Consider the following 144,179-nt stretch of genomic DNA (forward strand, 5'->3'; position numbering starts at 1 on the left):
GATTCCACCACAAAATCTGCTTGAATCCACTGTGAAATCTGGATTCGCCACATGATTCATCCTACGCATTGCAGACGGTGAGATGTGAGCTGCAGATTACTTTATGCTGCAGGTTTAGCAGCAGGTGGCTGAGTAAAATCACTTATTATGCTGCTTCTGCACATCGCACACCACATAGGTCAGGTCCCATCTTTTCATGCAGCTGGGAATTTCAGTCACGGGATTTCAGTTACGCATGTCTGATATTTTTAGGTGCAGTTTTTTTTTGCACGGCTAAAATTCTTTCATCTGAATGTTTCCATAGAAAAATATTGGTTCTAATAGTTGTTGTTTTTTTGCACATGTAAGTTAGCTGCGTGAATTCCCCAGTGTGAACGGGGCCTTAAACGTTTAAGGCTCCTGCCCCCGGATGGATATTTGCTGCGGACTGCATTTCTGCACTCTGCGCCACACGGGGGTCTTTAAGGTGCAAAAGACTTGATCACTTTTTATTCAATTTTTTAGGTAGGCAGTGTGACCAAAAATCGCAATTTTGGCATTATTTTATAAACTCCCAATGGCAGACATTGCTCCCAGGAGCAGAAAGTGACAAACGTGCGAACAGAGTACGGAGTCACAGAATTAATGAATAATAATAAGCTTTATTTAGAATAATATATGTGAATGTTATAGTGCAGAGTTCACAATTTCTTTTAAAAAGTGAAATGTTTGGTACCATGCTTTCACTTTCTCTAAATGGAGGATACCAGACATGTTCTCTTACAATGCCTGGCACTGACCAGGATCTGTAGCTCCCATACACTATAGTCTACAGTACTGCACAGGCAGCTAGCGGCCCTCTAAGAGCCCATACACTCTGGTACACGCTGTGTACCACTACTCTGCCAGCACTAGACATGGAGGCGCGTCCGAGTCACCTGACACAGAGAGTCGCGGCGTGTGACGTCATCGCGCCGGTTGCCTAGAGAAGAGCATAGCGACAGCTGATGCTCTGGAGAGGATCGGAGATCACCGTATTTTTGCAGCGCTTGTGGCCCGGACTGGTCAGTACTTCTACCGGCGGCCCTCGCAGGCTCGTCCTTTGTATCTAAGCCGGCTGTGATCGTACTGTCTGCCTCTGATCTAGCCAGGCTCTGAGTTCTGTGCTCTTTGGGGGGCTCTGGTCATTACAGGGTCACATGATTGTGTGCATCCTCCATATGAAGAGTCATTCCCGTCCTTGATTATATCAGGCATATGAATCTTTATGTTCTGCGAATGCTCAGAGTGCAGACCACAGGCTCTGGCTCTTCACCAATGCCAGGAGCATCTCTTGAGCACATTCTCTGGTTGTTGTTCATTATTCCCGGAGCGCACCCCATGGAGCATACTTGGATTGTGCTGGTTATGCTCCATCCAAAGGCTGGCTTCACATGACCGGATCTTTGCTGCGAATTCTGTGGTCAGTGTTTGCACAGAGAATCCACAGCAAACACCTTTCAGAGCATGCTATGTAAACTCGCTATTTTTACCTTCACACTCCTGAAACGAATTCCAATTTCTGCAAGTGGAGGAAAAATCGCAACATGCTCTATTTGGCTGCGGACGGCTTCCATTGAAGTAGGTGGAAGCTGTCCAACAAAACAAAAGCGGAGCATCAAGATGATCAGGAGTGAGGGGGGATGTGTCAGGGGGACCACCCTGCAGAACACTTCACATGAGTCATGTGACCTGCTGGAGTGCGCAGGAGGATCTCCTTCACCCCCTCCATTCTAGCCCGCTCAGTGCACAGCAGCCGGATCACACCAGAAATAATAATCACACGGAAAACTGGCTTTATTCTTGACAAGTCCATCCTTACAGCTTCCGCAGCAATTTCTATGCTGCACAACTGTCCGCCCCGTATAAACTGCATAAGCATTTTTCCATGGAGTGCCGCCATCCTAATGCTCTTCTTTCAACCCTGCTTTTGGATGGAGCACAATCTGGGTTTGCTCCAGTAATACTGAACAGCTAGACAACATGCTCAAGAGGTGCTCCTGGCATTTATGAAGAGCCAGAGCATGTGTTCTGCACTCTGAGCATGCTCAGAATGTAAAAAATGAATGTCTCTAGTATATTCCCCAGTGGACACCCATAGCAGCACAGCACGCTATATGCACATGGCGGGATGTCAGTGACAGATTCCCTTATGGTACAGCTGATGGACAATTACCCCTGCTGATATATGTATATTACTGCTGGAGCACAATATGAGGCCAATATCCCGGTCAGTGTAGTGTAGAAATACTGCTCTTCATATTGGTATATTATTTTGTATATATTTTTACACCGGTACACTCGTATATATTTTTTACAAAGTACATCTGATTCTAATCCCTATAATAGGGAGCACATTTATGAGACCTCCTAAAAGGAAACCTAACTTTGTTGCCCAAAGCAACCAACAGAGCTCTGCTTTCATTTGACCTCAGCGGAATTCAGAATGAAAGCTGTGCTGTGATTGGTTGCTATGGGCAACAACGACAGTCTTTACAAGTCTCCCCACAGTTTATTTATTTGTGTCATGTCTGACATCATTACGTGTTTGACGGACCGTTTCTAAGCGCTGCCGAGTACATTACATTACACAGAGAACCAGAGGTGTATTGTCATAACTAGGGTCTTCTTCCACCATGTGACTTGGGGAACGGTCACCACTGCCGCAATGAACATAAGTCTAGGGCTGTGCTCACACTTACTGTACATTGGAGTCTTTATCGCAAATTTTTATACCTGCATTTCCCCACCCACAAAGCTGCCGCTCGCCACGTATGGCGGCCTACCTGAGCACTCGCACATAGTGAAGAGGAGTAGTCATCTCCATTGTGTGCGCACACTCAAGCGGTCCTCTACATTTATGAACATGCGCTAAAGTAGTCCTATATATGTGAATATGATCCTAAGCGGTGCTTCCCATTACAGAGGTTGATGGTCCATTCTCTCATCTTTGGGCACGACTGATATATACAGTACTTGTAGCCGCCATCCGTAAACCAAATGGCTTCCTCCTCCAGGCACATGATCAGGTTCATACATTTCCCCCCTCAGTCACCTCCAGTAGAAGGCCTGTGGAGTTCTGATAGACATGACGGAAGACGGTAGAAGGATGGAGGAGGAGGAACGCGGCCCGGGAGCCGTCTACCAGGTGTTCGTCCTCATGGAGGACCTTCTGGAGAAACTCCAACTGCTTGATTATGAGGAGGATTTACTGCGGAAGCACAACATGAGGCCCATATCCCGGTAAGTGGAGGAATACTGGGCTGCCCATTCAGATATTATCACTTATTTATATTTACACCAAGTTTCATTTATCACTAAGGCCGCCTGCAATGGGGATCCACCTGTCACCGTTTGGCCATGGGGGTTTCCCTTTCCTGAAAGCGCCCTACAACATATTCCTAAATGCATGGTGATTCTGGGCCCCATAGGGAGGTATACCTTGGTGTAAGCCCTTCGCTCCCAATCCTGTGTAGGCCTTTAGGGCCATTTGTTTTTGTATTGCCAGATTCTGAGGGCCAGAACTTTTATTCTTCCATCAACAGACCTGTATGAGTGCTGATTTTTCACAGAGCATATTGACATTTCGTTGGTACCATTTTGGGTGCTTACAGCTTATTAGATTTTTGGGAAGCAATAGCAATTTTGTACAGGCCTTTTGTTCGTTTTGGGGGGGGGGGGGGTGGCGGTTCTCGGACTGCAAGGGTATGTATACGTGAATTTCAGCCATTATTCTGCTGTGGTTTTTGTTGCAGGTCCCCACATGGCTTTAACCCTGTCAATGGGCAAAATCCAAATCTGGATTTGTACAGAAACACGTAGGAAATTCCATACATTGACACGGCTAAATCCGCGTGTGGACCCGCGGTAGGTAATGTAACAGAATAGCCGGGGATTTCTGCTGAAGTTTAAAAGGCAGAATCCGCAGTGTGAACATCCCCTCATACTGACCATGACTCGTCTCCTAGGACCGTGGTGTTCCATCCATGCCACAGGGTCCTACAGGGACCGTTATAGAAACTAACACTGTTGGGACCCCAAGAAACAACTCGCAGGCGCCCCTACAGTCTGCGATCTGCGAGGCAAACCTCAGCCTGGAGGCACATAGACTTCTAGTTTGCTTCTGTAGATTTCTATGTGGACTGTATTAGTGATCCGAATCACAGTTGGTTACTCGCACAGGCCCACTATAGTATATAATGTTCCTTTTGGCCGCTTTTACAAGAGTGACAATATCACACGATTTTCCCGCGATGCGATAGCGCGAGAAAAGAGATGTTTGTGAAGCCCATGCTTTTCAATTGGGTCCTTCACATTAGCAATGTTTTGACTGATACTATGTTGCAAGAAAAAATTAAGCATTTTTTTTGTAGCCCTTGTTTCCCTATGGAGCTGCCTCATTTATCGCATCTCACGAACTTGCGTTTTTCGTGCAATGCATTTTCAACATTGGAAACTCCTATTGACTTTTTTGCAATAAAAAAATGTGCGATTTATTTGCAAGTGGCCGCAATGCGAGATTATTCTAAAAAAAACAAAACAGCGATATCGCTGTAAAATCGTGGAAACAAAGATGCAATTTGAAACTGCAGTCGCCATGTGAAAGAGGCACTCCCTCACAAGCATTTTTTTTTGTGGTATAACGCTCCCATTGATTTTAATGGGTCCTCGTAGATGCGCTCGATCGCAGCGCTGAAAGGTGCTTTATAGCTTTGTGATTTTCGAGCACTGTCTGCTCTTTTTCCCCACATTTTTAGCGCTCCTCATCACCCATCTCAATGATGGGCTGCGCTAAAACATGCTGTAGGTTGAAAATGAAGTAAAATGTCTAATGCTTTTTTTTCTTTGACAGACTGTATTTTGCGCTACCGACCAACCCCGGGGAGCAGTTCTACATGTTCAGCACTATTGCCGCATGGCTTCTAAATAAAGCTGGTCGGCATTTTGAACAACCCCAAGAATACGATGATCCAAATGTTGTAATTTCCCAAATTCTTACAGAGCTGCGTTCCCTTGTAAGTGTAAACTATCTCTTCTTCTCAGCATTTAGTGTAAAGCTACGTGTTGGTAACATGATGTGTTTTTATGGTTTTTTAGGGTGGCACAGTAGATTTCCCCCCCTCTAAACTGAAGGCAGGCTATGGAGAACAAGTGTGCTATGTCCTTGACTTCTTGGCAGAAAAAGTCTTAAAACAAATAGACTTCATATGGAAGAGGTAAGTTTGCTGTGGGCCAGCTTCGCACGGGTGTATTTGCGCACGCAATATTTATTTCAATGGGTTCATTCACATTTCCATATTTTGCATGCTCATTTCGGTCATGCAAAAATAAAAAATAGAACATGCTCTGTTTTTCTGCATATTTGCGCACCAAAGTCCCCATAGAAGTCATAGGAGTGCGCCGATGCAAGTGCAATACGCATGGAGATACATAAACCGCTGCGTAACTTTGCGGGAAAAAGAACACATCTGGAACTAATTAGCCAGTTCAATCAGTGCGTGTTTGTTTGTCCTGCACAAATGAACTTGCCTTGCAGGCGCAAAAAAGTAAAGTAAAATACGCTGATGCGCACGCAAAAAAGCACCACAAATACACTTGCGCTCATGTGAAGTCAGCCTTAGGCCTCATGTCCACGGGGAAAATCAGGCCCGTCGCGGATTCTTCATGGAGAATCCGTAGCGGGTCCCTCCTGCCCCGCGGACATGAGCGCTGAAAATAAGAATAAACTCACCTGCTCCGAACAATGCGGATCTTCCTTCCTTCGCGGCCGGATCTTCTTTCTTCGGCCCAGCGGATGTGCTCGGCACGCCGGTAGCGTGCCGCACGCACGCGCCTGGCGCATCCGCCAGGCCAAAGAAAGAAGATCCGTCCGCGAAGAAGGGAAGAACCGCATCGTCCGGAGCAGGTGAGTTTAATTCTGGTACGGGTATCCGCACGCGGATCCGCGCCTGACAGGAAAAATGATATCCGCAGGTATTTAACTACCTGCAGGTGTCCAATGCATCCCTATGGGGCTCAGATCCGCGTGCGGGAGAAACGCTGTGGATTTTAAGCCCGTGGACATGAGGCCTTAATGTTAGCTTTTCAGTAGAACCGCTTTACTTATGTTATGAAGCTGCATTCTTATCTCTATTGTATTCTTGTTTATCTTGCATTACAAGTGGGGGTACTCCTGATTTAACGTGGCATTGGTAGTTAAATTATTTGTACCCGGTTAGAAAACGTTGCTGTGTTCTTCTAAAAATAGCACCACACCTGTCTACAGGTTGCTTTTGGTATTGCAGCTTGAGGCCCATTCACTTCAATGGAGTTGAAATGCAGTAGCAGACACAAGCAATGTACAGATGCGAAACCTGTTTCTGAAAGAAGGCGGACATGTGTTTCTAATCTAGTGCAGCCTGTTTAACCCCTTAGTGAGGCAGTCCTCCCCCCCCCCCCCCCACTTTAAAACATTGACTCTCCCCACTCCCCTCTGCAACCCCCCGGCGCCCCCCGAATCTTTTCGTCCGAGTAGTCAGTTACTCGGAAAAAGCGGTGCTCGAGTGCAAAAACACCCGAACCGAGTATGCTCGCTCATCTCTAGTAGCATGTAATGTACTGTAAAATATTAAAACATTTCTAAGTGGAGTGAAATGGGAAGGGGGGTAGAAACAACTTCAAGATCCTTCGGGGCGGGGTTTTTTTGGGGGGGGGTTTTAGCGTACACACTGCAGCAAAAAGTATATGATAACTTTATTATGTGGCTCAGTATGATCACAACAATACTAAATTTATTTACTTATTTCTATAAAAAAAAAAATAATAATAATTTATATATATATTTATTTTTTACCTATTATTTTCTGTCACCATCTTCTGATCACCATCAGAATTTTATCTTTCTGTCAATGGTACTGTGTGTGGACTTGCTTTTTACAAGGTGATCTGTGGTTTCTATTGGTATCCTTCTAGAGTACGTACTACTGTTTTGATCCCTTGTTTAATTTTTTTTCTAGTGACTGGCTGACTTAAAAAAGCACAGTTCTAGTGTTTGTTCTTTTCTGATGCTGTTCAGGATAAATAATGCATTATTTTGATAGCTCGTACTATTATGGAAGTGGTGGTACCAAATATATTTTGGGTTTTTCTTGTTTTGAATTTTTTTGTATTTTAAGTTTAAGAAAAGTTTTTGGGTTTTGCTTTTTTTTTTTTTTCTTTTAATATCCTCTAGTTTCTAAAATAATACCAGACCTTTTTTCAATTATTTTTACTTTTCTTTCTAGTCCCTAAGGGGACTTGAACTTGCAGTCATTTGATCACTCATACAGTTTAATGCAATACTATGGTATTGCATTATATAGTATCTTGACAGGCAGTCTATCAAGATCATTTATGGCAGCTCTAAGGGTCTTTCAGAGGCCTTTGACTGCCATAACAACTGAATAGCACCTCAGGAGGGGAGAGGGGGTGTTTGAATGCCAGTTGGGGCATTTAAAGGGTTAAAAGCCATGGTCAGCCTGAGCACTGATTGTAATTGTTGCAGGCACATGTCAGCTGTCAGCACACGCTGTGTTGTGGAGCAGGATTGACTCCTAACCCCTCTCCATACAAACCTTGCCCCAGAAGGGTGTACATATACATCCTTTAGGCTTAAAGGGTTAAATTCTCCTCTCCAAGGCACCTTCAGCAGTAGGTGCTATGATCAGTGATTGTAGCATCTGAGTGGTTAAATTGGTAGGATCTGAGTTTTAGCCAATCATGTGCATAGTCTGGGGAGAGGGGCAGTCTGTTATATCTTCCTCCCCACGGGTATTTGCTGAAGGACCGCTGCTTTGCCAGCATGAATATTTATGGAACTTTTTGCCAGTGTTATAAATGTACTGCTCGGAGTGAGAAGAGGTAAAGGCAAATTGTCAACAAATGCAAAAAACCATCTGATTAAATAATTGTTGAAGCTGTTTTTATGTTCTTATTTCAGACCAACGTATCCATCAGAGGAATTGGAAGAAGAGGTTGTGGCAGAAGACGATGCAGAACTAACATTAAATAAGATTGAGGATGAAGTAGCTGTGAGTTCTATTATCATATGATAATATAGACTTTTCAAGTACACTGGCCACTTTCAGAGAGACTCCCATCGATGAGTTGTTTATGTCACAGATCTGATTTCGCTGGATGTTTTTCCTCAGTTATACCACTTTCTGTATTCTTTCTATACTGTTGCATGAGACAACCCAATAATGTTGTCAGTTTTTTTTTTTAAATACTGGCCTTGACTAGTCCAGCACCAATGACCATGCCGTATTTGAAGTTGCTCAGATCACTCGATAATCCCATTTTAATGTAGATTCACATTGAAACTGATCCTTGGAAAACTTGCTGCCTTGATTTAATGCTGCACTCCAGGGTCACGTGTCTCATCTCTATACAGGAAAGCTCCATCCGTGAAAGGGCAGGCGTCTCAAATAAAGTGGCCATACAGTGATTGTTTTAGATTTTGGCTGTAGGTTATCTTTACTATTCTGCTTGCTGACGGATTGGATGACTAGATAAATTATAGAATACCGCTTGCCCTTTAGCATATGTGGATTCCATAGGGCCACAATCTGTAATGGTTTGACAGAGCATTAACCCTTTCCAATCCACTGTCTGACGACATTCTGATTGAAGGCTGTACAGCTCCGATGTCGGAAGACGTCCAACAGGGTATTCTTACTGTAGATTACTGGCCGCTCTGTTGTCAGGGGCCTCTCCAGCATGTCCCATACCGCAGTACTGGCTCTAGCCAGCAGATGGCTCCATTGTATAATGGCAGAAAGAGAAAGCCCCCTAGGAAACCCTGAATTCAAAATTGGATTGCAAAGGGTTAAACAAATGTTTGCACTACACATGCAGCCCCAGATGTGCGATGGTGTATATAGCTTTCTGCACTTGTTTGCCCATAATTGGTGGTTTTGCTTGGCATGCCATGGACATAAACTGTAATGACTAATATTTTATTACCATTTCTAGGAAGAAGATTCAGACAACGATGAGGAACAGTTCATAGATTTAAATGTTCTTAAAGCACAAACTAGCAAATTGGTAAGTACCCTACTTCCTATCCAGTGGTACCTGCTGGACCTTTGATCTTGAACAGTAATGTGAATGATCAGAACTTTTGGATGGTAAATGCAACGTTGAAACTACTTTTTTCTTAAATGTATATTTTAAAATGTTTTTTTTATTTGTTGGATTCCCAAAGGCATAAAAACAGGATGGAAAATGTGTCCATATGGATCCGTGTGCAGAGCCTTTTCTTCAATGCTTCCTGCTACATTGCTGTAGAAGAAATAAGACCTCCCCTTGCATTTTCTCTGGCGACATTGGCTTATTATTCTGAGAAGTGATGAGGGGTTGTCTTAACTGCACAGCACCTTGTAAAGTTATTTTGTTTAATTTGATCTCTGGGCACATTGTGCACAATTTTTTAAATTTTTTTTTTTTGACCGACAAAGCCAGATATAAAGTGGCATTGCACAATTAGCAGTAATCGGTACCTAATTAATAAAGTAATACATTAGGACATCTTTCTTCAGAACTCTAGTGAATCTTCCAAGCCAGCGGAGATTTTGGAATCCAGTACGGATGCGGCAGAGTGGTACCTGGAAGTGGAGCGGGTTCTGCCTCAGCTGAAGGTCACAGTCAGAACTGACAATAAGGTGAGCTCTTATTAATACTTTCTGCTGTGCTGAATGTCTTATCAATAATAATATTATAATGTCTGTTCATGAATTGTTGAAGCGCTGAATTATCTCTATTGTTTAATGTTAGGACTGGAGAGCTCATGTGGACCAAATGCATCAACACAAGGATGGCATGGAAACCTCCTTAAGTGAAACAAAGGTGAGATCGACGAACTTGCATTAGGAAGAAGTAATAGAGCATGGCTCAGAGCTGCGATTAGCTGCTTTCGAGGTTCCTGAGAGAGCGACTATCCGAAAGTGAACAATCCCTTGAAAGAGAAGCCGTCATGAGCTTTATGCAGTATTGCAGAGAAACCCCAGTTTAACCCCACTAAAATTGAAAAAACCCACCCAAAAAATGTCACTTTTTAAAATTGTAGATTGTGAATTTGTCTCATGTAAATATATCTGACGCAGAACTCAGTTGCTTTGAATGCATTTTTAACCCCTTGGTGACATAACTAATTTTATCCTTAAAGGGGTTGTAACAGAACTTCAAGTTATACCCTATCCTCAGGATAGGGGATATATTGCACATCACTGATACCGTACCGATCTCGAGAACGGAACTCCCGTGTCCTGCTCTCCTGTCACTGTGGGGGGGGGCTTCTTTCCCCGCAGTGAAGTTACTCTGAATGGAGCGCTGGCCACACATGATTGATATGAGTGATAACCTGAAGAAAAGTCTGTGTCATCCCTCCCCTGGGACAGAGAGATATACAGGAGAATCACAAATCTTCTCTGCTAGGGGCTGATCTCTCTCCTCTTCACACACTGACTAAAATTACCGCTGTAAATTCAGTATTCCCGCCCCCACTTCAAATGGCTGTCGCTTCAGTTCTGTAAGAGCTATCATTTTCAAGCCAAGAATTGTAGCTTTAAAATGACAAAGTATGTGGGTAGCCCTGATAGAACCGGAGGTACAGCTGTTTTCAAGTAGAATCTGCTCTGTTCATCCAAAACTCTAATGTTTCTTTTCTGCAGAACTAACAGAGCTCATCCTAAACTGCTGGGGGGTTGAAGGGGTTGTCCCACTTCTAGCTGTTTTGCTGCAGGAAGCAGAACGATGTGTTGTTTTATTAAAAGGGAATGCTGCAGGAAGCTAACGGCTCCATACATTGCACGGTGGACCCTGCACTACCAATTGGGTCCACTGTGCAATATATGGAGCTGTTAGCTTTCTGCAGCAAAATAGCTAGAAATAGTCAGGAATGAGGAGAAGAGGTATTGGCCACCCCACCAAGCACATGTCCTAATACCCCCATTCCTCTTTCCCAGTATGTCCGTGTTATAGGGTGTTTTATATAGAGTAGCAATCCATGAAAACTATAGGAGTTACAGAAACTGCTTATTTAAGGATAAGTTCAGACTTTGTCATCCATTATAATAAATTGATGTATTTTACAGGACATTTAGCAGCAGCTGTCAGACAGACTTATCACACTGAACGGGCAGATTTTCAGTTTCCGACTGGACTCTTAAAGGGATTTTTTTTTCCATTCTCTTCATTTCATCTACACCAACTTCCATACTTTTTATTCATGTGACGTTGTATTTATAGACCCAGTCACTTTTTTTTTTTTATACTGGAGATTCTGATTAATTCCTTTTTGCTAAAGCAGGGTTGAAAATGAAAGTTGATTGCAATAGCTTTGTGTAGAAAGGAGACATTTTATTAGAACTAGTCTCATACATGAGACCCCATGGTACTGGATGGTTTGTACATGTAATATTGAGATTCAGGTTATCCTGGAATGGATTTGTGACTCCTCTATGTACTAGTGTTACTTCAGACTCTTCCAGTGAGATAAACACTTAGTTATAGAAGCTGTGTATATTTACTTGAACCCACATTCCATGCGTCGGTCTAAGTAAAGTTGGACCTGGTTTAAGTGCGACAGATCTATTAAGAGACTCAAGCATTTTAATACTTTAGCTGCATCTATAGTTGCACCATGTTCCAAATTTGAAATCTCCACTAGTCAGTAGATTTCAGCTGCAATTTATGCTCATTTCTGGCATAAGTAAATGTGGCAGGCCACGCCCACTTATTGTAAGCTCACCAAATTTGCCAAAAAAAGTCAGCGTAAATTTATTTATTTTTCACTATACAATTCTGCCACAAACCAGGTGATAGCTATGGCCCATTTTCTTTCCAGGGATATCTGGACAAGCTCCACAGTGAAGTCAGCAAGACTTTGGAGAAAGTGAGCAGTCGAGAGAAGTATATCAACAGCCAGCTAGATCCCTTGATCCAAGAGTATCGAGCCGCACAAGCCCAACTGAGTGAGGTAATGGTTTTAAAGTTTGTTTAAGGTACTTGATTCAATTGTGTTGTCCTGGGAGATAGAAATGGGAGAGATCAATATATTTCTGATAATATTTGTGAAGTTATGTATAGTTTGTAATGACTCGTAACCATTTTTCAGGTTCCCATTTATTTATCCCCTCATGTATTATGGGCAGCAGTCTCTCTACCCTACAAACGGACCAGCACCACGGTAGCATGTAGGATCAGTTCAGCAGTGTGTTCATTCTGTATGGAGACTGCTACCATTAATTACGTACTGGACTACTACTAGCTGTATAGAACATTATCAAATCTTTAAGTATTATTAAAGGGGTTGTCTCGCGGCGAAATCCCCAATTTTTTTTTCTTGATACCCCCTCATTGTGCCCCGTTTAAAACAATCTATTTGTTTTTTTTTGTTTTTTTTTTTTAAATTGCTTACCTGCATCCACGTTCGGGCAGCATCTTCTTTTCTTCTTTTAAAGATGGCCGCCGGTCCTTTCCCAATGATGCACTGCGGTTTTCTCCCATGGTGCACCGCGGGTCTTCTCCCATGGTGCACCATGGATTGTCTTCTGCTTCCTTGCGTTCCACTGCCGATACAGCCACCTAATTGGCTGATCGGCAGCACGTGACGGAGGCGGAGCTACGATGATGCAGAGAAGAGGGAGGAGCCAGGACGCCGCTCGTGAGCCCGGAGGGAGTAAGAAGAGGAATCCTTACAGCGCAAGCGCGTCTAAAGCAGCCAGAAGACACAGAAATTAGACGGCACCATAGAGACGGGGACGCCAGCAACGGAGCAGGTAAGTGAATAACTTCTATATGGCTCATATTTAATGCACGATGTATATTACAAAAAGCATTAATATGGCCATACAGAAGTGCTTAACCCCACTTGGTTTCGCGGGACAACCCCTTTAAGTTGTATGAACAATATAAGAAATATATCCCTTTAACATGATGTAGTACCTGCACGATGCCGTAAATGTATGTAATTGCTGATGGCATACTGTTGTGATCAACAGCAGGAACCGCTCTAATATCTGGCATTGGAGAAGACTTTGATCCCAGCAGTTTAACCGCTAAAGCACTGTGATCCGTGTTTATTGTAATGTGGACAAAGGGGGGCTCACTTCCTTCTGTCCATGTCGGCCCCAGGTCTGAATGTAAATCGTGAGAACCCTGTGCCTATTAAATTATCAAGTAAACTGGGATTTGAAGACATTCCATGTGAATAACAAGAAGGATGAACCTAGGCTAAATGTGTTACAAACTGGTACAGAGTTAGAGGACCCTGTCCGCAAGGACCTACAGACTACAAGGAATGGGGCAGGAGACAGTAAGTGAGTGTAGAAGCTGCTCATATAATAGTGGCAGCAGGACTACCTTAAGTTGTAGGTTTTCAGCTTCTTTTTGAAGCTGTCCAAGATGGTGAAGAGTCTGAAATTTTGGGGCAGTGAGTTCCAGTGACACACTGGAGTCATCTTGGAGACAACTGTGTGATGAGTAGTCAGGGGAAGTGGGGAGATATTGGGATATTAGGTCAGAGATCTATGGTGAGGACAGTCTAGTAACCTAGTAGGTTAGGCTGAAAGAAGACAGTGTCCATCTAGTTCAGCCTGTTTCAACCCCCTTGTTGATCCAGGCAAACCCCCCCCCCCCCAAAAGGCAGAAGCCAATTAGCCCATTTGGGGGAAAAATTCCTTCCCGACTCCATAATAGCAGTCATAATAATCCCTGGATCAACCTTTGATAGTTTCCACCTAAATGTAAGACCCAGAACAACAACCCCGCTGGTCACCTAATGTCTATATCCTGTAATATTATAGTGCTCTAGAAAGACGTCTAGTATGTCACTCAAATTCATTTTGAGTTTGATTCTCCGGCCGATGAGTATCTGATGAAGAGATTGGCAGAGTGCAGAAGCAGGGGAGTGAAGGGGAGAGGAGGATTAGCAAGTCGACAGGGTTGAGGATGGATTGAAGGAAGACAAGATTGTGGATGAGAGGCCACAGAGAAAGATGTTGCAGTAATCTAGGCTGGAGATGATGAGGTCATGCACTAGCATTTTTGTTTTGGTACTTAGAAAAGATTGGATCTTAGATGTTTTTGAGCTGGAGGTATCGAGGGCTTGTATGTGCAGTTTGAAGGAGAAGGTGGCGTCCAATGTTGTACTGAGACAGCAGACATATTTGTGGGACTGGGAAAGTACGGAGTCCTTGATTGTGATTGATAAATCTGAATGAGATGGAGGAGAGATGAGGAGTTCAGTTTTCTCCTTGTTGAGTTTTAGAAAGTGGGAAGAGGAGGAGGAGGACATGGCTGCTGATCACTCTGGGATTTTGTATAGTAGAGTGGTAATATCTGGGCCAGACAGGTAGATTTTAGTGTCATCAGCACAGAGGTACTGGAAGCCATGGGATTCTGTGAGGTGTCCTAGGCCAATGGTGTAGATGGAGAAGAGCAGAGGGCCTATGGCAGAGTCTTGGGGGACACAAACAGGATGAGGATGTGATGTGGGAGCCAATAAATGTTTGATCAAAGAGGTACAAGGTGATCCAGGATGGATGCCAAGGGAGGAGTGAATTTGTAGCTGGTGTAGTGTCAAAGATGGACAGGTCTAGAAGGATTCGCCTGGAGTATTCTTTTCAGGCTTTTTTTTAGTTACCAGACTCTTCGTGACTTTTTGGTTAGGGTGGTGTCAATAGAGCAGAGTAGGTCCAGTAAGTGTCCAGTGAGAAGTCAAAGGAGAAAGTCAATTATGGGAGTTTGGAGGCAGCTGAATGACATATGTCAGTGGTTATGTAAGAGTTGCCCATGATGATGGGGATGTCAGTAGAAAGGAAGTGTTACAGCAAGGTAGTGAAGTAACCGGCAAAGGTATTGGCTGGACCTAATGATCAGTAAAAGACGGGCGCTTGAAGGTTTGAGGCAGAATAAGCGCAGACCGAGTGTACGTCAAAAGAAAGGAGGGTAGAGGTGTAATGTGAGGGTGCAACTCGCTGACACGAGAAGGCAGGTTCCTTCACCATGTCTGGTATTATAACGGAGAGTGTGCTATGTTACAGTGTAGAATTAATGCATCAGAGGTTGCATAGTATATGCACACTGCCTGGTAGAACCACCAAAGTTATGCTTGCATTCTGCCAATCTCATGATGTTCCGTCCAGCTATGTACTATTTAGTGCCAGGACAGCAGCCTAGGCACAGCCACTCTCCTCTTGCTCTTCTTTTGTAAACCCGTCATATCCAGTTAGAAGGGGGATTACGTGGCACCTTTTTTATGCTCCCATCAATTCTGCCCTTACATCATTTTGTTGGCGTAAGTTAAATTTCACTGCATCGTTACAGGGTTGTTATTGAGTTTACTTAACTAATACAGTACGTCTGATCTATACAGCAGAGGTGCAGCACAAGTCTTACTCCACATTGTAATGTACTCATTGCTTGTTTTATTTTCCTCCTAGTTCAAGGAGCAGCATCAGCAGGTAACTGAGAAGGTGACAGAGAAGACCCGAATCCTGTCGGAGGTGAGCCCATTTATACTTCTATGCTGCTACAAATGTGTAATGTTACAGCTATGTAAGAAAGACCTTCTAGAAGTCTATTAATTTATTTTATGCTGAGCTTCCACTATTTACCATAGCATGCCCAAAACCTGAGTCTGCGCCGATTTTCTTTGAGGACCTTTTCCTTATTTTTTTTATTGTCAGATACAGTGTTGTCAGACATTTTGTGAATCCAAAATCCCCCATCATAAATTTTTTTCCTCTTGCCTGGCTTGACTTGGTGATGTCTAGCTATGACAAAGCTGTATCTTATAAAGATCAGAAACATGGGTATTGTCTTTAGAAAAGTGAGAGAATGGAGAGAGAGAGGTCAAATAACTGACGGAGGTATTTATCTATCCTCTGGGTTGAGCGGGAATAACTTTATCTGAACCTGGATGATGAGAGACAAGAAAACAAAGACGACCCTTATGGAATTATACTGGACATTTATTGTTGAAACCCTCATTAAAGGTTATGGTGCAGCCAGAATATGAGACAGAACTTGATAATCCTAAAACTTACATATTTTGGACCAAATGTTGGGAGAGAGACCTTGGCCAACTACATGCTGTTGTACAATGAGCTCCTATAGTATGCTCCCATCCTCCTCTGCTGGTGGCTTTTCTGGCCTGAGAGCAGTATTGGCAGAATGAACAAATCCCAAGGACTGCAACAAAATTTAACCCCTTAGGCTGCTCTCGCATAGGCGTCTGTAAAAACGTTGCATTTTTAAACATGTTTGACAGCATTTTTTTAAATGGAAATATATGCAAATAAGAGAGGAAGGATACTTATGCAGCGCCACCTATTGGATGGCAGCATTCCTGCAAATCAAACAGCTGTCTGCGTTTTGGATTGTGGCTCGGTTTTCAATTCCCAATCATTGTTACAAAAACCTGTATAAAGGGTTGGACAATGTGTTACTTTGATAGATCGTACTTTTACTGATGTGGCGATACCAAATTTCTTATTTTTCATTTCGGAAGAGACCTCCAGGGTTATTGGGTCCAACCCCCTCCTCAGTGCAAGATTCACTAAATCATCCCAGACAGATATTTGTCTAGCCTTTCTTTGAAGACTTCCATTGAAGGAGAACTCACCACCTCCCTTGGCAACCTGTTCCACTCATTGATCACCCTCACTGTCACAAAGGTTTTTTTAATCTGTGTCTCCTCCCTTTCAGTTTTACCCCATTGCTTCTAGTCTTACATTGTGCAAATGAGAATCCCTCTGCACTGTTTACCCCCCCCCCCAGATATTTGTAGACAGCTATTGTCTCCTCTCAGCTTTCTTTTTTGCAAGCTAAACACTCCCAGATCCTTTAAATGTTCCTCATAGAACATGATTTGCAGACCGATCACCATCTTGGTAATTCTTCTCTGAATTTGCTGCAGTTCGTTGATGTCTTTTTTAACTTTGGGTGCCCAGAACTGGACACAGTATTTCACATGAGGTCTGACCTAGGAAGAGTAGAGGGGGATAATTATTTTGCGTGCCCTAGACTCTAGTATTCCTAAGTCTCTTTCACATGTGCTACTGCTTAGTATTCCTTCCATTCTGCATGTGCTTTTTTTCATTTTTCTTGCCCAGATGTAGAACATTTCTCCCTTTTAAATAGCATTCTGTAAGTCACCGCCCACTCTTCACGATTGTCTAGATCTATTTGAATCCTCTCTTTTTCTCTCGCGTTAGCAATCCCTTCTAGCTTTATGTTGTCCACAAACTTGATCAGTTTTCTCTCAGTTCCCTCCTCTAAATCATTTATAAAAATGTTGAACAACACTGGGCCTAGAACAGAGCCACTTGATACATTCTTCCACTTGGATGTGCAGCCATTTATGACCACTCTTTGAGTACGATCAGTCTGCCAGTTGTGAATCCACCACAACAGTTACCTTGTCAATCCCATATTTGGTCTTTTTCTTTTTTCAATACGTTTGGTATGAGATACTTTGTCAAATGCTTTAGTTAAGAGATAGTATATACTCTGCATTTTCCTGATCAACCCAGTCGGTGATTCTGTCATAGAAGGAAATTAGATTAGTCTGGCGTGACTTGTTTGTTAAAAACCCATGCTGGCTTGGGTTAATTACTCCATTCTCATCCAAATACTTGCGTATATGCTGTCTAATAATTTTGTTCAAAGATCTTTCCCGGTATAGAAGTCAGGCTCACAGGCCTGTAGTTTCCTGTATCCACATTCTTTCCTTTTTTGAATATAGGGACAACATTTGCCCTTTTCCAATTTTCTGGAACCTCTCCTGTTCTCCAGGAATTTTCAAAGATTACGGCGAGTAGTTCAACAATTATCTCTGCTGCGTCTTTTAGTATCCTAGGATGTAATTCATCTGGACCTTGAGACTTGAATTCATTTAAGTTGGCCAAGTGTTCCCTCACCATCTCTCTGCTTATAGATAGCCTGCATTCTTTTATTATTTTGTTAGCGCAATTGCACTGTTCGATATACTGTGGGTTCCATATTAGATATGGTTAATACGAGCTCGGAGAAGCCAATGAAAGACACACCATTATAGTGTGTGCACCATAGGACATCTGCTTTAATTTTGCCAGGAAAATTTTTATATAGTAATTCAAACAAAGAGGGATGAGATATTCAGATACATTACAACATTTATTTGTGCTCCTCATTCTCAGGGGGAGTTTTTATGATGTAATCAGAATTGGTAACTTTCGACAGAAGAGGGAAGGATATTAGCAGACATGCTCAGAAGACATTTTGCCACATTGCACAATTAGCAGCAGACTTGAATCTTCTGGGGACTGCTAATTCAATTATTCTAATGTCAGTTTTTGTGTGGTGTTGTATGGAGTGGGATCGGCTCCCACTGCATACGAACCCCACTCGCCCAGGACGTAAATGGGTTACAGTAATATTAGCATTGACAGTATGTGCCATAAATGTCTGATAGGTGGGAGTTCTTGAAGTGAAATGTGCACTTATTGGCAGAATCGGGGTCCTCCACGCTCTGGAAAGTATGAGATCCTGTATGGGCACTGCTCTCTCTACTGTAGTATACGTGACATTGTGAAACAGCATAATGTTATACTACTCCCATAAACTACAATGAAGATGGCTGCACTCATGCATTCATCTTTCACATCCTCCTCTTTCTGACAATATGAGGGGTCTTAGAGATGGCCACAGAATGCACCATAAGTACTTACCCATCCCTGCATGTCGCTCCTCTTCTCTCTCACATGGAAATACATGGGAGTAGATACAGACGAGCATCTCTGTAACCAGATGCTTGTGGGCTGCAAATAATTGTAACACTGGCTGCAGGTACTGCCTGATATTAACATTTATGTTTATGAAGGGGATTTTGAGCTCTATATCAGAAAACCGAGCTCTGCCCACCATAAAGATATATGAAGGATTGATGCAGCCTATAAAGGACATGCTGATAAATGCAGAGATTCATTTTAACCCTTTCCAATCCAATTTGTATCTTTGTTTTCCAAGGGGGCTTACTTTTTTTCTGCTGTTGTACAACGGCGCTATCTGTTGGCTAAAGCCAGTACTGCAGGAGGTGACACGTTGGATAGACTCCCACAGTAGAGAGACTGGCAATATACAGTAAGAGAACCCCAATGGGCGTCTTCCAACATCGGAGCTGTACAGCCTTAAATCATAATATCTTTAGACGTCAGACAGTGGATTGGAAAGGGTAAAGTTACTAAAAATAGGTTTAGAATATTTTTTCCTTACTTTATATACTTCCATTTCTCCTGGATTGTCTTTCCTAGTGACAAGTATCCAGCACATCACAATGAGTGAGAGCCTTTTACAGACTAGTATGTAATTAATAACTCTGTGTAGCATTTTATCAGATTATGGGCATGTTCACACAGTAAAATCCAACGCGGATCTGCTATATAATCCGTGGCAGAAATTCAAGACAGAACCGTGGATTTTTGCTCGGGTTTGCATATTCAGATGCCGTGGATTCGTCTGCAGATTATTCCCATTCCAATTCACACAGAGTTCATATCTAGCTGTGACCTTCCACTTTTTTTCTGCAATGTGAATTTCAAATCTGTGCTTGGAGAAATCTGCGCTGTAAATTTTTGTTAAAAAAAACGGGATGTGAATTTGACATGGAATCACCACAGATTCCACTGTGTGAACACGGCCTATTAAACTGAAGCATCTGTTTCTCTGTTGTAATGAACTCCATTGTATTTCACTGACAAATGGCATAGATTGTCTCTTGGAATATGTCTTACAAGTCTAGGTGAAGTAATTGGAGGGAAAAAATGTAAAATGTAGTTCTGTATTTCTTTTAAGGTAAATGAAGAGTTAGAGAAAGTAAAGCAGGAGATTGAAGAAAAAGGAAGCAGCATCACAGATGGTGGTAAGTGAGGAGGAAGATCAGTGAACCATATTTTGCTTCTCCCTTTGTTGTGCTTGCGCTGCCAATACCCTTAAGGAAGCCTATGCAGTGTTGCTTTGTGTTGAATTCCAAGTAAGTTGCTTTCCACATCTTGTAATAACCTACTTGGCAGCCAGGGAGATGTGACATTTTCTCTTTCTGAAGAGTGGGTAATTCAACACTTCATACGAGGTCTCCAAAATCAGGATGTTAGGAGATCCCTCACTGCCACCTGACACATTGACTTATATTGAGGTCTGGCGATTTCCATTGTGGTGTCCAATGCTTTGCCACGAAGAATAGTGATATATACGTTGCTAGTCTGATTTTGGGAGGGTGACTTAGAACAAAGGGAATTCATGAAACCGTCTAAAAGAAAAGCTGACCTTGTTGCCTATAACAACCAATTACTGCGCAGCTTTTATTTATTATAGAGCTCGTGAAAAATGAAAGCTGTGCTGTGATTGATCACTACGAGCCGCAAAGTCCGTTTTCTTTCATACAGTTTTCATACACTTACCTAAAAAGCCTCCAACACAAATGTGTATTTTTTTTTTTGTTGTATCTCTGGATTTGTGCCACTTTGCTCTCATGGATTTGTGCCAATCGAGAAAATCAGCGCGTGTCTACCTGGCCTTTACAAAGGTCAAATCAGGCTCTATGTGGCATGAACAATCGTTTATTGCTGTTGCAGAATGAAGCGCAATCCCCTTCCCTGTGGGGAAAATAGATGCAGTTGTTTGCGGGGTTTTTTAAAATTTTTTTTTGCTGCACAAAAAAACTAGATCAGCTAATGAAGCTTTTTTTAAATTGGCGATTGGGTGCAGCTTTACAAGGGACAACAGTCAGGTGAATGAGCGTTCATACAAAACGTGTACCTAATTGTCAGCCAATGTAAAAAGGCCTTTAAGATTCAGGGGGGGGGGGTCCAGATGCAGTTTATATCAGTTTTATAGTTAGGTGAATCTCGAGACCTTGCACACATCACCTCTTACACTGCAGGACAAAGCCAAATCCATACCTGTGGATCATGGTGCAGAATTTACCGTGGCCTGTAGTGCATTGTGCAGCCTATTCTGTCAGGTGTGAAAAGTCCCTATAGCAGTGTTGGCGAACCTATGGCACGCCGAGCCCTCTCTGCGTGCTGTTCGCTAGTATCACCCGCTCCTCCGCACTGCAGCTCAATAGGAGAGCTTCCTCCCCTGTCTGAAGTATAGGCGGGCAGTTCAAATCCAGAGCTGACGGCAGCCTGAGGTGAAGGGGATAGCCCGCAAACACTGTTATCTAGCAGCTCCTCGTCCCCCCTCTGCACAGCAGCCTAATCAGAGCGCTTCCTCCCCTGTCAGAAGGAAGGCGGGCAATTCATATGCGGAGCCGACGGCAGCCTGCACTCAATGTGATTGTCCTGTGAGTCGGGTGGAGCGGAGCTGGAGTGCAGCAGTAAGGAAAACCTGGGCGGAGGTTAAAAGGAAGACCAAGACCATAGCTGCCTGGTTAATGTAAGATAACAGCGCTTACTGCAAAGAGAAGGGCATCATTAGTATAAGATCCTGTAAGAAACACCTGAATGTACAGAAGCTTGTGGAAGAAAGGAACTGACAGAGGGGCTTCACTGCTAACCACTTCTTAGCTTACCAACTGCCCACTGCACACATGAACACGGGCGGATTTGCACTGCGGAATCCGGAGCGGACGTCCGCCTCCGGATTCCACAGCAAATACTGCACAGACACGCTGTGGAAAATGACTTTTCCAAGTCCACGAGCGGAAATCAATTGCGACTTTTCGCTCATGGATGGAAAATCGCAGCATGTTCTATTTTGGCCGAACGCACACAGCGGATTTGCATTGCGGAGTCCACAGCGGGCATCTGCCTCTGGACTCCACAGCAAATACCGCCCCATAGCATGCTAGGGAAATACGTGGTTTCACTTCCATGAGCAGAAATTGATTGCAATTTTCTGCTTGCAGAGGAGAAATCGCAGCATGCAGTAATTCTGTGAGGGCTACACATGGACGGCTTCCATTGAAGTCAATGGAAGCAGTTTGTCCTGCGCCCATTTTGCAGTCATGATTGCAGAGTAGCCACAGGACCCGTATCGACGCGGCATAATCTGTACTGCGCATACATGCTGGCTGACACATCTGCTGTACAGATTATGAAGAATCCAGATAGGTACGTGGAGGTCACTGGCCAGGCACAGGGTTGGATTCCGCTGCGGGATCTGACCCAGCTGTGTGCAGGCGTCTCAAAGGTCACATTTAACCCCTTAATGATGCGGATCCTTTTTTTCCCATTTTCGTTTTTTCCTCCCCCCTTTTAAAAAATCGTAACTCCTTTATTTATCCATCAACGTCACTGTATTAGGGCTTGTTTTTGTGGGACGAGTTGTATTTTTCAATGGTGCTATTTAACTCACTATATAAGGGGCTGAAAAACTTTTAAGAAATTCTAAGTGGAGTAAAATGAAAAAAAAACTACATTCCACCATCTTTCGCTGCGTTTTGATTCTACGGCGCACCAACTGCAACAAAAATGACATGATAACTTTACGGATCAGTACAATTACTACAATACCAAACTAATAGTTTATTTTTTCTGTACTACTTTTATTTTTTTTCAAAGTCATCTAATTTTTTAAAATTATTTTCTGCCGCCATCTTCTGCGCGCAAAAACTTTGTAATTTTTCCATCAACATAGTTGTGCGAGGGCTCATTTTCTGCAACATGTCCTGTAGTTTATTTTGGTATCATTTCGGAATACATAGGACTTTTTGATCGTTTCTTATTGCATTTTTTTCTGGGAGACAGGGTGACTGAAAAAGTGCATTTCTGGCGTTCTTTATTTTTTTTTCGGATGACATTCACCGTGCGGGGTAAATATTGTGCTACTTTGATAGATCAGACTTTTACTGACGCGGTAATACCAAATATGTATTTTTGTTTTATGATTTAGATTTTTTTATTATAGATATGGCAAAAGGAAGGTGATTTAAACTTTTCTGTTTTTTTTTTTTTTTTTTACAACTAATAAAACTTTATTGATCTTATTTGTACTTTTTTTTTAGCCCCCCTGGGGGACCACAACTAGCGATGCTTTGATCGCTCCTGCAGTATGATGTAATGCCGTAGCATTACATCATACTGTGATCTGACAGGCAGCCTAACAAGCCATCTCACACGGGAGGTGGGCGTACGGGACCCCCAAACATCGAATGCGGGAATTTAAAAGTTGCTGCTGACTGCAGCTATTGCCCGTGGGATTCAGCTGTAGTAAACAGCTTTCACCCACGCTGTATGAAGTGAGGTCACCCCGCGATCTCTCTTCATACATACCCCGCACCTGCATGACCTAAATGTACCTTTTTATAGCGGGAAGGCGTTAATAAGCGAACTGTAAACATACAGGTGGGGTTCACAGGGAGTGGTATTCTGCAACATTTACAGTATTCGCAAAGTTGACAAGATTTTAAAAATCTCGTCCACAAGCTGCGGACAAAAACATGTGCTAAACTGCCTTGTGGGGCGGAATTTAATCTGCGACCTGTCAATTTTATCGCTGTCTTTGTTGCAAAGTTCACCCCTCTCAATGAGGGCTCACACCCACTTGTGTTTTATTTATTTTTTTAACGCTGCGATATCGCTGCGATTGTCAATGGGACTTTCTAATGTTAAAAACACATCACAAGTTTGTGCTTTGCAATTTTAGTGCAATGCGTTTTTAACATTAGAGTCCCATTGACAATCGCAGTGATATTGCAGCGTTAAAAAAACGCAAGTAGGTGTGAGCCCTAAGCCTACCTTATCTCTGCCTACACAACTGAGCTGAAGACCAGAGTAGGCCATTTAGGGTGAAAACAGATGGCCGTATGCGCAGCTCCGCTCACCAGCACGGGGCACAGTTGCACCTGAATGAGGGCAATTTCTTCCCCTTTACTGGTCATTCACACTCTGCACCAGAGCGCAGGGGTTGGGAAAAAAACTGTGAGAAAATAGGTGTTGCCGATCTTCCCCGCACGATGTGTTTACTATAGAGCAGGGCTAATCTTTTCTCGACCATAGTATTAAAGGGCAAGTAAAGAACTAGTTAAAACAAAACCACTGAAATCCATTGGCTGCAGTGTTTTTTTTTGTCCCGTTATAAGGCTGTGATTATTACAGCAGCATAAGGGGGGAAACCACGTTTGCCTAAAAACTACCCCTAAGGGTTAAAACAGACGTCCATATGTGCAATTATGCGCGCCACTACAGAGCATAGTTGCGCATGAACCTTTTTTATTTTAATCAGGACATTCAAGCTCCTCTGAAACCGCCCTTCCGGTTACATTGCCCTATTGGCACTTTGCAATAAATAAGTCGGTGTTGGGTTGCAAATTGGGCACTCGGTCTCTAAAAGGTTCGCCATCACTGCCCTATAGGGATTCAGAACATGTTTTCTTTTGGGGATTTTTTTTTTTATTGTACAGCTGAATGCAGTCTGCTACTTGGCATCAGTTATATCAGAGAGAGTTTAGAGAGCCTGACTAGCAATATTTACAATAAGGCCATTCAAGTCCCTACCTTAACCCATCACCTGCAGGCTACACACTGACAAGGAAGGCAGAGAAGTCTCATGACTCCAATCTACTCTCAGCTCCCCCTCCCTCCTGTATCTGACTGTTATCTTAAGTGTTTAACCCTTTCCCAGTGCTGCAACTAGAATGCTGCATGGACTCATTGTATACATATGCGCTGGATCCGTTCTTCAGAGCTGCCCAGAACTGTATATTACTCTGGGTTGCTTCTTGCGCAGACCTGCCCATCTCCCTCACCTGCAGCAGCACCCCCTTTTGAACACAGGCTGGCCCAAAGACTGCCTGTAAGAAACAGCCGGAGCTACACACAGTATAGTATACCGGTTCTATCAACTGGAGCCTAGAGAGTGCGTGCTGCCACTCTATAATGAATGGGTTAATAGATCCTGTGTGGTACCAGCAGCTTTTTCACAGTGGATGATCCTTGCAGCTTAGAACTAAACTGAAAGCCGCAGTCACTGAATGGAAGAGCAAGGTGACAGTGTTACAGTCGGGGCTTTAGTAATAACGGTCTATGTATGGGCAGTGACATCACTGGAGTGTCAGAATGCACCCGCTTAACAAGAGCCTGTGACGGATGCCATAGAGTGGCATCAGCCACCCATAGGCTATTATGACCTTCGTTAAATGCATCAACTTTTTTAGAGGACTCGGAGGAATAGATTAGCATAGCCTAGTGCTATCCTTTTTTTTTTTTTCTTGTAGCATACTAACTTATACCAACTCCACAAGGACACACCTATGGACACTTTTAGCCTGTACTCCATGAACTTTTCTGATGTACGGCCTAAATGTACAGCAAAAACACACTGAATGCACCCAAAGGCTTTGGCCACTCTACAACTAATAGAAAATGTGTCTGAAATCTTTATATTTTGCAGTGCTCCGTTCTCTTTTATTACTTAAGCTAAACCGCACCCCATCATCCTGTCCTGACCGCTCCTCCGTCCATAAGATGGGTGAATAGGGGAGGGGGGGGGGGGGGATGTGATCATATTCATCATTCAACCTTCCTTGCTGCGCCCGTGTGTGCCATTTATTACTATAGAGGAGGCTGAGTGACATTTATGTGGCTCTATGGACAGAGGAGCAATGGGAAGAAGCGGTGAGGCCAGCAGGAGCCGTGGCTTAAGTAGCTCAGCAGAAATGAGGAGTATTACTATAAAATTTGGGGTGTGTCTCCCCAGTTTTCCTTACTTGAAACAAAAAAACATATTTGTGAAAAAAAATTAAGTTTATTTTTCATTTACTTTCTAATAATTTTTGCAAAAAATTTTAGGGTTAGGATGCTCAGAACACATCTAGATAAAGGGGCTGAGGGGGTCTAGATTTCAAAATGGGGTCACTTGTGGGGGGCGTTCTATCGTTTTGGCAGCTTGATGGCTTTACAAGTGAGCAATAGGGCCTGGAATTTACTCAGTTGTACCCTGAAAGCCAAAGGGTGTTCCTTCCATTATAGGCCTAGCCATGTGTCCTGTAAGTAGATCAGGACCACAACGGGTATATTTCTGAACACGGGACAAACAGGGGGATCCATTTTGACATTTTGAGGCACACATTCATATGTGTACTGTATAAATAAAGCTTGTTTTTAAAATGGCATATTTGCAAATATCTGATTTTTTTTTTTTTTTTTCTCCTCTAAATTGCATTAACTTCGGAAAAAGACTGTGGGGTGAAAATACTCATGACACCCCTCAGTGAATACATTAAGGGGCGTATTTTTTTTTTAATGAGATCATTTGTGGGGGTATCTATCATTCTAACACCTTTTGAGCTTTTGCAGTCTTATTCTATGTTAGTGACACATGTCACATTTCCAAAATTTGGCCTGGTCATTGAGACACAAACAAGCTAGGCCACTAAGAGGTTAATGGCACCAATCTCTTTCCCCAACACAATTAAACATTTTGTACATTTTTATTTTTAACAAAATAAAATCTTTATTAAATACATTTATGCAATACTTTAAATCTTAAATTATCTATAAATACTATTTATTGCACACGTAAATATCATTTGTCACCATGTGCAAATCTTGACAACATAGTAATTTTCACACTGCCACTGAAAGTGTTATCCAGCTGTAAAAAAAAATGGTTGCCTTTGGTATAAAACAAAGCAAGAAGCAGTATTCCCCTCTTGTTACTGCGGATCTAGCTCTGAGGCCCCAGCAGTCCCTCACCTGTATCTCCCTACGAGCAGACAGGAATGATGTTTTTCTCAAGTTGGATTACCCCTTTAAGCAGTTACAATAGCTTATGCTTGTTGCCAAAAACTCCATGTCAGCTTTGCTTTGTGTTGACTGGTATAGGATGAAAATGTGGCTTAGTTGTTTTGAATCCTTCTAGGCATCTGCGTTTTTACCTGTTAACATATTAAACTTGTCTTTGCAGCCCCCCTTGTGAAGATGAAGCAAGCCCTAACAAAGCTGAAGCAGGAGAACCTACAGATGGAGATTAGGATTGGTGTTGTGGAGCATACCTTGCTTCAGTCAAAGTTGAAGGAGAAATCAAACATGACAAGGGACATGCATGCTACAATCATTCCGGAATCTTCCATTGGAGACTATTAATTATCACATGGGTTTTTATATTCTAAAATGGATTTAAAGGATTTTATGATGCAAAAAACAAAAACCCTCGGTGGTGGCAGAATCTTGAGACATTCTATAAATGTGACCTGGGACCAAGAATAAAACTTCACTTTTTTCTTAATGTTCAGCAATTATGTGTTTTTTTTTTTACCTCCAAAACACCTTCCTCAGACTACTGGAAGGTAGACTGAATTTGACATGGAGCATGAAGGTTTTTCAAAACTAAACAGGTCTTCCGAGGTTTGTTCCTGTTTTTACTAAAACACATGAAAGGAACGCAGACCACAATTACAGGTATATAAAAACATTTGTGTGTAGACACACACCAAAGGGTCTAATGTAGGTGAACGGTTCCGTCTCAGTGCCATTCTTTGTATTTTGTGACAACCCTGAGACTGAATTCCACAGTGTAGTGAGAAATGCTATGGGAACGCTCCTTAATCTCCAGCAGCAAACAATCATGTCAATAAGTCCTTAGAAGGGAGATTGTATTGTTCAAGTGCTGACCTAGAATCAATATTCCCCCCCAAGAAGAAAATCCAGTTAGTTGAGTCCTTACAGGTGTCATTGCAACCAATTATCAAAAGAGCAGTGAACCATTTAATATACCACCTATTACATGTAGTGACGATGCTGCTGGTGTGCATTTCACTCTTATAGTTGCAGATGTCCTTCTCCTTGACTGTTTGTTCCCTCTAGCTGCCGACTCGAACTCTCCGGACTTACTCGCTGGAGTTTGCTATTATCCTTCTTCTTTATTTGTACAAACTTAAAAGTTATACAACTTATTACGAACACTACAATAAATGGTGCACAAAGCGGCGTTCGGTCCCGACGTGTTTCTGCAAATAAAATGAGAATCTTTTAGGAAAATGTTTCAAAGCTAAACAAAGGATACTCATTGTACTGTGTGTGTATCTGTTGTGATCATCAGAATATACTGCAGATAGATCCATGTGCAAAGCAGCTGGCCATGAGAAACTGCTGGAAATGGAACTCCTTTTATGAAGTGACAATGAAGCCGCTACCCAACTGCTACAGAAAATTTCATACTTGCCACCAACCCTCTATGTAAAGGGCAGGGAGAGGCAAGGGATCAGTTCATAATTGCTCTCCTTAAGCCTAACTTCACCCTGGTGAGGGCGATATCAGGTCCGACCCAATATCGTCCTCACCATCCATGTAAAAGCCCTGTGGATGCAAGACGTTTTGATGTGAAAACAGCCTTGCATCACTGCGGGAATGAAGGGAAATGGCCGTGGTAGAGGATTGCGGAGCCCTTGTATTGTTTTCAATGGGGCCGGAGATCACGTAGCCACATAGAACATGCCACAATATTTTTCTCGCATCTCATCGTGGTGCCATGCAGGAAAAAAAATTGTTAATGTGTATGAACCAATTCAAAAGAATGGGGTTCATATCTGTGCGTCAAATACAGATGTAATACAGATCTGTATTACATCTGTATTTGAATTCATTGGTATTATTTTCTCTTTAGCAAAGAACACATCTGTATTTTGCACAAGAGAAAATACCAGTGGATTCAGATATGTAATACATATACATCCACACTGTACTCACTCTCCATTCAGTTTGAGCATCAAAACAGATGAAACTAGTGCAAGCTCATGTGAGCAGACATGCGGATGCTCCATTGGTTTGAATTGGTGCGGAATGCCACATATTGTCCATGCAGGAGACTATCGCGGATTCAAACCCGCTTGTGAGCAGACAGCCTAAAGGATGCCTTGGGACGGCTTCACACTGGCTATAGTGTGACCACTGCAATGAGAACAGAGCTGTCTGCTTCCTGCAGAAATGAACTCCGTACAGGAGAGCACTCACCCAGAGAATAGCTGATCAGTGGGGGTCCCAGGCGATGGATTACCGCCAATCTAATATTGACGGCCTATCCCGAGGATAGGCCATCAGTGGCTTACACCTGAACAACCCCTTTAACCCTTTTAGGACTGGCCTCTCCCTCAGGGACCTTTTACCTTTTCATGGCTGCAGTTAAAAAGCCATAACTGTGCAAGGTTCCCTCCGACATAGCTGTGAAAAGGATTTTTTTTGCAGCAGGATCCGTTGCAGTTTTTATTGCCATCATTTTGGGGAGTGTATTTTACATATTGTTGTGAGATAAATGGGAAAAAAAGCATCCTCACCATTGTGTTTATAAATACTAGTAATATGTTAACTTCATTCTATTGTGAGAATACTTTTTTTTGTTTGTTTTTTCTTAGTTGTTTTAAACAATGAGCTTTTTTCATGGACTTTTTTTCTAGGTTAGACAATTTCTTTTTTTTTTCCATTACACTTTAACCTTTTTAAACCCTACTAAGGGTCTTGAAGTGCAATTGTTTGATCGCACTTAAAATACTTTGGACTATTTAGTATTCTAGAACACTTTGTTAGGGTTGCAGGGGTATTTAGAATTCCTTATTGAGGGTGACTACCCACTAGCGTTTTTTTTCCGCTGTGAATTCGCTGCTGTTTTTTTTCAGATGCCTATGGGACTTCCCAATGTTAAAAACGCAACGCAACGCAACTTTTTTTTAATCCTAAATAACCTCGTTAACCTTCTCTCAGCAGGATGAACTGTATAGGCTGCCTGGAAGGAGTTAATGTTGTATATACAGGCATGCCCTACACTATATCTGCCATGTAGTAAATCAAACTGTTACTGTGGTGTGGAGTGTCGATGCTTACCTACATTACTTACAAATCTTCAAACATTCAATAAGGGCAAGTTCACATGTAGAAGAGTTGGTGCAGATTTTATGCAGATCTGTAGCAGACTTCAACTATTCAATTAAAATCCTCAGCAAAATCTGCAGCAGAACATATTCTGCAGGCTTTCCACACCAATATTCACCATGGATGAACGCACCCTAAAGTTACTGGAACCTTGGGCACAACTTGGGAGGATCTCGGGCACAACTAAGATCAGGCAGCACATGAACATCTTGTCCGATGTGATGAGTATGGCACATTGACATATGCTATTTTCGTCTAAAAATCAAAGAAGAATAGGACATGCTGCAGTTTTTTTTTTGTTTGTTTTTTTTTTACTTCGACTAGGAGTCTGAGTAAAAGAAAAAGCCTGTGTGCATACACCTATTCAAAAGAACGGGTCCCATTTCCATCCGATTTTCAAACTGCTTTTTTTTTTTTGGTTCGAAAATCAGACTGAAAAAATGTCTGCATGCAAGTACCCAAAGAAGGAAAACCAGCTTACCTTCCGCTATGATATTGACAGAGGTCATTTCAATATCGGTTGTCTGTTGGGTTACAATTAAACAGGTATAGATGCCGTTATCGTTTGCACTAAGCTTGGCTAAATTCAGATGATGTTCCTGGGAGTTGTCTACCCTGTTCTTATAATCTGCAGAAATGGTAGGCGATGAATTGTTCATGGAGGCTATTGGCACTTCATTATTTCCTTGTCTGAAATTCCATTTGAGGTAGAAATCGTGTTGACAAATACTGCATCCGCATGAAATATTGTCATCCTTCTTTAGGGTGCGTTCTATAGAAAACGAGAAAATAAATAATCATGTAATTCAAGCCTAACTAGGAATTCCTATAGCAAAAGGAATATCCAAAGTCAAAAAAATCCTGCGCTCACAGGAAGAGTGTATAGCAGAAAGTGTGATGACGTCACCAGTGGTCAACGAAAAAAGACATTTACTTGGAAGGAGTGGGATATGGTAAACACAGAAGCCCCCGTGTGATGGTAATAAAGAAACTTGCTGTATCTGGTTGTCAGAAACACAGGGAACTCCAGCCATAGTTATAATTTATAGATTCTCTTATTTATCCAAGTAATAAAGCAACAAATAATAATCATGACCATGCGTTTCTGTGCACATAGGCACCTTCATCAAGCCATAGCAAGACAAACCATATCATGCATATTTATATTAAAAATAATTTACCTATTTGGACAAAGTAATCATTCTGCAGATACAAGCCAGAGAATGGGGTAACAACGTGGCGGTGCCACTCAGTGACATCACCACGCTGACACACCCCCTAACCATGTGGTATATGAATAGAACGCACGCCCTGCATTCCACCCCGCCGGCATGCAATGCCAACAGCACGTTCCCAGATGTGGGAATGTGCTTTCAAAGCTTTACTAACAATCACATTAGCGCTAGGCAAGTGATCTATAGGCAGTTCTGTATTTTTAAACAAATTCTAATACATTAAAAATTAAAATTAGATTTAAAACGAATAACACTTAATCCAATATGATTTAAAGGGAAAAAAATCTTATACTGAAAAGGTCATATAAATACTACATTCTGCAATAATTAAAAAGGAAAACTAGTATATTGAAAAATTGATATACAGATTATACTTTAGCATTATGAATAGCACTTGGCTAAATTCGGGGGGGGGGGGGGGAGGGAGAAAAAGGATAGTTTTACCAGTAAAATGGATATAATCTATATATAAAAGACTTTTATTCCAGGATTATATTTTTTCTAAAATTTCGTTTGGGCCCTGAGGCGATAACGTTCCCAATTTAAAAATTCAATACATTTCCCTACTTTTTAAAAGGGAATACATCCCGCGGGGATGAAGGAATCCTCTTCCACAGCTGTGGCAGAAGTCCACAATGCTATCCCATTGCTTTCAATGGAGTTGGCACTGCTGCTGCCGGCTCCATTGAAAGCAGTGGGTTGTAGGCAACCCCCACAGCATGATTTTCGAGGAAGGCCTTGAAAAATAATCTCTTCCCTGAAAATCATCCCTAGCTGGTGTAAAAAAAAAAAATTATATGCTCACCTCTCTGCCGCTCAGGCGTGTCCTCCAGCTGGACCACCGCACTTCTGTCGAGCTCTTTCAGCAGTCAGGGATTTTAAAAATCCCTGCCTCCTGAAAGGGCTGTGCTAATTGGCTGAGCGCTAGGCCAATTACAGGCAGAGCTTAGCTATTTATCAATGATGATGCGCCTGAGCGGCGAAGAGGTGAGTACATATTTTTTTTTATTCACCAGCTAGGGATGATTTTCAGGGTAAGGCTTATTTCAAGCCCTTCCTTGAAAATCATGCTGCCGGGGTTGCCTACAACCCACTGCTTTTAATGGGGCCAGCAGCAGCAGTGCCAACACCATTGAAAGCAATGGAATAGCATTCTGGATTTTTGCCACAGTTGTGACAGAGGATTCCTTTATCCCCACGCTGCTGCCGGCCCCATTGAAAGCATTTTGTGATATTGTAGTGGGTTTTTTTGCGCTGCGAGGCGAGTGTTTTCACTCGCTCTCGCAGCACAAGAAAACACTAGCATAAGGCTTTTATGTGATGAAACATTCGTTACCATAGAAACAAAAAAGAACACAAAGCCAAAGACTTATCAGCAGCCCCTCGTATGTAGTTATTTCCATTGTAGTTTATGTGATTTGCTGAAACAGCTAAGTGAATACAGTCACATGCATGCATGGCCACTTCTCCATCTTATCTACTCCTTTCTGTAGTGCCAGACACAAATCAGAAGCACCCATCCTATCAATTTATGGGGTTCCCAGAGAATACACACAGTGCACCACTAGTGTTTACCCGTCCCTGCTCGCTCGCTACACACACTCTTCATCAAAAATACATAACAGCAGCCACCAGACATAGTAACCTCAGCATCATTGGCTCACTTCAGGGAGAATACAAACCTGCAGTTTATACCAGGCAGCAAATTAATTTATGGAATACGGAGGCATTTTGCAGGTTTAGAGGACTTCATTCATAACTATGACATAAGACTGCAAATGATCATTGATACCACAGAAGGCAATACACCAGTGTTTCTCAACCACAATCCTCAAGTACACCCCGGAATTTCCTTAGTAATACATAGTTGATGTAATTACTGTCAGTGCCTTAGAAATGTCACATGTATTTTTGTTAAGAGGTGGAAGGAGCTCACCGGCCCTTTTGCTGAAGACTTGAGTGTCCACTGCTGCTCTAATAGCTTAAATGTAAGGTGTATACACATACTTACTTACAGGGCAGGAACCTGTATAACCTAAAGGGGTTGTCCAGTTGTAAACAATTGATGGTCAATCCTCAGGATAAGTTGTCAATAGTAGATTGGTGAATGTCTGCTTCACAAGATCCCACCACTCATATGTGTGCGGACCAGTACATTTGTGCACTGAGCTGATTTCTGCAGAAAGCAGATAGCTCTGTTCCCCCTGCAGTGGCCAGGCTTGGGATTGCAGACCAAGTGTCCATTCAATTCAATATGAACTTAGCCTGCAATACCAAATTGAACCACTGCAGTGAGAATGGAGCTGCCTGCTTCTTGCAGAAATCAGGTCATGCACAAGCTCACCAGGTCGGTCCCAGGCGTCAGACCCTCACATATCTACTATTGATTACTTATCTTGAGGATAGATCATGAATAGTTTACAAATGGACAACATTTAAATTTTTTTTTTTATAGAGAAGTTGAATAATATGAACTGCTGCCCTCTAGTGTCAGTTTTGTGTAAATGCACAAAATTCAGCATCCTCGGGTGAAAATTAGTTTTAGGGCAGAATGATTCAGAAGCTTCCAGTCATTGAGTAAGCTGTGTGTGGTGACATCATCATTGGTTATGATGTGGAGACAACAAAACCTGGGCCTGGTGAACACAAGTGGTAGTAACATATAGCACGGTGGCGACAGATGGAGGCGGAGTGCTTGGGAGTGGTCATAGAAAATGAAAGTGGGGTCAGCTACTGAAAAAAGGAAAAGGGAGAGAGAGAGAGGGGGGGGGGAGGGAGAGAGAGAATGGCATATATATATATGTTTTGACTATGGTGGTTGTGATAACAGTGGTTAAGATGGCTTTTTGTAGCCTCCATTTTGTATAGTTTCAGTCATGTATATACTTTCTATAAACTATGCTTTGTAGGTTGCTTGTTGTAGATTTCCTTGGACCTTGAAAGCATTCTTGTCTGAGGCTTAAGTCTTGTGATCTTGACTCCCTCCCAACTGGTAATTGGCCACTACCAGGTGCGATGGTTTTGGTAAACAACTCATCAGCAATGATATGTAATCACTTGGTTTGAGTGTAAAATAATCTTGGGACCCCCAAATGAGTCAGAAGCTCTGTACCCATGTACAGAGACATCCGCCCAATGTGGTGAATTTTCCAAGGGCTCTCTGTCTTTGCTGGCGCTTTCCCAGCTGATGATTGGACAGATGATGCTTGTAACAGCCCTTGGAGATGCCTAAGTAAATACGTAACCTTTGCTAGAACTGATTGCAATAGTGTATGCAATAATATTTGCTATATACAACTGTATTCCAGCTCATTCTATTAATACAATTGCATTGGATTTAACTTCTTGTTCTTCTTTAAAAGCATATCAGAACCTCAAACACAAAACAACTTGGCAATACAGGGGTATGTTTGTAGCCCCAGCCTTTCTTGCCACTAAGAACAAGAAAAATTGACATTATACTGTAGATAAATGCAGAATCAATTAATGTTGTAGGCAAAACCAAGTTTAAAGTAAATCTTACCCTTCATTGTCCAGGTACCTGTCCAGCGGCTTTGTACAATAGCATGGTCCACAGTGCACTGATATTTTAGAGAATTATTTAGGATAGTATGGGAGCTTTTAGTGTTGTGATCATTTTTAACATTTTGTCCATTCTCATACCACTTTATAATTATGTCTTCAGAAGATGAGGTATTTACTGAGCATGTGAGAGTCAGAAGGCCACGGTTATCCCAATTATATTCCATTAGGTGTTGAAAACCTGAAATCCAAACACAATATTATGAGACATCTGAGTGCAATCCTTGAATAAACCATCTCTCAACTCACTGCAGCATCCAAATAAGCTTTTGTAGACAATATGATTCATGAATGGTGTACCTAGCTAGGGCTGGAGAGGTCTGCACATTTTTCGATGATCTTCTGGGTTGTTTGTGGCTTTGTAATTGAGTTTTTATGGAGCCCTAGGAGTAATTTCGACAAGCTCGCTAGTGCAAAACTATGTGTTGTCTTCTTTTTAAAAAAATATTTTTCCAGACTGATATATTTGAACATCCTTAAATTGTTATCACTTTTGGAATTTTCTAACTGCAGGGATCAGCTCATCTCCATGTACACCACTCTCGGCAAGCCTAGCAATCAGTAAATGAATGGCCATCCATGTAATATGATACATGGACAACTCAAGTTCTCCAGAACAGTAGTTGTTCTTACACAGTGCCTCTACCTTCTGGCTTATAGAAGGGGACCAAAGCGGGAACCCAGTCTGTGATGTTCATATGCTCTAATAGGGCATATGGACAGGGGTTGTCTAATGAGAAAAAAAACTCTATAAACACCATCTCCTGAAAATGTGCAACTCTTGTAACCTCTGAATAATGTCTAGTGCCAAACTTTCAACTTATTCTCCCAGACATCACTCACATTGATTTGGCTATGATTGACAGGTGCTATCCCATGGCAATAGGTGGGATTTGAGATAACACCTGTCCCAGGCTATTAATTCTTGTGATGCTATCATCACAATAAGGTACACTGTAAGGTTTAGTTTTGATAGGCTGGCCACAACCAAGCCTGGATGTTTTTAGCAACCACAGATGGTTGATTGTTTTGTAAGGAAGGAGGCAGGTACTTTTTCACATGGATGGAAAAGTACCTATCTCCTTCCATAGTCCCTGCCTTAAATAAATAAGGTAATACTGTTTACTTGGGTTCTAAACATTAAATGTATTAATATCATCTAAGGTTCTATAGTGATATGAATTTAGTTCAATAGAACTGCTGAGTCCATGTTTGAAGGCCATCAAAATACAGCCATATTACGACCAATTGCAATGAGCCATTTACTTACAAATTACTTTTAGCAGATTCCTCCAAAAACTATTATACGACGCACTAGTGAAATAATATTAAGAGTCAGGGTAATTTTACAGTATACACTAAGCTCAAGAAGGATATACTAGGTGGCTCATGGGTACAACATTTTGGCCATACTGTTAACGTATATTCTCTTACATAGAAGATACACAGTGTCAGATGAGATGCAGAGTGATAAAGTAAACTCTCCACTAAATGTCACCAGTCTAACCGGGGAAAAAGTACAGAGCTGCCTAAAAAAAAAATTAAAATAGACAAATTGCTGGGTCCCAATGGCATACACCCCTAGGTTTTAAGGATGTAATAGACACACCATTTTTTGTATACCCTGTTTCCCTGAAAATAAGACCTTCCCCCCAAAATGAGCTCAGGATTTTTTAGGATTGTTGAGGATGCAGTATGATTTTTCAGGATTTTTGAGGATGCTTGAACTATAATCCCTACTTCAAAATTAAGCCCTAGTTACAGTTAATAAAAAAAGTCAATGTACATAGTGTCTAGGTTGCTATATATGTAAAAAAGTTAAATCTTTTGAGCAAAAATTAATATAAGACCCTGTCTTTTTTTCGTGGAAACAGGGTATTTAAGGACTCTGTAGTGGCAGGGTCTGTTAGACTTGGTTGGTGCAGCACCAATGTGGTACCAATATTAAAAAGGTCTCAATAAGTGGACCTGAAAACTATAGGCTGGAAATTCTTACTTCTGTTGTAGGTAAAATGCATCACATATACAATTAGGCAAACCTGATTGATAAGGCCATAATACCCCTGGAGTATTGCATAAAATGAATGAATACTCCAACATTTCTGTGGAGAACATGGGCATGTGGAATGTTCCAAGGACTGTCAAGGTCTCCAGACAGTAGGGAAAAGGATGTGAAAAGAACTGGTATGGAGGCGCAACACTCTAAGCTACTAGAAGATGTTGATCAAAGTCCAATGTGTGATGGTAAAAGCACTTCTTTTTTATTAGTTTTTCAGAAATTAAAAACCAGCAATGGAATACGCGTTTCAGGGAAGAACCCCTTCGTCAGTTCGGCTGGATAGGACAACAGGATGCCTAGGGGTGACACGATTCCAAAGATGTATTGGATGTGTCGGAGGTCCTGTGTGCAGGAGGACAGGGGAGAAAAAAGTGCTTTAACATTTAACTGTAAATACAAAACCACTGTAAGTAAGATCCTTGTTTCTCACATGGTTGTTTCTGTCTGCTGACTGGAGAAAGGTACATTTCTCTGTGTAAGGACTCGAACCTGGGACCAACTGTGCTCCAGACGGTGTCTCTCCCCAATGAGCTATCCAGCTTGCTGGACAAGCTCCCCTACTGAACCTAGCCTTGCTCCATGCTCTTGTTAATCCAGTTCCTGTCTTCCTGTCCTGGCCCCACCCTGCTTCTAATTAGGCTCATGATAAAAGCCTGCCCATGCCCCAGCATGTGATTGTGGTAGAGTCTGTGATATTGCTGCACAAGAGATGGAAAGTAATTTTTGTCATATATGAACTTGTTTGATCATCAATAATATGCATTTGTCATTTATTGAAAATTTGTTTATATGTGTGAAGGGCCCTTATTTGTGTCGTTTTTGTCTTGTCTGTATAAGTTATATGGTTTATGTGTACTATTGTACAGCTGGGCATAAATTGTGAGAGACATACCCAAACAATTAGCCAGACCACAAGGGGGGGGGGGGGGGGCTGGTTGATGTAAAGAGAGAGAGGAAAAACAGGTAAGATTTCTTTGACCTAATAGTTTTCCCCCTTCTTGACACAGATCAACCCGGCAGAGAAAAAGTGTATCTCTATATGAGTGGAATGTATGTATGTTCTTGATTCATGCACAACACAAGTACATGATATATTCAATATATCAGGTTTTATTTATTTAAATACTATTGAATTATGATGCCAAAACAGTAATGAAACAATTGTGTACTTGACAAGCCTAAGGCTGGGTTCACACAGGGCAGATTTGCCGTGGTTTTTCCGCTTCAATGGTTAATTTGGGCTTGCAGATTTTGCTGCGGATTTTCGTGAGGAAAAATCCGCAAGCGGTTTTTTCCGCAGCGCTTTTTTACTTTTTGTTGCGTATTTGGTGCGGTTTTGGCTGCGTCCATAGAGGTCTATGGACAAAAAAGGACTGCGGAAAAGACCAAAGAATGAACATGCTGCGTCTTTTAAAACCGCAACTGCGGCTGTGTGGAAAAAATCCGTCCTGTGAGAACAGCTTTTTGGCAAATCTCATTTGTGCTGCATTGCACTGCAAACGCAGCGGTTGTGCCACAGTGCGGATATGCAACGGCGATCCGCGGCAAAACCGCAGCAAATCTGCCCTGTGTGAACCCAGCCTAATATGTACATTATAAACACAATCAAATTAATAACAAGAGCTTACTTAAAGTGTGTTACATTTTCAACCTGGGATTTTTGGTATCAGAAACCTGCTCATTCTACTTATTAGGGGCAGACATACTTATAGCAATGCAAGCAACGATCAAGTTAATCCCAAATGGTATCAAGGTGACTACCCCCTAACTAACCAACAGTTAACTACCATTTGTGCTGTGCTTACTGTTACAGATTCTCAGGAGAATGTACCTTCTTACATTCAACAAGTTCTTACATCGGCGCTGGAGATTCTGTGGGCTAGAGACAAAATGGACGTTGGATGAATGCCTGTCACTCTGGTGGAAGTAAAAGTCAAGTCTGGCATGCAACCACCCAACATCAGAGTATAGCCTCTGAGTTCTGCTCAGGAAGCCAGTGTTGATGAGCAAGTCCAGGCCTACCTTGAAAAGGGGATTATAGAGGAATGTCATTCCCCCTACAACATTGTTTCCCATCAAGAAAAATGTTGCCAAAGGACAGCTTCAAACCTTTTGCATGATCCATGATTTAAGAGCAGTTAGTGATGTTACAATTGTCAACACCACACTGGTACCAAATCCCCACACGCTGTTGTCACCAGTGCCAGCCAGCTCCACCTTCTTCACAGTGGTGGATCTCGCAAACAATTTCTTCAGTGTACCCCTATGAGAGGGTACCCAGCTCTTGTTTCACTTCATGCAATGTGGCAAGCAATATTGCTGATGTGTGTTGCCGCAGGGAGCAGCCAACTCCCCAGGGCAGTATTCTGAGGTCCTTCAAACAGTTCTGCAAAACTGGGTCCAAAAATATCTCAGCACCTCACTGCTTCAATATGTTGATGTTTTGTTCTTGTGACTACAAGTCTGTTGCTATTTCATGTTGAAAATGGCAGCAAGGCATCCAAATCCAAACTTCAGCTTTGCCAACCCACAGATGTGTTTATAGGCCACTGCATTTCACAAGGAACTAGGCACATTACTACTGACAGAATTCAGGCTGATCCAATACCCAGAAACCCCAGGGAACTGTGTACTTTCCTGAGATTTGTGGAATATTGCAGAGAATGGATTCCCAAAGCCTCTAGCCTTATGTAACCCCTCTATGACTGCCCTCTTCGTTACTTCCACTGAATTCAGAAGAGAAGGAAATAGGAATAGAACATGAACATCAAATGCATGATTGTTTAGAGTTTGTGGAAAACGAGACCAGAAATACTCAAAATGTTGTTGAAATCACAATTGCTAGTGCAGATTTGAGTTTTTCGTAAATACCATGTTAATACCGTAGATAAGCAAAAAAAGCACGGAATAGGGAAACGAGGTGAAGACAAGTCCAAATCAGGGTCTAGCCCTGGCTTGGTGTAAGCCCTCCCCATGGGAATAGCCTTAGGGGTGTACCTGATTCAGGAACAATAGGTAGAAACAAAAGAGGAGAAAACGTAAGAATAACCTAGCAATTGTTTCTGCATATTATTCCCCAGGATTAATATTAACTTCTGCACATTATCCCCCAGGGTTAATACACTTCACCTAAGAGACTCATAAAAGTGGTCAAAAGCAGAACAGGCTGGTTAGAATCAGCTTGTAGGGGGTAAAATGTAAAATGAACGAATGTATTCAAATGTCATAAAAGACCTTGGTTGTGTTTTGCAACAAAATTCTGGAGAATGCTGCTGCACTTTCACTACTTATGATAGTTGGACGATTATAATTGCTGCTTTGCATTTCTCTATATAAACTATGTAATAATAAACACACTTCAGAAGAGCTTGAATACATCACTTGGGTGTTTCTCACTGAGTTCTTCTCCCATGAATCGCATATACAATTAGGCATACCAGGTTTATAAGGCCATAATAGCTCTTTAGTATTACCTAAATTGAAAGAATACTCCAACAGGAGTTTGGGCAGAAAAGGAGCAAATTAGGTTTAACACTGATAAATGTAAGGTTATGCACAAGGACAGAAAAAATAAATATCACCATTATACACTTAGTGGGAAACCACTGGATAACACTGACATGGAAAAGCACTTGGAGATTTTATTTTACCGTAAACTTAACTGGAGCAACCAGTGCCAGACAGCTGCTGCCAAAGCAAACAGGATAATGGAGTGCATCAAAAGAGGTATAAAACAGTAATAAATGTAATGGGAAGTCTACAATACCCAGAGAGGTTATCAAAATTGTCGTTATTTAATTTAGAAAAGAGATTGCTGAGGGGCAACCTAATAACTATGTATAAGTATATCAGGGGTCAATACAGAGATCTCTCGCATCATCTATTAAGGCCTTTTCCACATGAACGATACCAATGCATTTATTTGCAATTTTTTCTCGCGGTGACAAAATCACAACTGAAAATCACTGGCGATTTTCAGACCCAATTTTTCCTTGCAGCATCAGAAGATAGGCCATGACCTATCTTTTGACAAAAATTGCAGGAAGCGGGACAAAAAATGTTACTTACCTATAACCTTCAATGCTATGTTATCTTCAGTACTTCCTCCCTCTGTTCCCACATAGCACATATATGTATTTCCGTCACTCTTTTTCAAATCTCTTATTTGTAGTGAAGCATTTCCTTTACTTATTTCATCTAAAAACAGTGATGTCCTTCCGGAATAGTCCTTGTCTTGGTTCTGCAGTTGGTCTGTTCTATCATAATATGAGTGCACATTTTTCTTATCTCTGGTATTCCAATGAATGACTTCATTTCTGTCAGGTTTAAAAGAACACGGCAAGATGATATTTTTGTTTTGTTCACCCAAAATTAGAACTGTAGAACCTGAAAGACATAAAATTATTTAATACTAATTTATAGAAACCTCCATGAAAACGTTTCATCATCTCCACTTGATATTAAGATACAGCCTAGATCAAACGTGTCAAACTCATTTTTCCCGAAAGCCACGTCAGCCTTAGGCCCCGTGCACACGGGCGGAAATTCCGCCCGTGGAAGCTACCATAAGATTGCGTTAGAAAACCCAATCCTAGGCAGACAGCCGCAATTTGTCCCCGCAAAATCATGCGACTGGACTGTGTGAGGGGTCTTTTGTTGCACTTTTTAATTTTTATTGGTACCATTTTGGCATCATGCTTTTTGATCACTTTTTATTAACTTTTTTTGAAAGCAAGAGTTAACAAAAAAAAAAACGCAATTCTGGCACTGTGTCATTTTTTTGTACGGTGTTTACCACCATTCTGATATTTTAATTGTTCGGACTTTTACAAACATGGCAATATCAAATATGTGGATATTTTCATTGCTTAGATTTTTTATGGGAAAAATAATGTAAGGTTTACTTTTTATCTTTTTTACTGTTTAAAAAAATGTATTCAACTTTTGTATTTCGTCTCCATGAGCAACTTGAATTTGTGATCATTCGTACGATACACTTCAATATTTCAATATTTCAGTATATAGTGACTATTAATGTTTCTTATTAAGCTCTCCCATAGACATGGCTTGATAGGCAAACATGCATCATGGCAGCACTGGTAGCCTTTACTAGGATGTGGGCTGCCATGCTAGCCCATCAGAACCCCTCTATTGTGCGAGGGTGATGGCACACCAGATGAAAGCCCCTCCCCGGCTGACTGTTTAAATGCACGGTCAGCTTTAATTTAACCACAGTATTTAAATAGTTAAGTGCTGCGATCAGAGCTAGTTACAATTGTGGTAGTTGATGGCATCTGCCAAAATTAGATGATAGTTGTTGGGTATGGAGCGGACTTAACCCTTGAGCCCATTCCATACAGACTTCATTTCCATATGATGTATATTTAATATAAGTGGTAATATCCTTAAGCACCTTAAAAGCGGATAGTAATCCCTACACCCCTCTTAACTACCAAGAAAAGGGCCAAAAACCACTTCATTATCTTAGACCACCAAGGAAATAGACATCAACTCCATATATGCCAACATTTGAATCCCAGTTCATGAAAAATTTTAAAACATCCCCCACTCTACACAGCAACTCTTCCTAATAGTCTGGAAATGCTTATACATAATTTCATAAACCACCCTCATTTTGAGGTTTGGTTTGCAGAATGGTCCCATAAATAACAGAACTGCTGACAAGTATTAATAACTCGTTTAAACCCTTGGACAACCTTGGAAGTTGGTATTAACTCCTTCTCTACTCTACACTACCAGAAGTGTTAATATTAACCACTTAAATTTGTGGTCGTTTTATTTATGCACAATAGGACAGGAAGGTCACATTGCTTTTAGGAGAGCCACTAGGTAGTAACCAATCTGGGCACTAGAAGAGGAACATTAGGAAATGTTCCCCTTCTACCCTGTACTAGGGCCGTTCCTACATCTGATTAAAATTAAAAAGACTGGTTTGTACTTTTTTTTAAGGGCCACTCCTATAATTTTTTTTCGATTCATCATGTAGCTATCCTCCCAATATATATAAGTGAACTAGTTATTCCTTTCCATCTGAATCTTCTCCTCAAATGGTCATGTGATCTCACTTCTGACCAGCTCAGAATTACTTGGGGTTATGTGTTTAATTTCTACTCAGTTTCTCAGTCTGTGTGATCATAGTCCCTACCACATAAACTGCTTACAGGAGGACACAAACCCTTACTGGTATTAAACTTATTGATGATGATTACACAGCTCCTGTCCCACAGGCATAATAGAGGAGATCACAGTTCATCCTCCTGACTGTATACTTATGGTCAGAGGCGTAATGTGAAGCTTCTGGACCCCAAACGCAAAGTCTTAACAGGCCCCCCCAACTATAATGCTTTATTCATAGTACTGGGCTCCTTAATAGAAAAGAGAGGAATTATGGGCCCCCTAAGGCTCCTGGGCCTGGGTGCAACCGCATCCCCTGCACCCTCTATAGTTACGCCAGTGCTTATAGTTTGTAGCTTATTTAGCTGAATTAAGGATAAAAATAGTAATGGCAGTTTTGCAGAGATGGTACAGTCTGCAGTTGACCATGTAATGCTGTGCTGATGCATCATGGGATTGATGTGAAAATGAGAGCATCAAGATGGTTCCTGATAAGTATTAGATAGGAGGTTGGACTGCATTGAAATAACTGCAAGATACAAAAGAGACCTCCAGAGTGTGACAGGCAAATGTGTTTTTGTTAGAGTGGCCTTTTAACATATTATTATTGTTAGTAGTAGTAGTTTTAAAAATTTTCAGTTGAACAAAGATTGTTGTTGCGTATGGGGACAGGGTCATTTTTGGATGTCTGCCACATCAGGTAAATTCTCTAGTAGTGGCCCAGTATACAGATAAATTCATACTATATTAATATGTACATTTTACCTTCAGGAGGCACCCTTCGGCTAGGGACACCTAGTCTCTGAGCATATATATGATGATTTTCCAACAAAAACCTATGGGGATGTTAAAGGGGCCGTAACATCTGTGGACAACACCTTCCTTGTGCACTAACAAACAGTGATATGCTCACCTCTTTCCACTCTGGCTGTGCCCTGAGCCGGTGTGCCCCTTCTCCAGTCTGTGTTTACAGCTGCAGTTCAGCATGCTCTGTTATTGGCTGCAGCCCCTGGGACTTCCCATAAATTGGGCAGGACTGCAGCTATAAACAGAGACCAGAGTAGAGGACTGGGCATCGGCGCAGCACACAGGAAGAGGCAAGTATATCACTATTTGTTATGCTAGTGCACAGGGAAGGGGTTGTCTGGTGATGTTACAACTCGGACAACCCCTTTGAATTATGTGTTTCTATCTTTCTTTAGTATGGCATGGTGTAAAGACAACCTTACCCTGGCAGCTCAAGTTTTTGTTTTGACACTTTATATTTTTATTCTGTTTCTTACCTTTAACCTGCAACGTTACGCCATATTCAGTACTTCCTCCCTCTGTCCCCACATAGCACATATATGTATTTCCGTCACTCTTTTTCAAATCTCTTATTTGTAGTGAAGCATTTCCTTTACTTATTTCATCTAAAAACAGTGATGTCCTTCCGGAATAGTCCTTGTCTTGGTTCTGCAGTTGGTCTGTTCTATCATAATATGAGTGCACATTTTTTTCATCTCTGGTAGTCCAATGAATGACTTCACTTTTGTCAGGTTTAAAAGAACACGGCAAGATGATATTTTTGTTTTGTTCACCCGAAATTACAACTGTAGAACCTGAAAGACATAAAATTGTTTAATACTAATTTATAGAAACCTCCAGGAAAACATGTTTCATTATCTTCACTTAATATAAAGATACTGCCTAGAATATGCAGGGTGGCTCCGGATACTCCAACCTCAGGACAGACTCACAGCAGTACAGTTCTCTGTAACCCTGCCCTGCACTCAAACATTACCAGGAGGGGAGAGTAAAGTACTCCCCCACATCAGCTACTAACCTCTTCTCTACCCTTGATTGCCAAGAAAAAGTGCGTTAACATCTGCACTACCCTAAACCATCAGCAAAAGGGGCATTAATCCTTTCACTATTCTAGACTACCAGGAAAACAGAGATTAACCCCTTCAATACCAAATATCAGTAATGAAGCAGTCATTTACTCTATGTATGCCAATCTTTGAATCCCAAGCTGTGGCACATTTTAAGCCCATCCCCCATTGTACAGAAGAGCCCCTAGATAACCAGAAAATATCTGTTATACATCTTTGTACAAGTCCCACCCATTTTGAAGTCTAGTTCACTGGATAGTTCTGTGAAAAACAAGACTGTTGGCAAGTAGTATGGACTCTTAACCCTTTCTAGACCAGAAATTTTTGTTCAAAACGATTTTATTGTGACAAAGGAGTCAATGCATAGATGACAATAACACACATCTGAACAGTAAGGGAATTGTAACCCAGAAAAAGTGTAAACATCATCTATCTTTTACCATAAAACCTTGGTACCACAAGAAAGACCCCTCTGCCAAACATTTCCTATTACATCAACAAATAATACATAAACTAAAACTGTAGAATTTAGGATGGGGGGAGACAGGGGAAGGGTTGGGCTGCATGTATTATTAGAAAAATAAAGCCCTCTCTCATGATTTAAGAATATAAGGGGAAAGTGAAAAGAGGACAGAATCACATACGAAGGGGAAGAGGCCAGAGGTAAGGCTGACTCCCACCCGTGTGCACCACAGGATGCAAGAGTCGGATCCTATGTCGTGGTCAGCCCTGTGTGCAACCACCTCCCCAATTTGGGGGAAGATCTGAAGTCGAGCCAAGGTTGCCACACTGCATAAAATGCTGAAAGAGATAAGTCCTCCTCAGCTCTCATCTCCTCATAGCGCAACAGGGTATTGACGGCCTCCACTCTGGTTGGGGCTGCGCTTTATCTCCAAAATCTCAGGATTATCTGCCTACTAGCCTGGACGAAAAACCATAATAAACTCCTCTTTATACTAGCTATGGACTCTGGGAATATGGACAGCATCGCCATCTAAAAAGGTGAGAACAACCGGAAATCCAGCCATGGCGTTATATATAGAGCCGAAACGTCCAACCACAGAGCTGCTATCAAAGGGCAACCCCACAAAATATGTGTCATACTGCTCCTGTCTCCCAGACACCTCCAGCACAAGGGGGAGGACTGAGTGAACATTTTATGCAAACACCCCGGCATTCCGTACCAATGAGATAAGATCTTAAAATTGAGTTCCTGGAGTCTGGAATATACTGTACCCTTATGTGTTAGTATAAAAACTTTCTTCCATAGTCCCCCTGGAAGGTGACGACTCAATTCCTCTTCCGAAGCCCTTATAAATTCTGGAGGCTTGTCCCCCACCTCCCGAACAAGCAGCATCTTGTATAAGCACGGAATTGGATGTTTCAGAGAATCTGTGGACATGCACACTGCCTTGAAAGAAATTAGTGGCTTAATTGAGAATGATCCGGGCGCCACAGAATCCATGGCCCCCCCGTAGCTGAAAGTAACAAAGCCAGGCTACAGGAGGAAACCGTGTCTCAGGCCTGCCGTGCCAAGAATCTCTCTGAAGTGTGGAATGGGTTTCGAGAGAAGAAACATGAGAGATGTAATATGTTCAAAGGCCTTAAATTTAGGGTTCCCCAGCAATGACCAGAGATTTTTCATTTTCTATTTTTATTTTTTTCCCCGCCTGCCAAGTTCCATCATTTTTTATTTTCCTATTCACATAGCTGCATGCAAGCTTGTTTTTTGCAGGATAAGATGTACTTTATAATGGTATTGTTTAATGTACCATATAATGTACTGAAAACTTTAAAAAATGTTTACATGGGGTAAAATGATGAAAGCATGCATTTGTGCCTTTTTTTTGGAGTTTTATTTTTACGGAGCGGTTGAAATGACATGATCTTTATTCCCTGGGTCAGCATGATTACAGTCATACCAAATTTATGTCTATTCTTAATGTTTTACTACTTTTGAAAAGTGAAGAACCTTTTTTTTTTTTAAACAAAAATTGTTTTACATCTCCATATTCTGCGACCTGTAACTTCTCTCCTGCCATGCCTTATCGCTTATTACAGCGATCTTAGGCAATGGCAATACAGGACGCCAGTATCTGGCATTCTGTTGCCATAGCAACCAGCCGGACTTTATGCAATAACCTCGCAAGAGCCGGCTGAAGTCACAGAGGGAGCGTGCAGGAGGCTAGCTACTAGTGACAGCCAGCTCCCGCTGCGGGATAGCGCGAGATCTGCTATGATCTCGCGCTATCCCTATGACGTAAGGGTACGTGATTTTGTGGGAAGTGCCCACTCCCATGAGATACCCTTACATCATGGGGAGGGAAGGGGTTAATTACCTTTAAAATAAATTTGATACTAGATATACATGCATATACTTGAAATACAGTCATGTTGATTGATAATGGGTTCTTAAAACCATGCATAGAGCCTTGTAATCTACGTAGATAAACACACAAGAGGAATATATATATATGTAATACATAGTATGATCTATCCACTTACCATGATTGTGTATGATGGTACATAAAATCATGAGTGATAAAAACATGGTTGACGTTCACTGCTCCTCTATGCCTTTATCCTGGAGATTGTCCCATACTGAAAATGAAACACAATCCCAATGAGATGAAGAAATGTATTACCATTAGAGATGAGCGAACGTGTTCGGCTCCGCCCCTTTTCGCCCGAACACCGAACCTTGCGAGCAATTCCGTGCTCGGGCGAAAAAAGTTCGGGGGTCGCCGTGGCAGCGCGGGGGGGTGCGGCGGGGAGTGGGGGGTAGAGGGAGAGAGAGAGGGCTCCCCCCTGTTCCCCGCTGCTGCCGCCCGCGCCGCCGCGCCTCTCCCCGCCCGGCGCCCCCCGAATCTTTACGCGCGGACACTGAGGTCCTAGGTAAAGCCGGTGTCCGGGTGCGTAAGTGTTCGTTAAGAACACGTTCGCTCATCTCTAATTACCATCTAAGTTTACTTTTAATAGATATCAGTCACGAGACAAATGTCACTGTTCATTGTCAACTGACTCTGTGCAGCCTGAGGAAAGTGATGCCTAAACAAAAAGGCCTGGGGATTCTTCATCAGCATAAGTTCATAACACACAGTATGTGCCACCCAGGGACGTAGCTAAAGGCTCAGGAGAAGTAAAAGTTCAGCTCGGCTCTCCCACCCACCTGTACCCGTTCCCATACCCATACCTAAACCGTTCTGCATACAGCTGCTAAATGTATGTACATACATGATCTAGCCCCTTGGCCTTAGTGTTCCAAACATGACTTATTTCCTGGACTACGTGAAAATTTATTTGTAGCCCCTAAGGCCTCATGTCCATGGGCAAAAGAAGAATTAAAATCCGCAGCGGATTTTAACTCTTCTCCTGCACGCGGATCCGCATCCCATAGGGATGCATTGACCACCCGCGGGTAGATAAATACCCGCGGATGGTGAATAAAAGTGATTTTTTTTAAACTGGAGCATGAAAAATTCTGGACCATGCTCCATTTTCGTGCGGGTCTCCCATGGGGACGGCTCCCGCGGGCTGCTATTGAAGCCTATGGAAGCCGTCCGGATCCGCGGGAGACAAAATTCGGAATTTACTCACCCGCTCCGGTTCTTCCCTTCGCCGCGGCTCCATCTTCTCTCCATCGCGGCCGGATCTTTCTTCTTCGGGCCGGCGCATGCGCGGGGCACGTCACCGACGTGCCCTGCGCATCCGCCGGGCCGAAGAAAGAAGACTCGGCCGCGACGCAGAGAACATGACGCCGCGGCGAAGGGAAGATCCGGAGCGGGCGAGAGGTAAGTTAATTCTTATTTTCAGCGCTCATGTCAGCGGGACAGGAGGGACCCGCTACGGATTCTCCATGGAGAATCCAGAGCGGGCCTGATTTTCCCCGTGGACATGAGGCCTAAGGGCTCAGTCACACGGGCGTTTTTACGCGCGTAAAAAAAACACGTGACCATGTCCATTTCCACCCATATGTTCTATCTTGGTATTCGAAAAGCACTTGTGTTTTTAAGAAACTGCACACACTATTAAAAACCGTATGTGGATTTAAACAATACATGCATTTTTTTTAAAACCACATGCAGGTTTTTGATGCATTTTGTAATTGTGTGTAAAGTGTGCAATCATATACAGAAGATACTCAGGTTACAGCAACATGGTCTATATCACTATATACAGGGGATGTATAATTTATTCCAGCTGTATATATATAATTATATGCAGAAGAGGCCCAGGTTATACCAGCATGGTGCATATCAGTATATACATGGTTGATATCACTATATATAGGATGTATAACTTATACCAGCTGTGCATATATAATTATTAGAGATGAGCGAACGTACTCGTTTCGAGTAATTACTCGATCGAGCACCGCTTTTTTCGAGGACTTCAGTACTCAGGTGAAAAGATTCAGGGGGCGCAGGGGGGGCGGGGGAAGGCGTGGCGGCACGGGGGGCAGCAGCGGGGAACAGAGGGGAGCCCTCTCTCCCTCCCCCCCCACTCCCCGCTACAACCCCCCACTCACCCACGGCGCCCCCCGAATCTTTTCGTCCGAGTACGGAAGTACTCGAAAATCGCGGTACTCGGGCGAAAAAGGGGCGTGGCCGAGTACGTTCGCTCATCTCTAATAATTATATATAGAAGATGCCCAGGTTATACCAGAATGCTCCATATCACTATATACAGGATGTATAACTTATACCAGCTGTACATATATAATTATATACAGAAGATTCACAGGTTATACATGGTCGATATCACTATATACAGTGAGCTGTATGACTTATACCAGCTGTACATATATAACTATATATAAGAGATGCCCAGATTATACCAGCATGGTCCATATCACTATATACAGGGAGATGCATAAGGGTTATTCCATGACAACTAGCCTAATTTTGGACAGGGTCCCTGCTCGACCCACCTTCAATCTTACTGAAATTTTTACAGAATGTTCATACACCACATGTAGGACGTTTTGCAAAGTTTCAGCTTGGTATATAGATTAGTTGAGACACTAGAGTCATCTGCATAAAAAACACTCGTTTTGAAAAAATATCCCAGTTTGTTTTGCCACTGTTCTTGATCTAAGCAAGATGACTCCCTGAAACCCGGTGAATTCGGTCAACTTTCTGTGTAGAATATCCAAGTGATTCTGACGTTTTTTTCACCACATGTTGTTCTTTATTTAGGTGGTGAAAATAGTCTGATAGAATTTGTGTATATTTATTAAAAGCACCAAAATTGTAATTGTAATTTTTTCAGATTTTCAATTGTAATATATAAAATATGTGCAAGCATACTGTACACGTTTTTGATAAGATATATATTTACATCTGTTTACTTTTAGGAGATAATGCAATTTAGAGGAAAAAAAATAAAATGTCATTTTTATGCAAATATGTCATTTTAAAGGCAGGTATTTTTTCTGGAGTGCACATGAAAATGAGAATTCATAACCTAAAATGGATACCCCTGTTTGTCCTGTGTTCAGAAACATACCCATTATGACCCTAATATTATGTCTATATGCACAAAGGGGCCCAAACCAAAAGGAGCAGCTGGTGGCTTTTAGAACAGACATTTTGCTTGAAGGTGTTTTAGGCCCCATTGCCCACTTGTAGAGCCATTGAGCAGCCAAAAAGGTAAAGAACCCCCACAAATGACCCCATTTTGAAAACTAGACCCCTTAAAGGGGTTTTGTCACTAAAAAAGAAAAATTTTTTACTTATCTATTCCTCCCCCATCAGTCTACTTACCCTATCTTCTCCTGTCTCCTGCAATCTGGGGGGGTCACTTCACCTCCAGCTGCCTGATTCCTCTCCTTCCTGTGAGGTTACGTACATTTGGTTGGCAGTCTTCTGCCTGCCAACCAATGAACGTTACGTCACAGCTCACAGGCCAGCAGGGGGACTGCCTATCTTCTTCAAAGATTGCTCATGCGAGCTGTCTCTGAAATAGGTTACAATTCCTTCCTAGGCAGTGAGGCTACAGCACAGGGATGTGACCTTCACTGACCCTACCGGAAGGAATTTGAGATATGCAGCCTTCATAACAAGCTGGGCCCAGCCTGCAGTGAGCTGACCTGGGCCACTGGAGAAGCTCAACCAGGAGAAGATGTGATAAGGAGACAGACAGGGAAGGAATAGGTAAGTTAGATAATATTTTTTAAATTACAAAACCTCTTTAACAAATTCATCTAGGGGTGTTAGGCGTATTTTGACCCCACAGTATTTGAATTAATCTAAGCACAGTAGAAGGAAAAAATTACGATTTTCATTTTTTTGGCAATTGTGTCATTTCAAAAACAGTTTTTGTTGTACAGCACAAATATGAATGAAGACTTGGACCCCAAAATGGATACCCCTGTTTGTCCCATATTCAGAGACATACCTATTGTGGGTTCTAATCTACTTACAGAACACATGGCTAGGCCTATAATAGAGAGAACACCCATTGGATTTTATGGCACAACTGAATAAATTCCAGGCCAAATTGCTCACTTCTGCAGAAAAAAGACTTTCCAAAAATAATCACCCCCCCCTTCCATCCCCATTTTTTGCCATTCCCTAAATCTTAGATAAAAGTAATAATGTAAACTGTGTGATATGTCCAAAGACAGGGGTAATTACGGAGGCTGGTTGGCACATGGGGCAATAAAATTTCTTGACCTCAGTGGCAGGGATGGGGTGAAAAAAGTGGTGCTCTGTGAGGCTTCATAAGCTTGCTGAGGAGCAGTGGTCTCGCACAGAAGGCGCTCATTAAGCTGCTCCTGGAACTGCAGGAAGGCGAGCGTTCCCGGGGCTTCTTGTAAATTACATATTACAGGTAGTGGTCTGAATAAGGCCGGGCTCACACGGCAGGATGTGGAATTCGCTTGCGGAGGCCCGCAGCAGATCTCAGCTGTGAGCCCGGCCCTGGCCCTGTGTACGGCCGTGTAATGTACTGCGCATAACTTCATACTCACACAGGCGGTCTTGCGCAGAACACCTTTGTTTATAATTCCATAAGCCAACGCTTAGCGATGACACAGGTATCCGCAGCCCATACATAATGTAGTTACGTGTGGGCTGCGGGTATATCCGCGACCATGGAGCACAATGGGCTCTATGTCATGGATATCCGCGGTAAAATAGAACATGCTGCATTTAGCTTTCTGCGAGTATATTACGTATTTCCAACCCGCTAATTTGTGCGGAATTGTGTAATCCAATGCATTTGAATGATCTGCAGATTACCGCAGATCAAACTCATGCAGAATCAGCAATTTCTATCTGGTCATGTAAGACTGGCCTAAGGTAGATCGCTACCTTTTTATTACGTGACCGGGGACCGCTCAACGAGGCCACCGTTCACTGCCCCAGGTACTCTGCGACTGTTAGTTGCCGGGACAAGGAGATTTAAAATTTCCCAGGCTGCCCGGCTCCTGCGCATGTGTCTGGCATTTTGATGGTGGGCGCTTCCGCATAAGCCGGATAAGGTCCATGGAGGAGGATCCCATTGGGGTTCAAATGCAGAGGCCTCCGGAAAGATGTTTCATCTCCTTTTACCAATCGCATCGGTGAGAAGAGATGAAACTTCAACTTTTTTAAAAACTTTTATGTGATCGCCATTATCCATTGGAGATTTTAAATTTCCCGGGCAATCCTTGACTTTTGTGAATGCGTCCGCCATCATGCTGACGGGCGCATGCGCCGAAGCCAGGGTAAGGTCTGCAGAAATAGATCCCATCAGGGAACAAATTAGCGGACCTTAGTTATGTAATTTTATCTCCCCCTTCGGATACGTTCTGTAAGGGGAGATGAAACGTTAACTTTTAAACTATTTTTTAAAAACTTGTTAACTTTATCCGATGGATAACATTGATCATATGACCAGGAACCGCATACAGCGGTTCCCGGGTGACATCTGCCTGCACTCAGCTATCTTTGATAGCCGGGTGTAGGGGAATTTTAAATTTCCACCGTCCTCCGCGCTTCTGCGCATGTGTGCCACATTGGCGCATGCGTGCCACATTGACGCATGCGCAGAGGCCCGCAGTGGGCCCAGATCTCTGTGAGACATCATGGGGGACCGGGTAAGTATTTTCACCCCCCCTCATGGATCCGTTCCATAAAGGGAGGTGAAACTTTAACTTTTTTCATTTTTTTTTACGCTTTTCCATAATCGCCATTATCCATTGGATAACCTCTCACTGCCATCCCCGGTGACATCTCCTGCCTCCCAGCTACCTTCAGGAGCCGGCAGCCAGGAGATTTAAAATTTGCAGCGGCTTTGGGCCTTCTGCGCATGCAGCAGATGTAATGCCGCCTGGTGCGCATGCGCAGAAGGCCGGCGTCTGGTCCCAGAGGACCAGATCAGCGGGGGACAGCGCAGAGGATGGGGTGAGTACGTTTAGCTGCCCCATGGATCAGATGCATGAGGGCAGCTAAATCTCTAACTTTTTAAAAACTTTTTTGTTCTTTAATGTGATCAGCACTATCCATTGGATAGCACCCATCGCATTGCCAGTGGAGACTCCCTGCAGCCTGGGATGACAACTCCATGTTGTCAGCTACCTCCAGGCACTGACAGCATTGAGCTGTCAAATCCAGAGCCCATGTGGCTTTAATTCCTGCAGGAAGCATGTTTCTACAGCCTCAGGGATTAAAGCCCACTTTGCTAGAACGTAAAAACTCTATGGGCTGGTCACTAAAGGGTTAAATAACCTAATAAACCAGTCCCGGCCAGCTGAAGCCTAATGCATGGTTCATAAAAGTAGCATTGCTTTCTCTGGCATGCAAGGGACAGGGGCACGCAAGTTCTGACCCGCATGAAGTGTGATAGGGGCCAAGAGGGGCTGAAGGAGTTAATATATGTTGTTTAGCAAAATGAATATATTGCAAATATTTTGTATGTGTACAGAACTCATGACTATTGAGACACAAGCTCTGCAGAGCTGACCTATTGGAATCAGGAAGTTCCAAGAGCAGATGTCTCGGAATTTAGCAAGACATGGCCTAACCGCAAAGAGGTTGCTAGCTCTCTCTCTCTAAAAATAATGTGCCTGTCTAAAAGTCATGTGAAATCAGCTATTTCTTAAATGTCATATATCACAAGTTTTTGTTGAATGATTAAGTCATACGTTTTTGTCAGATGTATGTGAAATCACGAGGTTATTCCCTGTTTTACCACAAGTCGCGTCCCTGCGAGGACGATCTTCTATAAAAGCCAAGAGATACAGACAATAAACAGAGTTCATTGTTTCACCATATACCGTGTGTAATGGTCAATGCTTTGACTCTCAAAAGAGCGCTCCTACGTAGGTCAATTTGGAAGCGGACAACATCACTGACCAGTCTGTTTGTGCAGACTAACCCTCGACAGTTTTTGGCGCCCAACTAAGGGGGCGGGGCTTACCTTTACGGGACATCGCAACCAGTAGACTGAAACAAACTCCTGGCCCGTTGACGTGGATACTGGATCCTGAGACCCCAGACTGAAAACACCGGTGTAGAGGTAAGAGCTTATCTTACTATTATACAGTCTGGATTCTTTAGATCTGTGTGTCTCTAACGGACTAGAGGTTGGTTGTTGCCTGTTTCCTATATTTTCTGCCCCGTCCATATTTTAGAGTGAATAAGTTCATTTAACTGTCCTAGACGGAAGAACTCACTCATTGGGACTTAAAGAGTCATGTTGTCTGTATTGGAGATTGAAATAATTGTTATTGTTATAGTCTCATTTCTGGCAGTCATATTGTTACTCTGGATCTGTTATAATATTACTAAAAGTTCCCTAAGAGGTGAAGTCTGGTCTCCCCTGAATCCTAGTGTTTGAAGTTGACCACGTTTTAGTTCTGTAAATCTATTCTGGGACAGGGAACTGTGTGTTCCCAGATAACCTCAGTGATTATCTTAGTTTACTGTGTGAAATATACGTCCTGTATACTTAGTGAAGAATAGTTGGAAGTGGTCAAGATGGGGTCTGAACAATCTAAGATATATCAGACTCCTATTGAAATAATTAAAGATAGAGAAGGGGAGGACATTTGCAGACAAGCCTATAAAGTTTACAAATGTATAGGCCTCAAGAAGGCGGGAACATTCAATTATGAATTTTGGTCACAATATGAGGATAAGCATAGAAAGGAAATAAGAAATAAGGGTTTGGAAAAAGGCATGAAGGCCATCCTGGACTGCTCTAAAACAGCAGAAGACGAACACTGGGACTCCGAATCCGGAGGCGAGGGCATTTTAGTTTATTGTCCTATGGCCCGGCCACCAATAGACGTTCCCATGGAAACCCCTACGGTTCCATTAGTCTCTCCTGTCGTCCCGGCCGCTCCACCAATGTCTCCAAATAATCCCTTTAATTCTCTGTATCCCAATTTGCCGCCCCTGCCTCCTACGTATCCACAGGCTACTGCCCAGATGGATACACCTCCCTACAGCCCTCAATCAGGATCCCCGGGCCCTGAAGTAAATAGAGGTCCGGCTTGGGACTGTCCACGTTGTGGTCAACAAAATGCCTGTTTTAAAGAACTCTGTATGGTATGTGGGACTCCACGTCGCAGGGATCAGTGTAGACAACCGGTTCCCTTATTCCCCATTACAACCTCCACTACCCATTATAGAGAACCAAACAGACCGAGTCCACCATTGGGCACGGTCAGACAAGAGGACACCGACAGACCATCGTCTTCTAATGACAGACCCACGGACGCACATAGACCAACTCCCGGGTCTACAGTCACTACATGGCGACCCTGGAGCGCCACAGACCAGATGGCACTGTGTCAGCAACTGCCCGATCCCCAGACAGAGCCAGCAGCTTTCCATAGAAAGTTGGAAGTCATACAGAAAAACTACTCTGCCACTTGGACAGATATGGAATGTCTTATGAATGTAAAATGTCCTCTGGGCCTTTACAATAGTATTGCTCAATTTTGTGGTCTTGAAGATCGCCCAGATGACCCCCAGACATTACTTAGTGGTACTCAATATGTGGACAAGGTTAAAGCCTGGTTTAAGGATAAAGCCCAAGAGAGACGTACAGCCCTAACCCAGTGTAGACAGAACAAGGGCGAGTCTATTGAATGTTACTTTGGCCGTTTAGAGGAAGTAGGCAGAGATCTGGGCTTATATGATTGTCCAAAAGCAATACGTAATGCTGCTTTTTGTGAAGCCTTTATGCAAGGAATAGATAAGCGCCTGTCCGACCGCGTTAAAGCATGTACCCCCGATTGGCGACAGGCCAGACCGCGTGATCTATATAAGAAAGCTGTAGGATTTGTCATGGACACAGAAGACCACGCAAAGGGTGTTATGGTTAAACATTACACCATGGAGGGGGACACAGTCCGACTTAACGACCCCAGGCGGGAGACCCGTAAGTGTTATAACTGCGGGAAGACTGGACACTTGGCCCGTAATTGTAGAGCCCCTAAACGCCCTAGACAGAACATGTCAGACGAAAGGGGGCAACAGGGAAGTACGGCCAATACCACATCATCCCGCCCACAGGGAAACAACGGGTATACCAATTACCAATGAAGGTCTGGCACTCCTTCCCCCGTGTCCCTTATAGTTACTGACGCACGTGGGCCACAAATTTTTCAGCCTCTAAAAATCCAGGGGAAGGAGGTGCCCTTTTTAATTGACACAGGGGCCACTAAATCATGTGTCAGTACCTCACAAGTCAATGACCTTAGTATTCCCCTCTCAGACTCCATAGCCATAGCCGTTGGAGTGTCCGGTGAACCAACACCCATGCGTGAGACCGAGCCCATAGAAGTCTCCTTTCAAGGGTCACGAGTCCTCACTCGCTTCCTGGTGTCACCCGCTGGGGATTGCATCATGGGAACCGATGTGATGGGACCCCTGGGGTGCTGTATTCAGCTCCATCCTTCCGGTGAGGCTCATGTCAGTACCTCTGCGGCCGACCACCAAGTATTCTGTCTCATGGCAGCAGACTTGGTCACTCCGCCTCCTTCTTGTACTGTATATGTGTTGACCCCAGAAGATACACAGGTTCTCTCAGCAGTGCCAGAGACCCTATGGGCAAAAGGGAAGACAGACTTGGGCCATCTCCACGTACCCCCAGTCATGGTATATCTCAAAGATGGGGAAAAAGCCCCCATGATTCGCCAGTATCCCCTAGCCATGGCACAGGAAGACGCAATAGCCTCCACTATTACAGAGTTATGTGCCTTGAATGCTTTAAAACCTTGCGTCTCACCCGCCAACACGCCACTCTTCCCGGTTAAAAAGAAAGGGAAGAAAGGCGAACCTGATACCTACCGGATGGTTCACGATCTAAGAGAAATCAATAAGGTGACCATCCTAGAAACACCTTTGGTCCCCAATCCCTACACTCTGTTGTCCACCATACCTTCCGGAACCTGTTGGTACACTCTGGTCGATCTCGCCAATGCCTTCTTTTCCGTCCCGCTCCACCCCGATTGCCAGTACCTGTTTGCCTTCACGTTCCGAGGAAAACAGTACTGTTGGACTGTTCTACCACAAGGGGCGCAAAACAGCCCAAATCAATTCACCCGATGTATGATGCTTGTACTTGATGCATGGACGGTCCCACCAGGTGTGGCCCTGCTTCAGTATGTTGATGATCTCCTACTCTGTGCACCGGACAGACCTACCTGTGTTGCGGCCTCACTCAGCCTCCTTTGTTTTCTTGCAGACAGCGGGTGTAAAGCCAGTAAAGACAAATTACAGTTTTGCAAATCTCATGTTGTGTTTCTTGGTCACTGCCTAGGTCCTGGTACAAAACACCTCACGCCAGAACGTACCAAGGTGGTGGAGGACATGCCACTCCCCGCCTCCCATGCTCAGTTGCGGACATTTCTGGGGTTAGTTTCATATTGTCGGCCGTGGATTCGCTCTGCCTCCATGACCATGCAGCCTCTGTACGACTGCCTGAGTTCTAAGCCATTTGCTTTGTCTCCGGAAGCCGAGTCAGCTTTCCATCAGCTGAAAATACAGATCACCAGCGCTCCAGCACTGGGTCTGCCAGACTATGATAAACCCTTCCAGATGTTCGTGACTGAGATGGCGGGACATGCTACTGCCGTCCTCACACAAGAGCATGGTGACAAAAAGCGCCCTGTAGCATACTACAGTGCACATCTTGACGCAGTAGCCAGGGGTTCACCCTCCTGTGTAAGAGCAGTTCTGGCTGTACAAGCACTACTTGAGAAAGCGTCTGAGGTGGTCCTAGACTACCCTCTTGTGGTCCTCACGCCCCATGACGTACATGGAATTCTGACACAGGTGAGCCGTAGACATCTGTCTCTTGCTAGACAGGTTAAAATGGAACTTGCAGTACACTCTTCATCCAATGTCTCATTTCAACGTTGCACAACTTTGAATCCGGCCACCTTACTGCCATTAGGTGACACTGATTCAAATGGGGGAGTAAGCACAGGGGATCAACTTTTTGTCAATTCCCTAGGCGAAGAGGAAGCTTTTGACACCGAGCACCAGCATGACTGTGCTGCTCTGATGGAGCAGGAGACAGCTGGATTTGCTCATGTCACAGATAAGCCTCTCCTGAACCCCCACCTTGAAATGTTTGTGGATGGATCACGATACCAGAATGAGATGGGCAGATTTGTGACAGGGTTTGCTGTAGTATCAATGAATGAAGTACTGATAGGCCGCGCCTTGCCCCCACATATGTCAGCACAGGAAGCGAAGCTGTGCGCTCTGACCGAGGCCTGCAAGTTAGCCCGGGAAGTCACTGCTAATATCTACACGGACTCCAGGTACGCGTTTGGCGTTGCGCATGACTATGGGCCGATTTGGCGCGCGCGGAGCTTCCTAACAGCTCAAGGCAGACCGATAAAGAATGGTGAGGCAGTAAGTAGTTTAATGTCAGCTATCATGCTCCTGAAGCAGGTAGCCATAATAAAGGTAAAGGCACACACCCAAGGGGACTCCTTGGAAAGCAGAGGCAACGAGAAGGCAGACGGAGCAGCTAAGGCTGCAGCCCTGCTGGACTGGAGGGCACCCGTGTGCAGAGTTCAGACCAGGTCCTGCCCAGCGGAGGAGGATCCTGATCCCCCTGCCAAGGACCAGACCCTCTCTGTCCCACCACAGAAGGAGGTGGACCTACTCCCCTCAGGGCAAGAGCAGGAGCGCTGGGCAAGTGCAGGGGCAGTAAAAGGAAATGAAGGTTGGATGATGGGTTCCCGTATGTGTTTACCTGCGGCTGCCTATCCTAGTATGGCCCTTTTGGCTCATGGAAAGGTGCACGCTTCTCGTAATGCCATGGTAGCCCTGGTGGAGAAAATGTGGTACGCTCCGGGATTTGACAGGATGGCAAAGGCATACGTCAAGGCTTGTGAAATCTGTGCACTACACAACCCCGGTCAAGTAGTAAAGACCCCTCGGAAGTGCACTCCGCGACCTTTGTACCCCTTCCAGAGACTACAGATAGATTACATCCAGCTGCCCAGGTCAGGAAGGTATGAGTATGTCCTGGTATGCATTGACCTCTTTTCTGGGTGGGCTGAGGCCTACCCGGTCCCGAAGGCCACTGCCCAGGCCACTGCAAAAAAACTTGTGTCAGAGTTAGTGTGCAGATTTGGGGTACCAGAGACCATTGAGAGCGACCGTGGTACTCACTTCACTGGTGAGGTAATGAAGGAAGTCATGTCCGCCTTAGGAGTAGAGCAGGCCTTTCACACCCCCTATCATCCACAGAGCTCCGGAAAAGTAGAAAGACTCAATGGCACCCTCAAACTTAAGATACAGAAAGCCATGGTTGAAACAGGAAAACCTTGGCCCGAGTGCCTACCTCTGGCCCTCTACTCAGTACGGACCACGCCAAATAGGAAAACAGGACTGTCTCCTTATGAGATTCTCTTTGGCTCCGTGCCCAGGTTAGGACTGTATCACCCACAAGCTCTATCCCTGGGTCATGATAAAGTTACTTCCTTTGTGCAGGACTTATGCCAAAAGCTAAAAATAACACACGACCTAGTTTTCTCTTCTATTTCAGACCCTGATAGTTTGGAAGGATCCCACTCTCTGAATCCCGGAGATTGGGTGGTGGTAAAGAGACACGTCAGAAAGACTTTGGAACCTCGCTTTGACGGACCATACCAAGTGCTGTTAACCACTCCCACCTCGGTCAAGCTAGAAGGCAAACCCACTTGGATCCATGCCTCACACTGCAAGAAAGTTCCAACGCCTCAGCATCACGAGGGGGGTGGAGAATAAGCCCAACCCAGGGTGGGGGAGGGGGATGGCAACCTGGACACCAGCATTGATAGTCTGGATAGGTGTATTATTTACCCTTTGTTTTCTTGGACTACTCTCTTTTCGGGACAATTCCTCATCAACTGTCGATGTAAGAAGAAGATGGACTGTTTGGGCGGAAGGACACCCCAACATGTGGGAATACTTTGCAAAAGACGTACTAAACATTTCCCACATGTGCATGCCCAACCTTCGGAGTGGGGAAGATATTTTACGGACTTGCTTACTGTCTATCCCCACTCCAATAAAGACACTTCGCGATATATATTCAATAGTGCATAACGATAGTGATGTGGAGGAGAGCAATGTTATTCAGGAAAATACCTTTCTTAATGTATATGAATATTGTTCCTATTGTGATGCGGTCAAACATACACTTTATATTTCACACAAACAAATGGTAAGAGATTTGTTTAGATTCAGGAAAACAATAATACATTTTAAAAAGTCAGATGTCGGCTGTGATCTTGGGACTTGTTCCGATCGCCATATTTGGGGTCAGGAAGGAATTTTTCCCTTTTATACAAGGATAATTGGCTTTTTCCTAAAAGGGTTTTCGCCTTCCTCTGGATCAACTCCGCCTCAAAATTCCCCATAATTGTCATGCTGTTGTGTATATATATAGTAATCAAAGTCATAATCTCTTGTGTGAGCAAATGTACGGCAAAAGCCTTTACAGCCCCTGTGTAGGCCGACCCCCTGCTGGAGGTAGGCAGAACATACGGCGGTTCCTTCCAGTCTTGTCACTAGGTAGTGTAGGGTCAGGGTAAGGCGACCTGGACGTGTTCACCATTAGGACTATCTCCAGGGGGGACATTGGTGTGGGTGAAGATTAGGGAATCCCCTGCCGTGCGTACCTGTGCACGCTACTAGTATTGTAACATCATACTAGAGACGCCTTATATGGACTAGTCGACCAATAGGACCTACCTCGACTATGACTTTTCAAAATAGAACTGGACCTTGCATGTGTCTTCCTGATGTCCAAAATGGGGGAATGATAGGGGCCAAGAGGGGCTGAAGGAGTTAATATATGTTGTTTAGCAAAATGAATATATTGCAAATATTTTGTATGTGTACAGAACTCATGACTATTGAGACACAAGCTCTGCAGAGCTGACCTATTGGAATCAGGAAGTTCCAAGAGCAGATGTCTCGGAATTTAGCAAGACATGGCCTAACCGCAAAGAGGTTGCTAGCTCTCTCTCTCTAAAAATAATGTGCCTGTCTAAAAGTCATGTGAAATCAGCTATTTCTTAAATGTCATATATCACAAATTTTTGTTGAATGATTAAGTCATACGTTTTTGTCAGATGTATGTGAAATCACGAGGTTATTCCCTGTTTTACCACAAGTCGCGTCCCTGCGAGGACGATCTTCTATAAAAGCCAAGAGATACAGACAATAAACAGAGTTCATTGTTTCACCATATACCGTGTGTAATGGTCAATGCTTTGACTCTCAAAAGAGCGCTCCTACGTAGGTCAATTTGGAAGCGGACAACATCACTGACCAGTCTGTTTGTGCAGACTAACCCTCGACAAGTGTGACCCGAATCAAGTGTGATATGCAGTTATACAAGGGCAGAAAACTAATATCCATTTTTCATCTCTCTACTATCACCAGGTATGTGTTATGCAGTCTCCTGCTGATCTCTTTCTGCTTAGTCACATTGTTTTAATAGCTATGGTACATGTTATGCTCAGACTGTATTTGTGTTATTAGATATTTTGGGGGGAGGTTCACACTCCCCCAAATTGCACCATCCCCCACAGTCACGCACAGTTCTATTGTCTGTTTACACAAGGAGGGCCATAACATCTCTAGGCCAATTGCTTAATTAACCTAATAAACAACCCCCCGCCCAGCTAAAGCCTAATACATGGTTCTTAAAAGTAGCATTGCTTTCTCTTGCATGCAAGTTCTGACCCGCATGAAGTGTGACCCGAATCAAGTGTGATATGCAGTTATACAAAGGCAGGAGACATAAAGCCCACATTTATTGCTAAGGCACTTGCCCTGATTCCTGCACTCCAGCTCAGAGGCACATCCAACTTTGTTAAGCTCTGCAGCCACCTCAAGCTTCACCTGCTCAACGCAAGGGTCCGTCTGAACACCAAGAGAAGAAACACTATCCCCGCTGATCTGCCTGCCCTCTGTACAGCACCGCAATCTCCCCTAGAGCCCCACCACAACAAACCTCTACTAAGGCCAGACGCCGGGCTGCAGAAAGAAAGGTGCAAACCATCCATCCATTCACAATGGACCAAACCCTACAATCCTAAAACAAGCACAGCTCCAAAGCGGTCCACAACAGGCCTAACTAACGCAATTGGCACCCCAACGGCCCATTGCAACCCCCACGCAAGACCCCCTCCGCATAACAGCAAACTGTGCAACCCTGCTATTCCTCAGTTCCACTAGAGAAATCAGCCAAAGTCAGCACAGCCCCGCCAAAACCCAACATAATGGTCAGAACACGCACTAAAAGCATAGCCCTAAGGAGACTTATGGACTTTAACCTCATGGGCACACAGGGCAGAACAGAATATTCAGACATGCAAATGTACAACCCCGAACCAGAAGGTGAAGCTGTGAGATCCCCGGTATACAACCATATGCCCCAAAATTCAGTAGCCGATACCACATCTCTGGATTCAGAGGTACACAACCCCACACCAAAAGAAAATGCAAAAAGAGAAGCCCTGCACACTCAAGCAGCTGCACCTAAAGGATCAGCACCTAAAAAGGACCCCTACAGCACCCTCTCAGAAGCCGCAGACATGGAGGAACGCCCTGGTAACCTCAGATCAGACATCAAAAAAATCTCCAGTCAACTTCAACTGAACATCGACCACCCCGCTTCCCGCAACACATAGTTAGAGCAGAAAATGAAAGAGGTCACAACGGCACATAATGAGCTAGTCAATGCCCATTGAGACCTAGCAGAAGAGGTGTCGCGTCTATGGAAAAGAATCACGGATCCTGAAGACAGATCGAGACGCAACAACCTCAAATTTTGGGGCATCCCAGAATCAGTAGCGGCCATAGACATCCCCCAATACCTACACAAGATACTTCAAACAATTCTCCCAAATCTTCCGGACCCTGAAATACACAATTGACAGAGCACATAGAATCCAAAAAGCACGGTCTGCCCCCGAGGCTGCCCCGAGAGACGTTTTGGTCTGAATCCACTTCTATAAAATCAAAGAAGATCTCCTGTTGATGGGGAGATGAACATCCTTCAAAAACATCCAGCTGTTCCCTGACCTCTCCGCAGACACCCTACAGGCACTCAAACAATTTGCAGCAGTTACAGAAGCAGTGAGAAAGGCTAACATAAAATACAAATGGGGATTTCCCACCAAACTGCTTTTTTCCAGGAATGGGGCATTCCATGTAGCAGCATCAGAAGAAGAGGGCATCTCCCTCCTGAAAGCACGGGATGTTCCGGTTGTGAATACGTCTCTTGCAGCACATAGAAAACCCCCGCTCAAGATAGACCAAGAGTGGTTGACCTCCGTCAAACATGGTCGTCACACCTAACCTCAAATTCCCCCTTAAGCGCTAACATGATTAACAGCTCCTGTTAGCTCCGATTTACAAAGATAAGCTATGTCTTGTTGTTTAGATATGCATACCTCCTGTAATGACCATTCACCTAAGCACAATGGGTACTGGATGAACACTATTGTATTACTTTACAATTCCAATAATTGTTCTGTGTGTTTTGCACTGCTAAGTTTAATTATTGTTTTAGATTTAGGCACAAGAGTCCTCTCTTTTCCAGATGACTTATGTCCCCAATGCACCATGGTGGCATCTCAACATCTAGATCCCCATAAAACATGCCTATCTCTATTTCATCACTAAATATTAAGGGCTGAATAGCCCCTATAAACAAAGTTTGTGCTGGCGCGAGGCCACGAGACTCCAGGCAGACATCTTCTTTGCGTAGGAAACGCACATCCTGAAAGCTAGACCCCACAAGTGTACGCACCCCAAATTTCCAAATATATTCCTAGCATCGAACCAAAAAAGAAAGAAAGGAGGAGTCTTGATAGCCATAAGTCACTCAGTAGCTTTCTCCCAAAGGAATTTTGTACACGGACCCAATGGGACGCTTCATGATCTTGGTCTGCGAGATAAATGCTGCCATATACACATTAGTAAATGTCTATTTTTCCCCTAAAAGACAAGCTAAATTCTGCACACTCTCTGAAATAAATAGCCAAGATCTGCAAGGGTACTCTGGTAATCGGAGGGGACTTTAACTCTGTCATGGATCCACTCCTAGAGTCTACCACTAGCACCAGAACCCCGTCACCTATCGTTCCAATCCTACACAGAGAGGAGCTGTATGATGCATGGAGATGCCTCCATGGTTCAGAAAGGGACTACACCTTTCTTTCCCTACCCTACTCTTCTTACTCCAGGATTGATATGTTTTTGCTGCCAAGGAGGGGGGGTTAGCGGGGGCCTCCCGGATCAAGATCGGAACCATTACATGGTCAGACAATGCCCCCATATCCCTGATGCTCCAGGACAAATTTAACCATGCCTCATCCTTCCCATGGTGGCTTAATGAGTGCATCCTTATTTACACATGCGTGTGTGTGAGTCGTGTCAGAGATTTTCATGCATAACTTGCATTGGATAGCACATGGATGCAGGTTCACGTGTTGTCCTAGCCCTGTGGACATTGGACACTGTATGTCCTATTCTCATCCATGATATGGATAAAAATAGGACATGCAGCTATTTTTTGCATGGACCGAGGGACCATCTAAAAATCTGTCAAAAAAGCCCTATTAAAGTCAGTGGGTGTGTGTTTTCCATGTGCATCCCATTCATTCAAACATGAACTGCACACGGACTGAATACATGCATGTGTGAATAAGCCCTTAGAGCGCATTCACATGGGAATATTTTCTGTCCATGTTCAGTCCATATTTTTAATGATTGAATGCAGATGGAATATGGACCCACTGAATTTAATTAGTGTATTCAGACGTGTTTTTTTTTTAATGCGGACCAATCTTGTATATTAATAAAAACGCAGCATGTCCTATTTAAGTCCAAAATTGTGTAGCCTAAAGTCACTATGTAGCCCTGCCAAATCGCCCTCACATTGGAGTCAATGGATTTGCAATGTGAGCCACAGGTTGTTGCGATGGCGGGTTGCAAAAAATCCATGCACAACCCCTGTCACGCCCAGAAATCACCTTGTAACCCCAGACCAATAGGGAGAAATGATTTAGTTACCTCTTATTAAGAAATCATCCCAACCCACTGAGGCGGCAGCACATAAAACTGAGTGCTGGAGCAGAATTCTCCAGCCCTACAAAAGTCTAATTGACAGTGTACATGGACAGTGCCGATTCTCGGACTTTACCAGTAGCTGAGAAATGTGTAGTACTGATAAGCAGTGGGTTTGACCCAGGAACACCTTCTGTTCTGTACACCACTGGTTTTCATGTTGCCACATAGAGCAAGTTTTTTTTTTCTTTTTTTTAAGCATAAGCTTTTCAAATTAGGATGTTGAGAATGTAGCCGAAAAACGAAACTCACACTAAAGGAAGGCATGGGGGTGAGTGGAACCTTAGCCCGAGCTTCAAGCACTGAGTATAGAAGGGAATACCAAACCATGGCAAAACCTGCCACAAACATGGGAGGGCCATTTTGATGTTTGCTGTAGGACTACTTCTCTTCAATGTACAGCACTACATATGGATATGATCATAAAAAATCAGATGACGTGGGCTTGAGTGTCTTGCGCCATTTAGTTCTGGATTAGTAAATCACGCAGTCACCGTTAGGATCCTTTCACATAAAGGGAGTATTTGTGCAATACACAACTAAAGATACAGAAAACTCCACACTAAAATCTGGGTTATGCGCATCGTAGAAATATTCCGCTTGTGTGAAAAGTCCTCAACTTTAGGGCTACCACTTAGTTAACAAAATTTGGGTAAGGATTAGAGATGAGCGAGCACCAAAATGCTCGGGTGCTCGTTACTCGGGACTAAAATTTCGCGATGCTCGAGGGTTCGTTTCGAATAACGAACCCCATTGAAGTCAATGGGCGACCCGAGCATTTTTGTATATCGCCGATGCTCGCTAAGGTTTCCATTTGTGAAAATCTGGGCAATTCAAGAAAGTGATGGGAACGACACAGCAACGGATAGGGCAGGCGAGGGGCTACATGTTGGGCTGCATCTCAAGTTCCCAGGTCCCACTATTAAGCCACAATAGCGGCAAGAGTGGGCCCCCCCCCCTCTCAACAATTTTTACTTCTGAAAAGCCCTCATTAGCAATGCATACCTTAGCTAAGCACCACACTACCTCCAACAAAGCACAATCACTGCCTGCATGACACTCCGCTGCCACTTCTCCTGGGTTACAGCACACACCAAAATGTTCCGTGCGCAGCCTTCAGCTGCCCTCATGCCACGCCACCCTCATGTCTATTTATAAGTGCGTCTGCCATGAGGAGGAACCGCAGGCACACACTGCAGAGGGTTGGTATGGCTAGGCAGCGACCCTCTTTAAAAGGGGCAGGACGATAGCCCACAATGCTGTACAGAAGCAATGAGAAATGTAATCCTGTGCCACCGCCATGAGGAGCTGCACACGTGGGCATAGCAATGGGGAACCTATGTGCCACACACTATTCATTCTGTCAAGGTGTCTGCATGCCCCAGTCAGACCGGGGTTTTTTATAAATAGTCACAGGCAGGTACAACTCCGCAATGGGAATTCCGTGTGCACCCACAGCATGGGTGGCTCCCTGGAACCCACCGGCTGTACATAAATGTATCCCATTGCAGTGCCCTGGACAGCAGAGCTAACGTCAGATTAAATGCAGGTGGGCTTGGGCCCACACTGCATCCCCAGTCAGACTGGGGTTCTTTAGAAGTGGACACATGCAGTTAAAACTCCGTGTGGACCGACAGCATGGGTGGGTGCCAGGAAGCCACCGGCGGTACATAAATATATCCCATTGCAGTGCCCATCACAGCTGAGGTAATGTCATGTTTAATGCAGGTGGGCTTGGGCCCACACTGCATGCCCCAGTCAGACTGGGGTTCTTTAGAAGTGGACACATGCAGTTACAACTCCGTGTGGACCGACAGCATGGGAGGGTGCCAGGAAACCACCAGCGGTACATCAATATATCCCATTGCAGTGCCCATCACAGCTGAGGTAATGTCATGTTTAAGGCAGGTGGGCTTGGGCCCACACTGCATGCCCCAGTCAGACTGGGGTTCTTTAGAAGTGGACACATGCAGTTGCAACTCCGTGTGGACCGACAGCATGGGTGGCTCCCTGGAACCCACCGGCGGTACATAAATATATCCCATTGCAGTGCCCAGCACAGCTGATGTAACGTCAGCTTTAATGCAGGTGGGCAAAAAATTAATTGGATTACACTGTAGGCGAGAGCCCCAAAAAATTGGTGTACCAACAGTACTAATGTACCTCAGAAAAATTGCCCATGCCCAACCAAGAGGGCAGGTGAAACCCATTAATCGCTTTGGTTAATGTGGCTTAATTTGTAACTAGGCCTGGAGGCAGCCCAGTTAAAATAAAAATTGGTTCAGGTGCAAGTTTCAACGCTTTAATGAGCATTGAAACGTATAAAAATTGTTTACAAAAATTATATGACTGAGCCTTGTGGGCCTAAGAAAAATTGCCCGTTCGGCGTGATTACGTCAGGTTTCAGGAGGAGGAGCAGGAGGAGGAGGATGAATAGAATACACAGATTGATGAAGCTAAAAGGTCCCTGTTTTTGATGGTGATAGAGAATGATGCTTCCATCCGCGAGTGCAGCCTACGTATTGCTTAGGTATTGCTGCTGTCCGCTGGTGGAGAAGAGAAGTCTGGTGAAATCCAGGCTTTGTTCATCTTGATGAGTGTAAGCCTGTCGGCACTGTCGGTTGACAGGCGGGTACGCTTATCCGTGATGATTCCCCCAGCCGCACTAAACACCCTCTCTGACAAGACGCTAGCCGCAGGACAAGCAAGCACCTCCAGGGCATACAGCGCAAGTTCAGGCCACGTGTCCAGCTTCGACACCCAGTAGTTGTAGGGGGCAGAGGCGTCACGGAGGACGGTCGTGCGATCGGCTACGTACTCCCTCACCATCCTTTTACAGTGCTCCCGCCGACTCAGCCTTGACTGGGGAGCGGTGACACAGTCTTGCTGGGGAGCCAGAAAGCTGTCAAAGGCCTTAGAGAGTGTTCCCCTGCCTGTGCTATACATGCTGCCTGATCTCCGCGCCTCCCCTGCTACCTGGCCCTCGGAACTGCGCCTTCGGCCACTAGCGCTGTCGGATGGGAATTTTACCATCAGCTTGTCCGCCAGGGTCCTGTGGTATAGCATCACTCTCGAACCCCTTTCCTCTTCGGGTATGAGAGTGCAAAGGTTCTCCTTATACCGTGGGTCGAGCAGTGTGTACACCCAGTAATCCGTAGTGGCCAGAATGCGTGTAACGCGAGGGTCATGAGAAAGGCATCCTAACATGAAGTCAGCCATGTGTGCCAGGGTACCTGTACGCAACACATGGCTGTCCTCACTAGGAAGATCACTTTCAGGATCCTCCTCCTCCTCCTCCTCCTCCTCCTCCTCAGGCCATACACGCTGAAAGGATGACAGGCAAGCAGCATGGGTACCCTCAGCAGTGGGCCAAGCTGTCTCTTCCCCCTCCTCCTCATCCTCCTCCACCTCCTCCTCAATGCGCTGAGATATAGACAGGAGGGTGCTCTGACTATCCAGCGACATACTGTCTTCCCCCGCCTCTGTTTCCGAGCGCAAAGCATCTGCCTTTATGCTTTGCAGGGAACTTCTCAAGAGGCATAGCAGAGGAATGGTGACGCTAATGATTGCAGCATCCCCACTCACCATCTGGGTAGACTCCTCAAAGTTTCCAAGGACCTGGCAGATGTCTGCCAACCAGGCCCACTGTTCTGTAAAGAATTGAGGAGGCTGACTCCCACTGCGCCGCCCATGTTGGAGTTGGTATTCCACTATAGCTCTACGCTGCTCATAGAGCCTGGCCAACATGTGGAGCGTAGAGTTCCACCGTGTGGGCACGTCGCACAGCAGTCGGTGCACTGGCAGATTAAACCGATGTTGAGGGTCCGCAGGGTGGCAGCATCTGTGTGGGACTTGCGGAAATGTGCGCAGAGCCGGCGCACCTTTCCGAGCAGGTGTGACAAGCGTGGGTAGCTTTTCAGAAAGCGCTAAACCACCAAATTAAAGACGTGGGCCAGGCAGGGCACGTGCGTGAGGCTGCCGAGCTGCAGAGCCGCCACCAGGTTACGGCCGTTGTCACACACGACCACGCCCGGTTGGAGGCTCAGCGGCGCAAGCCAGTGGTCGGTCTGCTCTGTCAGACCATGCAGCAGTTCGTGGGCCATGTGCATCTTATCTCCTAAGCTGAGTAGTTTCAGCACGGCCTGCTGACGCTTGCCCACCGCTGTGCTGCCACGCCGCGCGACACCGACTACTGCCGACGTGCTGCTTCTGACACATCTTGATTGCGAGACAGAGGTTGCGTAGGAGAAGGAGGAGGAGGAGGGTGGTTTAGTGGAGGAAGCATACACCGTCGTAGATACCACCACCGAGCTGGGGCCCGCAATTCTGGGGGTGGCTAGGACGTGAGCGGTCCCAGGCTCTGACTCTGTCCCAGCCTCCACTAAATTCACCCAATGTGCCGTCAGGGAGATATAGTGGCCCTGCCCACCTGTGCTTGTCCACGTGTCCATTGTTAAGTGGACCTTGGCAGTAACCGCGTTGGTGAGGGCGCGTACAATGTTGCAGGAGACGTGGTCGTGCAGGGCTGGGACAGCACATCGGGAAAAGTAGTGGCAACTGGGAACTGAGTAGCGCGGGGCCGCCGCCGCCATCATACCTTTGAAAGCCTCCGTTTCCACAACCCTATACAGCAGCATCTTCAGGCTGATAAATTTGGCTATGTGCACGTTTAACGCTTGAGCGTGCAGGTGCGTGGCGGCGTACTTGCGCTAGCGATGGCTGGACGGTGTGTTGAGAGACATTGGTGGATGGGGCCGAGGACAGCGGAGGTGAGTGTGTGGGTGCAGGCCGGGAGACGGTAGTGCCTGTGTCCTGAGAGGGGGGTTGGATCTCAGTGGCAGGTTGGGGCACAGGGGGAGAGGCAGCGGTGCAAACCGGAGGTGGTGAATGGCCTTCGTCCCACCTTGTGGGGTGCTTGGCCATCATATGTCTGCGCATGCTGGTGGTGGTGAGGCTGGTGGTGGTGGTTCCCCGGCTAATCTTGGCGCGACAAAGGTTGCACACCACTGTTCGTCGGTCGTCTGCACTCTCAGTGAAAAACTGCCAGACCTTTGAGCACCTTGGCCTCTGCAGGGTGGCATGGCGCGAGGGGGCGCTTTGGGAAACAGTTGGTGGATTATTCGGTCTGGCCCTGCCTCTACCCCTGGCCACCGCACTGCCTCTTCCAACCTGCCCTGCTGCTGCACTTGCCTCCCCCTCTGAAGACCTGTCCTCAGTAGGCGTAGCAAACCAGGTGGGGTCAGTCACCTCATCATCCTGCTGCTCTTCCTCCGAATCCTCTGTGCGCTCCTCCCTCGGACTTACTCCAATTACTACTACCTGAGTGATAGACAACTGTGTCTCATCGTCATCGTCCTCCTTACCCACTGAAAGCTCTTGAGACAGTTGCCCGAAGTCCCCAGCCTCATCCCCTGGACCCCGGGAACTTTCCAAAGGTTGGGCATCGGTCACGACAAACTCCTCCAGTGGGAGAGGATTCAGAACCATTGCTGCCCATTCTGGGCAGGGGCCCGAGAACAGTTCCTGGGAGTCTGCCTGCTCCTCAGAATGTGTCATTGTAATGGAGTGAGGAGGCTGGGAGGAAGGAGGAGCAGCAGCCAGAGGATTCAGAGTTGCAGCAGTGGACGGCGCAGAATTCTGGGTGGTCGATAGATTGCTGGATGCACTTTCTGCCATCCACGACAGGACCTGCTCACACTGCTCATTTTCTAATAAAGGTCTACCGCGTGGACCCATTAATTGTGAGATGAATGTGGGGACGCCAGAAACGTGCCTCTCTCCTAATTCCGCAGCAGTCAGCTGCGATACACCTGGATCAGAAGCTCGGCCTGTGCCCACACCCTGACTTGGGCCTCCGTGTCCCCACCCGCGTCCACGTCCACATCCTCTAGGCCTACCCCTACCCCTCAGCATGGTGTATTACCAGTAGTGCAGAAACAGAACGCTGTAATTAAATGTGCCGCTTATTGGCCTGTGGTTGGAGGCTGACTTCGCTTACGGAATGCACAGCACAGCCAGGAAAGAATTTTGCGCAAGCCTGCTGTAACACTTAGCTGGCTGCGTATTAATTAGGACTACTACCCCCAGCAGAGACGCAGTACACTCAGGACGGCCACAGGCAGCCCAAATAGAATGTTTTTTCCCAAATTTTTTTTCAAAAGCCCACTGCCTATATACACAATATATCTCTTTCACTGTCTCTGCCTCACCACTACTGGCCCTGGACTATGTAAAATTACTGCAGACTGAGGACGCAATGCTCTGCACGGCCAATATACAAATTAAAAAAAAAAGTGCAACACTGCTAAAAGCAGCCTCAACAGTACTGCACACAGTCAGATGTGGCCCTAATAAGGACCGTTGGGGTTCTTGAAGCCTAAAATCACTCCTAACACTCTTCCTATAGCAGCTCCGGCACCAGCAGCACTGTCCCTGATCTCTGTCAGAATGCACCTGTAGCGAGCCGCGGGAGGGGCCGATTTATATACTCGGGTGACACCTAATCTCGCCAGCCACTCACTGCAGGGGGGTGGTATAGGGCTTGAACGTCGCAGGGGGAAGTTGTGTTGCCTTCCCTGTCTTTCTATTGGCCAGAAAAGCGCGCTAACGTCTCAGAGATGAAAGTAACTCGAACATCGCGTGGTACTCGCCTCTAGTAACGAGCATCTCGAACACGCTAATACTCGAACGAGTATCAAGCTCGGACGAGTACGTTCGCTCATCTCTAGTAAGGATGCTTTTTAAAGAGCGTATTTTTAATCTGTACAGTATTTGGTTTTGCAGACTGTTATTCGGAGCTAATATAAATCTATGTATCTATTCACATGGCCTTATTTTTTACAGCTGTATTTTAAAAAGGCAGCATAACCAGCCAGTCTGGTTTTGAGAGTTTTGGGCAAAGCTTCCCCCCTCCTCACCCCCTCGGTTTGCCTGCTGGCGCTCAAACCGACCGGGTACAATAGTCAACAGCACAAACTCTCCCAGTTTATATGTATGGCAGCAAGGATCTACATAGCATCCCAGGGGTTGAAACCATCCCTTATTCTAAACCCCATTATAGCTAGGATCTCCAAAATGATGATCTGTGAAAAGCTGTCTGCTATGAGGGATGATTCTATGGAGGGCTTCCTTAAGACTTGGCAACCATGGATCTCCCAAATATGTCGCGACTCCTGTCCTCATAGGAGTAAATCTCCTGAGACACCAGATAAAGTTACCAATAAAATCCGATATACAAATGAGAATATTTTTCTTACAGATACAATAATGAGTGGAAACCTATATGATAGGTCTCATGTTTATTTGTTTAACATTTATGGTCTTATGATTGTTTTTACTAAAGTCAGCCCTGCAAGGGCTATTCTTCAGCTCATTGTTATGCAATGTTATATAAAAATCAAATAAAAACTTTTTAAATTAAAAATGCAGCATGACCTATTTTGTTCATTTTTTGCCCCAGTATTTACAGTTATTGGTATTACATTCGGTTGTGCAACTACGGATCTATATTTGCTCTGAAAAAAAGAAAACAACAGCAAATATGGAGTTAAATACAGATCATATACTGATGAAAGACCGATGGCAAACGGTTGTAATATTATCTGTAACACCCATATTATGGACATGTGAAAAGATGATCATCTGAATCTAGTCTAATGCTGATGTTGTATCCGTAAAGCCTATGGAAAAAAATGTAAAAGATCACTTTTGTGATAAAACCACTGGGTGTAGATTGCACATTTGGTTTTACCCTGATAGCCAAAGCTGGTAGGGATCACCTTAAATTCTGGATTGGGGATGGCAATTAGCAGGAATTTTATTGATCTCTGATATAATGGCAGAATTTAAAGGGCTTTTTGGGGCTTTAAAATCACCAGTTTAATAGCATGCAATATGATGAAATAGCATGTAAAAGGCTGACACAGGGAGGTCACCCATCGGACCCCCACAATGTGATCGCGGGGTCCTGATGGGTTGCTGTGGCATCCAGAGGCTTGACTATAGCCTCCAGGTATGCCAGCTATGCAGGTCAGCCTTTGGATGATCTCATAGGCTTTCTAATTCACTACTATACTGATGTATAGTAGTGTATTAGAAGAGTGATAAAAGATACTGTTAATCAATTCCCTTTTGGGACAAAAAATGAAAAGTTAAAACAGTATTTAAAAAATAATAAATATGTAACAAAAATAAATAAAATTACACATGCGGTATGGCTGCATTCGTAAAGACCGATAGAAAAAAGTTAGTACATTATTTAACCCACACAGTACACGCCAAAAAACATGGCGAAAATAGATACTTCTACCTATCTTGCCTTATGGCCTCTTTCACACGGGAGACAGCGATATCGGCGCTACAAAATCGCTTTGCACAGGATTTGTAGTGCCAGTGCTGCTTTTTCTTGTGAAAAAATCTCGCATCGCGTTGCTGCTACCCATGTTTTTCTCGCATAATTTTATCACAAGAAAGTTAATAGGACAAAAATAACAAGTTCGTGCTATACAATAAACAAGGAGGCTCCTCAGGGAAACATGGGCTACAAAACATTGCAAATCACAGCCTTATAGTGCATGCTGCGATTTTGTATTCTCACAATGTAGCAGGCTACAAAACATCGCTAATGTGAAAGAACCCATAGGAAAGCATGGGCTTCACATACATGCAATTTGTAGCACTGCCGCATCACGAGAACATCGCTCAATTTTGTAGCCCGAATAGAATAGAAACAAAATGTCAAGTGATCAAAACGTTGCATGGATTAACAAATGGTACTATTAAAAAAGTACAACTCATTCCACAAAAAACATAAACCTCACACAATGTCGTTAGGGGTCTTTGAAGGCAGCGATAAAGAAAAAACACTTTATTTAAAAAAAAAATGTGTGAAAAGTTGCAAAAACAAAATCTATATAAATTTGGTAGTTACATAAGCGTACTGGCCTGCAGAAATAATTGAACATATTATTCATACTGCACAGTGAACACCGTTAAAAATTTTAAAAAAATGTCAGAATTGCAGATTTTGTTAATCTTGCCTCTAGAATAAAATGGAATAAAAAGCAATCAAAATGTTATATGTTCCCAAAAATTGGATAATTGAAGACTAGAGTTCATCCTGCAAAAAACAAGCCCTTATAGAGCTCTGTTGGTGGAAAAATAAAAATGCTATGGCTCTTGGAATGCGCGAAAACAAAAGCAAATCTTTAAAATAAAAAAGCTTTCGTGTACAAAAATAGCAAAACATAAAAAAACTGTATAAACTTGATATTGGTGGACAAAACCTAAACCAAAAAAAAATTTACATAGCCGGTATTGCCGAAATTGTAAATATCAGAACTATTAAAATATTGCATTATTTATCCTGGATGGTGAAAAAAAAAACAGTATACAGTCACCCCACCTCTAATAAAAAGGGATTGGATAAGCCTGATCGGACCCTGGTGTGTCCCAACGAGCACTGCCTGGATAACCCCTTTAAGGTTTAATGCACGGCTGTGGGCCACATACAATGAGGTGGCAGGCCAGATTCCTTAGTGCATTATGGACAGAGATTCATGTGAATTTTTACAAAATGTTGCAGAATATATTGGTGCTATAAATAATGGTAAAAGACTGAAATAGTAAAACACTTTCCCAATATACCACAACATGCTTGCCAAAAAAGTACAATGACCAAACAGCGAATTGAAAATTTCAATTCCAGATCATTTCAGTTATTTGTGGCAATTACTCTTATCTACTTCTCCACTGATGGCTAGTATCGGTCCATTCTGAAGGGAAGACAGACAGACCTCCACCAATGAAGCTTTTATGACATGTCTGAGTTACCTATCCAAAACAGCATCAGATAACCAGCACACGGGAATCTTCTAAGTGAAAAATCACATCTAAAAATAGCCAAGAGAAAGAAGGTCAAGAATAAAAATAATAAATGGTAGCACCTTGATTCTAGACTAGTTAAACAGTTAGGGGTCACTCTGCCTTCGCTGTAGACACTGGCGTACATATAGGGGGCGCTGGGAGTGCAATTGCGACCCGGCCCCTAAGCCCCTGGGGGCCCAGGGGGCTTACTTTCCACCACACTGACTGACTGCACTTACTTCCTCTAATGTTTCTGTGCGGGCAGGCAGCTTCTCCTGCACATCGGCGCTTCCTCCCGCACCTCTGCTCAGACTCCTCCCCCATCTGGTTCTCCAGCACTGAGATCATCAGAGGGGAGGGGTCTGAGCAGAGGTCCAGGAGGAAGCGCCGATGTGCAGGAGAAGCTGCCTGCCCGCGCAGAGACCATAGTGAAAGTAAGTAAGTGCAGTCAGTGAGAGGAAACGTCCTCCTGTGTGATGGGGGAGGAAAACGAGCAGCGTTCGGTATGATTAAGAGGGGGGAAGGGGGATCCTGTGTGATGGGGAGTGGGGGAGAAACGAGAGGTGTTCTGTGTGTAATGGGGAGTGGGGGAAGTAAGGGGTGTTCTGTGTGTGATGTGGAGTGGGGGGGGGGACAAGGGGTGTTCTGTGTGATGGGGAGTGGGGGCAAGTGAGGGGTGTTCTATGTGATGTGGAGTGGTGGGGAACAAAGGGTGTTCTGTGTGATGGGGAGTGGGGGCAAGTGAGGGGTGTTCTATGTGATGGGGAGTGAGGGGGAACGAGGGGTGTTCTGTGTGTGATGGGGAGTGGGGGAAGTGAGGGGTGTTCTGTGTGTGATGGGGAGTGGGGGGGAACGAGGGGTGTTCTGTGTGTGATGGGGAGTGGGGGGACTCGGGGTGTTCTGTGTGTGATGGGGAGTGGGGGGGAACGAGGGGTGTTCTGTGTGTGATGGGGAGTGGGGGGGGGGGACGAGGGGTGTTCTGTGTGTGATGGAGAGTGGGGGGGGAACGAGGGGTGTTCTGTGTGTGATGGGGAGTGGGGGGAGATGAGGGGTGTTCTGTGTGTGATGGGGAGTGGGGGGGGAACGAGGGGTGTTCTGTGTGTGATGGGGAGTGGGGGGGGAACGAGGGGTGTTCTGTGTGTGATGGGGAGTGGGGGGGGGGGAACGAGGGGTGTTCTGTGTGTGATGGGGAGTGGGGGAAGTGAGGGGTGTTCTGTGTGTGCTGGGGAGTGGGGGAAGTGAGGGGTGTTCTGTGTGTGATGGGGAGTGAGGGGGAACGAGGGGTGTTCTGTGTGTGATGGGGAGTGAGGGGGAATGAGGGGTGTTCTGTGTGTGATGGGGAGTGAGGGGGAACGAGGGGTGTTCTGTGTGTGATGGGGAGTGAGGGGGAACGAGGGGTGTTCTGTGTGTGATGGGGAGTGAGGGGGAACGAGGGGTGTTCTGTGTGTGATGGGGAATGGGGGGAAACGAGGGGTGTTCTGTGTGTGATGGGGAGTGGGGGGGAAACGAGGGGTGTTCTGTGTGTGATGGGGAGTGGGGGGGGGACGAGGGGTGTTCTGTGTGTGATGGGGAGTGGAGGGGGACGAGGGGTGTTCTGTGTGTGATGGGGAGTGGAGGGGGACGAGGGGTGTTCTGTGTGTGATGGGGAGTGGAGGGGGACGAGGGGTGTTCTGTGTGTGATGGGGAGTGGAGGGGGACGAGGGGTGTTCTGTGTGTGATGGGGAGTGGGGGGGAACGAGGGGTGTTCTGTGTGTGATGGGGAGTGGGGGGGGGGACGAGAGGTGTTCTGTGTGTGATGGGGAGTGGGGGGGAAACGAGGGGTGTTCTGTGTGTGATGGGGAGTGGGGGGGGGCGAGGGGTGTTCTGTGTGTGATGGGTAGTGGGGGGGGACGAGGGGTGGTCTGTGTGTGATGGGGAGTGGGGGGGAAACGAGGGGTGTTCTGTGTGTGATGGGGAGTGGGGGGGAACGAAGGGTGTTCTGTGTGTGATGGGGAGTGGGGGGGAATGAGGGGTGTTCTGTGTGTGATGGGGAGTGGGGGGGGAAACGAGGGCTGTTCTGTGTGTGATGGGGAGTGGGGGGGGGGGACGAGGGGTGTTCTGTGTGTGATGGGGAGTGGGGGGGAACGAGGGGTGTTCTGTGTGTGATGGGGAGTGGGGGGGGGGGAACGAGGGGTGTTCTGTGTGATATGGAGTGGGGGGGGACGAGGGGTGTTCTGTGTGATATGGAGTGGGGGGGGCGAGGGGTGTTCTGTGTGTGATGGGGAGAGGGGGGGGGGGAACGAGGGGTGTTCTGTGTGATATGGAGTGGGGGGGGAACGAGGGGTGTTGTGTGTGATATGGAGTGGGGGGGACGAGGGGTGTTCTGTGTGTGATGGGGAGTGGGGGAAGTGAGGGGTGTTCTGTGTGTGCTGGGGAGTGGGGGAAGTGAGGGGTGTTCTGTGTGTGCTGGGGAGTGGGGGAAGTGAGAGGTGTTTTGTGTGCGATGGGGAGTGGGGGGGGGAGGGAACGAGGGGTGTTCTGTGTGATATGGAGTGGGAGGGGGGGATTGAGGGGTGTTCTGTGTGTGATGGGGAGTGGGGGAAGTGAGGGGTGTTCTGTGTGTGATGGGGTGTGGGGGGACGAGGGGTGTTCTGTGTGTGATGGGGAGTGGGGGAAGTGAGGGGTGTTCTGTGTGTGATGGGGAGTGGGGGAAGTGAGGGGTGTTCTGTGTGTGATGGGGAGTGGGGGAAGTGAGGGGTGTTCTGTGTGTGATGGGGAGTGGGGGAAGTGAGGGGTGTTCTATGTGATGTGGAGTGGGGGCAAGTGAGGGGTGTTCTATGTGATGTGGAGTGGGGGCAAGTGAGGGGTGTTCTATGTGATGTGGAGTGGGGGGGAACGAGGGGTGTTCTGTGTGTGATGGGGAGTGGGGGGGAACGAGGGGTGTTCTGTGTGTGATGGGGAGTGGGGGAAGCGAGGGGTTTTCTGCAGAATGGTGACTGGAAAAAGCCCTAATGGTGGTCTGGGCCGGCTAGAGATGAAAACTGAAAGTGACGATCACCAGCGATCACTGGAGGTAACTGCACGGTAATCACTATCAGCGAGCCAGCACCTGACTTCACTATTAGAGGTATGCTAAAACTGAGACGCTGTTTTGGTGACTGAGGGCTCAATGCCACAGCCGTAAGCGTACAACACTAGAGTGACAATGCGTATGGAAACAATGTATTGCATATGGGCATAGTATCATACAAGTGTACAGGGCTCACGTTGCGTGGTACACAGAGAAAGAGAGCATGCTGGGATTTATTTCTTTTGCGTAACTACACGCAGTCCATTGGCTTTCACTGACTCCGTTCACTGTGCACCACGTGTGTGTGCACGCAACGCACGCATGATACGTGGTGAAAACCTGGTCGTGGACATGAGCCCCAACATGTTATAAAAGTTAGCTTATGTTGTCTCTATTGTATATTATTGTTGTTATGCTGTCTCCAATGAATGTGTGTGTGTGTATATATATATATATATATATATATATATATATATATATATAATATGAATTATTTTTTTCTTTCTTGGGGAAGCAAAGCATGCCTTGAGGCTTGTGTTCTGGATGTTTTAAAAACCTGCTACACGCAGGTAACTACACGCAGTCCATTGGCTTTCACTGACTCCGTTCACTGTGCACCACGTGTGTGTGCACGCAACGCACGCATGATACGTGGTGAAAACCTGGTCGTGGACATGAGCCCCAACATGTTATAAAAGTTAGCTTATGTTGTCTCTATTGTATATTATTGTTGTTATGCTGTCTCCAATGAATGTGTATATATATATACATATATATATATATATATATATATATAATATTAATTATTTTTTTCTTTCTTGGGGAAGCAAAGCATGCCTTGAGGCTTGTGTTCTGGATGTTTTAAAAACCTGCTAAAACCCCTGATTACTAATGATCCATTGATGGGTCATTACAAAGAAAACAGTAATGTAGCTAAAAGTGATATACAAGGAGTGGCGGTTGGACGGGTCTGGAAGGGGGCCCCAAGCTAAACTTTTGCACCCGGGCCCATGAGCCTCTAGCTACGCCCCTGGCTGTAGAGTTGACCCACTATCTAGCTGCAGAGCAGGCAGCATTACTAACATTTTCTTTATCGGACTTATTCTTAATTGAATACCTGTTAGCCCTCCTCTGAGCACTTTCATACTAGTCTCATCCTTTTTCACTCTCTTATATAAGAGACTGAGTCCACTGTCTGCAACTGCAGGCATCATCTATCACATCTATAGCCAATTGAGGGTTAAGAATTTAGCGGCACTATATTTGACCATCTTAGTGTGATCCCTGACCGTTTCACACGCACTTACCAGTACCGCTATTTTACTTATTTCCTGTCAGTCAAGATACGACAAGTACTATTAATGTAGTGATTTTCTACGCTTTGAGAGCTGCACACGATAGCTTTTTGTCTATCGGGCAATCAACTCCTGATGAACTGCTCACAATATGAGCAGGGAAACGCGTTGAGCAAACTTAGTTTCCTTTTTTTTTTTGACAAACATATACCCGCTTGTAATATCCTCTCAAGCAAGTCTCTCAGCTTTGATTAACACCTACACTACCGTTCAAAAGTTTGGGGTCACCCAAACAATTTTGTGTTTTCCATGAAAAGTCACACTTATTCACCACCATGCGTTGTGAAATGAATAGAAAATAGAGTCAAGACATTGACAAGGTTAGAAATAATGATTTGTATTTGAAATAACATTGTTTTTACATCAAACTTTGCCTTCATCAAAGAATCCTCCTTTTGCAGCAATTACAGCATTGCACACCTTTGACATTCTAGCTGTTAATTTGTTGAGGTAAGCTTGTGAAATTGCACCCCACGCTTCTAGAAGCATCTCCCACAAGTTGGATTGGTTGGATGGGCACTTCTGGCGTACCATACGGTCAAGCTGCTCCCACAACAGCTCAATGGGGTTCAGATCTGGTGACTGCGCTGGCCACTCCATTACCGATAGAATACCAGCTGCCTGCTTCTGCTGTAAATAGTTCTTGCACAATTTGGAGGTGTGTTTAGGGTCATTGTCCTGTTGTAGGATGAAATTGGTTCCAATCAAGCGCTGTCCACTGGGTATGGCATGGCGTTGCAAAATGGAGTGATAGCCTTCCTTATTCAGAATCCCTTTTACCCTGTACAAATCTCCCACCTTACCAGCACCAAAGCAACCCCAGACCATCACATTACCTCCACCATGCTTAACAGATGGCGTCAGGCATTCTTCCAGCATCTTTTCATTTGTTCTGCGTCTCACAAACGTTCTTCTTTGTGATCCAAACACCTCAAACTTGGATTCATCCGTCCACAACACTTTTTTCCAGTCTTCCTCTGTCCAATGTCTGTGTTCTTTTGAAAATCTTAATCTTTTTCTTTTATTGGCCAGTCTCAGATATGGCTTTTTCTTTGCCACTCTGCCCTGAAGCCCAAAATCCTGCAGCCGCCTCTTCACTGTAGATGTTGACACTGGTGTTTTGCGGGTACTATTTAATGAAGATGCCAGTTGGGTACCTGTGAGGCGTCTGTTTCTCAAACTAGAGACTCTAATGTGCTTATCTTCTTGCTTAGTTGTGCAACGCGGCCTCCCACTTCTTTTTCTACTCTGGTTAGAGCCTGTTTGTGCTGTCCTCTGAAGGGAGTAGTACACACCGTTGTAGGAAATCTTCAATTTCTTAGCAATTTCTCGCATGGAATAGCCTTCATTTCTAAGAACAAGAATAGACTGTCGAGTTTCAGATGAAAGTTCTCTTTTTCTGGCCATTTTGAGCGTTTAATTGACCCCACAAATGTGATGCTCCAGAAACTCAATCTACTCACAGGAAGGTCAGTTTTGTAGCTTCTGTAACGAGCTAGACTGTTTTCAGATGTGTGAACATGATTGCACAAGGGTTTTCTAATCATCAATTAGCCTTCTGAGCCAATGAGCAAACACATTGTACCATTAGAACACTGGAGTGATAGTTGCTGGAAATGGGCCTCTATTCACCTTTGTAGATTTTGCAGCTAGAATAGTCATTTACCACATTAGCAATGTATAGAGTGCATTTGTTTAAAGTTAGGACTAGTTTAAAGTTATCTTCATTGAAAAGTACAGTGCTTTTCCTTCAAAAATAAGGACATTTCAATGTGACCCCAAACTTTTGAACGGTAGTGTATATCAGGATCGTATTCTTCCTGATTTCAAAAGACTAGTATCGCATTTTTGTTTCCTCTATTGAGAATTGTTCACAAATACCCAACAAATGGGCCAGCGATGACAGCTACACTGAAACACAACCACTACTATCGTGATACAGTTATAGCCCTTCCTGGCCCCGGCTTCTGAGGGTACGCACGTATATCATTGTATACCTCCGATATGTAGGGGAATATACCTCTTTAATGCTATAAACCTCTGTGAACAGACTACCTTATAGCCCCTATACTTTAGATACAGGACTATCCTTTATTTAGGTAGTACCATAATTTCGAGTGAGGCTAATCTAATATATCTGTTACCATACAGCGCGGCACGGGGTCCCGCGGTCGGCACGCGTCGCTCCGGCGGCCTGGAGCCCTGTGTCGAGGTCATCCCAGCAGCTTGGGGCGGCCGGTGGGCGGCGGCGTGGGCGTGTCCGCCCGTAGGGTGCCGCCCGCAATCCTCCGTTCTTCTTATACAGCAGGGGGTGGAGTGGCCTCCTCCCACTCTCCGCCCCTGGGCGGAGCCGTGTGGTTAAAAGACTGGCAGTGAGTTGAGCTCACTGCCAGTTATTGGTTCTGCATGCACCTAGCCAGTCTGTCTGCGGTTATCCTCAGCCAGTCCCTAGTTGCCGGTCAGCTCCTTCTGGTTCCCTATAGCTCTGTTGTTCTTGTTAGTTCGTTTAGCCTCTAGTTTAGTCTGGCCCAGTCAGCACTAGTTGCTATCCAGCATCCTTCCAGTTTGCCTGTGAGCTCCATCTCCAGCCTTGTAAGTTTTGTTGGTCTGATCCATCTGCCTCCCCTGTCGGCACTCTGTGCCCCCCATTAGGTAGCTTGCTTCTTGTCAGTCGCCAGGTCCCTAGCCAGGGCAGGGACCGCCGTCCAGTTGTCCGCCTTGGGTTAGCCAGGGCCGAGGCAAGTAGGCAGGGACAGTGGGGTGCGGGAAGATCAGGGCACCCCATCTGGCGCTCGGGGGGCAGAGTGCCGTAACAATATCAGTGGTGGAGTTTGTTAATCTAAATACAACTCCAGTATAAGTACCTAATCGTCTTGTCGTGTTATGTGTGTTTTAAGGGTTGGCCCAGATTTTTAAATATTCCTTAATAAAATGTAATTGTTTTATTCTATATATGTGAATGGCCTGTTTAGTACTATATAGACTTTTCCTACCTCTGTGATTTCTAATGTCTAATTTTTGAAACAATTCCTTCAAGGGCCAATCCGTCGCAGAAAAGCCTGGCGGATCCAGCATTGCTGCGCGTATTCAAAAGATGCAGCATGTCAATTTTTTTTCCTGCTGCGGACTCGCTCCTCTCTATGGGGAGAGAAAGCGCAGCGGAATGCCAGCGGCCAAACCGCTCCAATACCCTCGGCCAAATGATGGCGGTCAAACCGCTCCAAAACCCTCGACGAAATGTCACGGGTTTTGAAGCTACGTTTTTCCAGCGGAATTAGCGCAGTTTTTCGGTGCGGCCAAACTGTGGGAATTCCGCTGAAAATCCACCCCGTGTGAACCTAGCCTAATAATTTATATTGTGTCTTGGTGTTCCCAGTTCCTTGTGTGTCCTCCCGCTGGGTTCTGCTTGTCTTTCTGTTTTCCCGTATCTGTCATCCCTACATAGGACTGGCTCTGATCTCCGTATTGCTTCCTTTCCTGCAAATCTGTGTGGCTTAGTACATCTGCCTCTGGATTCCCATCCTCACCAGGTAGGTAGGGTGGTCTAGGAGCCAGGGTCAGGAAAGGCAACATGGATCTCTCCACCACCAGGGGTATCTCCAGGACAGGGAGATCTAGTTCATCTGACTACAGAGTAAGGTCCATTCTCCCTCTCTGTACCGAGTACCCGCTTTTGCTCAGTCTTTGCCTCGGTGTCAGCTGTTTATCCTGCTGAGTCATCCCCATCAGCAGGATAGACAGAGTGTATCCACAACACACTACGTTACACAGTGTAAAGTGACCCTTACACATTGCTATGCTCTCAAACTGCATTTTGCATCAACAAATCTTGCTAGCCCTTAACCAAAGATTCCTCTATAAGCTTAAAAAAATGCAATGAAAATAGAGTATATACATCAAAACAAGTGCAAAGGAGAAGACAGGTAAAGCTACTTACCCCCAGCTGAGAGACAAAACAAAACTGAAAGGTGTTTAATCTTTGATCTCTGAGGTCAGGGTGTGCCACTAAAGTTGGTAAACTACATTCTTATGATTCATAAGATACAAGGACCAGAGTCCATGGCAGATTGGAATGCACAGATATTACTTTACGTCATAGCTACAAATAAACACTTATAGTCCTCTAGTGGAATAACCAAAATTACTATATACTGAATCCAGCCCCACATCCAGACCAGAAGCGGGTAACCATTAATCCTACTGCCAGGTAGCCCTAGACACCTCCTTTTGTGAACAGACCCACTGTCTTATATGCTTGCACCAGCAACTGTTCCTGGGCAAAAGTACCACCTCAACCATCTCTCTCAGACTGATGGGCAGTAAGTTTCACATGGATTCCTCCCACCTCCATCGCCACCAATACTCTACACTGGATTCATCATTTTGGTAATGAAGAACTTCCTTAAGCAATAAGGTATATTACTGCTGACTAAATACCCTGTTTCCCCCAAAATAAGACCTACCCTAAAAATAAGTCCTACCCTGATTTTGGGGGGATTTTCAGGGGATGGGGGTCTTAAAATATAAGCCCTACCCCCAAAATAAGTTCTAGCTATATTACATTTTAAAAAAAGGAATACTTACCTAGCAGGCTTAGTCCGGGTCCTCCTGCTGCTGCCTGCAGCTCCACCATGTGTTCTGCAGTCTCTGTTTACCCTCAGAAAATCACTCCCTGGTTACGGGATTCATAAATCCTACCTTCAAGAAGCAATGGCTCTGATTGGGTAAGCAGCACTCGAGAACCAATTATTTCAGTGCTCAATCAACTAAGATGATAGCTGTGATTGGTTCATCGAGCACTGCATTGATTGGCTGAGCAGTGGTCAAAGAACCAATCACTGCCATCACGTTGTGGAGGTGGGATTTATGAATTGGCCAATCAATGCCGCAGATCAGCACGTCAGCGCTCTGGAGAGCAACAGGAGGGAGGCAGAGTCTTATTTTCAGGGAAACACTATCATACTGAACCACACTACAAACCCAAATTATTGTGCTATCACCAAAAGTATATAAACAGTACGTATGTACAGCAGTCTTGTGGCAGAAAAAAAATTGAAGTTTGATAGACACCTTAACCCGTTAAGGACCAAGCACAGTAAATTTACGGTTCTTGGTCCTGGGCTTTAATTCCAGCCGATAGTAAAAAATACGTCATGGGATTAAAGACCCCGTTCTGCAATCAATCAGAAGCAGGTCGTGTTGTCAGCTGTTAGTCAGAGCTAAAAACCCGAAGGAGAAGGCAGGAGTAGTTTTAACCTCTTCTGCCTTCTCCTTTCCTTGAGTACAGAGTACTCAATGAGCACTATGTACTAAGAAGTGGAAGTATAACTTCCACTACGTAAGCTGGCAGTCACATGACCGCGAGGATGCCCTGGCACAGCAGAGCTACAGGGTCCTAGCAGACTCTAATTAGCTCTGCCAGTGACTATTGTCACTACAGGGGATGTTTTCCCTGTAACTGGGGCTCCTATGGATGCCTCAGGTACTGAGGAAAAGTGTGAAATAAAAAAAGAAAAAAAAGAAAAATATGTGAATGTCCCCCAGAGGTCTTATATGAAGTCATGGGGGACATAGAAAGTAAAAAAAAATTGCACAACTAAGTAAAACAAAATTACAGAATAAAATAAAAATATATTCATAAGAAAGAAAATGACCCAAAGCTGCCGCCAACCAAAACCTTCACCGTATGCGCCCTGTAATCCAAAACCATACATATTATATATCATAATGTCCAAAACAAAATGAGGAATCCATTACTATGCTTTATTTTAGCGTAAAATACTAATTAAAAACAAAAAAGCATAAATGTTAAGAAAAACTTTTTTTTAGCTTTTTACTCCCGATAAAACTAAAAAACGGGAAAAAAGTCAGTGAAAAAGATATTTAAAAAAATCGCCCTATATGTCATGGGAAAAAAATGCAGCAAAAATAATTTTGATAGCTAAAGAAAAAAAAATAGTCCAGTTAAATCACCACAAATCCCTATAAGGTGCCTGATCCTTAAGGGGTTAAGGAAAGCAAACTTGAAAATACATCCTTTTACAGGATTACTACTTATAGAGGTTTTATAATGACTTCACCATAAAGTGTGCCATGAAAGTATCAGTGCTGTAATGTTATCTCTGTACTAACCCTACATTCTCCAGGCTGCTCTTTATTGCTGATCCATTTAATGCACCTGTGTCAATGCTCTATTTCCTCTACTAACAACTGCTATTAGCCTCAGCATTGACAATACACGCTCCTCATCATATTAACTCTTTCTTATATTGTACATATTCAGTACAGACTAGAGATGAGCGAACGTACTCGGATAAGCACTACTCGTCCGAGTAATGTGCTTTATCCGAGTATCTCGCCGCTCGTCCTGAAAGATTCGGGGCGCTCCGCTGCTGACAGGTGAGTCGCAGCGGGGAATGGGGCAGAGCGGGCGGGAGAGAAGGAGAGAAAGATCTCCCCTCCGTTCCTCCCCGCTCTCCCCTGCAGCTCCCCGCTCCGCAGCGCGTCCCGAATCTTTCAGGACGAGCGGGGAGGTACTCGGATAAAGCACATTACTCGGACGAGTAGTGCTTATCCGAGTACGTTCGCTCATCTCTAGTACAGACATGTTAAAACACCTGCATAGAAGAGAAATTTACTAGAGGAATTCTCTTACCTTGTTCCGGGTCTATTATCTTCACACTGAACTATGAACATTTCGTAACACCTCAAACAGGTGTATCCCTATTGATCATACTTTCTTTCGTAACTAAAGCTAAGTTTATCCTGGGTGGAGCTGCAGTTGCTATAAATAAAAAGGAGCGAGAGCTGGCTTCAACAACCAGCATTAAGAATAAAACCACCTGCCTTTATATTGTGCAGGCCCCCCTCATGCTGCCCAAAGAGCTCTGATTTGTCAAGGCATGAACTCCATGACACCTCAGAATGTGTCCTGTGACATTTGGCACCAAGATGACAGTAGTATAATCTTTAAAGGGAACCTGTCATCTGCCTAGAGCACCTAAACTAACTTCTAAAGCTGTTAGGGAAGGTTGACAAGGAGCTGGGTGCTATATTTTTCATACTCCCCTGCTCCTGCGGTGTCCTCTGGGAACGTCTGTGCGCCGGCCGAAAACCTGACTCTTTTCAGAGTCCTGTGCGTGCGCTGTCCCATAGACTTGTATAGGCTGCAGTGCTGGATTTTGGGTGCTGAGGATGGGTAAGTACCCTATCTTTTACTGTTTTAACTAGTTTGGACTTAATTTTAAAGTTGGTATATGGAGGGGGTACCCAAAAGTAACAGGAATCCATTTATTAAAAATCATCTACTTGTACATGTTGAGACTTCAGTCTCTGTCAGAGGACTCTCCATTTGTCCAAATGTTTTTTTCCTACTGCTGAAAGCATTTTTAAAACTAGTCGGTATTGAGGTACTTGTGCCGTTTTTGGTTTCACCTCTTCAACATCAGCAAGACGTTTTCCTTCGAGGTCTCTTTTAGGGTTTATTTAAATGGTCGTATATCGGCCGGCGTTTTCTTGGCTGGCCGATATACGCTTCCATCTGAGCAGTTCCCCCCTTACCTCCCCCTCACCGGCTCTCTGCCCCTCTCCTCCACTCCAACGTTTGCAATGAGAGGGACGAGGGCGGAACTAGGCTCCGCTCTGTTCCGCCCACTCCCATTGCTGGCTGCAGGGAGGGTGCGGGAGCTTAGCTCCGTCCCGCCCCCTCCTATTGCAAAGAGCTGGAGGGGAGGAGAGAGGCAGAGAGTCGGTGAGGGGGAGGGAACCACTCAGATGGAAGCGTATATCGACCAGCCGTGAAAACGCCGACCGACATACGCTTGTGTAAATAAGCCCTACATCTGAGGAAATAAAAGAAAGTTGCACGGAGCGAGATCAGGTGAATATGGAGTATGAGGCAAGGGTGTCATGCCTATATGGGCAGGTCGCCTGTCTGCCACAAATCGGGACGTTTTCTCCATACATCTTGACATTTCAAATGGGAGAACCATTCGTAAACTTGTGTTTTACTCATGGCAGCTTCCTTACAGTCTCTTTGAAGCAGAACAATTCTATCTGTTGCTATTTTACCATAAGGAAACACAATTTCACAGTTGCTCATTGTCCATAAGGATCAGCCATCACAAAATAGCTGAAAAAGTGAATTACTTATTGGAAAAATCTGAACACAACCTTGCCCCAGCAAGTTCAGCTGGCATACCGCTTCAGAAGGGTTCTACAGACATTCACTTAGCAACAGAAGCCCGACTAGTAACACCCCACCCACCAGAAGAAAATGTATTTTGGTTACCCTCTCATATAAGTGGACAACCCCTTTAAGTAGACTAACCAAAAAGGTAAGGCTGGTTATGAATGTAGGGAGCCAGTACAAGAATAAGAATAGGACAGGGGATAGCAGGCTGAAGCGCTACAAGAAGGAAAGGCCACAGATGTTAGGGGATGCAGGTGAGTAGTACTAAATACACTGAAAGCATCATTGTTAGTTTAAGGTGGAGTTTTTCTTTTAGTGAAAATAACCCAGCCCTATTTCCATGGAATTAAGGCTGGATTCACACGAACGTACATCGGCTCGGTGTTCACGCCGAGCCGATATACGGTGTCCTCATCTGGGGGAGGGGAGATGGAAGAGCCAGGAGCAGGAACTGAGCTCCCGCCCCCCTCTCTGCCTCCTCTCCACCCCCTCTCCGCCCCTCTGCAGTATTTGCAATGAAAGGGGGCGGGGCTAAGTTTTGAGAATTAGCCCCACCCCCGTCCCGCCTCTCCCCATTGCAAATAGTGCAGAGGGGCGCAGAGGAGGCGGGAGCTCAGAGCACGGCTGTGACCCTGCGTACGGCCACATAATGTACTGCGCATAACTGCCTACTCACACAGGCAGTCATGCGCAGTACATCGTTTTTTGTTTATATTTCCCGCGCTGTCGCTTAGAGATGACCCGGGTACCCGCAGCCCGTACACAATGTGTTTGCATATGGGCTGCGAGTATATCCGCGGTCATAGAGCACAATGGGCTCTAGGTCGCGGATATCCGCGGTAAAATATAACATGCTGTGTTCTGTTTTCTGCGAGTGGATTGCGTAATTCCGACCTGCTAATTGGGGGGAATTGTGTAATCCAATGCATGCGATTGATCCGTGGATTACCGCTGATCAAGCGCATGCAGAACCCGTAATTCCTCTCCGGTCATGTGTGACCGGCCTAATGTTAGATCGCTACTTTATCACGTGACCGGGGACCGCTCAGCGAGGCCACCGGTCGCTGGGAGCAAGAAGATTTAAAATTTCCTGGGCTCCCCGACTCCTGCGAATGTGTCCGGCATTTTTCCGGCGGGCGCATGCGCAGAAGCCGGAAGGGTCCATGGAGGATAATCGCATCTGGATTCAAATGCGGAAGTCTCCGAGAAGATGTTTCATCTCCCCTCACCGATCGCATCGGTGAGGGGAGATGAAACTTCCACTTTTTAAAGAACTTTTACGTGATCGCCATTATGCATTGGATAACGGCGATCACGTGACCAGTAACCGCATACCGCGGCTCCCTGTGACATCTCCAGGCTCTTGGCTACCTTTGGTAGCCAGCAGCAGGGAGATTTTAAATTTCTTGGGCAATCTTTTACTTTTGCGCATGCGTCCGCCATCGTGCTGACGGGCGCATGCGCTAAAGTTGGGGTAAAGTCCACCGATCAACATCCCACCAGGGAACAAATCCGGGACCTTGGGTACGTAATTTCATCCCCCTTTACGGATACGATCCGTAAGGGGGGATGAAACATTAACTTTTTAAACTTTTTTTAACTTTTTAACTTTATATGATCACCGTTATCCGATGGATAACGGTGATCATATCACTGGAAACCGCATACAGCGGTCCCCAGTCATATCTCCCTGCACTCGGCTATCTGTGACAGCCGGGTGCAGGGAGATTTTGAATTTGCCGGGCTCGCCGGCCTTCTGCGCATGCGCGCCACATCGGCGCATGCGCAGAAGCCAGCGGGGGGTCCGGAGACCGGCCGGAGGACATGGAGGAAGCGGGGTGAGTATTTTCACCTTCCCTCTTGGATCCGATCCATGAGGGGAGGTGAAACTTTTCTTGTTTCACACTTTTCTTCACTTTTCCGCGATCGCCGTTATCCATTTCCGCTCACCTCGGTCCCCGCTGACATCTCCTGCCTCCCGGCTACCTACAGGAGCCCGGAGGCAGGAGACTTCAAAATTCCCGGGCCGCCAGGCCTTCTGCACATGCGGCTGACGTAATGCCGCCGGGCGCGCATGCGCAGAACGCCGGCTTTGGGGCCCGGAGGACCAGGAGAGCGGGGAGCAGTGCGGCGCACCTCGGTGAGTAATTTCCGCTGCCCTGATGGATCCGATCCATCAGGGCAGCTGAATGTGTAACATTTTTTGCACTTTTATTTACTTTTTTGCGATCGGCGCTATACATTGGATAGCGCAGATCGCATTGCCGGGGGAGGGGGGGTCCGTGCAGCCCGGGATGACAGCTCCATTCTGTCGGCTACCTGTGGACACCGACAGCATGGAGCTGTCATGTCCAGAGCCCGAGTGGCTTTATTCTCTGCAGGACACATTTTTACGTCCTCAGAGAATAAAGCCCACTTCGGGAGGACGTAAAAACACTAAGGGCTGGTCGTTAAGGGGTTAAGAACCATATTTATTCTCCCTTAAATGTGTTTTTTGTTTTTTTTGGGAATGTCTAACATCTAAATTTTTTTTGGAATTGTTCACTGTATTGTATGCAGTGTGTTTAGACAGAAGGCACGAAAAATACTTCTCTAATCACCTTGTGGTTTTTGACAGTCCGACACCTGACATTTCCCTAGCCGATCACTTAGGCAACCAGTTTAAACTAACCCAGTAAATATGCAAGGATGCACAGTGGTCCTTCAGAGGTTAGTTTTTAACAATAACAATTTGGTCTTTGCTTTTTAATACATCATTTGTTACTTCCACCTACATGTCTACTTTCCTGTTGAATAAATAAAAAACTTGAGGATACAAGTGAAACAAGACTGAAAACTAAAAACATTAACCCCTTTAGTGGCACGTCCAGAAAATCTCCGGGGCTTGCTGCACTGACCATGCAGTTAAACCCCTGAAGATTTCTATGAACAGCACTACTGCTGAAATGTGCAGAGCACGGAGCCGTCATCTGAAATCTTCTGGGGTTTTTATTTTCCAAAATTGCTATAATGTTTTCTTTCATTACAAAAAAAATGTTGCAATGTGATTTTTGCATTCCTTAATAAATACTTGAGATTAAATTGCATTGTTGACTCATTTAAAAACCTGCCCTGTGAGGCATGACATGGTAATAATAAACCTGGCACTGAAGGGGTTAATAGAAAGTTTGCCAAGCCAAATATAAGTATCTGGTAAAAGGAGGTAGCTGGATTATATAGGTTTTGCTAATTGCAAATCAGATTTGTACAGTCATGTATACAAAAGAAAGGGGGAAAAGAAAAAAAGAGTAAATTGACAATACGTAATCTTCATAATTTGGAAAGCATTTTGTTTCTTGGACTGACAATACGTAGAATTGGAATTGCTATATAATTGCTGTGTTCTATACCTTACATGGATGTTGGATGCAGAGTCCACAAAGCTATTCTTTAGTGTGGTTACAAGAATCCCTAAAAGCTGTGCACACTATGCGGTAACAGCTAACACATGGAATATAATATTCAGTTCATAATAATGGAATACTGTAGAACAAAATTTTTTTAACCCCTTCCCGCTCCAGGGCGTAAGTTTACGTCCTGGGGAGCGGGGTACTTCCCGCAACAGGGCGTAAACTTACATCCTGGGGATAGCGCGAGATCACATATGATTCCGCGCCATCCCGCAGCGGGAGCCGGCTGTCAGTCACAGCCGTTCTCCCGCTGCAACAGCAGGGGGGCATCGGAGATGCGCCCCCCACTGTTTACCCCTTCCTTGCCGAGATCTAAGTAGATCGCGGCAGAGAAAGAGTGCAACAGAAACTGGCATCCTGTGTTGCCAGTGCCTGAGATCGCTGTATAAGTGATAAGTAGAGATGAGCGAGCGTACTCGTCCGAGCTTGATATTCGTTCGAGTATTAGGGTACTCGAGATGCTCGTTACTCGAGACGAGCACCACGCGGTGTTCGAGTCACTTTCATTTTCTTCCCAGAAAATTTTGCGCCGTTTGTGGCCAATAGTAACACAGGGAAGGCATTACACCTTCCTCCTGTGAAGTTCCAGCCCTATCCCACCCCCCCTGCAGTGAGTGGCTGGGGAGATCAGGTGCCACCCCAGTATATAAACTGGGGCCGCCCGCGGCTCGCCACAGATGCACGCTGAGAGACAATAGGGAAAGTGCCGTCTTGCTGTAGCTGCTATAGGGAGAGTGTTAGGCTGTTATATTCGTCTTCAAGAACCCCAACGGTCCTTCTTAGGGCCACATCTGACCGTGTGCAGTACTGTTGAGGCTGCTTTTAGCAGTGTTGCACTTTTTTTTTTTTTTGTTTATCGGGCGTGCAGACCATAGCGTCCTCAGTCTGCAGTCATTTTACTGAGTATAGGGGCAGTACTGGTGAGGCAGGGACCGTGGTACAGGGAAAGAGGAATACTGGCTATATAGGCAGTGGGCTTTTTAAAAAAAAATTGGAAAAAAAATCTTTGGGCTGCCTGTGACCGTCTTCAGTTTACTGCGTGTCTGCTGGGGGTAGCAGTCGCTCACTTATTACCCAGCTAGGTGTTACTGCAGCCTTGTGCATGATTTTTTCTGGCTGCACTGTGCTTTCAATAACCACAGTCATCCTCCAACAGGGAAATCCATATACAGGCTATATAGGCAGTGGGCTTTTTCCCAAAAATTGGAAAAAAATACAATATTTGGGCTGCCTGTGACCGTCTTCAGTTTACTGCGTGTCTGCTGGGGGTACTAGTAGTCGCTCATTATTACCCAGCTAAGCGTTACAGCAGGCTTGTGCATAATTGTTTCCTGGCTCTGCTGTGCCCGTTACATGACTGCCGTCATCCCGCCAGAGGGAAACAGTATACATAATATACGGTCGGGTCTGTCTGGTTTTTCACCTCACCATTTAAAAAAATAGAAGCAAAATACTTAAGGCCTACCACTGGCCTTTGGCCACTTGACTGGTTCTTCGCTGTGAATTCCAGTAGCTCAGTCATACACACCTAGGTCTCACTACAGGCTTGCGCATAATTGTTTCCTGGCTCTGCTGTGTCCGTTACATGATCGCCGTCATCCCGCCAGAGGGAAACAGTATACATATATACGCTGCATACGGTGTCTGTCTGGTTTTTCACCTCACCATTTTAAACAATTGAAGCAAAATACTTAAGGCCTACCACTGGCCTTTGGCCACTTGACTGGTTCTTCGCTGTGAATTCCAGTAGCTCAGTCATACGCACCTAGGTCTCACTACAGGCTTGCGCATAATTGTTTCCTGGCTCTGCTGTGCGCTCCGTAAGCGAAGTCAGCCTCCAACCACAGGCCAATAAGCGGCACATTTAATTACAGCGTTCTGTTTCTGCTCTACTCGTAATACACCATGCTGAGGGGTAGGGGTAGGCCTAGAGGACATGCTCCCCCTATACTGCTGCTAGTGATATGTTACTGGGGCCTGTCTAGACTGCTACTACTACTGAAATGGAACTAATACTGTGCTCCCCCTATACTGCTGCTAGTGATATGTTACTGGGGCCTGTCTAGACTGCTACTACTACTGAAATGGAACTAATACTGTGCTCCCCCTATACTGCTGCTAGTGATATGTTACTGGGACCTGTCCAGACTGCTACTATTACAGAAATGGAACTAATACTGTGCTCCCCCTATACTGCTGCTAGTGATATGTTACTGGGGCCTGTCTTGAATGCTCCTACTACTGAAATGGAACTAATACTGTGCTCCCCCTATACTGCTGCTAGTGATATGTTACTGGGGTGTGGAAACGGAGGCTTCCCAAAGACATGATGGCGGCGAGGCCATTTCTCACCAACGCGGTTACTGTTAAGGTGCATATAACCACGGACACGTGGAGAGGACACGTAGTGCCTCAAAAACATCCCCCTCCTCCTCCAACAATGAAAACATTCTTGGCAAATACCTTTGCATTGGTCCGTCTGGTGGCAGTCCAAGAATTTCACCTTTAACGACACAACAAGAGAGCCCCCCCACCATCCCCCCGCCACGGCCCACTTAATCCTGGCCACATTCCGAAAACCAACTAAATAAAACCGCGCTACTAGGTCCGCAGTCGCGACCACATTCCCACCAACGCGGTTACTGTTAAGGTACATATTACAAGTCTGACTGGGGCATGCACTGTGGGCCGAAGCTCACCTGTATTGTATCTGACGTTAGCTCTGCTGAGCAGGGCACTGCAATGGGATACATTTATGTACCGCCGGTGGGTTCCAGGGAGCCACCCATGCTGTGGGTCCACAGGGACTTCACATTACGGATTTGTACCTGCCAGTGTCTATATATTAAAAACCCCGGTGAGACTGGGGTATGCAGTGTGGGCCGAAGCCCACCTGCATTTAATCTGACGTTACCTCAGCTGTGCTGGGCACTGCAATGGGATTTGTTTATGTACCACTGGTGGATTCCAAGGAGCCACCCATGCTTTGGGTCCACACGGACTTCACATTAGGGATTTGTACCTGCCTGTGTCTATGTATTAAAAACCCCAGTCAGACTGGGGCATGCAGTGTGGGCCGAAGCCCACCTGCATTTAATCTGACGTTACCTCAGCTGTGCTGGGCAATGCAATAGGACTTATTTATGTAACGCCGGTGGCTTCCTGGGACCCACCCATGCTGTCGGTCCACACGGAGTTGTACCTGCCTTTGGCCACTCAAATCAATTTTTGGTTCGTGTCTTGGGTTTCCTAGGACCCACCTATGCTGTTGGTGCAAACTTAGTTCCCATTGCGGTGTTTGACCTGTCTGGCACAAAGGCACTGACTGACTTGGGTAGGGGGCAGAGCGCTGACGGCTTTCCCCTTGCAGTGTGGATTGAGCTATGCGACACCTTGACAGAATGAATACTGTGTGGCACATGGATTCCCCATTGCTATGCCCACGTTTGCAGCTCCTGACGGAGGTGGCACATGATTGGAGTTCTCATTGCTTCTGTACAGCATTGTGGGCTATCGCCCCGCCCCTTTTAAAGAGGGTCGCTGCCTGGCCCTGCCAACCCTCTGCAGTGTGTGCCTCCGGTTTCTCCTCATGGCAGACGCACTTATAAATGGACATGAGGGTGGTGTGGCTATGAGGCCAGCGTGTGGCATTAGGGCAGCTGAAGGCTGCGCAGGGACACTTTGGTGTGTGCTGTGGACACTGGGTCGTGCGGGGGGGTTGGGCAGCATGTAACCCAGGAGAAGTGGCAGCGGAGTGTCATGCAGGCAGTGATTGTGCTTTGTTGGAGGTAGTGTGGTGCTTAGCTAAGGTATGCCTTGCTAATAAGGGTTTTTCAGAAGTAAAAATTGTTGGGGGGGGGGCCCACTCTTGCCGCTACTGTGGCTTAATAGTGGGACCTGGGAACTTGAGATGCAGCCCAACATGTAGCCCCTCGCCTGCCCTATCTGTTGCTGTGTCGTTCCCATCACTTTCTTGAATTTCCCAGATTTTCACAAATGAAAACCTTAGCGAGCATCGGCGATATACAAAAATGCTCGAGTCGCCCATTGACTTCAATAGGGTTCGTTACTTGAAACGAACCCTCGAGCATCGCGGGAAGTTCGACTCGAGTAACGAGCACCCGAGCATTTTGGTGCTCGCTCATCTCTAGTGATAAGGCATGGCAGGGCAGTAGCCCTGCCATGCCTTATCACAGCGATCATCAGGGCAGTGCTGTAAGTGCCCCAGAGGGACACAAATGTTGTAAAAAAAAAAAAAAGATTAAAAAAATGAATTAAAAAAACAGTAAAAAAAGTAAAAAAAACCCTTTTATCCTTTTTCTCATATTAGCATAAAAAGGTAAAAAAAAATTGAAACCCTACATATTTGGTATTGTCGCATCCGTAACAACACATACAATAAGTTGCACATGCTTTTGACTGTGCACGGAAAAAATCATTTAAAAAAACGCTAAAAACTGAGGCAAAATGCTAATTTTTAGCATTTTGCCTCCCTATAAACGCAATAAAAGTGATCAAAAAAGCGGTATGTACCCCAAAACGGTACCAATAAAAACTACAGCTCGTCTCGCAAAAAATAAGTCCTCATAGAACTCCGTACATCAAAAAATAAAAAAGTTACAGAACTTTGAATGGAGCAATTTAGAAAAAAAAAAAAAGATTTCCAAAAGAAGGGTTTTTATTGCAGAAAATTGGAAAAACCTAAAAAAATGTAAAAATTTTGGTATCGTTGTAACCGTACTGACCCGCAGAAATAATGGATTGTCTTATTTATGCTGCATGATTAACGCTGTAAAAAAAATCTATGGCAGAATTGATGCGTTTTTTCTCCCTGCTATCATTAAAAAATAAAAGTTTTACAATATAGTCAATGTACCCAAAAATGACGCCGATAAAAACGACAGTTCGACACGCGAAAAACAAACCCTTATACGGTCGCATCGATGGAAAAATAAAAAAATTATGACTTTTGATAAATGGAGAAGAAAATCCGCCAAAAATCGTTGCGTCCTTAAACCCAAAATACGCCATGTCATTAAGCGGTTAAACTTTGCTCATATCCTGAATTAGCTGGTGTTTGCAGTAGATTAGGGCTAAACAATATTAAAATAGCAATGTCATTCTACTACATCTCAACAAAAGGTGGTCGCTTTGAAATTCAGCAGATTTTGGACTTTTGATTCTCTTACCTTGGATGCTACAATGTGACCACATTCACGATTATCGTGTTTCCCCGAAAATAAGCTTTACCCCAATTTTCAGGAAGGCTTGAAATATACCCCTGTCTGAAAATAAGCCGTAGCTAAACTACATGAAAAAAAACCCAAAACATCAATACTTACCTAGGCCGCAGTGTCTGAGTCCCTTACGCAGGCCCTCTGCACTGACATATCACTCTCTTTCTGGTGACGGGGCTTTAAATAACCCGTGTCCAGCAAGCAAGTGCTGTGATTGGATTAAGCAGCAGTCAATCAGAGCCAGTGCTTGATCATTCACAGCTATTCAGTGAATGACATCACTGAATGGCTGTGATTGGTTCATCTAGCGCCGCTAGCTCAGCCAATCACAACACTCGCTTGCTGGAGGCGGGGTATTCAAATCCTCATCACCAGAAAGCGAGTGATAGGTCAGCGCAGAGGACACTCAAGCCTGCCACAGCGCTAAAGCCCAGCGCGAGAGACCCCTCTGAAAATAAGACACCGTGCCTCCTTTAGGGGAAAAAGTAATATAAGACACGGTCTTATTTTCGGGGAAACGTGGTAGTAGTTGCAATTCAGCAGTGTTAGTGTGATGTTAATGTCACACAGCTAAAATAGAGCTGTTGCGCTAGCCTAAGGGTGGATTCAGACGACCGTATATCGGCTCGGTTTTCACTGCAGGGGGGTGGGGGGGGGAGGATGGAAGAGCCAGGAGCAGGAACTGAGCTCCCGCCCCTTCCCCGCTACTATTTGCAATGGGAGGGGTGGGGCGGAGAGGGGGCGGGAGCTCAGTTCCTGTTCTTGGCTCTTCCATCCTCCCCCCGTGGCGTGAAAACCGAGCCGATATAGGGTCGTCTAAATCCACCCTAAAGCAGCAAAAATATTTTAAAGGTCATCTGTCAGCTTAAACATGCTGTTCATACATAGTTTATGGGGATTCAGTGTAACTTGTATTTTAATTACTTAAACCTCTGTACATTCTATGCTGAACAGTCCTGTAGGGCGGTCCTATCAGTGACTGACAGCTGTGAATGAGGGTATATGCAGAGATAGCTGTTAGTCACTGATAGGAGCTGCGCACAACTTTGTAGAAGTTCATAATGCTAGCATTTCATCGTTCGAGGTTATTGGTGCAGAAAAGGTAACATGTTCGGAGAGAGAAGGTGATTGGTCTGGAAAATTGTGTGCCAGGGAAGCCTTTTGGATGCTCAAATTAGGTACACGACATCCCAAGGGTCTCAATTACAGGTCGGATTTGTTATAGATCTATTAAAAGTGCAAAAGGAAGGAAAAAAGGGAAGGAAGAAAAAGGGAAAAGGAGAAGGAAAGGAGAGAAAGAAAGGGAAAAAAATAATTTTTCTTTTCATTACTTTGGTTGTTCACATTGCTGGACACATGACCATAATCATTTTTTTGACAAATACCCAAAAATGTACATTGTCTGTATTGCTGGACACATTATTATGGTCATGTTCTATGATTGATGCAAATGTCTTTATTAGTATGTGCTGTACACTAGGGGGATGTGCTCCGTCCCCTTTGTGGTATCACCAGATGATACTCATTCAGTGGTTTAGTCTTGAGGCTAATGTCAGCACTCATGATTGGTAGTCCTGGGGGAGGGTTGGACAATTGTAACATGTCATATCCTTCTATACTATTTAACCCCTTAGTGACCAAGCCTGTTTGCACCTTAATGACCAGGCCAAATTTTGCAAATCTGACACGTGTCAATTTAGCATGGAAAAACACCAGAAAGGTTTTGCATATCCAAGCGATTCTGACATTGTTTTTTCGCCACATGTTGTACTTCATTTAGGCGGAAAAAAAAGACCGATAGAATTTGTGTTTATTTATTAAAAGCGCCAAAATTGGGAAAATGTTGAAAAAAATTGTCATTTTTTCACATTTCCAACTGCAATATCTCAAATATGTGCAAACATAATATAGAAATTTTTGCAAAGATATATATTTCCATCCGTTTACTTTATTTTGGGCGCACATTGGAAAAACTTTCGTTTTTTTTTAACCATTTAGGAGACGTACAAATTTAACATTACTTTTCAGCATTTTGAGGAACACTTTGTTTTCCTACACCAAGCCAAGATTGGAAAGGCTCATAGATGTCAAAATGATAGATACCCCCACAAGTGACCCCGTTTTAAAAACTACACCCCTTAACGTATTCACTGAGGGGTGTCATGAGTATTTTAACCCCACAGGTTTTTTTTAGGAGTCAATGCAATTTAGAAGAGAAAAACTAAAATTTCATATTTTTGCAAACATGTCATTTTAAAGACAGGAATTTTTTCTATAGTACACCTGAAAATGAGGATTTGCATCCCAGAATGGGTACCCCTGTTTGTCCTGTGCTCAGAAACATACCCATTGTGGCCCTAGTATTACGTCTGTATGCACAATGGGGCCCAAAATGAAAGGAGCAACTGGTGGCTTTCGGAACAGAAATTTTGCTTGAAGGAAATTTAGGCCCTATTGCACACTTGTAGAGCCATTGAGTGACCAAAACGATGGAGAACGCCCACAAGTGACCCCATTTTGAAAAGTAGACCCCTTAACGAATTTATGTAGGGGTACGATGACTTTTTTGATTTGAGGTTTTGAATGAATCTAAGCCAAGCCGAAGGAAAAAAATTACTATTTTCATTTTTTTGGTAATTCTGTCATTTTAAAAGCAGATTTTTTTGTACAGCACATATATGAATGAAGACTTGTACCCCAAAATGGATACCCCTGTTTGTCCTGTGCTCAGAAACATACCCATTGTGGCCCTAATCGTATGTCTAGATGCACAATGGGGCCCAAAATGAAAGGAGCAACCGGTGGCTTTCGGAACAGAAATTTTGCTAGAAGAATTAGGCCCTGTTGCACACTTGTAGAGCCATTGAGTGACCAAAACGATGGAGAACCCCCACAAGTGACCCCATTTTGAAAAGTAGACCCCTAACGAATTTATCTAGGGGTACGATGACTTTTTTGATTTCACAGCTTTTGAATTAATCTAAGCCAAGCCGAAGGAAAAAAATTATGATTTTCATTTTTTTGGTAATTGTGTCATTTTAAAAACAGTTTTTTTTGTCCAGTGTACATAGGAATGAAGACGTTCACCCCAAAATGGATACCCCCGTTTGTCCTGTGTTCAGAAACATACCCATTGTGGCCCTAATCTACTTAAAGGAAACATGGCTAGGCCTATAATGGAAGGAGCACCCGTTGGATTTCAGGGTAAAACTAAATAAATTCCAGGCCCCATTGCCCACTTGTAGAGCCATTGAGCGGCCAAAACGATAGAGAACCCCCACAAATGACCCCATTTTGAAAACTAGACCCCTTAACGAATTCATCTAGGGGTGTACTGCGTATTTTGACCCCACAGTATTTGAATGAATCTAAGCAAAGCAGAAGGGAAAAATTACGATTTTCATTTTTTTGGCAATTTTGTCAATTTAAAAACAGGTTTTTTTGTACAGTGTACATAGGAATGAAGACATTCACCCCAAAATGGTTACCCCCGTTTGTCCCGTGTTCAGAAACATACCCATTGTGGCCCTAATCTACTTACAGGACACATGGCTAGGCCCATAAGGGAGGGAATGCCCGCTGGATTTCAGGGCAGAACTGAATAAATTCCAGGCCCCATTGCCCACTTATACGGAAAAAAAATTGACTTCCTAAAAATAATCCCACCCCCCCTCCGCCATCCCCATTTTTTGGCATTCCCTAAATATTAGATAAAGGTAATAATATAAACTGTGTTTTATGTCCGAAGACGGGTAATTACGGAGTCTGGTTGGGTTGGGCACATGGGGCAAGAAAATCGGGTATCCCCCCTCCTCTCATGCTTTTTGGGGGGTATTTCGTGAGTTAGCGCTCCGTGAGTCTTCGTAAGCTTGCGGAGCTGCAGCAGTCTCACAAAGACGCTCAACAAGCTGCTCCTGGAACTGCAGGAAGGCAAGCGCTCCCGGGGCTTCTTGTAAAATACGTATCACAGGTAGCGGTCTGAATAACGCCGGACTCACACGGCCGTATGCAGAATCCGCTTGCGGAGGCCCGCAGCGGATTATAGCTGTGAGCCCGGCTGTGACCCTGCGTCCAGCCACGTCATGTACTGCACATAACTGTCTATTCACACAGGCGGTCATGCGCAGTACACAGTTTGTTTTTATTTCCCGCGCCGTCGCTTAGAGATGACCTGGGTACCCGCAGCCCGTAGACAATGTGTTTGCATATCCGCGGTCATAGAGTACAATGGGCTCTAGGTCGCGGATATCCGCGGTAAAATATAGCATCGCATCGGTGAGGGGAGATGAAACTGCAACTTTTTAAAGAAATTTACCGTGATCGCCATTATGCATTTGATAACGGCGATCACGTGACCAGTAACCGCATACCGCGGCTCCCCGTGACATCTCCAGGCTCTTGGCTTCCTTTGGTAGCCAGGAGCAGGGAGATTTTAAATTTCTTGGGCAATATTTCACTTTTGCGCATGCGTCCACCATCATGCTGACGGGCGCATGCGCCGAAGCTGGGGTAAGGTCCGCGGATGACCATCCCATCAGGGAACAAATCCAGGACCTTGGGTACATAATTTCATCCCCCCTTACAGATACGATCCGTAAGAGAGATGAAACTTTAACTTTTTAAACTTTTAACTTTTTTTTTTTACTTTTTACCTTTATATGATCACCGTTATCCGATGGATAACGGTGATATGACTGGAAACCGCATACAGCGGTCCCCAGTCATATCTCCCTGCACTCGGCTATCTGTGACAGCTGGGTGCAGGGAGATTTTGAATTTGCCGGGCTCGCCGGTCTTCGGCGCATGCGCAGAAGCCAGGGGGGGCCGGAGACCGGCCGGAGGACATGGAGGAAGTGGGGTGAGTATTTTCACCTCCCCTCATGGATCCGATCCATGAGGGGAGGTGAAGCTTTTCTTTTTTTTACAGTTTTCTTTACTTTTTCGCGATCGCCGTTATCCATTGGTCCCGGCCGACATCTCCTGTCTCCCGGCTACCTATAGGAGCCGGGAGCCAGGAGATTTTAAATCTCCCGCGCCGCCGGGCCTTCTGCGCATCCGGCTGACGTAATGCCCCCTGGCGCGCATGCGCAGAAGGACAGCTATGGGGCCCGGAGCATCGGGAAAAGCGGGGAGCAGTGCGGTGGACCTCGGTGAGTAATTTCAGCTGCCCTGATGGATCCGATCCACCAGGGCAGCTGAATATGTAACTTTTTTTGCCCTTTTATTTACTTTTTTGCGGTCGGCGCTATCCACTGGATAGCGCCGGGCGGTGGGGGGGGGGGGGGGGCGTGCAGCCCGGAATGACAGCTCCATGCTGTCGGCTACCTGCGGGCACATGCTTTTACGTCCTCAGAGAATAAAGCCCACTTCGGGAGGACGTAAAAAGGCTATGGGCTGGTCGTTAAGATCTTGATTTCTACTGTGATGCCATGCTATGAGTAAGGCCTCACTGCTCTTACAAGTAAAAAGCCCTCTTCTGTTTTGGTGATGAAACCTTTGTTCCTCTAGACGTAGCGGATGCCCTCTTGTTACCGTCGCAGTCCTGGGTATAAACAGATCACAGGAAAGATCCTTTGTATTGTCCCCTCATGTATTTATACATAGTTATTTGATCGCCCCTTTGCTGTCTTTTTTCCAGGGTGAATAATCCCAATTTTGATAGCCTCTCTGGGTATTCTAGTCCTATCATTCTGTTTATTAATTTAGTTGCCCTTCTTTGAACCCCCTCAGGCACTGCAACATCTTTCCTGAGCAACGGTGTCCAGAACTGTACACAGTATTCCATGTGGGCCCTGACAAGTGCCTTATATAGTGGGAGGATAATGTTCTCGTCCCTCGCCCCTATGCCTTTTTTAATGCACCGCAAACTATTTGCTTTTGCAGCAGCTGACTGGCATTGTTTGCTCCAAATGAGTCTACAATCCACTAGTACTCCCAGGTCTTTTTCCATATCATTTTTCCCTAGCAGTACCTCATTTAGTGTGTTTTGGTGACATCCATTCCTCCTGCCCGTGTGCTTAACCTTACATTTATAATGGGTCGAGATTGGTAGAAACCAATGTACTTGTGAACACATTGAGGTGCATAGTGTATACAGACTCTCCTAAGCATTTTCTGTCCATAACGATGAGCAAAGTGTCAGATAATTCAAAAATCACACCAATATTAATAAAAATAACCCAATATCATGTCTCTTCTGTGCATGAAATAAGCATTTGAAACAATGCATTTGAACAGGACATAAAGAAAACAACACAACAATCTAAAGGTCTGTTATACAGTTATGGAAACATTTTATTACCATCTCAAATAGTTTAAGAAATCTACACAGAGCTTGACTGGGAACAAAATAAGATCATCACAGCCGTATAAAACATTAGGTCATTGTTATTTAATAAATATAAGTTCAATTTTGGAGCATAGCATTAGGATGGGTACATCGTCAAACACAAGATGCTCAATGCTTTTGGTCTCATTAATGGAATCGATATCTAATTTTTGTAAAAAAGAAAAAAAAAGAAAAGAAATGGATAACAAAAAGAAAAGAAAAAACAAAATCTATATATACTCGCCTGGGGATTTCTGGAACACTGTGTTTTATGGCACAAACCACAGCACAAATGACAAAAGTTAAAAGCAAACATAAAAAAAGAGCAAAAAAACATTTACTGGAACACTGTATAATTTATAAAATATTTGATGCACTCAGACACCCATTTTTTAACTTAATCACAGGTTTACTACAGTACAGTTGATTTAAAGGATCAAATAATTGTGGATGCAACACACATATGCAGACAACTTGATGTTATAAGTGGTTTAGTAAACTAAAGCAAAAATATTGCAACAGAGCAAATAGGTTTTCTATTTTGGTATTCAAAAAGTTTATAAGGTGCAAACATTTCCCATGAGGGATTTTACCTACAGGTCTGGATGACACTGCTGTGAAGATGATCATGTGAAGACTATGGCAATATTATGGTAATTCTATAAAGCCCTGTTTGTTACAATGTCTACAGAGCAGGAGTAACCATGGAGTCCTCCATACGCAGGATGAAAACCCACAAGACGGTGCTTTTCTGCATCAAGATATCAGAAGTTTTCAGTCCTGGGAGGAAATCTTGCAGTTTTGCCAGCTCTGGAATAATGTATTGGAGACTTGGATATGCTCTATGTACTGTATATACAAACATACAAATCAGGAAATGTTGGAGTGAAATGTTAAGAAGTTGTGCTAGTATCTGTTACCTGATTATACCAATGCCTTGTCTAGAGGATTCAGTGCATTAGCAAATAGAGCTACTAAAAATCACTTACTCAGGGCCAACAATGGCCAAATATCTCAAAAACTATCTAAAGCTTTGCAGGATTTCTGCTACTCTTAGTGCCTAGAAGCTTAAAAATTAAGCAATATCTACAAAAGTTTCAGAAAACAGTCACTACACTACTCTAAGGGAAAGCCACTTAGGTTTTAGTAACTCAGTAATTCACATATAAAATAAGATATTTTCTCTCCTTTTAAAATAAAAAAGGTACCATAGTCATACAGAAATATCTAGAAGCAGTATTGAAATAGAACTAGGGGTAATCTGACAAAAATAGATATATCTAAGGGGATCGCGGGAAGGATTATTTTATAGTCATTGTGAATATGTAGGACCAATAATAAACTAATACAATCCAGAATTTTAGCCTATTATATAATTCCTGAAGTGCCATATTTCATAAGCTAACACACTGATCTAGCAGTGCCAATGCTGTGTTTGTTTTAAGCTGGGGGTCGCCAAGCTTTTTTAACTCATGTGCCACATTGTAATATACGAAGTTGTACTGAGCAGCATAAAAGTCTATCTTTAATTACGAGTTTGCCACGAGAACCTTAAAACTGATGTCAGGAGAGCAGGGTTGGTGTTGCTGTCTAGGTGGCCACATGATGCCAGAAGCCTCTCGTTTCAGCATACAACTGCCCGGATGACCGGACCACCACTCTCTCAAGCTGCTTTTTCTTGCCACCACTTAAATTAAGAGTGGGAGAAGAGTCCACACTCATAGCTGAGAATATATTTTTACGGTTTAAGAACAGTACAGATGTAGAAAACACTAACTTTTACTTTAAAGTGTTACATTTACAGTTTCAGCAAACCTTAAATTGACAACATAAGAAAAGCCATGGAAGAGTCAAGTTCTAGTTTGCTGGAGTTGTGCATGCATATTGTTAAATAAATATATTGAAATGACCGTATTCTAATAATAAATGCAAATTTTAAACTGGTTACTAATTAAGATTTCATCAAACAAACAGAATACTTTGTGTGAAAAATGCTTCCGGGCAATGCTAAGTTGTTAGTACCCAGTCAAGTATCAAGTGGCTGTCATATGATCCTCAACTCGAAGGCAAGTTTCAAACATATGATTCATAGCTAACTACGGTGCCACATTTACAGTAACGGCATGACATTTGCAGCAGCAAACGGCTATGGACCCAAAGCTGGAAGCCTGAGAGCTATATGTGGCTTGTGAGCCGTTGGCTGGGGAACACTGCAAAAAAGCTTTCCTTCTGTGCAAGTTAATAATTTACAGCAAAGAACCTTGATGTCGGGACTATTGCATCACGCTGGCTGTATAGGCACAACCAGCAACGCCTCCCTTATGCTAAACATAGGCATCTCTGATGAGTAACCGTGTCAAGTTTATCAACGCTGTTAAAAATAAAAGGCAGCCTGGTTGTATTAATGGATCTGAAACGTCTGCTGAAGAGATTGATGTCCCCATCTGACTATCTTAAAGTGACCCTCTGGACCTGGAGAAACAAAGATGGCCACACCAGCTTCTCTGACTACCTGATGCACAGTAGTACGCATCATTACTCCAAGACATTACACACTGCTTTGATTGGCTAGTGCTGCCCACATCAGCATACCAATGCACAATGTACATCAGGTAGTCAGAGAAGTGGTTCAGCCATCTTTGTTTCTCTATTCCCGGAGGTTCACTTACAAAAATTTTACAACTACAAACACTCAGCCAACGTATCTTAAATGATGAAATATGTAGTTTCGAGGTACTACTGAACTTCATTCTGCTAAACCTAACCTTCTAGAGCATAGATTGGAGAGCCACTTTATGGACTATAGTAACATGATCAGAGGTCCGGTATACAATGGGACTTCTTAAAGCTAAGTATTTCATTATTATTAGAAAAAAGGCAAACATGTTTATTGCTGTAACAGTACCCAAGGGAAAAAGAACAACTCGCTGCTGAAATAAGGAAGCGGAGCTGTAAAAGGCTTTTACTCATAATATGTAGGCAGTGGTAAAACAAAAATGGTCTAATGTGGTAACAACTTTATCTATATATATATATATATATATAGAAGGTAAGGTAAAGTCCCCTGGTGCAAGCACCGAGTCATGTCTGACTCCTGGGTTGAGTTTTTCATCTTTACCTCCAGCAGGCTGGGTTCTTATTTTACCGACCTCAGAAGGATGGAAGGCTGAGTCAACTTTGAGACGCTACCTGACCCAAACGAGGATTGAACCTGCAACCTTCAGGTCATAAGCGAGAGTTTAGGACTGCATTTCTGCGGCCTTAACACTCTGCGCCAGAAGACACTATTGTAAATTCTTATGTTCAGGATTTTTGTTGTTGCCGTCAAGTACATGATAAAGTATATAAGTCAACCCAATTTCGAAAACAGGCTGAAGAACGCTATCACACCAAAAAAGCCTTCTTTCAATGGAAGACATTCACATGTCTGCTATAAAATAGTAGTAATATCACTTTGAAGATTTAATCCTTGCAGTTGTAAAGGATAAATCTTATTGGGCTCTTGATACATAAACTAGTATATTAGAACCTTGCATAAATACCTCTCCCCCTGTATTATGCACATGAGAGACAGAGAGGAGCAGAATACCATCATCTTCAGCCTGCCATAAGTGCCAGATCAAAGAGCCCACGTGAAGATGAAGAAGTCTGTAGCCAGGGGGCTGCTGAGGCATACAGCCACTATGCCAGGCCACACTCCGTTTTATGCAGAATATTTGTTATGGTCAGCTCTGGCTGTAGAAATCCCTAAAATAGATTTCTGCAGGCTTACCCCCCCTACATATCTAGGAACCTCAGGCACGCTTTAGGCAGCTATATACATACCTTTTACTGAAGCAGTCAGCAAGACATTGCCATTTTTACCAAATTATCGGAAACACATTGTTAAGGTTAACCAAACATATTCCTTACAGCAACACGTGGCATCCTTATACCAAGGTCAAGAAAGACATTTTTTTTAAGTGTGTAACCAAAACTAAACTTATTGATTTTTTTTTTCTTACAAGTAAAGCCTTTTATAAAAGATGTATAGAAGGTATGGAGAACACAAAAGTACAGACAAATACTGCTCCCCTCGTTAACCGTGATGAGATGCACACTCAGTGCTAGTGCATAGTTAATGTTTTACTTCCCTGGAATGACCTGGCTAATAGGAATCCCTGATCTGGGCGCTCTGGTCACCACTCTAAAGTAGAGTATCAATAGCGTCATTGCCCAAAATTGCATGGCAGCTCCATAATGTGCCACAATCCTTAAAGGGCTATTCCCATTCCAGCATTTCATGGCTGAGGTGAGAAAGTCACGGCTATTTCCTGATCACCTCACCGGGTGTTATGGAGGCAGCCAAGGCGGCAGCTGTTTGCAGAATTCCCACGGAAGTGAACGGGAGTTACAGAAACAGCGTAAGGCTGCCACCTGTAGACTTGGTGAGGTAGTCAGGAAACCAGCCACAGGTTTCTCATCTCAGCCAGGAAATGCCGAGATGAAAATACTCTTTTAATACCCTCAAATATGAACAGTGCGCAAAATAGCCAACTATTACGAAGGGGTAAAAAACAGCATCTCAGTTTCATTATGCTTCTAAATAGAAGATTCAAAGTGAAACGCACACCTATGTGAAATGGGATTTGGCAATGATCACAAACGTACATGCAAACATTATCTGTAACACTTCTTCAATTCCAATCCTTCATGAGATCCATTTTGGAACATCTGCCCATTTACTATATCTGAAGTATTAAACTATACTTACATGTATGTTTATGCTGGATAGAGAAATGCCATTTTACATAGGACCACTTCATATTTAGTCTTTAAATTTAAAAAAAAAAAAAGTTTCTAGCGTGTTGACAGAGCTAATTACTATCTATTAAGGCTTGTTATGGAACATGTATGCATATCAGTGGCTGTTGTCAGTACATTAAACAATGACATGTCGTTGTGGCATTTAGATGGCCAGTGTTTATGGCACATGGCATGGGTTGAAGATTTGGAGCAGGGTCTAAAGTCTAGAGAAAACTAGAGCAGTACAGAAGGCAAGGGTCGCAGACAAGACACACAACAACCCTAACAATGGTACACCTGAGCCTACGGTTTAGATCTTCCCGGAACATCTTTAAAACTCAGTCTTAATATAAATGTAAGCATAAACTATTATATAAACCATTTTTGGAACGTAAATCTTCATTTACAAAAAAGACCAAGCATGTCTATTATCTAGTGCAGTGCATCAGTATTTCTTGTGTTTTTGTTTTTTTTTTACATTTTTAGTAACTATTATATGAAACTAGCATCACACTCTGCATCACGGAGCTTCTCTACGGAGATACAGCACCGACGGCTTCTTCGGCTTCACGCTTCTTTTCATGGTTAGCCTCAGCACAAAGCAACAGTTACCCCAACACCGTCTTCATCCATTAGTAGGCCGAAAACAATCTGAGCTTTAAAGACAAAATCCAAGCTTTCAGCTTCTGGCTTCAAGTGAAACTCTTGTCTGCCCCATTTCATGGATAAATTTAGCCTTCCTAAGTAAGGCCCAAGGCTTACATTTAAATATGGAGTAAAGTTTTGTCATAAAGTGTAGCTTCATTGGTCAGCGCAAGATATAAGCACAGCTGCCGGGGACATGTCTTTCTTCTGTCCATCTCTTGCATGGGTAGATCTAGGACTTCTGGAGAAAAAAAAAAAAGCATGATTAGAATATTTCCCATGGACACAGTCCCTGCTGCTGTATCACAGATATATATAGGCAAAAGTTCTGTATAATACCCCAGCATGGTATGACTGCTGCCATACCGACCGAGCATAAATTCCTTCCATTGCTGTCAGATAGGAGTTCAACAGCCGATTTGTGGGAGAATTTGGTTGTAAAAGAATTTGGAGGGGCAGAGAAATCCATTGACCTCTGCTGTGAAGAATTTGGTTCTGTGACTCCTCCCCTCCAGACTGTATCTTCTGTACTTTTCTTCATTCACCTTAACAACAAATCACAGCGCAGCTTTCACGTCATATTCTGCTTTATAAAAATTAAAAAGTTACTTTGTGATTGTTTACTATTGGTGAGAAAGTCTGTTTTTTTAGGCAGTATCACAAATCTGCCCTATTAACGGAAGGAAACAAACAGAGTTGTTAAAGTTCTGGTCATGTGACCTGAAGGCTGGAAGAAAAGTGCAGAATACAGATCCTGGAGGGGACTTACCACAGAAATGGATTCTTCCCAGCAAATGTCAGTGATACTGGGATGGATTTAAAAAAAAAAAAAAATTATATATCTCTCTGGGAGTGCTTCTTTAAAGTGACCCTCTGGGCCTGGAGAGACAAAGATGGCCAAACTAGTTCTCTGAATACCTGATGCACACTAGTATGCATCATTACTCCAAGACATTGCTGCCTACATCAGCATACCAATGCACAATGTACATCAGGTAGTCAGAGAAGTGGTTCGGCCATCTTTGTTTCTCCATGCCCGAAGGTTCGCTTTAAGGATCACTTACAAAAATTTTACAACTGTGCATCGACAGTGCTCTCACTGACCAGAACAAGACACGTGGGCAGCAATGGTTAATTAAAGCAGGCGTAGTCTCCTAATGATACCTACCATGTGCATCACGTAGTCAGAGAGGCTGTGTGTCCATCTTCACTTGTCCAGTACCGGACAGTTGCTTTAACAACAACTTGGCAACATTTGCTGTACATGTATGGTAGACGCGTGTGACCTATGTGGTGGCTTCGAAAGATAGTTGACACCTGGCTACAGCAGATGAGATCTGAATCCACTGTAAACCCAGCCGTTAACCCTTTGGATGCTGCAGACACCGCTGGCTGTAAAAAGCTTGACAGAGGGTGGGGGCTCTCCCTATTTCCCGAAGAATTACCTGCGATGAGACTGCGAGGAGCCGTACAGTTGCCATAGTAGCCTGGGGCCTTTTCTATTCTACCCCACAGAAATTTAAAAATTTTTTTTTTTAAAGAAAGATCGTATGGTACATTAAATGGTACACTGAAAAATACAACTCATCTCTCTTCTAGGAATAGGTTAATGAAAATATAAGAAAATATAACTTTTTGAAGTGAGAAAAAAAAAAAACTAAAGTGAGAAAAATATTCAGGTCCTCACGGGGTTAAGGACACATTGCCCAATAAGTTTTTTTTTTACATGGGATTGTCAGGAAGCATATCCCTAGCAACCAATCTAGCACAGATTAATCAGGGCTTCAACACAAGGCAGAATTGGCACTGAATTTAAGGCAGAGAAAGGACGAGGAGACACGGAGGCTGGACAGAACTTGGACTGCACTGCTCTCTGTCTCTTACTTCTGCATCATTACTATTTTTGTAAGCACATTTGGAACTATATAGGAGTTATGGGGACCGCAGACTGGAATAGCTGAGAAATAATAGACAAATCTCACCTGTGAACATTTTCCATTGCTGCGACCTCAGCCAGAGCAGCTAGACTAAAGAAAGCCGACACAGCCGGTATGTCTTGGGTAATACTGCAGTTCTGGTCAACCTCATCTTCCCCGGAAATGGTCAGCTCTGCTCGGCATGTTCCCTCCACACTGCAACTACCTTGATAACTACTTGGAGGATTCTTGTGATCTGAAAAGAAAATAAACCCATATATAACTGTGTAACATATATGTAAAAGTTGTGACATACCTTTTTTTTTTGTTTCAAAAATATTTCAGTGAATTTTTGCCTTTTAACATACTGAAAGCTTTAATGAATTCCCCACACAGGGGGATAAACAACACATTTAGAGTCCACACATTGTCACAGCATACTTTACAAATCCTATCATTTTTTCCCCTTCTTCCCTCCGCTCTCATTGGTCCCCCTCCTCCTTCTTTAATAAATATAACAATTTCCATTTCTCTCTTCCTCCCCCTATCTCCTCCCACCATGCCTCATTCGATGTCCCTCCTAGTTTTCCTTTTCTTAAATTGGGGGTGGGGTATAAAGATCGTTCCTGGTCTGAGTTGTTCGTACAACATCATTCTTGATATGCTTGTGGTAACTGAATTAAGTGAAAGAGTGTCCAGATAGTGGGGAACAAAAGGCTTGTGAAGGAATCTTCTGATTTATTACAACGTGCTCATGTTACAGGGTAAAAACAAGGAGAATGCATTTCAGTCCTGTACAGGTGATCGAGGTCCTGCACAGGACTGAAAGGCGTTCTCCTTGTATTTACCCTGTAACATGAGCACGTTGTAATAAATCAGAAGATTCCTTCACAAGCCTTTTGTTCCTGACTATTTGGATTTTCTTGAATGAATTGCCACTGGGCGGTGTGGCTGGCATGTGACTGGGCGGTGTGACTGGCATATGACTGGGTGGTGTGGCTGGCATGTGACTGGGCGGTGTGGCTGGCATGTGACAAAACCTGTTTACACGGAACGAGTGCAGAGACGACAAACAAAGTGTGACAACATTTTCCTTCTTATACTAGAAGTTAAAGAGTGGGTAAAAGCCATTGGGAAGCTATGTAAATCTAATCGGTCACGCAAAAATGCTGCGAGAGCTTATGTTGTTGGTTACTGAAGCAGAGGGGCTTGCCTGCTAAGAGGCAGGTCGACAGGGAGAGGGGGAACATTTTGCCAAAGACTCTAGATATAAGGTTGGTCACCTCCCTCCATAAAGACCTTGCCACCAGACACATCCACCATGTATGGGATGTCGCTCCCAAAGTATCAGAACCCCTGAAACAGTTCGGAGAAGTATTTGGAGAATATTTATTTAATGTTGAGGGGACTAGGCATGACCTATGTAAAATTTTAAGCACAGTTTCTTTAAAGGGGTTGTCTCGCGCCGAAACGGTTTTTTTTTTCTCGTTCGGCGCGAGACAAACCCAAAGGATGGGTAAAAAAAAATATATATATATATTACTTACCCGAATCCCCGCTCTGCGACGACTTCTTTCTTCCTTCTCCAAGATGGCCGCCGGGATCTTCACCCACGATGCACCGCGGGTCTTCTCCCATGGTGCACCGTGGGCTGTGTGCGGTCCATTGCCGATTCCAGCCTCCTGATTGGCTGGAATCGGCACACGTGGCGGGGCAGAGCTACGATGACGACGCGGGACCAGCTCTCCGGCACGAGCGGCCCCATTCACAAGGCAGAAGACCGGACTGCACAAGCGCGTCTAAAAACGCCAGAAGACAGCGAATTTAGGCGGATCCATGGCGACGGGGACGCTAGCAACAGAGCAGGTAAGTGAATAACTTCTGTATGGCTCATAATTAATGCACGATGTATATTACAAAGTGCATTAATATGGCCATACAGAAGTGTATAACCCCACTTGCTGCCGCGAGACAACCCCTTTAAGTGCTACTTGATGGCTACCTTTTGAGATGAATTTATAGCAATGCTGCCATCGCAGTAAGGAGAGCGAGATGCCAAGATCTGCTTCCCAATGCTGCATGAATGGAAGTTTGGCTCGCCATGGGGGCTGGTTCATATTGGCCTACAATAGGGATATCATGCCTGTTTGCAGTGGGGCCCATACACAGGTTCTCTCGAATGTTGTAGGGGTGAAGGTAGTGTTAATGGGAGTGGAGGAAGCTGTATATTAGCCTCACCTCAAACTAAAGTCAATCTGAGATTGAGTATTTATCTATCAATTGTTGTGGTGTGAGGAGTTTACCGTGTGGCATAAAGTGATAAAGTAAGGTGATGCATCCGGCTCGCGACCATGGGAAGCTGTCTTCGTGGGAGCTCGGTATGAACACTTAGTTAGGGATAACAGATAACCGGGGGGGGGGGGGGGGGGGGGGGGGGTTGACATCATGGAGTACTTAAACCTATTTTTCCTGCAAATTAGAAAAAGGTGGTAGGTTACTGGTGATAGATGATGAATGTTTGCTGATTTTATATTTTATCCCGGAAAACTGCCCCAAGTTCAATCAGAGTCAGAAAAGAGGCCTCAATGTTTGCCGACAGAGGTCTGCCTGTACCAGCAAATATGAGGGGTGAATCTGCGACAGCTAAGCTGCCAGAAAGTATTTTCTCAGGTTAGGGACTGATAGCGTGGTATACCTTTTACTATAACAGTATACATATATTAAAGAGCCACTTCAGCAGAAACACATTTTTTCAATTCCTGCCCCACTCACCTGATTGCCCGTCACACTCTGGAGGTCTTCTCTGTGTATTTCAGTCACTTCTATGCAATACAGTCCCCTGTGGTATGCTCATCAGGCACCATATTGATGCTACTTTCACATTATTTCCATGATGCATCAGAACAGCATTACATGATCGGCTACAATCTGTACCATTCCTGTAACACTGCCATTTCCTTCTGGATTCTATATTCAGCTAAATAAGCTACAGACCAAAAGTACACAGGCAGGAGGATGAGCTGTGATCTCCTCTATTATACCTGTGTGACGGAGGCTTTGTGATCATCATCAGGAACTGTGACAGGAGTGTCTGTGTCACCTCCCCTGGAGGCAGTTTCTGTAGTAGGATCCACATAATAGCATCACACAGACTGAGAAACTGACTAGAAACTGAACACATAACCCAAGTAAATCTGAGTTGGTCAGAATTGAGATTACATGACCATCTGAGGCTGGGAGTTTCAGACAGAAACCAATAACTAACTAGGGTAACGCTAGCAGACATATACATAGTGAATGAAAAAAAACCATCAGAGTAGTCCTTTAACAATATAAAATAATCTATTAATATAACTTTTTATTGCTTAGATTTATTCACCTACTCTAACATGAGCGTGACCCGTCTTTTTAATCATGCTGTTTTTATTAAATGTTTTATAGTTATTATACACAAAAACACTAAAACCACCCAAACTTCCTCTCACCCTGATCAAACAATCAGACATAGAATGCAGAGTATGTCAGATGCCCCCCGACATCTAATCAACCATTCCAATGTATCAAATGCTATTGATATACCGCCAATAAGTTTATCCGTTTCTCTTCACAGGTTCAGCAATTAAATATCCAACCTTGTTATATTACACCGAGAGTAGGATGCCTCTGGAGAATCCAATAGGAAAGAAACCGTCCAAACATAGGGAAGACAAGGCTAGCCCAGAGCCATCCATCCAAAAGGGACCACATTTTTTTTACATCCTCGTCAGTGTAAACATGCTTTTCCATAGTAATCAACTAATTGACCTTATCAATATAGGCTTTACATGTGGGAGGTGTGTCCCGTACCCATTTCCAGGTCATATAAATCATATGAATCATAAAGTGGAAGGTCCAACACATATACTAAGATACATACATACCATTTGTATACGTTTTATACAACCAATAATACACTCTTGTAGTTTACTACAGATTTCCTATTCCTGTTCAAATTTTTGCAATAATGGGTCAATATTCAGTGCTTCATAACTCAATAAGGACATAGTTGTTTGAATGCCCATCTACTGTCATCAGTTCAGTTATCCCAATTTAAGGACAAGCCAGAGTACGGACTGAAATGTTCAATGGCAGTAATAACATTACGCAAAGATAAATCTGTATCTACCAGTAAAAGCAACATTTCAGCGGCATAAAGAGTTAGCTTTTCACCGCCGGATCCACCCATATGCACGCTGCTAGTGGTTCAATGGCAATTGCGAAGAGCAGGGGGAGACAGGGGAAAACTGTCATGTGCCCCACCAAACTCAAATGCCCCCGCCACCCTAGCTCTAGAAGCCCCATGCAACAGTTTAACATAGGCGACAAAAGCACTCCCCAAAATCCCATTTTAGGCAGCGCTGCCCACAAGAATCCCCATTCAATGCTGTTGAAGGTTTTGGCCACACCCATGGAACATATCCCCCGTTGTGTGCCGCTATTTGCAGAGTTATATACAACCGACACAGATTAATCACCGTAGATTTAGCAGGGATGAAGCCAGTTTGATCAGGATGAATAAGCATGGAGAGAACACTGGGTAACCAGGTGGCCAAGATCCTTGCTACTCTTTTTAACCCTTTCCAATCCAATTTCTTTTCCTGCCGTTATACAATGGCGCTATATGCTGGCTAAAGCCAGTACTGCATGAGGTGACACATTGGATAGGCTCCAACAGCAGAGAGGCTGGCAATATACAGTAAGAGAACGCTGACAGACGTCTTCCAACATCGGAGCTGTACAGCCTTAAATCATAATTTCTTCAGGATCAGAGAGATCGGACAGCTTGAGTCGGGGAGTCAAGGGTCCTTCACCGGTTTGAAGAGTACTAGAATTTCGGCTTCCTTCATAGATTGAGGGATATTATCCTCCTCTAGAGCTCCTTGAAAAACATTCAAAAATTCACCACATTCCTTCTACAATTCACAAAGAAATCCATCCAAAGCCAACGCTTGATTCTTTGCTAGAGAGGCAGTAGCTCCTGCTGGGGAGCGTAATCTTATATTTACTTGCGATTATTTTTGTAACTTAGATAGGTATAAAGTACTATAAAAGTTTTTGAAAGCATCCAGAATCTTTTCAGCCTGGATTAGGACCTCAACAGCTGAGGACTTTATAGAGGGGACAAAAGGCAACCCACGCTGTAAATTTGCTATTGCCGCCAGCATATGTCCAGCCAGTTTCCAGTTTCATAACAATCTTGTTTGGTAAAAAAACAAAAAAAACCCCACCTTTTTCAGCTACTTCTAACATATATTCCTGCAAGAACTCCCTGGTCTCTCTCTAGTATTGTTCATATGTCTCATTAGGCGGAGTGTGTCCCCTAGCTAACCCTAATAATTCTTAATTATAAAAACGTACAATTGCATTTATGAACATAGCGCATCTATGAAATAAATAGAAAATTGGGAGCAACAAACATCGATCAGCACATGGACTTCTGTCTGTGTGCTGACCAATATATATGGACCTCACACATTGCATGTACTATTCTCTTCCATGGAAATGGATTAGAATAGGGCATGTAGCAATTTCTTTTTCACATGGACCATTGTATTGCCTGAAAAATCTGCCAAATATGTAGCCTCACAGCCTGTTAAAGGGCCTGCGCTATCCGTGGAATACATGGACAGCACATGGCCTGCGTGATATTGTATCTTGACGCAACTGAAAGCTAGGGGCTGGCCTGGGTTTGCAGGAGTTAGCGCCGCCTGTCAAGCCCCTAGCTTCCAATTGCCAGCCAGGATTGTGCAGAGCCTCGCCTTGGGTTATACTCACAATGACTGCAGCACAGTGGCAGAGAGAGTCCTAGACTCTGTGTCGGCGTTCCCGAGGGGCTGTCAGAACGCTCCTGGTGGCATAGTGTGTGAAGCCTAGCACCCAGTGCGCTTACCGGCTCCGCACTGTGTCCTGGTCTCACGGCGGCTGAAGGCAGGGGAGTGGAGTAGCTGTGCAGCCGCATCCGCTGAAGCTGGGGACAGAGCGGGACAGGCTCTTCCATACTGGTAAGCAGCGCAACACCATGGGCGAGGATAGTGTTGCCGGCGGCCCTGCAGTACAGATCTGCACGCCACTTCTGAGCACTCAGGGCAGCAGAGACAGCCAATCACAGGCTGGGGGTGTCAGCCTGCATGTCAACAGAGCTGTATTAATCCTGGCTGCCCATCGGAATCAAGGGACTTGACAGGGGGCGTTAACTCCTGCAAACCCAGGTTAGTCCCTAGCTTCCGGTGCCGTCAAGATACAATAATACCCATGGCCTCTATATAGAGCCGTGTGAACTTCCCCTAAGTGTGTATTGTAGTTTATTTCTAAAATATACATGGGATTGCTTTCCTTTTTATTGAGCAGTTAATAAAAAATAAAATGTTAGATAGCAGATACATATAGAAGCTACATGTCAATACTAGGCAACCTGTTATAGGGAACATATAAACTATAGTGAACTCTAGTTGCAAATGGAAGCAAAAAAAGAGGTTTAAACAAAAGCCAAAACAGAGAAACGAGTAAAGAAGCCAAAGGGAATATATGCGTTCAAATTGCAGACTCTCAGTGTGAACAGCAAATATTTAAAATGTAATTGTCCTTTCAGGTGACTTTCAGAATAAGCTGCCGTGTGTGGGAATTAGAGTAATATTATTTCTGATCATTATAGGACTTGTATTCTGTATTTGTCACCAGGTTTTTCCTCTGCAGGCTTTAACTCTCATTTTTCAGTCTGAGCTTTCTGGTGGAGACTAGCTGCTATGATATCTCCCATACACTGCACACATAGTCATAGGTGAGCAGGATCTCTTCTCTATTTCTCAAACACACAGAAGTAGCAGCATGGAAGACATTATACAGCATCACTATGCATGCAGTTATAAATCTAACTCTGTGACAAGACAGTAAGGCCTCATGTCCACAGGAAAAATCAGGCCCACGTGGATTTCTGCTGCTGTCTCATGCTGCTGTCTCATGCGGGAGATCAACTGAGATATAAGCCGTGATCTGCGCTAAAATGGAGCATGTTGCTTTTTTTTCACGCGTGTGAAATCCACAAATCACTTAAAATACTATTTGCGGCTATTTAATTAACTGCTGATGGTCAATGCTTTCCTATGGGGTGCAGATTTGCTAAATATAATTTCCCTGTGGACATGAGGCCTTAGGCCTCCCTCACGCAGACGTTTTTGTACAGCATTTAGCGCTGCGCTGAACGCTGTACAGGGCTCCCATTCTTTTCAATGGGGCTGTTCACACAAGTGTCAAACCGCAGCATCTTCAACCCTGTGCTTTGACAGTGATGCAGGTTGGCTGTTTTTGGCTGTTTTCAGCCCTGCATATTTTGGCAGCACTAAACGCCAGCGCTAGCTGCACTACACAAAAAAAAGGAATACTGACCTAGCTGACGGCTTCTGGGACTCTCCGGAGCTCCTGCAGGCTGCCGGGTACTTGTCAAGCAGACAGAGGATCTTTTGCTAGTGACGGGGATTGAGATACCCCACCTCCAGCAAGAGATTGCTCCGATTGGCGGAGTATCAGCTGGCTCCGCCAATCACAGCCAACACTGGGTGCACCAATCACAGCCATGCATCCAGCGCAGGCTGTGATTGGCAGAGCCAGGTGACATTCAGCGGCACTCAGCCAATCAGAGCAATCTCTTGCTGGTGCCAGGGGATATCAATCCCCGTCACTAGCAAAAGATCCTGTGTCAGCTTGACAAGTGCCGGGAGCTCTGGAGAACAGCGGCAGGGACCAGACAACGTTAGCTAGGCGAGTATTGATATTTTTTTTTCAGCATTTCTGGCTGTGTTATCAGCTGTGCTGTGAAAACGCAGCCAAAACGCTGGCATAACACATGCCAGCACTGATGAAACTGCAGTAAATGCAGCATTGAAAAATGCTCTGTTTCTGCAAACGCCTGTGTGAGGGAGGCCTAAATTACTTACTAGTAAACAGCAGCTTATGTTTGTGTGTCTCTGTTTCTATCTTCCTCCAGCAGCTCCTCCTATAGAAGCATATGTAACCTAATCTGTCTGCGAGCTGCTGACTTGTCTTCACTGAAGAGGGAGGGATTTGAGCAGTGAACTGAAAGTGTGAGATCAGTGCAGGAGGAGGTGGGGAGCCTGATGAGTGGGAAATAATAGTTATCAAAAGAGAAAACTGATGACCAGCAGCACTTTTTCTCACCCCTCTGCCATAGGACGATGTCGCCAGCATCCTCCGTCTTCCCATCTGCTGTGCGGCCATGTGAGGCCATGTGCGGTACAGGTGTATCTTGACGCCACTAGGAAGCTAGGGGGTTGACAGAACTTGGATGCAGGAATGCCTGTCACACTCCTAGCTCCCCATTTGCTGCATTCCTGTAGGTCCTAGCAACAGCGTCTGTAGTGGTTTTTCCCTGTTCTCCACGGTTAGGGTTCGGGTAATGTTGTCCAGTTAGGCTTCAGTTATTAGCTGTACAGGCTTCCATGGAAAGCTGTACAGCTAATAATGTAAGCCTACCAGGAAAAGTAACCCGTACCCTAACCGTGGAGAGCAGGGGAAAAAAATCACTACAGACGCTGCTGGTGTGACAGTGGAGTGCTAATGCAGCAGAGCTCAGCTACTCCCCTTCACGCAAGCCTCCCTGCGGTGCGCTCCCTGCTCAGCCCCCACCTGTGTATGCCAGCGGCAGCACCCGGGGAGACCATCAGCAGGGCTGCTAAGGGGATTGCTGGTGGCACAGGAGAGTCGGTGGCAGTGGGGCCAGTACACAGGAGACTGGGTGAGTGACAGCGGGGACCAGAGGTGGCAGAGGAGAGCCGGCGGCAGCGGGGACACTACAGGGTACACAGTCACAGTAACAGCTGGGTGCAGCACTGCTGAGAGAAGACTACCGCCGGGAGGCAGGTCACTGCCAACAATTCCCCATCCTCATTCTGTGCTCACTGAGTGCCAGGACCTGCAAGAGAAGGTTGCCACCGGCTAATCAGGAACAGGAGGCATCAACCCCCTGTCAATCTTGTCTCCAGCACTTCCTGGTGGCGTCAAGATACACCAGTACCGCCATGTGCCTACTTCCTAAAGGGCCTATCTCCAGCCTATCCTGTCTCATCTCGAGCCATTTAAGGCTCTTTTCCGCATTATAAAGTGCCTAAACAATAAGGTTCCTAGTGTTCTAGTAAAGGTTTTTCTGCTTGCTTCCCGGTTTAGACACTCTGCCTGAATATCCAGCTTAACTGATCTCAGCCAGTTTACAGACTAAATTTTGCCTGAACGCCACCTGCTCTGATCTCCTGCCCGCTTACCATATTGCATGAACTCTGCTTGTTCTGACCTCGGTCTGCTATCTGACTCTGCCCTAGTCTGATCCCGTTGACTTGCTCGGGTCAGTTGTCACTGTACCGAGACTAGACCTGTGGTAACATCTAGGAGGTTCTCTGCAATGAAGACCAGATCCCTCTAAAAAAGGAGTTAAAAGGGTGAAGACTAGGGACCTCCTGGTCAGTGATAGCGCAGGTCCACACCAGCTGTGTAACAAAGAAAAAACAAACAAGTCTTACCCAAAACTGGACCCAGTGAAGAAGGCTCACAATCCAAAGACCTAACTAGGTGTGTAATTTTAGTTTTTCTTGCTTTCCTCTTCTGACTTCCAACTAGAGGTTCCTGTGTTGCTGTAAGCTCTGGAATGGGAACAGAATTGGAACTGCTCCTTGGTGAATTTTCAGTGGTGTTCTTGTCTTCCGTTATGGCTAGACCAAAAATAAAATATGAACAGTGACTAACTTTACTAATCAACCATCATGGCTGTGACTTAACAATATATAACATTTATTTAATTATGAAGTAAATACAGCAGTGTGGAGGCTTTGATCAACTGGGCATCAAAAAAGCTATTCTTTTCTCCCTCTTGGCTTGCCTCATGTTACTGAGCTCATCCCTCTGAGGACACTGCTTTTGCAGTGAAACATGTCAGTGGTGCTCCAGTATTACTTTTAACTAGCAGAGTTATTGCCTCTCATAGGTGTGACCCTAGTCTGCAGATATTGGCTCTACATGCATCTAGCTATATTTAGCAAGTTATTGCACCTCACTGCTGGCTACATTTTGTAAGCTACTGCGTCTACTATTACGGTATAAGGAGGCACTTATTCTGTGGTTTTAATCATCGTGTTTTATCAGTTTATTACGCTAACTTTTCTCCCTAGGGAGAGCACTTAGAGGATGAGTGAGGAGACTCAAATGGCCATTCATGCTCCTCTGGGTAATATGCAAATAAGGGATATGTTATAATACCTCTACAGTGCCACCTATTGAAAGGCAGCATTCCTTCAAGCTGTCTAGGTGCTCTCCCTAACGAGAAAAGACCTTTTGAGTCTCCTTACTCACCGTCTAGGTGCTCTCCCTAAGGAGAAAAGATAGCGTTTCTCATCCCCGTCCCAGGCCTCTCACTAGCAAAGCCAGACTTCTACTGTACACCGATGAAGGGCAAAAACCTTGAAACAGCTGTCTGTACATGGAATCTGGCTTTGCTTTTAATTCCAAGTCATTGCTACAAGGTTTGTATAAAGAGTCTAACTTTGGCTCGAAGGAATGCTGCCTTCCAATAGGTGGCGCTGTGGAGGTATTACTCCATCTCCCTTATTTGCATTTTTCAATTTATTAATAAAGGCTATGCTTTGCATTTGTACATCAGTAAAGAAAAGTAGGTCTTTTTGATGTCCGGCTGCATAACTTAGTGTAAAAAATATATATAGCCTCATTCTCCACTGGGTTTGAATTTGAAATCTGTGTGCAGAAAAAAAAGGTGACATGCCCCTTTGTGATGTGGATTCTGCAGCCTATATACGAGTCAGGATTTCTGCACACAGATTTTCACACCGAAAAGGGCTATAATCTGTGTGTGAATACGTGGCAATATATTTACACAACTATGACAGAAAACGGCTCAGTTGTGAATTTCTGCTGTGGATTTTCGACCAAATTCTTGCTGGAAACCGCAAATTCAGGCAATAATTATGCTGTGTACACACGGCTGTTAACAGGGAACAGAGTGAGAAATCGCTCACTTGCCGGAGTTGCTTCATTTTTAGCAAAGCTAAAAACCAAGTGACTGTCAGCCCGAGTAATCAGGAGCTACTCAATGTTTGAGCGACTCCTGTTTACGGTTAATGAAGGCGGGTGGGCTAGAACAATCCCGGCCGCTTCGCCTCCATTCACTTGAATGACCATCACTCCTGTGCAGAAGCAATAGTTGGGTGGCCGTCCATGAGACAGCTGTTGGTTTCTTATGTGTCCGACAGTCGTCCTGTGTAAAGGGCCTTTTAGTTACCCATGACATCCAATCATGATGCCCTTTCATTTGGTAAAATGTCAGAGCAAGAAACTGATTAGATGCTACGAGAAACCCATTCACCCCCCCCCCCCCCCCAACATAATACAAAATAAAACTCGCTGTAAAGCAAAAATGACACAAAGTAATACTACACTGCTGAACATAGAAAAATAATGAGCTGGCTTTTGCTAGTTTGACAACTTCTTCTTAATTATGTGACTGCTAATTGTGTACTGTATGACTCAGCAGTGCAATAGCAATCAGCTGCTTCTGAGACCAGCGGGGTACTGTTACATCTTAAAACAGGTGGGGACATAATGTTACACTCTACCAGGCATTAGTGGGGACCATCCGGAATATACAGTTCTGGAGACACTCATATCCCATCCCTTCATTCACGTCCTCTCCTATCCCTTGGTTCAACTTGATAGACAGATGTCTTTTTTTAAGCACTGTAGCTATGTAACTCTTATTTAAGTGATCAGGCCTCAAAATGCCAAGCTTCACCGATAAGGACCAGTGGATCAGACAAAATAATTGGCATAAGCTTGTGTCAAAGAGTGCCCATTTTTAATAACACAGAGCTGTAAGGCTGGGTTCACAGAGGGCGGATTTGCTGCAGAATTTCCCACTGGAATTTCACTGCAGCCGCCAATCCCGGGATTAGCCAGCCATGTGGACGAGATTTTTGACAAATCTCGTCCACACGGGGTGGACAATCCGTCGTGGCAAAGCCGGCGCTGCGGTGCAGATTACCGGGACGCAGCATGTCCATTCTTTTTTTTCCCCGTTGCCACCTCGCTCCTTTCTATGGGAGGGCTGGCCTCAACGAAATAGCATGCGGCTAAGCCACTCCAAAGCTAAGTGCCACGGGTTTTGGAGCTGCGCTTATCCCGTAGAAGTCTCACAGTTTTTAACTGCGACAAAACCCGAGATTTCTGCGGCAAATCCGCCCCGTGTGAACCCAGCCTTAAACTGTGACGTTCGGGGGTGTGGTGGCATAAGCATATTTACTGCACTTATCAATATAATGAGAGGTAAAACTTAGCAGAAGGTGTCCATTCCCTTTAAATACATGAAGCATCCCCTTTAAGCGATGTAGATATAGTTACAGACGCCATAAGAAAAGACATGTAAACAACAATCTTTCTCAGAATTAATTATTTCTTTCACAATAAGGCGAAACAAACCCCCAAATCAGTTGTCATAAAAGAAAAAAAAACAAGTTTAAGGCCAGGCTCACACAAACGGGTAAGATTCCACTGGCGGATTTCTGCAGCCTAAGGCTGGGTTCAAACAGGTTGGATTTGCTGCGGAAATGCCATCCAAAGTTTCACTGCGGCAGAATTGCCTACGGCCGCTAATACTAGAATTAGCCGGCCATGTGTACGAGATTTGTCAAAAATCTCATCCACGCGGGATTGCCAATCCGTCGCGGCAAAACCAGCGCCAATTACCCGGCCGCAGCATGTCAATTTTTTTTCTGTCGCGGCCGTGCTCTCCTCTATGGGAGCACCGGCCGCAACGGAAAAGCATGTGGCCAAACCACTCCAAAACCCGCAGCTAAGTGCTGTGGGTTTTGAGGCAGTGCTTACCCGGCAGAAATCTCGCAGTTTTTCGCTGAGGCCAACTGTGAGATTTCCAGCGGGATTCCGCCCTGTAGGAACCCAGCCTAGTAGTAAAGAATGTTGTCAACGTGTAGAATACGTACCTTTATCCGATGTGCTTTGTTTCTCCTTTTTATGTTTGTATTTGTTTACAATTTTGTGAAACAGATTTTTCTTTTGTGACTGTAAAGGACCTGCTACAGAAATACAAGACAAGATCACAGTTAGAATTGTGAAGATCACCCCTTATCCAACACTACAAGATGATAGAAAGAGGTGTTAACTAGTTTAGACATTTCTTATTGTAGTTAAATGGAAAAAAATGCAATTGCACCATTTTTCGAGGAGTTTTGCTTTTATGGCATTCATGGTTTAAAGAAAAAAATTACATGTTAACTTTATTCTAAGAGTCAGCACCATTAGGACGACACTGTCTAGATATATTTTTAGGTTTTTCAACTTTTAAAGTGCAGTTTGTGGACGGCTGCATTCGCAGATGAGAGCGACGAATCTGCCCACAAAAAGGATACGTTATCTGTGCATGTGCTGGTCAACAAACTTTCAATACATGCCTGAGAAACCAAAGTGCTCCATTGAGGACATAGAACTCAGCAGCCGAGGTGGGCGGACTTATGCTAAAACCTGTGGCCAGAAGTGACATCCAGGCCTGCCCACCGGACCGCTGGCACTAGCATACAGCATGTGAGATTTTACAACCTTTACACCGGTATGCTTACAAATGGAAAGTTATTAATGCTATAATTCCCTTGTCTACTCCTGTAGTTAGTTTAGTGGGATAGAAACCGCTGACAGGTTCATTTTAAAGTTTAGATTGCCTCGGGGGGGGGGGAAAAAAAAAAGTGAAAATGGGGATCTTAAATTTTCTTATTTTTTTTTCCTTGACAATTTTACATGATTTTGGTAGCCCCATTAGCGGACTTAAACTTGTGATCGTTTGAGCTTTTCTATAATATACTGCAATACTTCAGTATTGCAGCATATTGTATTTTTAATGTTCATTTATTAAGCCCTGCCACAAGCAGGGCTTAAACGGGTTTCTGGTTAACGGTCGATTTTTTAAATATAAGTTCAAATGTGAAAAAACAACAAAAGCAGCGGTACTTACCTGTCCTCTAGCCCGCAATTAAGCACTGAAGCCCCACAGTCCTCCCAGTCTTTGTTGTGGAACTGCCGCCACCTGAACATTGCAGCCAATCAATCAGAGGCCAATCAAATACTTGAAGTCATGAAAGCAGGAGAATGGCACCTGATATTTGTGGCCTCTGATAGGCTGCAGTGGTCAGGTGATACTCATTCCATAAAAAAGACCAGGAAGGCCACAGGGCTGCAGTGTTAAATTACCAGGGCAGAAAATGGGTAAATACCCCTGCTTTTGTTATTTATACCTATAATAAAACAAAATTGTCCAGCAACTGAACAGCCTCTCCAACCCCTTTAGTAGCACGCCTGGAAAATCTACTGTGAGGCTCTATTATATAATAATAAACCTGCCACTGAAGGGGTTAATAGGGTTAAATGCATGGCAGTCCTGGAGGCCTTCACTAAACCAGGGGCTACCACTGCAGCCATCAGCATCCTGCGATCACATTATAATAGATTGATGGTGTGCCAGAAGAGGACACCACCCCCTCCGGCTAAGAGCTTACATGCCATGATCAGGATTGACAGCGCATCCAAGCTGTCAGACAGCAATTAGCGCTAGCTCCGACCGCAGCTATATGTATGGATGTCAGCTGTTTAAACCAGCTAGCACCTGCCAGGTATGCGGCGGGCTCAGTTCCTGTGCCCACTACATACCCAATCCATAACTCTGATGTAGGTGTTTTTTACACTAGTGTCATGATTCTGTTCACTTTTCCGTTGCCTAACGCAACAATAAAGGTCTGCTGCCCTATTCTACCATCAAAAATGCTGTAAATCTGACAGACCTATTATAAGAAAGTGAAATCTATTGGTTCCATTAGTGTTTAAGCAAGTTAGTGTGAAGAGCGCCTTCCTGTGTGCACAGCAGCAGCCACGTGTACCCCCTGTGAATAGACAATGACTATAGCAGTAGCCTCACGCTCCACTAATGGCTGGCTGTGGGATTTGCAGCTGCAAGAGGATTTTGCTGTAGAGGTCACCCTATGACCTGCAATAAGTGACACCTGAGGCGTTTCAGCAGAAGAGTCAGCTTTCTATGGATTTAAAAATGCCCAGAATAGTTCAATTTTTCAATCCTAATAGTAAAAAGCTAGAAAAACTCATTACGCTCTCATGTAAATTGCATGTCAGACAAGTGCAATGCATTTTTTTTTCATGCTCCCGTTGGAAATACTGGGTGATTCTTGAACAAAACTGGGACATGCTGCAATTTTTTGATCTTGGATCAATCTAAAGGGGGGGGGGGGGGGGGGGACGCTCATGTGTATAAACCCGTTGAAGCCAATTAGTTCTTTCCCCACGCAAGTTCCACCCATATCACAATTGGATGGAACTCTAGTGGGAATATCCCCTGTGTAAACACAGCCCTGCAGCTCGGTCACACGGGCGTATGCGTACAATGCTGGGAGTCTCCCGCAGTATTGTACACATTACAGCCCATACGCTCTGCCGGCAGAAACCGAGTATGCTCGGGAGTGACGAGGTCACGGACATGAACAGTCCTATTTTTTTTCCTTAATTCCCCGCTCTGCCCATACGCAACAAATGCACCATAGAAGGGCTACTCATGATACGCAGAGAAATAGAGCATGCTGCGATTTACTTCTCCTGCGGATCAATATGCAATGTTCACATTGCCCGATTCACTGCATTTTACGCACGGGATATACGGGTGCATTATATGTGGTGACAACATGCCGTCTGAACGAGCCCTTAGAAGTATTTGAAGACCGCTCACAAAGGAAACATGCAGCTTCTAGAAGCACAAGCATGAACAATGTCTGCACACATGAGATCGCAGGTATTACCTTTGTTTGCCTTCTGTTCCTCTAGTTGGACATTATTAGACTTTTTCTTCTTCCTCTGCAATGAAGCATTTTTGCGATCAAATGTAACCGGACTATACTGAGGAAGACTATTGAATTTCTTCTCGAATTCTTCTTCAAGCTTCGCCAAACTATGAAACAAAGCAGTCAGACCCTTAAAATCATTCAAGTACCAGTAATTACACAAATCGCACATTATTAATCGAGCACAATGATTTCTATTGGCCAGAAAAACAACCTGCGGATCACTAATTAATTTCCCAACTTGTTCTAGAAGGATATGATTAATTATTCCTTAGCTTCTTCTACTCCTTACATTGCAAGTGTATCTTTACATTAAGACATGTCAGAATACATCATTAGTACAGCCTGCGCCCAATGGATTATGCTCCTTTTCATTATAGTCCAAGTACTCTTCGGCCTCCTGTCCACGGGCGATATTTCATTGCGTTATCTGCGGTGATAATCTGCACGAGGTTAACGCATGAAACGCTTGCCATAGGAGAACTATGGAAAGCACAGCCCGATGTAGGCTGAGTGTCCACAGGCGGGACAAAATATCGCAAGTAATATTCCGCCGCGGAGGAGCACTAATGTCATCATGATTTTCCTCAATGAACCTGTCTTAATTATAGGTTGACTGCGGAGAATCGCAGCATGGCGCGATTTTCAGATGCGAGCGGAAAATCGCGAGTGGAAATCCGCTGCGATTTTCTGAGCGCATATAAAAATCGCGGCATGCCGCGATTTTCTGCGATGAATTTATCACAATGATAGGTTCATCTAGGAAAATCATGGCAACTTTAGTGTTCTCCCGCAGCGGCAATCTGCTGCCTTTAGACGCAACGTCCATGGACAGGCGGCCTTAAAGTGCCGTGGTTCTGACACCTTCATTTTACAAATGCCACCGTAACGCAGTAACACATTGGCAGCTATGTATGCATGTGTCAATTCTACAGGGTACATTTTGCAATTTAATGAAAATGATTAAAAGAAAGTGTATTCATAAATGGTTAAAGTGTTTTTATATATTTCATTAGTAGTCAATCATCATACAAAACGTAAAAAATGACTAAAATGAATGTTCTAGCAAACTAATTAATCTCCTCGTTAGAATAGAAAGTTATAATATATATAATATCACATAATAGGAAAGGCTTGTGCATAGATGATGGGGGATAAGGTTATGATGCAATTCAATCAATCAGCTGCAAAAACGTAATCAAGTGTTTGATGGATGAAGTTGGTAAGTACATTTAGCGCTAGCGATGAGGAAGAGTACAATGATTAACAGAAAGAACACAAACTGATGTTGAAAGAGTAGCTGCACTTTCATAGACATGTCAGAAGTATTGATTAGGGGGGTCCCACTGCTGACCGCTAGAATGCGGGGGCTGCAGTGCTCACCCGAGTGCTGTGCTGCCTGAGCTTGTTTGCTTGTTTTCGGTTGCTTCCGGCAGCTAAAGAGTGCCTCCTAGAGGCATGTTGGAAGCTTCTATACACCTCTCTGAGGCCGTCTTCAGCTGCCAGAAGCTGCCCCTTCATTTTAGCGATCATCGGGGGTCTCAGCAGTGAACCCCACTGATCAATACTTTTGGCATGTCTTTATGGCATGTCAAAGGTTTTCTGAAAGTGCAGCCACTCTTTAAAGAAAAAGGCTAAATAAATAAATAATTAGTTAATTGATCAAATGAGGGAATGCATAAAGAAATTGCTGAGTGGACACAGACTAAATATGTAGTATAAGATGCATTACTGAATCAAAGATCATAGCAGCATAGGAAACCAAAATTATAAATTCAGCTGAAAAGCTTAGCAAGTATAACAAATTCCGACACTCCCACACAGACGCTTTTTAGCGCAATTAGTGCGGCGATTTAAGCACCGTGCTAATCGTGGTACAACGCTCACATTGTTTTCAATGGGACAACTCACACAGGCGCAGACAAATGCTCAATTACGGTGCTGAAAAGTGCATCAATTTTCAAGTGGCATGTGTTCCATTTCTGGCCGTTTCAGCATTTTTAATTGCTGTGCGTCGCCTATTGAAATGAATAGGCAGAATTTTCAGGGCTGCTGAAAACGCGGCACAACCTGGTACCATGTTTTTGACTGCGCAAAACGCCCCAGCTACACAACGTGAAAAAAAAAAGTAATCCTCACCTAGCAGGCACCATCCGGGTCCCTCCCGCTGCTCTCCGGCGCTCCTGCAGGCTTCCGTACAGTTGTCAGCGCCGACAGAGCATCTCTTGCTGGTAACGGGGATTGAAAACCCCACCTACAGCAGGAGATTGCTTTGAATGGCTGAGCCAGCGCTCGAGAACCAATCAGAGCCAGTGCTCGATGAACCAATCACAGCCATGCATTGAGCGCTGGATCCGATTGGTTCTCGAGTGCTGGCTCAGCCAATCAGAGCACTTGGTTTCCACTCCTGGTTACCAGCAGGAGATGCTCTGTTGGTGCTGACAACTGCACGGAAGTCTGCAAGAAGGTCAGCGAGCAGCGGGAGGGACCCGGACGGCATCTGCTAGGGGAGTATTAATTTTTTTTTTCCAGCTTCAGCTGGAAACGCAGCTAAAACGCATGACAATAGTCACTGGAAGAACTGATCTGAGTCTGCTGGGATCATGCAGCTCTGCTGTAACAGGGGGCTCCTGGCGTTCATGTGATCAGCAGCTGCGCGTAGTGCTCCCCTAGCAGATGCCGTCTGGGTCCCTCCCGCTGCTCGCTGACCTTCTTGCAGACTTCCGTGCAGTTGTCAGCACCAACAGAGCATCTCCTGCTGGTAACCAGGAGTGGAAACCAAGTGCCCTGATTGGCTGAGCCAGCACTCGAGAACCAATCGGATCTATGTACTAAGAAGTGGAGTTATACTTCCACTTCTTAGTACATAGAAATCATTGAGCGCTTTGTACACCGGAATGGAGAAGGCAGAAGTGGTTAAAAACCACTTCTCCCTTCTCCTCTGGGTTCTAGGCTGTGACTAACAGCTGAGAACCCGACTTGCTGCTTGATTGCAGGAGCAGAGGCTTTAATCCTGCGCCGTATTTTTGCTATCGGCAGGGATTAAAGCCCAGGACCCACTGTAAACTTACAGTGTTTGCTCCTTAGGGGGTTAAAGGGGAAAGTGCTTTTTCATAATACTTACAGGAAATAAAATGTGAAAAGCACGTATAGCATGCCAAGTTACAGCCCAACCATGGGTTCCCCTCTTATGACTTTGCTCTTTACAGTATGCTCCAGAAGGAACCATAGGGGGAATATCTGGAGTTGGGTTGGAATTTCTTGTTCAGCATACTTTTTATATTTATGTGTTTGATACATTTTATTTCTTGTGAGTATAAAAAAGCAGCACTTTCCCTTTTAAAGTACGATTGTGTCTGATGTCCAGAGTGATCATTGGTGGTCTTGATCTTCTAGTAATACTACAGGGATCGGCAACACCATTGGGGGCATAAAAAAAAAGAAGCATCAAAGTTGCATTGACATGGCTGCATGCTCAAAAACCCTGCAGATGGAAGGGATTGCCACCAAAACACGGTGAGACTCCCTTACAATGTACCCCCCCACAGATGCGGACTTCATCCATACTGGGACTCTAGCAAAACCCACGTTCAAACACGAGATCTTGAGGTGCAATCTGTGACATCCTGAATGTTTAGCCTTGATATGGTTTATCTTTCTCCACCTACTGAGTTCCAATGTTGCAGACCTTTCCACCAAGTGTTATGAGCAATAAAACTGTCATGTACTGCCAATTGTAATTTTCTGACAATTTTGTATGTTAAAACTTCAATAAAAGGAGTTAAAAAAATGGTGAGACTGTATCGAGCCAGTGGGCATTAGAAAAGAATGGAAAATGAACATCCCTACCCTTCAATATACTAAGGCTCAAGCCCATGTCCAGTCCCTCCTGCAGGAAGGACGGAAGGCGAGATAGCAAAAAGCGCTTAGTATGGAAATTACATTGTTTGCACCACAGAAGAATGGCATCCAGACATGATGGTAAACCTGGAGAGAGGAGGGCTTTCTAGCCTTCACCATAGTTTGAATGACAGGTTCCGCAAATCCACAGACTCTCAGGATCGCGTCTCTAATCTCCATGCTGTTAAATGAAATGTGGACAGACTAGGATTGAAGAGGACTCCCTGTAAGAGAAGATCTTCTCGAGGAGAAAGGTGCCACAGAGTGTCAAAGAGAAGGTCGACGAGATCTGCGTATCATGTATGGGTTCTGTGAGCAGAGGAGGACAGGAACCAATCAAAGCAGAGAGTGTTGGCACCAAGATTGGAAGAAGACAAAGACAACATTGAATGATATTTAAAATAAAAAGGGGCAAATGGTGATAGTGATCAGCAGTCATCAATTAGTATTGTGTGTGTAATTGTGCATATACACACCAAAACATAGGCCTGGATGGCCAACTTCCAAAAGGCTATGTGGAAATTAATAAATCAGCACCACCAAAACTCTAATAATATATAATCTATAGCCACCCATAATCTTAGCCTCTGGTAATATAGCTGATAGGGGTCCAGTAGGCAGATCGCTGGAAGCCTGTCTCAATGGGAGGCAATCAGCGCAGAGCGGTTAAGACTGCCCTGATGAAAATTTGGTATGAAAGCGAGAGCTGCAGCCTGTTTGGAGCATTCTGCCCTGGGGTCACCCATGGTGCCCAGGTCTAATTTGCTTGCTGCGATGGGTGCCGCAAAGAGCTAGTTGCCAGGCAGAGCTTACCCTATCCTGTTCCGACGGTCCCAGGCCTCGCTGCTGTGAGAAGAGCCACAAGAGGTACCACAGGTCTCAGTCGAGGAGAGGATGCCAAGATCAGAAAAAAAGGACATGAGGGCGTCTTTAGCCCTGGAAAGTGCATTGGGGGCGCAGGAAAAGGGCACCCAGAGCAGTGATTAGAAGATTTTCCAGGAAGTACCCCCTCCCTGCAGGGGCACCCTGATAGGCTGAAGAGAGCCTGTGAGCCCACCCCTATAAGTGTAGCCACCAATTGGGTGACTAAAGTAGTAGCTCACCCCTAAGGGGCTAGGGTACTAGTAATATCACCGTCAACAACCCCCCACCACCCCCAATGAGAGTTGGAGTTTGTGAGTTGGAACAAGCTGCCACAGGAGGTGGTGAGTTCTCCTTTAATGGAAGTCTTCAAACAAAGACAAATATCTGTCTGGAATGATTTAGTGATCCTGCATTGAGCAGGTGGTTTGACCCGATGACCCTGGAGGTCCTTTCCCACTCTACCATTCTAGGAGTCTATGAGAAACGCGGTCCAGCAGCAAGGAGTGAAGAAAGTTCTGCTGAGGAGGGAGAGAGGCTTCTGTCTGCGCCCCCCCCCCCCCCCCCAGCAGCTGGAGAGAGAGAAGTACAGTAGCACTGGTGGGGGCAACTGTCCCAACGGTGTAAGAGAAAAGGAAAATCGCTAGAGCACCAGGAAGGGAGTGCTGAGGAGGGGCTAAACTGAGGTGAAGAGCCTCGAGTAGGTGTGATGGTGCTTGTAGTAGGGGGCCTTAGCAGAAGAGATGGGCGGACTCCCATCCATGGGGTAGGAGGTTAGGAGCGAGGAGAGCAGAATACTTATTACATGGTAAAGTATACTCACCTGTAGATTGCGTCCTGTAGTCCAGCAACGTGCACCCCAGTGCTCGCCTACCCTTTGTGGAGGGAGTGCTATTGTTACAGGGTGTGCGCTATGGCTGACAGGTCAAATTGGTGTTAAACCGTATCTACTTGTCTTCTGAGGGCCGGGCACACAACAGGGTGGTTTACTCCAATCTGTTAGCCCTCTTTGGTGGAGGACCAGGAAAAGTCTAGTGCCTGCCCTGTATTCCCGAAGGTGGTCATAAAAAAATGACCGAAGACCAGCAAAGGAGAGGTCTGCCTCCTACTGACACTAAGCTAAAACTGATTAGCTTGGTGCCTGCAGGAGGGGTATAGCAGTTAGGAGGAGCTAACAGTTTTTCTGCTTAGTGTACACCTCCAAGTGGTAGTAGCTATACCCACGGTCTGAGCAGTGTCCCCCCAATGACACGGACGAGAAAGGAAGGTTTAACTATTAATATTTTTTATTTTTATAATAATTAAAAACTCTTCAATTTACTTATTTTTAATATTTTTTATTAGTCTCTATAGTGGACCTAAACTTGCAATTGTTTGATCAATTATACAGTATAATGCAATACTATGGTATTGCATTATACTGTATTTTAAACAGGCCTCCTATTAAAGACATGTCACATGCATGTCCCTAATAGGCAAACAATCACGGCAGCCCTAAGAGCCTTCAGAAACACCCAGGCTGTCATGACACCTGGATGGGACCGCCATTTAAATCCCGATCATTTGGGACATTTAAATGCTACGGTCAGAACTTTAAAAGGCAATTAAAGGGTAAACAGCCACAATCAGAGTTATCTCTAATTGCAACTGCTGCGCACAGGTGCCAATCCACACTGTGTATGGAGTAGTGGATAGCTATACACACCCCGACTACACAGGATATGCGCATTTAGGACATATATAGTTGTATGTATGAAGCGAAACGGTAACTCAAAGCTTTTATGCAAAATAACTAAACTGAGGTAAGACATTTCAATAAATTAGCATCACAAAGTATACCTACCCAACATTTCCTTCCTCCTTTATCTTGGTCTTCTTCAGCTTTTTATTTCCGTTTTGACTAAAGGTCCAGGTGTCATCATTCCAACTCCCTTCATGATCAGATGAGCCACCCTTCCCTAGGTTTCTTTTACCTTAAAAAAATAAAAAATAAGGATACAGGTCAAAGTTAGGACCAATCTAACAGATATAAGTTTTTCAGTTTAATGAAGCATTTTGTGCCTCAGCTACAAATGAGGGTCTCAGGGCAACAATGCATTACATAGAGAAGGCCCTGTACTAGGCACAACACAGTGAAGAGGTTTGGCCTAGAATGTTCCTGCAAAGTGCCTATCTTAGCAAAATCATTTATCACCTATTCACAGGATAGGTGATAACTGAGTGACTGCTGGGGGTCCGACCATTGGGACCCCCAGGGATCTACAACAGCACGCCCTCTTTTGGATTGGCAAATGTAGCAGTGACACACGTGTGACCACAAAAGTGAATGGAGCGGTAGTCCTGCATGTTTACTCCGGATCCCTGGGTGTCCCAGCAATGAGACCTCCAGAGACCAATCATTTATTACTTACCCCGTGGATACGTAAAAAATATTTTTGATGGGATAACCTTTTTAAAGATTGCTGAACATGATGAATAGCGAATGGTAGTTCACGCACCTGCGACTGCAACAATCTAGGTTATCGGAGTCACAAATCTATCTCCAGTCTATTTGCTTTTTTACAGGCTCAGCTTAGTTATCCCTCACCATGTTTTACTTCTTCCCATAACTGCAGTCAGGAGGCGAGCTAATTTCCACTACAGCAATAACAAACTGATCCACAAGACAGACGATAAATGTATGATCACGGGGATTTTGATTGTTTCCCACTCTCAATCTAAACCTAAAACACAGGATTCTATAAAGGAAATCTGTCAGCTACTTTTAGCCCTATAAACTAAGCTTATGGACTGTAGGTAGGTGACCCACTGAGTCCAGGAATGTAAGTGTTATACTTACCTTCCCCATCACTCTCCTGGTGTCTGCGCTGAAAGCCGCTGCTACAATACATCGCCTAGCTTAGTTTATAGGGCTAAAAGTAGATGACAGATTCCCTTTCTAGAATTTGGGGATTTAATTGCAAACTACAAAAGACAGATACACAATCCGCACATTGCTGAGAAGAGGAAGGTTCAAAGTTTTTCATGACATACCAGTAAGTTCCATTTTCTGCCACACTGCAGCGCTATTTCTTGTTCTTTACAGTCTATAGGAAAATGGTGCCACTACAGGAGAAATCATTTTGTTTGCTTGACTTTGCTAATAGTGAATCCATTGTTCAAGCGCAAAGTGAATTCTGGCGTCAATTCCAAAAACAGCCTCCTCAACACAAGCAAATGTACAAACTTTACAGAAAATGTGTTGAATTTGCTTTAACCATTTTCCCATAAACTCTATGGCTACTTTTACACGGGCGAGTGCGATATGGCCCTGATATTGTGCTCACCAACATGCTATTTCACCGCGGATGCCAGGCGTTTCTGTATCAAAATCGCATCACTTCGGAGAAGTAGCACTCCTCCACGCGGTGCAAAGCTGCTGCCGGCGCCATTGAAAACAATGGGCAAGGGCACACTTAACCCCTTAACGACCAGCCCATAGTGTTTTTACGTCCTGCCGAAGTGGGCTTTATTCTCTTATGCAGAGAATAAAGCCCCTCAGGCTGTGGACGTGACAGCTCCATGCTGTCGGTGTCTGCAGGTAGCTGACAGCATGGAGCTGTCATCCCGGGCTGTTCGGGGACCCCCTCCCCCCCCCCCCGCATTGCGATCGGGGCTATCCAATGGATAGCGCCGATCGCAAAAAAGTAAACAAAAGTTGAAAAAAAGTTACATATTCAGCTGCCCTGATGGATCGGATCCATCGGAGCAGCTGAAATTACTCACCCGGGTCCGGCACGCTGCTCCCTGCTCTCCCGATGCTCCGGGCCCCGTAGCCGTCCTTCTGTGCATGCGCGGCATTACGTCAGCCGCATGCGCAGAAGGCCCGGCGGCGCGGGAAATTTAAAATCTCCTGGCTCCCGGCTCCTGTAGGTAGCCGGGAGGCAGGAGATGTCAGCGGGGACCGCGATCGCTGTTATACAATGGATAACAGCGATCGCGGAAAAGTGAAGACAAGTTTAAAAAAAGAAAAGTTTCACCTCCCCTCATGGATCGGATCCACGAGGGAAGGTGAAAATACTCACCCCGCTTCCTCCATGTCCTCCGGCCGGTCTCCGGACCCCCCGCTGGCTTCTGCGATGTGCCGATGTGGCGCGCATGTGCAGAAGGCCCGCAAGCCCGGCAAATTCAAAATCTCCCTGCACCCGGCTGTCACAGATAGCCGAGTGCAGGGAGATATGACTGGGGACTGCTGTATGCGGTTTCCAGTCATGTGATCACCATTATCCATCGGATAACGGTGATCATATAAAGTTAAAAAGTAAAAAAAAAAAAAAAAAAGTTAAAAGTTTATAAAGTTAAAGTTTCATCTCCCCTTATGGATCATATCCGTAAGGGGGCATGAAATTACATACCCAAGGTCCCCGGATTTGTTCCCTGATGGGATGTTGATCCGCGGACCTTACCCCAGCTTCTGCGCATGCGCCCGTCAGCATGATGGCGGACGCATGCGCAAAAGTGAAATATTGCCCAAGAAATTTAAAATCTCCCTGCTGCTGGCTACCAAAGATAGCCAAGAGCCTGGAGATGTCACGGGGAGCCGCGGTATGCGGTTACTGGTCACGTGATCGCCGTTATACAATGCATAATGGCGATCACGTAAAAAAGTGGCAGTTTCATCTCCCCTCACCCATGCGATCGGTGAGAGGAGATGAAACATCTTCTCGGAGGCTTCCGCATTTGAATCCAGATGCGATTATCCTCCATGGACCCTTCCGGCAGCTGCGCATGCGCCCGCCGGCAAAATGCCGGACACATTCGCAGGAGCCGGGGAGTCCAGGAAATTTTAAATCTCCTTGCTCCCAGCGACCAACGGTCGCTGAGTGCTTGGAGCAGTGACCGGCGGCCTCGTTGAGCAGTCCCCAGTCACGTGATAAATTAGCGATATAACTAACATTAGGAAGGTCACACATGACCGGAGAGGAATTACGGGTTCTGCATGCGCTTCATCAGCGGTAATCCACGGATCAATCGCATGCATTGGATTACACAATTCCCCCCAATTAGTGGGTCGGAATTACGTAATCCACTCGCAGAAACAGAACACGGCATGCTATATTTTACCGTGGATATCCGCGACCTAGAGCCCATTGTGCTCTATGACCGCGGATATACTCGCAGCCCATATGCAAACACATTGCGTACGGGCTGCGGGTACCCAGGTCATCTCTAAGCGACGGCGCGGGAAAGAAAAACAAACGGTGTACTGCGCATGATCGCCTGTGTGAGTAGGCAGTTATGCGCAGTACATTACGCGGCCGTACGCAGGGTCACGGCCGGGCTCACAACTGGGATCCACTGCGGGCCTCCGCAAGCGGATTCCACCTACGGCCATGTATGCCCGGCGTTATTCAGACCACTACTTGTAATCCGTAATTTACAAGAAGCCCCGGGAACACTCGCCTTCATGCAGTTCCAGGAGCAGCTTGTTGAGCGCCTTCTGTGTGAGACCGCTGCACCGCAGCAAAATTACAAAGCCTCACAGAGCGCCACTTTTTACACCCCATCCCCGCCGCTGAGGTTACGAAATACACCCCAAAAAGCATGAGAGGAGGGGGGATACACGGTTTTCTTGCCCCATGTGCCCATCCCAACCAGCCTCTATAATTACCCCTGTCTTCGGACATAAAAGGCAGTTTATATTATTACTTTTATCTAATATTTAGGGAATGCCAAAAAATGGGGATGGCGGGGGGGGATTATTTTTAGGAAGTCCATTTTTTTTCCGTATAAGCGGGCAATGGGGCCTTGAATTTATTCAGTTCTGCCCTGAAATCCAGCGGGCATTCCCTCCATTATGGGCCTAGCCATGTGTCCTGTAAGTAGATTAGGGACACAATGGATATGTTTCTGAACACGAGACAAACGGGGGTATCCATTTTGGGGTGAACGTCTTCATTCCTATGTACACTGTACAATAAAAACAGTTTTTAAATTGACAAAATTGCCAAAAAATGAAAATCGTAATTTTTTCCTTTTGCTTTGTTTAGATTCATTCAAATACTGTGGGGTCAAAATACGCAGAACACCCCTAGATGAATTTTTTAAGGGGTCTAGTTTTCAAAATGGGGTCATTTGTGGGGGTTCTCTATTGTTTTGGCCGCTTAATGGCTCTACAAGTGGGCAATGGGGCCTGGAATTTATTCCGTTGTACCCTGAAATACAATGGGTGCTCCTTCCATTATAGGCCTAGCCATGTTTCCTGTAAGTAGATTAGGGCCACAATGGGTAGGTTTCTGAACACAGGACAAACGGGGGTATCCATTTTGGGGTGAACGTCTTCATTCCTATGTACACTGGACAAAAAAAACTGTTTTTAAATTGACACAATTGCCAAAAAAATGAAAATCATAATTTTTTCCTTCTGCTTGGCTTAGATTCATTCAAAAACTGTGAAGTAAAAAAAGTCATCGTACCCCTAGATAAATTCGTTAAGGGGTCTACTTTTCAAAATGGGGTCACTTGTGGGGGTTCTCCATCGTTTTGGTCACTCAATGGCTCTACAAGTGTGCAATAGGGCCTAAATCTCCTTCAAGCAAAATTTCTGTTCCGAAAGCCACCAGTTGCGCCTTTCATTTTGGGCCCCATTGTGCATCCAGACATAAGATTAGTGCCACAAGGGGTATGTTTCTGAGCACAGGACAAACAGGGGTATCCATTTTGGGGTGCAAGTTTTCATTCGTATATGTGCTGTACAAAAAAAACTGCTTTTAAAATGACAGAATTACCAGAAAAATGAAAATCGTAATTTTTTTCCTTCGGCTTGGCTTAGATTCATTTAAAAACTGTGATGTCAAAAAAGTCATCGTACCTCTAGATAAATTGGTTAAGGGGTCTGCTTTTCAAAATGGGGTCACTTGTGGGCGTTCTCCATCGTTTTGGTCACTCAATGGTTCTACAAGTGTGCAATAGGGCCTAAATCTCCTTCAAGCAAAATCTCTGTTCCGAAAGCCACCGGTTGCTCCTTTCATTTTGGGCCCCATTGTGCATACAGATGTAATACTAGGGCCACAATGGGTATGCTTCTGAACACGGGACAAACAGGGGTACCCATTCTGGGGTGCAAATCTTCATTTTCAGGTGTACTATAGAAAAAAGTCCTGTCTTTAAAATGACATATTTGCAAAAATATGAAATTTTAGTTTTTCTCTTCTAAATTGCATTGACTCCTGAAAAAAACTGTGGGGTTAAAATACTCATGACACCCCTCAGTGAATACGTTAAGGGGCGTAGTTTTTAAAATGGGGTCATTTGTGGGGGTATCATTTTGACTCCTATGAGCCTTTCCAATCTTGGCTTGGTGTAGGAAAACAAAGTGTTCCTCAAAATGCTGAAAAGTAATGTTAAATTTGTACGTCTCCTAAATGGTTAAAAAAAACGAAAGTTTTTCCAATGTGCGCCCAAAATAAAGTAAACGGATGGAAATATAAATCTTAGCAAAAATTTCTATATTATGTTTGCACATATTTGAGATATTGCAGTTGGAAATGTGAAAAAATGACGATTTTTTCAAAATTTTCCCAATTTTGGTGCTTTTAATAAATAAACACAAATTCTTTCGGTCTTTTTTTCCGCCTAAATGAAGTAAAATATGTGGCGAAAAAACAATGTCAGAATCGCTTGGATATGCAAAACCTTTCTAGTGTTTTTCCATGCTAAATTGACACGTGTCAGATTTGCAAAATTTGGCCTGGTCATTAAGGCGCAAACAGGCTTGGTCACTAAGGGGTTAAGGATAGGACATGCCGCAATTTTTTTCCCGCATCACACCCCCAAAAGAATGGGGTTCACATTCATGCGTCATGGCCTTCTGAAACCGGCCTAAACAACAAGAAACAGCGCTGCAGTGTTCAGAAAATGGAGCTTACTGGTAAGTCATAAAAAAACCTTTGAACCTTTTCAGCGATGTGCAGACGGTGTACCTGCCTTTTGTAGTTTGCTTGAAATTAAATCCCCAGCTTTGCTCCATTTTTTGAATAACCCTGTATTCTGAGATACAATTCTGCATACCACACTAGCTTATTTGATTTACAATTACCTTCTGTCAACTTGAACCGCTTTGGCCAGTCTCCTCTGAACTCTCAATAAAAAGATACTATTGCCTAAAGAAGTGGCATTTACTGGTTGTCTTTTTTTTCCCGCACACCATTCTTTGTAAAGGTACATTTACATGAATCGACTGTCAGGCGCTTAAGTCGTCCCAACGATTATCAGTTCTCATGTACTTTCACACAGGAACAATGATCGCTCACTGAATGGAGGTAGAGCGCAGCGGAGATCTCTTCTGACCACCCGCCTCCATTCACAGCAAACAGGCAGCTGTTCATAGATGAAAACCTGCCTGTTTATATGAGCTGAAAGTCGCATGGGCTTTAGGTGAGCTAATAACCAAGCAACTCTGACAAGTAGTTCTCACTCACTTGCCCTGTTGGATAATATGCTTAGATGGAACGACAGTCGCCTGTAATTGCTTTTTTGACGGATTGCATGGGCGACTACTGGCCCGTGTAAAAGTAGCCTAAACCCTACAGACTGCACCTGTGTGAAGATCAGCACCTTCTAAGATACTAAAACCTCCGCATATGGTGTAAACAATCATTCCATCATCAATCACTTAGGGTCTTTTTACACGTGCCAAATTCTCGGTCTGATGTAAAGAGCGCTGATCAATATGAACGTCAATTGGTGCTCATTTAACTTTTATTTACATGGGCTGAGAATGGTTTATGGGGACGAACAATGGCAACTATGATCCTTCATCCCCAAAGGCTGGCTGTACATCTCCTTATTCATACAGGGAGATACTGTGAACATTGTTATGCTTGATGTTAAACAATGATCTGCTGACAAATGAGCATTTGCTTGTTTGTCATCTTATTATTGTCTTTTTTTACACAACCTAATGATCGGAAGCAATGTTTGCGCCCGAAAAGGGCTTTGTAAAAGGCCCATTGGATTACATATCTTTGCCCTTTTAGTGTTTGGCCTGAACAAGAGCTTAAACCTATTGACCATGTCTATGTTTCTATGCATGGAGTTGCCATCACATGATTAATTAGATATTTGCATTAACAAACATGTATGAAAGAAAGTGCAATCTATCAATATGTAAGTTAGGTAAGTACATTGGCTCTTCTAGCTTACCTCGGTCAACATTCGCTCGCAAAGTAGTCAACATTCCTTCAGAGACCAGTGTTTTGTAAAGAGCACCTTTGCAGGACCGTTCCGACTTCCTGGATCCACATGCCTCAGACTTTTTGTTGCTGTCACAGTCCTCAGACTTTAGCATTTCTGGTAGTTGCGACTCCTCTGTAGGAGATAGTGGTTCGTCTTTTAGGTCTTCCTGCAGTTCACATTTTGTGGCGTGTGTCAAAATTATGGTCTCTGGTTCCATCAATTCTTTGGTGGACTCTGTGGGTTTTTCGCTCTTCTCTTTAGTTTTTACTTTTTTCTTTGTTGGCTTGAACTCTGAGAAATTATGTTTCGGACTAGCAGCAGAACGTACTTTTTTGCACGGAGAAGATGAAGGTGTTTCAACGCTCCAATCTCCTTTTGCAACAGCTTCTATAGTGTACATGACACTTTCAATGTCTGATTCGGAGGACTGCCTCTTTTTACAGCTCTTCTTTGGGGACCCCTTCTCAGCAGCATCATGGTCTGTTTTATCTTTCTTCTTTTTCTTTTTAATTTTGTCCCGTTTCAGGAACCCTACAAAATGTGCATCTACATGCTCTGTGGAAGGCGACCGGTGTGCTGTAATTGTAACATTACTAAGTTCTTCCTCAGCAGAACATTCTTTCTGGCTGTTACATATCACAACTTCATCAGTCTCTTCAACATTCAATGCTTTCAATTGTGCAGGATTTAAATTTCCAGAAATTTCTATTTTCACGGCTTCTGACGCCACACACATCTACGAAGGAATGAACATGAGACACAATGGAATGAAGCAGTCTCAGGAAAGCAAGAACAAGAATGTATTCCAAATGTACGCATCATAGCATTTAGTTTTGTGTGCAACCAGCCTAGTAGAGCTAGACAGCGGTCACCTTGCTGACGCACGCACTGCTGCCCGGTTTTGTAAGTACGCATTGTTTAATTAGGGGTTGTCAGAAATTAATTTTCAAAATCATGTTCCCCACGCAATAAAATAACTAACAAGCTTATTATACTCATCTCTCAAAACTCTTTGCATCTTCCATGCCAGCAGCTTTAGGTCTCCCTCATGATGTGATATTTACAGTCTGCAGTAAGCTTGTGTAAAGGACCTTTTACACACAACGATTATCGCTCAAAATTCACTCGAAAGCCATTTTTTGAGCGATAATCGTTGTGTGTAAATGTGTGCCCATCATGCACTTTTCGTCCATCGCGGAGTTTAGCTCAGCTTAACCCCTTAAGGACATGGCCTATTTTGGGCTTAAGGACGCAATGATTTTTGGCAGATTTTCATCTCCATTTTTCAAAAGCCATAACTTTTCCGTCGACGCGGCCATATAAGGGCTTGTTTTTTGAGTGGCGAACTGCAGTTTTTATCGGTGCTATTTTTAGGTAAATAGACTACATTGTAAAACTTTTTTTTTTTTTTTTATGATAACAGGGAGAGAAAACGCATCAATTCTGCCATAGACTTTAGGGGGTTCTTTTTACAGCGTTAATTATGCAGCATAAATGATACATTTTTTCTGCGGATTGGTACGGTTACAACGATACCAAAATTTGAATATTTTTTTTAGGCTTTTCCACTTTTCTGCAATAAAACCCCTTTTTTTGGAAATCTTTTTTTTTTCTTCTAAATCGGTGCATTCAAAGTCCTGTAACTTTTTTATTTTCCATGGATGGAGCTCTGTGAGGGCTTATTTTTTGTGAGACGAGCTGTAGTTTTTATTGGTATCATTTTGGCATTTTGGGGAACATACGCTTTTTGCCTCTGTTATTTAGCTTTTTGCCGTGCAGAATAAAAAGCATGTTCAACTTATTGTACACGTTGCTACGGACGCGTACATACCAAGTATGTGTGATTTAAATTTTTTTTTATGCTAATATGAGAAAAATCACCTAAAAGGTGCTTATTACAGCAATCTTAGGCTCTGACAATACAGGATGCCGGTATCGCCATGGCAACCAGCCGGGCTCTCTGCGATTATATCATGAGAGCCCGACAACTTTACAAAGGGAGCGCGTTCCCTCTGTGAACCCTTCCCATGCCGCAATCTACATAGATCGCGTCAGGGAAGGTGTTACTAGTGGGGGGCGCATCTCCGATGCACCCCCGCTGTTGCAGGGTTAGGCCAGCTATCAGTGACAGCTGGCTCCTGCTGCCGGATAGCGCGAGATCTCTCATGATCTATCCCTATGACGTAAGAGTACATCATTTTGCGGGAAGTACCCCGCTGCCATGACGTATCCTTAGGTCCGGGGGAGGGAAGGGGTTAAAATCCATAGCCCCTGATAAGGGAGACTGCACACTGAGTTCTCCACTGGCAGTGCGGACAACATTCTTTCAGCTGCTGTCCTGCTAGAGAACAATAGCGATGTATTTAGAGAACAAACCACCCACTGCCCTCTAAATACATGCAAATGAAGCTAGTTAGTGACTAATGGGCTGATTAGCCCATTAGTCAATGGAAGCCGTCCATATCTGCGGCACAGCCACAGCTGTTTTTGTGCTGTGCCGCGGATAAGCAGGAGAGCAGGAGTAAAAAAGAAAAAGAAAAAAAAGCTGTGCACGGCGCATGCGCTCGGCACGCTGTCAGCGTGCTCAGCACATCCGCCGGCCAGAAGAAAGAAGAGCTTGTAGGTTGGAGAGTCCCGCAGCGTCCGGAGAGGTGAGTATAATGTGTTTTGCTTGTCCATGTCCCCAGGCACGTACGGAGTTCACTGAGGGATTCAGCAGTGAAATACGTGCGTGCAAGTAGACATGAGGCCTAAACTCTGCACAGGACTGATTAACTTCTGTGGGAGAGTGTTGTAAGCATGCCCCATGCACTGTACAGTGGAATGGAGATGATCTGTGACTTATTATGAGTGGTGGATCCTGTGTCATCTACATATAGGATGTCTGTGATAAGGAGAGAACTACTGAAAAGTTTCTCAACAGAACAAGCAAAAGTCAGTCAGTTGTGACACCCAGTGCCCAGTGAGAAAACTGCAAGGTTTAATTTATTTTTAATATAGTGACATGGAAAAAAAGTATATGACATAAAAAGATCAGAAAACAATGCTTTTTTAATGGACGTTAAAACACTGCTATGATTCTGACAATGCAGTCTTTAAAATGTGCTGGTCAAAGTGAGCACTCCAATTAGATACAATGAGATGGGCAGAGTGAGAAACTCAAGCCATGGGGATCTGCAGTTTGTGGACAATATGGAAAGTGTTGCACCTTTATTGCTCAGTCATTACGGACGAGACTATATCAAATATGTGGGATTTTAATTTTATTTTACCTTTTTTTAGGCGAATATGAGAAAAGGCACAAAAAAAGGATTTTTTTTTAGATTACTCTTTTTTGTACTTTTTTATTGTCTTTTTTTTTACACTATTTGGGTCCCTTCCTGAACCCCTTAAGGACATGGCCTATTTTGGGCTTAAGGACGCAACGATTTTTGGTGGATTTTCATCTCCATTTTTCAAAAGCCATAACTTTTTTACTTTTCTGTCAACGCAGCTGTATAAGGGCTTGTTTTTTGCGTGGTGAATTGTAGTTTTTGATGGTGCCATTTTTGGGTACGTAGACTATGTTGTAAAACTTTTGTTATTTTTTTATGATCGCAGGGAGAGAAAGGGCATCATTCTGTCATAGATATTTGTGGGGGTTTTTTCAGAGCGCTAATCATACTGCATAAATAACAATCCATTTTTTTCTGCAGGCCGGTACGATAACAACGATACCAAAGGTCTTGTATTTTTTTAGGTTTTTCTACTTTTCTGCAATAAAAACCCTTTTTTTAAAAATTTTTTTCTAAATTGCTGCATTCAAAGTCCTGTAACTTTTAAATTTTTTTTGTATGGAGCTCTGTGAGGGCTTATTTTTTGCGAGACGAGTTGTAGTTTTTATTGGTACTATTTTGGGGTACATATGGCTTTTTTGATCACTTTTATTGCGTTCTTAGGGAGGCAAAATGCTAAAAATTAAAATAAATAGCATGTTCAACTTATTATACGTGTCGTTACGGACGCGACAATACCAAATATGTGGGATTTTTATTTTTTTTTACCTTTTTTTGCGAATATGAGAAAG

General features: G+C 44.3%; 3 protein-coding genes across 6 annotated transcripts in view; 1 reads left to right on the forward strand and 2 right to left on the reverse strand.

Annotated features, from left to right (window-relative positions):
* Positions 1-922: 922 nt before the first annotated feature.
* On the forward strand, positions 923-27,255 carry IFT57 (intraflagellar transport 57). Of its 2 annotated transcripts, none has more exons than XM_066578715.1 (12): positions 923-1,043; positions 3,070-3,261; positions 4,871-5,033; positions 5,116-5,234; positions 7,976-8,066; positions 9,010-9,081; positions 9,576-9,698; positions 9,811-9,882; positions 11,882-12,013; positions 15,480-15,542; positions 19,873-19,939; positions 26,929-27,255. In XM_066578715.1, exons 2-12 carry the CDS (start codon positions 3,107-3,109, stop codon positions 27,105-27,107), a joined length of 1,236 nt encoding a protein of 411 aa, XP_066434812.1. In that variant the 5' UTR covers positions 923-1,043; positions 3,070-3,106; the 3' UTR covers positions 27,108-27,255. The 2 variants fall into 2 exon arrangements, with proteins under 2 accessions (XP_066434812.1, XP_066434821.1); XM_066578724.1 differs by having other exon boundaries at positions 951-1,043; positions 3,036-3,261.
* A 139-nt stretch (positions 27,256-27,394) lies between these two features.
* Positions 27,395-86,424, reverse strand: HHLA2 (HHLA2 member of B7 family). 3 transcript variants are annotated; one of them, XM_066578690.1, is made up of 7 exons: positions 86,282-86,424; positions 47,276-47,371; positions 44,180-44,497; positions 40,830-41,147; positions 34,644-34,883; positions 30,367-30,657; positions 27,395-27,970 (listed from the first exon to the last, which is right to left on the reverse strand). In XM_066578690.1, exons 2-7 carry the CDS (start codon positions 47,319-47,321, stop codon positions 27,783-27,785), a joined length of 1,401 nt encoding a protein of 466 aa, XP_066434787.1. In that variant the 5' UTR covers positions 47,322-47,371; positions 86,282-86,424; the 3' UTR covers positions 27,395-27,782. The 3 variants fall into 3 exon arrangements, with proteins under 3 accessions (XP_066434787.1, XP_066434792.1, XP_066434802.1); XM_066578695.1 differs by lacking the exon at positions 86,282-86,424 and adding an exon at positions 83,564-83,602; XM_066578705.1 differs by lacking the exon at positions 86,282-86,424 and adding an exon at positions 75,190-75,248.
* A 16,348-nt stretch (positions 86,425-102,772) lies between these two features.
* BBX (BBX high mobility group box domain containing) overlaps positions 102,773-144,179 on the reverse strand; it is a 71,340-nt gene continuing 29,933 nt past the window's right edge. The window contains exons 8-14 of the mRNA XM_066578737.1: positions 140,081-140,849; positions 132,741-132,870; positions 126,095-126,243; positions 123,227-123,319; positions 119,744-119,932; positions 110,244-110,433; positions 102,773-108,502 (exon numbers count right to left, since the gene is read on the reverse strand). Coding sequence (XP_066434834.1) covers positions 108,418-108,502; positions 110,244-110,433; positions 119,744-119,932; positions 123,227-123,319; positions 126,095-126,243; positions 132,741-132,870; positions 140,081-140,849 — 1,605 coding nt within the window. The 3' untranslated portion in view covers positions 102,773-108,417. The remainder of the gene's footprint in view (positions 108,503-110,243; positions 110,434-119,743; positions 119,933-123,226; positions 123,320-126,094; positions 126,244-132,740; positions 132,871-140,080; positions 140,850-144,179) is intronic.

This window comes from Eleutherodactylus coqui, chromosome 1 (genome assembly GCF_035609145.1).
Source record: "Eleutherodactylus coqui strain aEleCoq1 chromosome 1, aEleCoq1.hap1, whole genome shotgun sequence".
Classification (NCBI taxonomy): domain Eukaryota; kingdom Metazoa; phylum Chordata; class Amphibia; order Anura; family Eleutherodactylidae; genus Eleutherodactylus; species Eleutherodactylus coqui.

Coding starts and splice junctions, on each gene's coding strand:
- HHLA2 (XM_066578690.1), bottom strand. CDS start 47,321: ATGTTTTTATCACTCATGATTTTATGTACCATCATACACAATCATG. Junction 44,498..47,275: donor TACCATCATACACAATCATG/GTAAGTGGATAG, acceptor TATGTCTTTCAG/GTTCTACAGTTGTAATTTCG. Junction 41,148..44,179: donor CGTAACGTTGCAGGTTAAAG/GTAAGAAACAGA, acceptor TATGTCTTTCAG/GTTCTACAGTTCTAATTTTG.
- IFT57 (XM_066578715.1), top strand. CDS start 3,107: ATGACGGAAGACGGTAGAAGGATGGAGGAGGAGGAACGCGGCCCGGGA. Junction 9,082..9,575: donor AAGCACAAACTAGCAAATTG/GTAAGTACCCTA, acceptor ATCTTTCTTCAG/AACTCTAGTGAATCTTCCAA. Junction 9,883..11,881: donor CCTCCTTAAGTGAAACAAAG/GTGAGATCGACG, acceptor TTTTCTTTCCAG/GGATATCTGGACAAGCTCCA.